Consider the following 113,824-nt stretch of genomic DNA (forward strand, 5'->3'; position numbering starts at 1 on the left):
CCATGGTTTGTCTCACTTGTCTCAATTTTGGCTTCTATGTTTATGCATGAACGTGAATTAAACATTAAATTATGTATGAAATGAATTCATAAAATTACTTATTTATTAATATCCCTTGATTTATAACATGCAATGACAGTTTTCCTTACTTGCGCTATCCCTGCCTCGTTTTAGTGTCAGCATTGTAACACCTCATAGAATATTTTGGAAAATACTAATATTCCATCCCCTTTGCTACTCTCGAGCAGTTTAATTGCATAGGGATTACCAGTTCCTTAAAGGTTATACAATTCTCCCATAAAACTCTCTGGGCCTGGTGTCTTTTCTTAGGGGTAAATCTACTAATCCTTATTTCTCTAGAAAAGCATCCATTTCATCTAGATCATCAGCTATATTGGCATAAAGACAATATTCTCACAGTTTTTCATATTCTCTTGGAACTATGTCCCTTTTCTTATATGTTTCCACTTCTATTCTTGATCAGGCTGGCTGAAACTTTGTTTACTACTCAGGGGGCAGGTTTATTTATTTCATTCATTAATTCAGTATTTTATTTCTATTCCATTACTTTCTGTTTTTATCTTTACTAATTCCTTCTTTCTTTAAATTTATTTTTTGTTGTTTCTTTTCTAGTACATTAGGTTGTAAACTTATTTCACTAATTGACGGTCTTTCTTGTTCATCATATATGTAATTAAAGCTACAATGTTTCACCTAATTACTATAACGTCTATATCTCTCAGGTTTTAGTATTTGTTGTTATTTGTTTCCAAGTCATTTATAATTTCAGTTGTGACGTCTTTAATGCAACAGTTACTTAGAAGGGTGATTCTTGGTGCTTTTTGTTGTTGTTGTTAATTGTGTATATATGTGATATTTCCAAATATACAGGAAAAAAAGAAAAGAAAATCAAGCCCAATCTATGCCCAATCTATTGCTCCTCCTGTTTATTCGACCTTAATATAATGCCATACTCACTGTAGACTTTTATATAGAAATAAGATATTCAGTGCAATTGAGAATAGCCTGTGTATCCCTCCTATGGTTGTCAGAATTCTGAAAACCCAAGGGGCACCCAAGATTCCTGGCTCCTTGCCCCATATAACGCTCCCCTTTAGTGTGGTGAGCGTGGGGCAGCCGGGGGAAGCGGTGAGCAGGTCACCTCCCTGGAGCTGCCAGACTCACTGGATGGATAAAGACCTCAAGGCGAAGGTCCCTTCAACCCAGAGGCCCAGAGGGCAAAGCTCGTCTGCATCCACACAGCCATGTGGAAGGCCGCAGCCATGCAGGCCAAGGCCACACTGGGGTCCCCAGCAGCCCTTATCACTCCCTGGCAGAACCTGGCCCCCACCATCGAGCTCCTGAGCTGGGAGCCTCGGGTGCGTGAGTGACGAGTCAGGAAGCTGCGTGAAGGGTGAGGGAGGCAAGGGGGCCCCCACTGCAGGGTGCGGCAGGCAGCCAGGAAGCAGGCAGGCTCCAAATGAGTAACTACAGAGCCTCTCCCGCCCTGCTTGCGGTGCTGTTCTCAAGTCACGGAGGATGGCAAGCGACTCCGCCTCTCTCTTCCCCTCCACCTCTGCACCCCTGTGATTCTCAAATCCAGAAGCAAGGTGGGCGTTGGGAAGAGACTGGGGACCGGTTCCAGGGATCCAGGAGGAGAGGCCTCAGAACAGCATATTCCTGGGAGGAATCCGTGAGAGAGGGCATAGGGGAACAGAGAGGGGGTGGCTGTACCCCCTCCCCAAGCCGGAAGGACTGAGGGGGATGACAACAGAGATCCCAGTCACTGCCTCCCACCCCTTCCGTCGCCTGCAGATTCTGATGTCCCTCCCCCACCAGAAGCCTCCCCATCTCACCTCACAGGCGAAATGATGGCTCCTCCTCCTCAGATCCCACTGGACTCCTCAGCATGGGCCATGGCTGGTCCCCCCTGTGCCTCAGGACACAGGACTGGACATTCGGCAACAATTAGTTGAAACACGGTGCAATTTGGCCTTGGTTGAATTTGTTAAGGTTTTGTTTGTTTTTGCTGTTTTCTTTTTTCTCTGGCTTCTGAATTTGTTTTGTGCCTTTTGATAGGTGAGGAAGGGTGGGTCCCCCAGGAGAGCAATGCTGACGGAACAAAGGAGTAATTTTCATTGCAAAGGATCTGCAGGGAAACTATTCTCTCTCGGTCACCACTTCCTTCCTGGGAGCCCGGGTACAGCGAGGGCATCCAGAGGTCCCGCCCGACACTCTGCCCGCCTGCAGGCAGCCCTGGCAGCCCTGAGCTGAGGGTGGTGTTTCTTGTAGACCACCCTCCAGAAGCAGGGGAGAGGCAGCCCATCCCCCAGTGGGAGCCTAAGATTCTCCTTCCCCACAAGGTCGTGTGTCTGAGTGGGGTCTGGCTCCCTGCTGTTCCCCAGTCCTCACCCCTCACCTCTCTAGTACCCGTGATCCCTGTCCTCAGAGAGAGCAGAACCTCAACGGCCTGGGGCATGTGGGGACACACACACGCACACAAGCATTAATGGTGGGATTTCAGTGTCTGCAGGGGGCAGGCTGTGTGTGTGTGTGTGTGTGTGTGTGTGTGTGTGTGTGTGTGTGTGTGTGTGTGAAAGCCCGTGCATTTGCCATTCACCTGGGACTCCGAGGACACTGTGATGAAGACACTCCAGTGTCCCGCCGGAGAACTGGGGCTTGAGAAGAGGTCCTACTGTTAAGGTCACAAGGGGAAGCAAAGGCCGGCCCTGGCTCCTCAGCCTAACCCGGCCCCCAGAAGCGGGGATGGCTGAGTATGTGGCTGGTGATTTTTCAAACACTTCTTCCAGGGAGGGGTTGGGTCCCAACCTCAGAGCGGCAGAGGCTCTGCACAGTTCCCACATCTGGGGAGGGGCCCGTGCCCAGGCTCGCTGATCATGTCTGGAAGGAGGTGGAAATTGGGGGGCGTACAATAGCTCCCCAGGTCCTCCTCCAGCGAGAGGTCAGGCCCCCGTCTTACCCACCTTTGCGCCCCAGCGCACAGCCGAGTCTGGCACCCAGCAAGTTGTTAATGCAGGTGCGGGAGGAGGGAAAGGAGGGAGGAAGAGCGGACAAGGAGACGGGGCAGGGGGGAGAGCAGAAAGCGAACCGAGCGGGGCTGGGCCCTCCCCCCTCCCCGGCTTTTCCCTGACTCCCCCACTCCACCCAGCCCAGGTCAGCGGCCGGAGGTTCCCGCGCTGTGGGGGGCGCCCTGACGCACTCGCCGGCTCCCGGACTCGGACCCCCTCCAAGCAGCCGCACCTCCCCCTGGGCGCCCTGGGGCGCGCGGCCCACTCCGCCTCTCCCCGAACTCCGCCCTCCCGCATCCCCCTAACGGATTTACCACCCCCCTGTCCCCGCGCCACGGCTGCTGCCACCTACAGTCTCCCCTGCGCCGCCTCGAGCCCTCGGGAGGGAGGCGCAGCAGCCCCTGCGCTCGGTCGGCACCAAGACGCGCTCCAGGCGCGAACAAACCGAGCCCTGAGGACGCGCGGGGGACGCAGGCTGGCCCGACGCCACCCAGCCGCCGACCCTTGGGGCCTTGGAAGCGACGCACCAGAGGCAGGAGGCCCGGGTCCCGACCTTTCTCTGGACCCCAGCTTCTCGGGCTGTGAAACAGGGCAGGCGGAAGGAAGGGGGGGGGGTCTCTGGTTTGAGGTCGGCTGCGCTGAGTCTGGGCCCGCGCCCGGGAGCGGACCTTCCCTCCCGCTGGGAGGCGCTGGAACGCAGCCCCAGCCTCGCTCCAAGGTGCCCCCGCGGGAAGGCGCGAGGGCGCGGACGCGGAGTCTTCGCCGAAGCCCAAGGCCGGCGCCGAGTGCGCCCCGCCCGGCCGCCTGCGCTCAGGGGAGGCGCCGGGGCACCCAGAGCCGGCCACACTCGCGCCCTCGCTCGCCCTAGCCCGGCCTGTGCGGCGCGGGGATGAGCTGGGCCTGTGGAAAACGGAGCAAGCAATGCGCCCCCCCCCCGCTCCGGGTCGCTTGCGGCCGGGACCCCGCGCGGGCCGCGCAGCCTAGGTGATAAGAAGCGCCTCGTCCCGTCTCGGCCCCGCCCGCCCGCACCAGCCCTCGGAGGCGCGCGAGCGGGACCTGGGCGGCCGGCTGCGAGGCCCCGGGAGGCGGCTCTGGAGGTGGACGTGCCGAGCGCCCTGGGGCGGGGCTGGGGGGGCGAGCCGGCGGGGAGACGGCGGCCGGGCGCTTGGAAAGGTCGTGAGCCAGACGGAAGACGCAGGCGTGTGAGGTCCCGAGACTCCGGGGCTGCAGACTGAGGGGGCGAAGGCCCGTCAGTGCCCGGAGACTGGGGACTGACGTGTGGGACAGCGGAGGGAACCCGGGGACTCCCCAGTCTCCGGGTGCCCCAGCCCCGCCCACACCTGCGCTGCGGCCCCGCCCCTGCCAGTCCATTGGCTGGGCCCGCCGCCCGTCAGACGAGCCCCCGGGTCCCGCCCTCAGCCCCGAATAGTGTCTCTTAGCGCCGGGGCCGCCGCGACAGCGCCACTCAGCCGGGCTCCCCGCCGACGACCGCGCGGTGCGCCGCCCGCCCGTGGCCGGCGTGGGGCCGCGGGGCACGGGCCCTGGGCGGACATGCGCCCGCCGAGCCCGCCGCCGGCCCGCTGGCTCTGCCTGCTGGCGGGCGCCCTCGCCTGCGCCCTGCGCCCCGCGGTGAGTGTCCCGGCAGCTGGGTGTGGAGCGGGGGCGGCGGGAGACCGGCTGTCTGCGCGGGAGCGGGGCCCGGAGCTCCGGGTCTCGCCTCCCCGGTCCTCCGACCGCATCTAACCCGCGGGGCGGGGTCTCGGGCGCGCCAAGTCCGTCTCGGCACCGCCGCTGCGCGCGGCGAACTGGGCCAGGCGGGGGGCGGGGGTGCGAGCGGGCGCCACGCTCCCTTCCGCGAGGTGGCTGCAGGTGCGCCGAGCGGGGAGGTCAGCACGTGCGGGGCTGGGGGCTGCTGAAGTGGACGGTCTGGTAGACGGTGGGCGGGAGGGAGGCCGTGAGGATAGTCGTTGTGTGCTGTGCCAGTTTAGAGGTGTCTGTGGGGTGTTGTGTTACGTGGAGGAGTGACGTCTCCTCCCAAATCCAGCGCCGGTGGGGACCCCAGGACCTGGGAAGGGGGTTTAGGGAGCCCGAGGTGGAAGATGGTGGGTGTGAAGGGTTGAGGGTGTTTATCAGGAAGGGCCAGCCACGTGCCTAGGGAAAGCTGGGCTGGGAGCAAACAGCCAGCAGGCAGTGGCCTCCCTCTCCCTCCCACTTCTGCTTCAATCCCCACATGGGTATGTATATGCCCCTGGCCTGTGCCAGCATGCCCTATGTGTGGGTGTGCCTTTGTGTGTCTGTGGATGGCTCACCTAGACTGCCAAGCAGAGCCTAGTTGAGGCAGGAGACACATGGATCATCTCCCTCTAAGATCAGGAAAGAACTCAAGAAACTGAATCTACCCTAGCCCATTTTACAGATGGGCAAAGTGAGGCCTAGAGACACCGGAGCCATACCTGTCACTTACCAATCAGATCTGGACTGAGGTTGATTTTTCTCTCTACCCCTACCCCAGGACTTGAGGAATCTGGGATTACTGCTTGTGCAGGGCCTAGAACCCAAGTGGGTTCCAGCTCCAGGTTGGCTGATGGGTGGGTGGAGTATATTGATCCAGTCTCTTCTGTCCCATGATTTCCTCTCTTACTGTCCCTCCACCAGGACAGGAATCTGTGGACAGGAATCCATCTAACTGATGTCTTGCACACTCTGGGGATGGGGAGCTCATTACCTATCCTGGGAGCAGACCTTAGGACCATTGACAAGAGCTTCCCCCTCTTCCCACTGCTAGCCAGGAGACCCATCTCCTGACACTCAAAGCCCTACCTAGTTCAGGACCTGAGGCCACAGCTCTGGCACCAGTTATAACCCCTTAGTATCATGGAGCCTCCAGGCCTCACCAACAACCTTTTGTCTCTCGCAACCCTGGGCTCCAACCACTCAAATTCTCCTTGGATGGACCAGGGATCTCGGGGCCACCACTGGCACCCATTCCCTCATCCCTGGAGGCTTCTCAGCCCAGGTAAAGAGTGGTTTTAGTAAGGCCTCCTATCATGCTAGGTCACATCTGCCCCCACCTCCTGAGACTGTCCAAGTCTGGCTCCTGCAATGCCTTCCCTCCCCTGTCTTTCCACATCTTACTCACTTTGTACCCAATACCACCTCCTCCTGCAGGCAGCCTTCCCTGATTGCTCCAGCCCACTCAGCCCACCCACCTCTGACCCCACCCTTTAGCTCAGCTCACCTCCCAGCCTGGGCTCTTCTGATCATCCCATGCGATCAAGGCTTGAGGCCTCTCCCCTCCCATGTCCCCCACAGCCCACTGCAGGGCTGGGCCCACAGAAGGAGGAGAAGGGACGCAGCCAGGACTGAGCGATGGCAGGCTGGAGTGAGAGGCCCCAGTCCCTCTACTTCTCCCCACCAGCCACTTGCTCCCGCACTGAGTGGACATCAGGCAATCCTGCTCCAGCCGGACTCGAGGGTGGGGGGACTGACGTTATCAGAGCCATAAAGTGGCAGCTGCAAAGTTCAGTTTGAAGGCCCGAGGCCTTATCACTCCTGTTTATGGTGCCCTGACCTCAGCCTGGGAAGGGGAAATCTCTGAACAGGGAAGCAAAACCAGGGGAAGAAAACCTCCAGTGTCTCAGAAGAGGAAGTCGGCCCCAAGGCCAACCTGTCAGGCCTTCCACTGCTCCTACCCCCTGGACAGCAGGCACAGGGGCTCCTCACTGGCAGCAGAACTGCCCTGGAAATGCCCAGCCCAATGGGGGGAGGGGGGCACAGAGGAGGGGCAGACCCGGACCTTGCCCTGGCAGGATTCTCAGGCTGGTGGGGAAGAGCAGAGGCAGTGACCCAGGAAGAAGAGCCCTGGTGGGTGTGGGGCGCAGCCTCCCAGAACTGCATCTCTGAGAGGGGCAGTCAGGGAAGGCTCCCTGGAGGAGGCAGGACAGTGCCCTGCAGAGTTCCATGAAATGAGCCAACCTTCCACCTGAAATCACAAAATAGCCTCAGTTGGCTGGACCAATGGGCCTGACCCCAGAAGAAGGAGTAAGCCCCCACATCCCCCCATGACTGGCATGGCTCAGGGGATGGGGGAGGCTTGGCCCCTCCAACTCCTCTGTGAGGCCAGTAGCTGGCCACCTGCTCCTGAAGGCCTCACCTCGCCATAGGCATCCTGCCCCAGCCATCTGCTTCTAAGTTCTCCAGAGGCTGTCCACAGCTGCCCAGGCCCCCCTGGCCCCCAGCAGGCCACCCTGTGGGCTTTAGGAAGCATGGTGGCCGTAGCAGCAGGGTCAGGCCTCCTTCTTGAGCAAAGTGACAAACTCAATTAGGCCTGCCCGGGGCTCCCCAGGACTCATGCGAGCTCTCGTCGGAGGTTTCCACCAGCTCATCCTGGTGCCCCAAGTCTCAGGCTTTCCTGACACTTCTGTAGCTTCCATGAGGAGCCTGAGCTGGGACCAGGAAACCTAGTCGTCACCCCACTCCATGACAATGGCCAGCTGACCTTGGGAACATGTTTAATCTGTGGAAGAGCCCCAGTTTCCTCATCACAAAGGGAGGGTGAGAACACTTGGCCCAACGTGCAGGAGAAATGGAAAGAGGACCTGGGCTGGAAGCCAGCTCCACCGAGTGGGGCACAGCCTTTCCCCTGAACCTCACCGCTCTGGGACAGGCTTGGTCTTCCACCCAGGACTCCTGTGAGACCTGAGGAGATGGAAGCGCTGAGTGAACTGTGAGACAGGTCATTCCAGGGCAGGCCGGAGTCCTGGGGACAGGGGGTGTACTCATGAGATGGCCAGACAATTCGGGGGTTGGGCGGGTGAGGCTATAGGCCCAGGTAGGCGCTGGCTCCTCCCAGGGAGGGCTGGGTGACAGGTGATGGGCTTCCTCACACAGTGGGCAGCCTCAGTAGTAACTCAACCTGGGCCACACCTGCCGCCTGTCCGGGCCCTTCACTGTGGCCCCTCTGGCTGTGGATCCAGGAATGGGGTCAGGGGACTAGACGAAGCCCCATCCCTCTCTCCCTGTCCCTTCTGCTCAACCTCCCAGACTCCAGCCTCCCCTGCGTGACCTCCCGCCACAAAGCAGTTGTCACCGCACGTGGGAAAATGAGCAGTATGTGACATCCTTGCATACCTGAGACATAGTTCAGAAAAAGAAAATGAAACAGTTTAATCTCTCCACCACGCTATGGGTTTTTTAATTTTGAAAATTTTTAAACATTCTCCAAAAAGTAGAGAATAGTATAAGGAACATGGAAATACCCATTTCTTGGAGGGACAGAGAAATGGCAGTACAGGAATTTGCAGCACCCATCCCCTCTCAGTTCCTAGTTTTGGCCATTACTAGCCTTCAACAATTAATATTTGCATCATTTGGGGTTTTTTGGCTGAAGAATTTTAAGATAAATTATAAAGAGCATGGCTTTTTACTCCAAATTATTTTAAGATGAATCTCTAAAACCAAAGGACATTTTTCTGCATAACTAAGATACCATCATCACAACTCACAAAATTAACAGGGTTCCTTAAGATCTAATACTCAGATCTCCACAGGAAGCACTGACTCAGGCATCATAAGATGAGTAGCGATATTATCTGGGGTTTGGGTCTCACTGCAAAGAGCTTGCCTGCCTGTCGTGTTGGGATGCAGGGCGAGCTGCAGGGTACGCGAGCCTCGAGCTGGGCTTCCCTGGACAGGGTCCATCTTATATGCACCCCCTCTTCCTGTGGCTCATGATGTGAGGCTGCCTATCTCTCAGGAGGTGCCTCTTACTATCTTAAAAGCAAGTTCTTCCCACACAGCGGGTCATCAGAGGAGGGAAGGCCACCAATCACCCCCGGTGTTGGTGTCTCGAGGACTCACAGCCGTGTGGCTTCCTGTGCTGGTGGCCAGCCCTCTGCAGGTGGCCCCAACGCCAACATCACCCACAGACATCATGTTTGTAAACTGGGTCCTCTTTCCCTAGAGCTGCCCAAGATGACTTTCAAGGGGCAGGGGATTTTAAACGGAGCCCCCCCCCCCCACACTGCCCCTGCTTGGCTCTCCCCATGCCCCTGATGCTCTGCAAAGAAATCCTGAAAGACTTCGTAGCCTAAGTACACCCTGCAAGAAAAGCCCTTACATGGGCCCAGGCTTAACCCCAAGCGGAGCATCTTTGCCTGTACTCGCCAACAGCAAGAGCCCTTGGCCTGGTGCCTCTCCAAGCTGTGGAAAGTTCTTCCCCAAGCCCGCATCTCTGTCTCCACCTCCTCGCTGCCCCTCCCCCCCCATACCCCTCATTCTCATTCGGCCTCCTGCCCGCCTTCCCAGGGGCAGGCGTGGTTGGCAAACTATGGATTTGCAGAGAGGGGAGGATTCGGACTATTGGCAAAAGGATGTAAAAATACAGGGCGGGGAAGAGAAGTGCCCACAGTAGAGGGTGAGGGGAGCTGCCAGACTGGGACCCTCCCCCCTGGTGGGCACAGCTGCCGCTTGCGGGGGGTGGGACGTTGTGACAGCCTGAGCTTACGCAGGCCATGAGCAGGCCATGAAGCTGTGGCTAGGCTGGGGCCCGGTGATGACCGGAAGGCCAGGCTGGCACGAGGGCCTGGGCTTTGGCAATGACTGCTAACTTCTTAGCCGCCCCGGACTGCACTTTGCATGTGACCTCGGCACAACCCTGGAAGTAGGTGGTGCTGCCCTTGTCCCCATGTACAGGTGAGGCGCGGGAGCTTGCCTGAGGCCACCCACCCAGGAAGTGGCCGCCAGTCTCATTCCAGACCCTGCGGGTTTAACTAGGTTCTGCCGTGGGGCGAGAGGAGCTGCCTTCTCCAAAGCAGCTATGGATGCCGCAGGCTGCCCTGGGGCTTTCAGGCTCGTTTTTAATTAGTAAAATGCACAAATATAAAGTGACAGCTCGGGGGAATTGTCACACGTGTGTATACCTGTGTAGCCACCACACAGATCAAGTGATTACATTTCCTATGACCCGCCCTCAAAGTCTCCCTTGTGCCCCTTCGCAGTAAGATGGGTCTGATTTCAAGCTCTTTTCATGGCCTCTGCAGAGCCGGGATGCTCTACCTTACCTTCCTGTGTCCCCCCCACCACACCCCACGCCCTTTACTCCTCTTGCTGGTCTCCCCCCGGCCCCCTCCACTGCAATATCCATCTCCTTACCAACTCAAACACAAAAGCCACAATGAGGGGGGTAGCCTGGGAAGCTAGGTTATGCTCCTGTGTGCCTTTCTCTCTGGGTCCTCAGTTTCCCCCTGTGATTCTGCTCTCTCGTTATTTCTATTGGGAGGTGGCTTAAATAAATCATGGGGCATGAGATGGTAATGGGGGAATGCTAGTGGGACCACTCTTGAGCCCCCTACCCTCTACTCCCCAATCGCCAGCCTCCTCTAACCACCCCAGCAGAAAAAAGCCCTCTTCTGACAAACCTCAGAAGCACAAGTCATCCACGGTGGCTCCCAGTGCTCGGTAATGTGCAGGCAGGAAGTTCTTCCTCATGTCCCACCTAACCCAGCCTGCTGCATTTTAGACGCCTCTGAGACCAGCTGCTCCTCAGAAGTGCTCCCTGGCACGCTGCTTCTGTGTCCCTCGGCTCCTGGCGTATGGCCCAGATGAGCCTGGGGGTTCTGATTCAAGGCCAGTAGCTGTGGTCTCAAGCTCCCCTTAAGGGGGTTGGGGATCGTCCACAACACGTGAGCTGGGCCCACCCCGTCTTTCCGAGCCCCTAGCATCTAACACCTTCAACTCCCAGCATCTTCACTCTCTCCAGCCTTTGTCCCAACTCTCAGTAACCCCACATGGAGGGAAGAAGGCAGGACTTTCTCCCAGCACCTCACAATGGGGATAGAGAGGAGGGAGCTCAGCCAAGCAGGTGGAATTAACCAACTATGGTTAATCCTTGACCCCAACCAGAGACTCGAGATTTTCTTGCCAACTTTCTGTCAGTCACCTCCCACATCTAGCCAACACCCTGGTAGGGGACACAGAGGACCAAGACTGAAGAGATGCTATGGGCTCCCTTGCTCTTGTCTAGGTCCCTTCTGGACTCAGGAACTGCTGTCATAGAGAAGGTGTTGAAACTCTCTAGCCTTAACCCAACTGCAAGGTCAGGCTGACTTTAAGCTCACTTGGAGCTCAGCCCAGCACAGGAATCGGTGAGAGCTTGGGAGAAACCCTGCTTTCTCTTTTCTTGCACCAGGAGACAAGTTGGGAGATATGGGCATTGGTGAGATTAGGAAGGGCCTTGAATGCCAGTTTTGAAGGGTGGGTTTTGATGCCTAGGCCACGGGGACCCTCAGAGATTTGAAGCAGGATGGTGAGGGTGGGGATACACGTTGTACAAAGACCCCCCAGGTTGTAGGTGTTGGGGCTGAAAACTGCTGTACCAGTCCGGGCAGGAATTGATGAAGCCTGGCCCCTGTCTATACATATCTCCCAACCTGTCTCCTGCTGCCTCCAGGGCCCCTGCTGCCGCCAGGCTTCCCGCAGCCTTGAATGTATCAAGCGTTTTCATGCCTCTGTGCTTCTGTACGCACAGCTCCTGCTTTCTGGAATGTTCTTACTCTACCTCTAATTGTCCACCTCCTACACATCCTCCAAGGCCCTCCCACCTCTGCTACCCATTCTCTACGAAGTCCACACCCCGGCTACATCCTACCCTGGAACCCTTCCATGGATCAGCGGGCTTGCCTGTATCCGGCTGGGAATTTTCCAACTTCGTGTGTCTGGAGTCCAGAGGGACAGTGAGGATGTTTAGAGTAGGGAAGTAAGTGGCAGAGGAAGTCCAAAGTCTGCCTGAATTCCTCAGCGATAAGGGCTGGAGGGAGCTGCCCTGGCCCGAGCCCCTAAGGGCAATGGTTGACCAGATGGCCCAAGGCGAGGTGGGGAAGGGTTGATGCAGCCCAGATGAGTGGTTGGAGAGTTTCATCCCTCCTGGGAATGTGCATTTGCTGGGTGACCTCAGCGCTCTTCGGGTCTCTGTTTCCCCTCTCTTTCTTCAGATGGGGCCCAGCACTCAGCTACATTGTGATGCAGCAGAGCTCATTTTCCAGACCACCCTCACTTTGTTCAGAGACACCCTGGGATCCCGGGTTACTCTGGGGGCTCCTACCCCCCTCTGCAAACTGCCGCTCTGGCAGGGCTCTGACTGTGCTTCTGGGGGGAGCAGAGATGGCTAGAGAAGTTGACCCAACACCCTTCCACCTTATGATGGCAGCAGAAGGCACCAGAAATCCTCTGGTGCCCTCAGTGATTGGAAAAGAAATGTTTTTGGTCAAGCAGAATGACCACAACCCTGGCTTAAGAGGGCCCAACAAGTGAGGGCGTCCATTGTCCTATCCTCAGAGCATAAGTCTGGACTTCTGGTTATAGGGACAGAAAACTCACCTGGCTCAAGTTGTAACACAGGTATTGATTCGTGTTGCTGGAAGCAAGGCTGGTTTCAGGCGTGGCTGCTCAGGGGCTCGGACCATGTCAAGAGGACCCAGATTTCCTCCCTCTCTCTGTTCTGCCCTGAGCTGTGTGGCCTTCGCCATTGTGTTCTGCTTGGCAATAAGATGGTGGCAGTAGCTCCGGGCCCTGCATCCCTTGAGGGTTCCAGTCCAGTGGGAAAGAACAAATCCACTTGCCTAATTGCTTAATCCAGAGTCCCGGGAATGAGCCCCCTGGCTCTGAGTAGCCTGACTTGGGCCATTGCCAGAAACTGTGTCCAGGAACACTCCGACTGGCTCAAGGCTGGTCACATGTTGATCCCCTAGAAGAGGGTTCACCAGAACCCATGAACTAGGAGTGGGGAGGGAGGTGGTTTCCCAGACAGAGATGAAAACATGGCACCAAGGGGAGGTAAAGGGTGGTAGAGGCAGCAACAATAGATGCCCACTACCAGCTGTATTATGGGAGATAAGAGGTGAGATGGGCAGAAGAGCTGGGCAAGGCTTGGAAGGGGCTAGAAGACAGACTGCACCCTGTTGCTGGTGGACAATGGGACTGAGAAGGGCCTTTGGGGAGAAGCATGCTCTAAGCAAGCAAGGTGGTGGGACACAACCCAGGATGGCAAGTCCCCAGGTTCCTCTTCAAGAGGCCACCTGTGGGATCCATCTGGTCACCCTTCTTCCCGTGCCTGAGCCAGCCGCAGGTCCCTTAAGACAGAGCGTCTGGAGTGTTTCAGTCTGGATAACCCTATGGGCAAGAGAGGAAACATGTGACCCCAAAGACGGACCACAGCGCATTTCCTTGGAAGTCGTATATCCTTTCTTTTAAGCAGTTATACAAATAATGACATCCTCTCCATAACAGATCCGTGTTACTTTCAAAGTGCCAAGTTTTAAATGACTGACCAGCTCATGTCTTTACCCAAGTTGGCCGGTAAAGTTAATAGTCCAAGATGGAAGCCATGGTCACTGTGTGGCTCCCAGGCCTGTGGCGAGTGAGGTCTGGATGCGGGGACGTCGGAAGGGCATCCTGGGTGACTAGCAGGCTTTCCCTCGGACCTTTCCCTCGGGCCTGGGCGTGGTCAGCTGTGGTGCTACACTGGGAAAATTGGGGACCTCTGTGACAATGGGGCTCCACCAGAGCCTTCAACAAGGGATGAGAGGCCCATTGAGGTGGAAGGGACTCCACCATGCGCCCTTGGGCACCGAGTTGTCCAAATTCAGCTTGGGTCCCCCTCCCTCTGCAGCCATGGAGAGCTAGCTCACTGGCACCTGGGTGCTTATCCCTCACGGGGGTCGACTCACTTAGAACAGTGGTCAAAGTCACACCCTTGGCGCCTACAGACTAGATGGGGACCCCCTTAAAGGAAGGAAATAAGGGGAAGCTCCAATCTATGTCTCCCTACAGTCCCACTACAAGAACCCTTTGAGTCATCAGGGGAACCATTTAGCCTGCAGGGACACGGAGGCCCAGGGAAGTGAAGACCTTGTCTTAGGGTGGGAAGGACAAGCTGGAAGAGACACTGAGAATCCCTGATTCTGGAGCAGTCTTGCTGGACTCTCCCCCATGGCCCTGTTTGGGACTGTGACATTTCCCTTTCTAAGCAGGTATGAGGAAACTGATGTGGGGTTCCCGGGACAGCAGCCACTTCCCTAAAACCAAAGAGACAGGCAGAAGCTTCCACCAGCCCAGCAGTTCCTCCACAGAGGCCTTTCCCCACCCTTCCCCACCCAAAGGTTCCCAAGGCCTGAATTTTCTGGCTGTTCCTGGGCATCCATCACCCCTACTCACATGTTGGCTCCAGTGCCAATGTTCCCCTGGCACACAGATCTGGCCCCACCCCTGATCCCTAGCTATGGCACAGGGAAGGGGAAGGGAGGGGAGGGAAGGGGAGAGGAGGGGAGAAGCTTGAGTTTCCTCATCTCATCTCCCCACCTCCCAGAGGCAGAGGAGGCCTGGTAGGATCCTGAGCCGTCCTAGAGAGGCCTCCCTTACTTCCTTAAACCCTCATGAGGTCTGATTTAGCTTGAATTATGCAGGGGAAGGAGAGAAGCTAAAGTCTGGGCAAGGAGGGCCAGTGTACCCTTCCTTGTTGGTGACCCAAGGGGCTGAGCACAGGCTCCTAGAATGGGGACAGAGGCTGGAAGATGCATCTGGACTCCTGGATTCCTCCCAGGTCTGGCTCCAGGAACTGGAGGCCAGGGTCCAACTCCTGTAATAAGACAGCACCAGCTGGGCCCCACCCATCCTTAGGGACTGAGGCAGGGACAGAGGACTCCCAGCGCTCCCCCAAGCTAGATAATGGCAGAGTCTAGTGGGCCAGCTCTGGGCTCCAAGGAGAGGCCCTCTCACTTCTGTCCAGGTCCTGCTGCCCATAAAGAGACACAGCTGTTATAGCCACAGCACTGTTGGGGGGCCACCAAGAAGCCATGACAGGGTCCTCAAGGCAGACCAAGCTTTGGGGACAGTGAACACATTTGGGTCGGATCCAGGTCAGGGTCAGGCCTCTGTCTGGGGTAAGGATCGGGGTCGGGTCCACAGTTGGGATTGGGGTTCAGTCTAGAACTTGGGTCAGTCAGTGACGGGCCTTGTATGACCCATGTTCCTGGATTTTGTGGGTGAGATGTGGGCATGGACGAGGCTGATGAGTTCCCCCCCGTCTCTGTCCCACAGAGAGGCTGGGCCTCTGGGCTGCAGTGGGAGGTGTGTGACTACGTGCAGATGATCGAGGTGGAGCACAGGCAGTGCCTGGAGGACGCCCAGCTGGACAATGAGACAGCAGGTGAGCCCCCCCCCGTGGGAAGAGAAGCGCTGCAGACCCCCAAGGGGCCCCACTTCTCTGCACAGCATGAGCCCAGATACGCATCACACTCATTGAACATTGTGGGGGGGTAGTGCCAGTAGCTGCTGGGTGATGAGACTAGGATGCTGGGAGAACTTGGGGAGCCAGACGGAAGAAAGAAGGAACCAAAAGACCTCCATGCTCCCATCACCCACCCCAGATCTGAGGAGCTCCCAGTTGTCTAAGGAGAGTATACAAACTGGAGTTCAGAAATTGAGTGCAGCCAACTCTGCCTTTGGGGGTCCCCGCCCCTCTTCTCCAGGAACAGTGGGGGTGATGCCCATGGCTGACCGACCATCCAGGATGGGAGGCCCAGGGCATTGCATGGTGGGGCCGGTGACAATGAGGACTCTGGGTCCAGCCCGAAGAAGGGTTGGGGTAGCTCACAGGTGGGAGCACTTCCAGGCCAGGTTCCTCGGCCCCTGACTTAGCTGGAGCTGAGATGGAGAGAACTGGCCCCAGAACACCACACTCCGGGATGAAACCATTGTACTCTTAGCATCTCAGAGGGAGAGCAAAGGACATTCGGTGACAGTACGTGACCACCACGGGGACCACATGGAAGCTCACAGCCACCATGGTCGTCTAGAGCAAGACGGGGCACCAGGCTAGTCTGCACGGGTCTGGAATACTCACCACGGGGTGGGGCTGGGGGTGGAAACTGAGTCCTTCCTCCCAACCCTAGGCTTTGCCAGTTAGCACGACACCCAGAGGTGACACTAAACACACAGGCCCCTAGACAGACACACTGACCTCCCTATCCCAAGCCACCCTCAGCAGATGAACCATCAGCTTGTTACCCGGCTGATTAGACTAATCGAGGTCGGACTCAGAGGCCGAGCACATGGGGCCCAGCTGCTCCTCCGCTGGGGTCTGAGGGGCTCTGGCCTGGCAGTAGGAAGAGTGGTGTCAGGGGCACCCGCAGCTCGATGCTGCAAAGACCCAGCAGGGCCGGCAGCCCAGGTGACAGCACCCTCTACGCCACTCCCCCACCCTGAGCGCCCACACTTGGCTCAGCAGCCCTGGGGCGAGGATGGAAGAATACAAAGGACTTCCTCCCAAAAGTGCCCGTGGAGCCAGACTCGGTGGGCAGGATCCGGAGAAGCAGAGAGGCTGGGAAGGTGGGGGGCCCAGAGACAGACTGCCCTGGGGAGTGGGGTGGGTATGGGGTTCCAGGCTTGCTGCGAGGGACAGGGAGGGCTGGAGGCTGTGAGGTGGCTGTGCCTGCTCTGGGCCTCCCCCCCAGGTCACCTCCCTGAGGCCCAGCTTAGAGTTGCGTAACCGCCTTGTTCAAGTGCAGGGAGCATCTTTAACATCTTCCTGGCTCCCCAGTTCCCTGCCTCCTCTGAGGCTGACACTTGTGTAACCCCTCCTGGGCCCTTCCTCTTGGCCCTGGTGCCCGGGCTCTCTGCCTCCTGCACCTTTAGTGAGTGCGTGTAGCCTTGCTCATGGTCTTTACCTCCCCCAGCTCTCAAGGAAGGGCGGCCTCCTGTCTCCTGGGCCCCTGAGACTGAGGCCTGGGTCAAGGGGTAGCTGGACCTGCCCACCGCCTATGCTCCTGCCAGGACAGACCTCAGCAGGCCCCAACTGTGAGATCCGGATGGTGGACAGCTCTGAGAGGCCCAGACCCCGGACTCTAGGCCCCTTTGCATCCCTCCCAGGACCCAGGGGCAGGCCACCCTCGTGATCCTAATGAGGTCATTGCTGGCACAGCGTGCCTGTCAGGTGCCAACAAACACCCTGTCACCAGGCAGTCAGCTAGGGATCCAGAGGAGGGTAGGTATGGGTCAGTGGGCAGCGAGTCTGCCCGGTGACCTTGTGTAGGGCTCTGTGCACGTTCAGGCCCATGCAGGTGTGTGCTCCTGGCCCGTGTCCCTCCGGTTCTGCGTCTGCGCCTCAGAGTCTGAGCTCCATGTCTGACTCTGAGTATCTTTGTGTCGGAGTGTGTGTCTGGGTAGCCTGGACATGCCTAGATGTGTCTGCCTGGTGTGCTGTGTGTGTCAGTGTGTATATCAGTGTGAATATCTATGATGTCTATGCGTGTGTGTGTCTCCCTGTGCCTGTGTTTACTTGTCTGGTCTTCCCGGGTCCAAGTAAACATACATGTATGTATGTTTGCATGTTTGTCTGTGGTTCCGTGTGTCTCTCTGTACAGCTGAAGTCCCCACTCTGCCTCTCCTTCCCCCACCCAGGCTCCTGGCTGGACTTTCTTTCCTGTTAGGTGGCAGCCCCAGAGGGCATACACAGCCAGCCTGGGCCTGGTGTCTCTGTGGGCCTGGTGATACATGTGGTGGGACTTGAAGGGTCTCCTTGGGGTGGGCAAACAGAGAATAGTCCCAGGGCCCGCCCAGGACAACAGTCTCCAGATGCCCAGCATTTTCTTGGCTGTCACCCTCTTCTCCCCTTCCAGACCCTGCTGCCTCCTGCAGGAAGCTTCCCGGACCACAACCCCTGCTGGCCTCTCTTCCCTGCTTCCCTGCCCTGCCCACTGGCCTGTGCCCAGCACAGTTTACAGCCCAGCCTGGTGGCGCTGAAATTCCTCGAGGCCCAGCGTGACCTCCCCAAGGACAGGGCCTGGTCTCCCTCTCCTCTGTGCTTCCTCTCCTGGAGCTGAGGTCAGGCCTGGGGACCCAGCTCCAAATCTATTTCCCAACCTGTGCTGCAGCGGGAGACCCAGAGAGCCCAAGTGTGGCGGGGACCCAGACCCAGCAGCCAGCCTGCAAAGCAGGGTGCACCCGGAGCTGTCAGAGAGAGAGAAACAGAGCCCTGCAGAGCAAAATCCCCAGAGAATCAACATTGAGCCAGTCAGAGGTTTGCTGGAGAGGGAGCACGTGAAGCGTGAAGCGGCTACACCACTCGCCCCTGGGCTAGCTCCCTAATTGCTCTGTGCTCCTTAACTCAGCTCTAAAATGGGAGGGTAAATAAGTCATTCAATGAAAGGGGGTGGGACAGCGCCTCCCACTTACAAAGGCTTGGGAGGTGTTGGCCGATATTATTAATAATGGTGACCAGCTAGCAGGATTTGACTGGCCCTACGCGGCCTCCAGAGAGGCTGGCACAGGAATAAAGGGGAGACTGGGAGCCAGCGAGGACAGAAGCCTCAGGACAGGGTAGGGCAGAAGTTCTGGGATCCCCAAGGAAGGTGGGCTGTGCTCTCCCGCCAACCCCAGGGATCCAGGTGTTCTCAGCCTTCAGCAGCAGATAACACTTGGCGGCTGCAGGCCTGGAAGGTGCCCCTCCCGCTGCCGGCCCGCTCCAGTACTCAGAGTCCTGAGGCTCTTCCTCGAGTGGGGACACCCTTCCACCTTTTCTTCCCAGGCCCCCTTCTTGGGAACTCGGGAACCTTCGGACTTGGGCTGGGCTGGGCTTGGCCCAGCTGGCGTTGACTTTGGCTCAGGGGTTGGGTTTCCTGAACAAATCTATGGGACTGGCAGGGTTGCAAGGAGACAATTAAACCTCCCTCAGAGTAGGGAATCCAGAGGAGCCCTAGTCCCTGGGAAGAACCCAGACCCTGAACAGGCAAAACCATGGCATTTGCATCTGCCTATTAAAGCAGACTCCTCGGCACCCACTGTGCACTCCTCACCCCCAGGTCCTCAGGCCTATAGGGACATGCTGAAGAACACAGTCTGAGATGCAGGATTTTCTCTGAACTCACCCCCCAACCACACCTACCCCCATCACGATTCACAGTTTGGCTGAGTTGGGGGCTTCGTGTTGCTTTGTGAGTTTTATGAAGACTCCTCAAGAACTAGCTGAACCCCCATATACCCATCACCCCATCGTAAACAACATCTCCTTTTTATAAAATATATTTTCTAATGCCTTCTTTACTATTATAAAACGAAATTCAGGACACATTCATTTTTTTAAATGATGTTCTACCTGTAACATAAAAGAAAACGAAAAAGGAAAGTAATTTATAATAAAATACTATCTGACAAAGCCAGGCCCGATCCCACTAAAAGATAAGACACAGCCTGAAGGTGGGACCCATAAACATAAACTCAGGGAATGGGAGAGCTATGGACGCGGGTTGGTATAGACAGGGCTTGCATCACCGGCTCAGATGTCATGGGCAGCGTTGCTGTAGGTAACGTGATTTTCCAAAACATTAAGCAACTTTTAGTAAAGTTCAGAACACGCCAAAGCCCAGTCTTCTCCCCCTTTACTCGGTAGTTGTGCTTCAGGAAAACTGTATGTTAAACACGCCATAAGTGCCTTGTGTTTGTATATAAAATGGAGCGGGAGTCCAGGCTCTGGTCATTACAGAAGGATTTCACCTACACAAATGCCCAGGGGCTCCTCTGAAAGTCGTGAGAAGCTTTGCAATTCATCGCCGTGCAGGGCTGTGCAGGACCGTGCAGGACCTGGCACCCGCCTGTCCGACGCAGAGGAGGCCCCCAATCTGCAACAGAGGAATCCCCCACTGCTACCCAAAACACGCCCGGGGCGCTCTGTCCCTCACTGAGGACCGTGGAGCCGTGGGCATGCCTCCTAATCCCCAGTCCCCGCAGGACCGGCCCTGTACAGCCTGGGCGGGGCTGTGCCTCCCCTCTCGGACCACAGGCTCCTGGAGGGGGAGGCTGCAGGCACCTGGTGGCCATGCTGACCCATGTGTCCCCTGCCTTTTGTTACCCCACAGGCTGCAGCAAGATGTGGGACAACCTCACCTGCTGGCCAGCCACCCCTCGGGGCCAGGTGGTCGTCTTGGCCTGCCCGCCCATCTATAGTTTCTTCTCCCCACTTGAAGGTAAGAGCCCTGGGCTAAAGCTAGGGAGCTGTGTGGCACAAGTGGAGCCGGGAAGAGTGGGGTCTCATCTCTCCGGGAAATGAGAAGGAAAGTGTCAAAGGAGCTGGAGCAATCAGGGCACCTTCCTGAAAGAGGGTGCTGTGGCACTAGGTCTTTGAAAGACTCGTGTGATTTGATTAACTCTTCATGTAAAGATAACCATGTGGGAAGGGCTCATTAAATATTTGCTCAGCAATTAATAACTGATTGACTGACAGGTACTTGATTAAATCATGGCTCCCATGTTCCCGTTGTTCGGTCGGCTTTTGATTCAGTCTTTCGCTGCCTGGAGCCGATGACCTCTCCGGCTCCGTGAAACCACCTCATGGCCTTGCTTACACACCTTCTTGAGTTCTGCTGAAATGAATGTTGGCATACAAGGCAGAAAAGAAAAGGGGGAGCCTCTCGAGGAAGTGGGCTTTCTTGCTACTGAGTAATTAAAGAGGCTTACAGCGTAACGTGGTCACTCGGCCGTCCTTCCATTCAGTGAACATTTATTCAACACGTACTAACATTAACATGACAGGCACTGGGCTAGACAAACGGGGTGGCAGAGGGTGGGCATAAAACAGCCACGCTGTCTGCCCACAAGGAGCTAGCATTCTAGTTGGAGAGACATTTAGCAAAAAAATAGACATGTGTCCTAATGGTAAGCAGTGCTGGGTGGGGGAAGAGGGGCGGGGAGCAACATAAGGCGGGGTTCAGGGACAGGAAAGACCTGGAGTCGGGAAAGAGACACCACGCAAAGCTTCGGCTGTGCCAGCATGGAGGGAATCTCCATGAGTGGGATGAGGGGGACTGGGGAGCTGCGGGGGGGGTGGGGAGGGCCTAGGGAGGAGCGGGACCTAGATGAAGATTCGGAGGGCGAGCAGGAAGACTCCTGGGCGTCTCTGGCCCCACGTGGCCTTTTCCTCTCCAGACCTCAGTTTCCCTGTTTGTAAAGTAGGCATGGGAGTTGGACCAAATGGTTTCTTTGAGGCAGGCCAGTTTTGCCAGTCCCGCAGTGACTCGGCAGCGAAGGAGAGACCCCGATGCCCCACCCTGAGGAACCTGGGAGCAGTCGCAGGCATGTCATATTCCAGGGTGGCCCCCACCTAGCCCAGCACTCCTCCAGGGGAGCCCAGCCCGTGGGCAGGGAGGAGATGAGTTACTCCGGCAGGCCTCACAGTGCTCCCATCGGCAGGCCTGGCAGCCAGCCTTCACCCTGATCCCTGGAAGCGCCTGCTAACTGCGTTCCTTCCTGACACTCGCTAATTGCATTCCTCCTGACGCCTCTTCCTTCTGGCCCTGCTGGAACGATCAAGGCAGTGCCTTCACTTGAGATCCTGGACTGTGGCCCACCGTCTGACTAATCCCGAGGCCTCCCTGGGGCCCACTCGGTGCCTGGTGCCTTCGTGCAGATGAGAAGGCGGCCCTTCCTCAGACGGAGGCCGCCTCTCCCAGAGCCCACCTAGTGGCAAGTAAAACAGCCCGTCGTCCGGCCACCAGACGGCCCTGTGCGGTGAACAACTGGCTCGGCTGCACTCGGCTGTGCGAATGTCTCTGAAAATGACCGAGAGAAGTAGGAGACAGGCTTAGGGGCTGCAAATGTAAAGGAAATAGGGTGTGTTTTCCTGGGCGCCTGGATGAAGAAGGTGTGAGCAACTGACCTTAAATTCCAAAGAGGGAAGTATGTGAGGAAGGGATGTGCAAGGGCAGGAGATGCCAACGCCAGCTCCCTGGGTACCAGGGCTGGGGAAGACCTGTTCTCCCTGGAAGGGTTGGAAGGGGCCTCGTTTGACCGTGAAAGCTAAAGAAACTTGTGGAGGAGAAAAATTGCAGAGGGTTAGAAAGAAGTCATTTACCTAGGCTGGGTCAAAATACCTGGGGCTGTGGGTGGGGATGGGCCGGGCGAGGGATGGCTCATCACAGCACCAAAATGTTCCTGGGGACCTGGTCCTTTAATCTGTGGTCTCAGAGCCTGTAATCTGGTGTTTTCACCTTCCACTATTTGGAAAGCCTTTTTATTAGGATAGCTATTTTGGTTGAGAAAACTCAACAGTCTATGTTAACAGGGCCTATAGGACATCTCCCCTCGCCCCGCCCCCTACATCCTGAAGCTGCCTGGAGCCCCAGGATCGATGTGGTTAAGCCCAAGATCCTGCAGTTCTGTGCTGCTTGGGTCCCCTTCACATGCCTTTGCCTAGCAGGTTCCCCTGCCAGGAGCTCCCTGCTCTTCCATTTATGAGGATTATAGATCTGCACCATTACCAGGTGTCCCCCAACCCCACCTACCTCCTGCCTCACCCATGGTCCCTTTCCAGCAGTGCATCTGAGCCCCACCAGGTGTGGGAGGAAACCCAAGCCTATGGGCCCTGGCAGGCTGGCCCAGGAGGACTGGACAGGCCAGAGGGCTGCTATCTGGACCCACAGGACAAAGAAGCCACCTGCCACACCAGCCCCTGTGGCCCTGTGACAAGGATGAACATTTAGCTCACGGCGAGGGTCAGGGATCATTCACATAGCCAAGGATCCAGGCTACCTATGACAAGGATCAGAATTTCTATTGCACCTGGGGTCAGATTCAGACATCACAAGGGCAGGGCTGAGCCCAGGAATGTCTGCGCTGACTGTCAGCTGTGTCAGGGGGTCCTCTGGCAGTCCTGGAGGGGCTTCTCCGTGCCCCAGGCCCCCCTGTGATGCCCTGGGGTCTAGGTTGGGGAAGCTGGAGTCTGACGCGGCAGAGGTTCGCGGGAGGAGGGCTGAGGGCAGAGTGAGCCAGGCGCCATGCCTACTCCACAGACCTGCCCTGCTCCTGGCCTCACCCTCTCTCCTCTCCACCCTGCCCTCCACCCAGGCCGCAACGTGAGCCGCAGCTGCACAGACGAGGGCTGGACAGACCTGGCGCCTGGCCCCTACCCCATTGCCTGTGGCTTGAATGACAAGGAATCCGATTTGGATGAGGTGGGCCTCAGTGCCCCTGCCCCCACCAGAGCACCTTGGCCTGCCAGGCTCCTCCCACTTTCTCACCTGTCCTACATCTGTCCCACCCCCCGGCACCCTTCTCAGACAGAGCCCCAAATGTGAAATCACCCCACAGTGTCTTTGCCTTCTTCATGCCCCATGTGCCTCCCTCCCATGCAGCAAGGAGTCTTTGTGTCAGGGTCTGAAGGGCAAGCAGTCTTGGTTCCCTAGGCTGCCAAGCCCAGAGCTGGCACAGAGCGGGTGCCGGACACATGGGCAGGCAGAGTGCGAGAGATCTTCTCTCTCCCCCTCACTGACTCTTCCCATGAAGGAGCAGAGGTGGGGGTTAAAGTCAGCCCCCACCCTCGGAGGCAGCCCCGTCCCATGTGGAGACTGGGGCTTCAGGGGGTCTGGGTTCTGAAGGGGGCAGCTCAGCTGCCCTTGGGAGCCCTGGGCTTCAGCCTCTTCATCTGCCAAGGGTGGGGTGGGCAGGCAGGATGAGCAGGGCACCCCACCCCACCAGTACCCTTAGGTGAGCTCACCCCATCCCCACCCAAGACCCTCACCCACCTCCCTCCGGCAACAGCAGAAAATGTTTTACAACTCAGTAAAGACTGGCTACACCGTCGGCTACAGCCTGTCCCTCACCACCCTCCTGGTTGCCACAGCCATCTTGAGCCTGTTCAGGTAAGGTCCAGCCCTGGTGACAAGCCTCAGAGCAGACCTAGCCAGGTCACCCCCGTGCTCCAAGCCAGCCTGGCCCAGGCACACTCTGCCCCCTCCTGTGTCACCACCCCTCAGCCCCCCTGCCTGGCCAGCCTCCCCTAGAGACAGCAAGGGGCTCAGTGTCCCACCTGTCCTAGCCTAGTCCCCCACTGATGGCCTTGCACCTGGGGATAGGGTACCAGAGGGCAAGGCCTGTGCTCTGGACTGACACCTGAAGGCACTTGGAGGCCAGCTGCACACTATTGGTGATGGGACACCTGGGACAGGGCCCCCCTTTGGGGCAGGGCGAGCACTCGGGCCACTTGCTCCCTCCGCCCTACCCTTCCTCCGGGCACTGGACAGTGTGGGTGGGTGGGGGTCCGAGGCCCCTTCGGCCACCCAGCTCCGCCCGCCTCACGCAGGAAGCTCCACTGCACGAGGAACTACATCCACATACACCTGTTCGTATCCTTCATCCTGAGGGCGGCCTCCGTCTTCATCAAGGACCTGATCCTCTATAACAGCGACGAGTCCGAGAGCTGCTCCGAGGCCTCGGTGAGGACCCTGCCCAGGCCCAGCTCTTGTTCTCTCCTTTGTCTTCTCTCCCTGAAAAGGACTCTCCTCTTCCCTCTTCTCTCCCCCCTTCCCCCTTTTCTCTCTCCAAGGATGGCCAACCCTGCCTGACAGCTCCTTGAATCCCACTTCTCTCCCCACAACAGGAGGTGGTGCCCAGCCATCTGGGGGTTCACAGACCTGCCCCCGCCAATGAGAAATGTCTCTGCTAGGTGGGAAATGGGACTTCATGGGGGCCCACAGCCCCATCCCACCTCTGTTGCTAACTCCCCATGTGACTTTAGGAAACTCTGTGCCTCGGTTTCCCCATCTGTACAAGGACTCCCAAGCTTCCTTCCAATTTTACCCCCCGCCATCTGCAAACCCAGGGCCCTGCTCACCATGCCACCCTTCCTACACCCCCTTGCCATGTGGAGCCAGTCCAGACACACAGCCCTCCTCTTCTGTTCTCCCTGCCATCAGGAAGTCCGGGGGCTTCCTCGAGAAGGGGAACTAAGAGCATCTAAGAATTCATCGCTGACACTGAGGGGTCCATCTGCAGGTGATTCTGAGCTCAGAATCCCCTCCCTGAGTGCCCTCAAGCTAGGACAGAGAGCTGGAGACCAGCCCTGGCACCACCCATACCTGAACTCCATGAGTGATGGCAGATGCAGTGCATGGTTTCGGGGGTCAGAAGTACCTTCTCCCCAAAGAGTTAACCTATGATGGTGGAATCTCAGGCATCTCAGCAAGGGGAAGGGAAAACCCAGGGGAGCCACCCTGGCCATTCCCAGAGCTCCTCAGGGGATTCAGACACTTGGCGGCAGCAGCCGCAGAGCCTGGGGAGCCGCCTGCAGCCTCCAGCCCACTCGTTAAGGGTAATTGTGGAGATTGGCTTCTCGATTCATTAGCAGCTCCGTGAAGCTTTTCCAAGGCTGGGAGAAGCCCACATTAATTGTCCTGTTAAAGAGCTGAGTTATTCTTGTTGTAAAGCAAGTGAGAGAGAGTGGGGAAAACAGGCAAGCCTGTAGCAGGAAGGACAGACGAGTGACCTGAAGGTCTTTCCAACCACAGGGATAGGAAGGTAGGCTGCTCTCTGAGGATGTCTCAAAGCCAAGGGCACAGGGAGAAAGGGTGGGAACCCGTGTTCTGGGTACTGGGAGGAATGGATGCTAGAGGGCTTCCTGGAGGAGGTGGCTTTAAGCTCTGACTCACAGGTATCTGAGCTTGATCTGAAACGGGAGACTGTTTCTATGAGAGCACAGAAGGCCCAGAAGACCTTCTAATCAACCCAGAGCCCCTGATGTCCCTACTCAGGGGTCACCTGTAACTGCCCCATGGTCCTCACCTTACCTGGAGAACCCATTCTTCTACCAGCTCCTCTGGCCCCCAGGAGGAACGGCCATCCCTCCTCTCCATTCTTTCCTCATTTCTCCTTCCCCCTCCACTTCTCTCTTCTCTGTCCCCAACTCTCCTCAAAGCTCATATCTGGGTCCCCTGCACAGCCCGGAGCCCACATCCCCACACATTCAAGGGCCTCTTGCAAATTCGAGCAAGAATTCACCCTCCCGCCTCTCCAGCCCCCTTCAGTCCTGATCGGAGTTAGATGAATGAGCGGGTGGGGGGGCGTTTAGGTGGCTGGGTAGGTGGCTGGCTGGCTGGCTGAGGGGGCGGAAGGGTGGATGGATAAAGTAAGAAAAATTGGCTAGAGCATGGATAGAAGGGTGGGTGGGTAGACAGGTGGATGGATGGGTGAGCAGACTGGTGGACAGGTAGGTAGGTGAATGGTGGCTAGATGGTTAGGTGTGTGGGCTGGTAGTGGGTGTCTGGTAGGTAGATGAAAGAAGAGGTAGGTGAGTGTGTGGACGGACCGATAGATGGAAAGATGACTGGGTGAGGGACGGCTGCACGGCTGGTAGATGGACAGGGAGACGGGTGGTTGGCAGCGGATGTCCGGTGGGTGAGCGCGTGAATAGCAGATAAGGGGGGGCCGGCGGGGAGATGGGTGGTTGGGCGCGTAGGTGGGTGGGTAGATAAGACGGTAAGTTGCTGGGTGGGTAGTTAAAACCACAAGCTTATTCCAAAGCATCAGATGATCTCAAATCAGGGGTCACTGGACAACCACCAAGTACATTTTCAAGGGGATAAAGCAAAAATAACAGAGATTAAGTTGGCTGTCCAGCAACTGTTTGTCACCCCAGACAGCAATGTGGGCAGGCGGGGACCCCTGCTAGCCCCAGTGAGCCCCCTCTCTGCTCCTTCCCTGCAGGTGGGCTGTAAGGCAGCCGTGGTCTTATTCCAGTACTGTGTCATGGCCAACTTCTTCTGGCTGCTGGTGGAGGGCCTCTACCTGCACACCCTGCTTGCGGTCTCCTTCTTCTCCGAGCGGAAGTACTTCTGGGGGTACATACTCATCGGCTGGGGTATGGTTCTGGGGAGGGCTGCCAGGCTGGGGACAGAGGGGGCAAGGCCGGGGGGGGGCTCACTAGGGGGCAGGTGCCTACCCAGCCTGCAGTCTCAGGTCTTCCTGGGGCTGTCAGTCCCGCCTGCAAGGCTCTAGCCAAGAATTGATAGAAGTCACCCGGATGTGTGACCCAAGGCAGGTGCCCTCAGGCCGCAGCTGCACCAGGGCTGAGTTGTGGGTCAGACAGGTTCTGTGGACATCTTTCCACTTCCCCTTCAGCCCTTGAAAGATACAGGGCCACTGCTGGTCTATAAGGTGCCTGCACCTAAATTAGAACAAGACTCTCCCTTTAGGGGGCACAATTTCAATCCTCAGTGGAGCGCATGAACAACCTATGCAGCCATATGGGGCAGCCCTGGTAACCCGCCCTGTTCTCCCCCCCCCACCCCCCCCCCGGGCCTTCCTCCTCAATCTCTCCCTCACACACTCTCTCCCTGCCTCCCACACCCTCTCCTCTCCTTTCCTCTCTCCTTCGGCCCTAACAGGGGTGCCCAGCACATTCACCACGGTGTGGACCATCACCAGGATCCATTTTGAAGATTATGGGTGAGCTGTCACCCTGTCCCCTCCTCCTGGCTGCCATCCCTTGGGGCAGATCCCCTGGGTGAGATGAGGGGGGCTTAGAAGCAACAGACTCTGGACCCACGCCTCTGAAGGGACTGGGCAGAGCTAGGGATAATGGGAGAACTGCTGACCGTGTCTCTGGCTAAGGACAACCTCTCTCATTGTCCCCCACCATCCCCTGCCCAGATGCTGGGACACCATCAAGTCCTCGTTGTGGTGGATCCTAAAGGCCCCCATCCTCACCTCCATCTTGGTAAGGCCTCCTCCCACCACTTAGAGATGGGGAAACTGAGGCCCAGGCTGGGTAGTCAGCTTGCCTCAGGTCACGCAGGAAATTGATGTGTAGGTCAGAACTGGAACCTAGGCTTCCCAGTGCCTAATGCAGGCCCATCCCCATCCCTTCACTCTCTCTCTAGAGTAGAGAAGGTGGATTGGGAGGCCCAGGCCTTGGGGGTGGGGAGTAGAGTTCCCAGGCGACTTGCCCAAAGGAGTGAGAGCTAGAGCACAGGTTAGACAGAGGGGCAGCAGGGCCCTAGGGGACGAGACAGGCCATCAGCCCAGGGGGCTGGCCACTCTGGCCTTCCCTCTCTGACCACCTGACCTTGGTGCTCCCCACCACCAGGTGAACTTCATCCTGTTTATCCGCATCATCCGAATCCTGGTTCAGAAACTGCAGCCCCCAAATGTCGGGAAGAGTGAAAAAAGCCCATACTCGTGAGTGTGACCCCAGGGCCCTGGCTTTCCCAGTATCCCCACCCCCGGTCCTCAAAGCATCCCACTTCCCCTTGAAGTCCCCCTCCAGTCACCAAAAAGCCATGTTGCTCTTGTCCACTTCTACCCCATGGCCCAGCTCAGTCCATGAGTGTCCCCTGCCCCAGCCCCACCCCCTCCAGGCTTGTTCACATTGTGTGCCAAGTCCCTGGCATGTGCCTGGCACAGAAAAGGGGCCAACACATGCAAGTGATGAATGCCCCGGGGGAGCCCCGAGTCTACCAACAAGACAACCACAGTGAGAACACAGGATTCCCCAATAACAACATCTGCAGTTCACCTGCCTGGCATGAGCTGGGGGTTCCCATTCATCTTCTCATGTCATCCCCACAGTCCCCTGTAAACTGTTCCTATTTTACAAGTGAGGAAACTGACGCACACTCCCTCGGCTCAAGGGCTTGGGGGTCTATCACGTGGCAGGGGGAGGGCACAGTGTCCATGGGGCAGCAGTCATGCTCCTGGCTTAGAAAGGTGTCCCCTGTGCTTGGGAAGACTGGAGAAACAGGCAGGTTCTCACGAGAACAATGGGCTTGAAGACTGAACAAAGGAAACAAGAAAAGGGTGGGAAGGTGAATAGGAGCCTGCTGCCCGCAGATGGGAACCAGAGATTATCAGCTCCGCACAGACCACACAAGCCTGGGCATCCCACAAGGGCCTTCTAGTCCTGGGACTCTAGAATGTTCTTCTTGGCCTGGCTTCTCTTTGGGGAGGCTGTGCTGCGGTTTTAAGGTTCCTGGCTAGAATGTCACGAGCTGCTGGAACGAGGATTCTATTCTGGACTCCTGTGATCTCGCTGATGAGACTAAGACAGGCTTCCCTCCTGCTGCGTGTGTGGGCGGAGCTTCTCTTCCAGTTTCTGAAGGGAAGGCCCTGCAGGAGTCTGCGGTCTGCTAGTCTGCTGAGGGGTAGCGTCCGAGGCCTACCCACCCTCATCCTCTACACTGTCTCTGGGCCTTCTTTTTCCCCACATTCAACTACTCAAAAGGGCTTGAATCTGAGGCAGAGAGAGCTGGTCATTGCCAGGCCCACGTGGGTGACGTGGAAACTGAACAGCTGTCCGCAGGCAGAGGAGGGGGGGAGGGAGTAGGAGCTCCCCAAGGAGGGGCTGTCAGCTCCCGCTCTCCACCTCCCCATAAGCCTTCGATTTAAAGAAAGCTTCCATCTGTCAGCCTCAGCGCATGGGGTAGCTTTGCAGCCAAGGAGGGGTGGGCAGTACTCAGGATCTCAGCGTGGCTGGGAACCAGGTCGAGGAAGAAATGGGAGAGGCAAGGCCAGTTTCCCTGCCCCCAGTTTGCTGTGGGACCTCAGGCCCCAGACTAGGCTTCCCTGGGCTGGCTGCCAAGGCAGGAGAGTTAGACACGGAGACCCCTTCTCCCTCAGACTTCTCCCAGTAGAGAACTGGTCTCATGGATTCATTGCACTTTACAGTGCCCAAAGCACTTCTGAGTCCACAGTGGGTCCTATTTCTGTAATTTGACCATGTAGAGCATACATGTACCCCATTGTACAGATTGGGGCAACTGAGACCAGGAGGGAAGGAATCAGGATCTCATGTTGCCTGAGAACATTTCCCCATTATCTGCCACAGGGCCTGAAATACCACAATTATGCATCATCCTCAGGGTTCAGCATTGGCCCTTCTTTATACTCTCTCTTCCTGAAGGATGAGAATAGAGGAGTTTCTTTCTCCCTCGTGCTTCCCTCCAGGCTGGGAGGGCCAGGGTGGGGCATGAAGGCATAGGCACCGCAGATGTGGACCAGGACCAGATGTGGACATAATATTTACGGGAGCCAAAAGTTCATCCTCACACATCCCGGTCATTTTCCTCATCTTCTGTGCCCCAGCTACCCCTGTGGCAGGCCCTATCGTGTCCACAGGTATAGACACAGATACCCACTGCCTGCCCCTCCCTGTCCCCAGGAGGCTGACCAAGTCCACCCTTCTGCTGATCCCCCTGTTTGGAATACACTACACCATGTTTGCCTTCTTCCCCGACAACTTCAAGGCTGAAGTGAAACTGGCCTTCGAGCTCGTCGTGGGGTCTTTCCAGGTACGAATGGTTGACTTAAGGCTGCATTCTTCTCCGGGCTTCAAGGGAATTCAACCTGGGGCCTTCGCCCCTTGCCACTGGATTCTGGTCTTCTTACTGTAATAAGTATTGATTAAGCACCTGCTGTATACTTAGCCCTTTGCTTAACCAGGGGAACACAGGGCAGGGGCCAGAGGTTGGGCAGGGCTAGGGGCTCCCTGGTCTGTCTGCCTAACCTCCCCCGTTCCCTCCCCCCAGGGTTTTGTGGTGGCTGTCCTCTACTGCTTCCTCAATGGAGAGGTAAGCCCCTCCCAGACCTGGGGGGGGGGCAGATCCAGAAACTCTGATGGGATTGGAGCAGAGGGAGGATGGGTTAAACATACTCCAAGTGTGGTCCTCAGGCCAGGAAATCAATGGTGGTGTCTAAGACCCACTTAAGAATGCTGATTCCTGGGCCCACTCCAGACCTGCTGACTTACAAAGCACAGAAACCCACTTGGATGAGCTCAGGGAAGCTGGAGGGCAGGGATGGGAAGGAAGGGGCACAGCCACCCCCAGGCAGCATCCCCCGCCCTCCCCGAACTGCATTCTCGGACCCTCTCTGCCTCCCACCTCCCCCTACTCCAAGGCCTTGATTTGACCCTGGCCCCCCTGCATCCCAGCTCTGCACACATACCCCCAAGGGAGCATCCGGGTCTCTCAGTGTAGACTCCCCAAGAGCACAGGACTGGCTGGCTCCGCACCCTAACCGCAGAACCGCCCGGCCCGCAGCGGAGGGGGCTCTGCAGGGGTGACCACCCTCCCTTGGCCCAGGTGCAGGCGGAGCTGCGGCGGAAGTGGCGGCGCTGGAACCTACAGGGCGTCTTGGGCCTGGGCCCCAAATACCAGCACCCGTCCGGAGGCAGCAACGGGGTGACCTGCAACACGCAGGTCTCCATGCTGACCCGCGTCAGCCCCGGCGCGCGCCGCTCCTCCAGCTTCCAGGCCGAAGACTCCCTGGTCTGACCGCCGGGGGCCCAGGAGTGCCCCACCCGCCCTTTCCCGTGGCGCTGGGGACAGAGGCCAGCCCCAGCCCTGGGCTCCGAGGCTACCCTGGCCCCCAGGCCACTGTCCCGAAGGCCCTGGAGAGCGCGCTCTCGCACCTGCCTGGGGAGAGGGGCGAGCCCTCAGACTGCACCTGGGGGGTGGGGGCGGGGCTCAGCCATCGGACTCCTCCCCCAAAGCCCCCTGCCAATCACTGGCAAGAGGTTTGCATATTCTCAAGTGACTCCGCCCCCTCTCCAGACCTATGGAGGAAGGAAGGCACCCCCCGAAATTCCTTGGGAACTTGGTTGACAAAGGTCTTGGCCCTGAAAGGTCACCTGGTACCACCACCTCGACAGTGCCTGAAGTTCCAACCTGGCGGGCAAGTTCCTCTGGGTTAAGCATTGCCAGTTATGCATCTCTCTGAAGATGGGGTCCCCTCCCCTAGTGTCCTCCTCTGGTGGGATGTGGAGTTCTAGTTTGGGGAGCACAGCTGTCTTCAGAGGCCCTGCTGAAGTGGAACAGTCCCAGGAGGTTTGGAACAATTCGAGGAGCCTGCCACCAGCCCTACCCATCCCTATGAGCTGAGGGAGCTGCCTTCGGCTGCCCACCTGTATGCCAACTGTGAGAACCAGGCTCGGAGAATCCACCCAGCAAGGTGGGAGCTACTGTCCCTCTCCCACAGATCCGGAAGCTGAGTCTCACAGAGCTGGTATCTGGCCTCGCCGCACAGCAGGATTTGAACTCAGATCTAGCTGACGGGAAAGTGGAAGCACAGACTTTTTACTGCTGCCTTTTATATCTTGTAATACCCTGGATCCTGGTGGTTATTTGTATTGCCACTCATTGTTATTACCACCATCCCTGCAAGCCCTACCCCATTCCCACCCGACCCTCCCCAGAGTGTGGCTGAGGAGTCCTCTGGCCCATGGGTCATCTAGACAAGAGCCTGGTGGTCATGGCATTGTGTGTCTGCTCTGCACCCCTCTGGTCACATGGCTTCCTGCCCACGCCCCAGCCAGAAGATCTACCCTTGTGCAACAATAAATGTTGTGCTGGATTGGCTTGGTTTCCCTGGTGGTCTATGTCCCTGCGTGGCCTAAAATGGGGACTAGCTTCCAACCTGCTGCCATCTCCCCCCATTCGGAGGAGGGGTGCACTGAAGCCAGAAGCTGGCACCCTCTGCCTTTGGGCAGGAATACATTCCATGTGAGAAGCACACCGTTCTAAGGGTCTTCACCTGACATCTCACTGAGGGGTTTCCTCTCTCTTCTGAGTGTGAGGAAGTTATACTAGGTCCTCACTGTGTCCCCGCACCCCCTAAATCCAGCCAAAAAAGTTCTATTCTTGGATCAATACAAAACAGCCAACAGAGCTGCCCTCTGTCCCAGAAATGGTTAAATGTGAGCATTTCACAGGCCGCAGTCATTCCCACAGGTGAGGAGCCCAGAGGATATGTTGAGATGACATGTTGCCATTGCCAGGGTCCAGCCCAGAAGAGGAAGACAGAGGACAGAACAAATGTCACCAAAACAGGTGAATGAGCAGAAACAATGCCACTAATAGAAAAGTTTAGACTGGAGGCATTAGGGTGAAGTGGATGATGCCAGTCAGCAAGAGATGGCCCCAGCCCGGCCAGTGTTTCTCAGCGGTTGAGCGTCGACCCATAAACCAGGAGATCAAAGTTCGATTCCCGGTCAGGGCTCATGCCCAGGTTGCAGCCTCGATCCCCAGTAGGGGGCGTGCAGGAGGCAGCCAGTCAACGACTCTGTCACCATTGACCTTTCTGTCTCTCTCTCCCTTTCCCTTCCTCTCTCTGAAATCAATAAAGATATATATTTAAAAAGAAAAACGATATCTCTAACTGATCTCCTTGGCTTCCTTCCACTTTCTAAACCTCACAAGGAGGTTGTCTTGCTGCAGGAGCAGGAGAGGAATATCAAGCTGGTAAAAAGAGGCCACAATGGGCTAGCAAAGGCTCAGATCTGCCTGCAAGGCTCCTTCAAAGCCCTGGGCTACTCAATACCATCCCAGGACCCATTAAGGGCAGCCCCAGCCCAGCACCCGGCAGCCCAGAGGCCCGAGTCAGAGGCCCGAGTCAGGGGTGGGTGAGGCCAGGATAAGAGTGCCTGTGAGCCTAGAGCAGGGGCATCCCCAGGCAAATACCCTCTGATCCGTGGTCCAGCCTGCCCAGGAGTGGCAAACCCTCTCCGTCTAGATCCAGGCTCCATGCCGGCCCTATGCATGCCAGCTGTGGGACAGAGAAGGAGGCAGTTCCCCTAGCTTTGACCTCAGGCACTCCCTGGCCTGTGGGAGGAGAGAGAATTCTCAGCATCCTCTCTCCCCTCCCCCTGCCTAGGCCAAAGCGGTGACCACCAATGAGGTGTGGGTCTGGGAGAACTGGGCTAGAGCGATCCAGACACCTGGGACTTGTTCCATTCTTCTCTGAGAGCTCACATCCCTGTACTCCAAGGCCCTGCGGATGCGAGACAGGGAACAGGTGGTATGTCCATGCTCCTCTCACCCAGCTGGGGTATGTCGCTCACTCTCTCTGGTTTCCTTCCTTCCCTACTTGGGGACTCCCTGAACTGGCTCCAGGGACCTTGTCCACCAACATACTGCTCAGTAGGGCCCAGAGGACCTAGCCCTAGTCTTTTAGTCCTGATTCTATGTCAGGCTTTCTCAGAGATCATGAGCAGGTATCTGCCCCTCTCTGGGCCTCAGTTTCTCCACCTGCACAATAGGGGCAGGTGCTGGATGGCTTAGCTTAGTTCCTGGCTAAGGCTTGAGTGACTAATGAGCAGGAGGCTGCCCAGAGCCCTCTGCCACCAGCTCTGTCCTCTGGGCTCACAGGAAAGAGAGCAGCTGGAGGGGGAGCTCCAAGCATCTAAGGGCCGAGGGGTACACAGAAGATGAAGGCTGTGCAGAGTATGAGCTCAGAGAACTGAGGGATGAGCTCAGGCTGCTAGAAGAGGGGGAGGGAAACAGGAATGGGAGGAGCCAACAGATCCTAGGAGCAAAGTGTTTACATAGGGCACCCCGCCTTCCAGATCAGGAACCCCAAGGGCTGCCTGAGGAGTGTAAAGACCAGGAGGGGCCCCCAGACTAAGCTGAACCCAGCCTATCCAGGGCTTGAAATCCTCCACTAGTGAGTCATGGCTTTAGGGTAAGGAGAGAGCCCTGAGGAGAGGAGCAGAGTGATCAGCCAGGAGGGTGGAAAGTGAATGAAACACAGAGACCCAAGACGGGGCAAAAAAGAGGGGGAAATAGGTGGGGTCCTTCCCTGAGAGGTGGCAGCAGGTGAGAGGCGCAGGGGTGGGCATTTAGGAATCGTCTGGCAGAGGCTATAGGCAGACACCCAAGCTGCCTATGAAGTAGGGGTGGAGTGGGGCTGACCACAAAAAGAATCTCTCCTGTACCCCCCTCTTCCCTTCAGCTCAAGGACCCCCTCCAGCCTTGCAGGGCATTTGTCAGGGGCGACCAGCTCATCTCTATCGCCACCTGGTGGGTACCTCAAGGACTTCACCAAGGTTGGCCTTAGGGCCCCAAACGCCAGGGAGGCCCAATGACACCAAGGGCAGGTCTCTTTCTCCTCAGCTCCACTTCAGAGTGAGATAGAAGAGGGGAGAGATGGTGAGGCCACAGGCTGGTGACCCCAGTGATCAAGGAGACCCAGAGACTGGCCCTCAGACCCAGGTCCCAGACCACTTGGCACACAGTGATCCCTGCCCCAGACCCAGCTTGGACCCCAGGTACATCCGGGCCTCTGGTTCACCACAGGCTAGACCCTTGCCCTTGACCAAACTCTGACCCCAGGCCTTGTGGAAAAAGGCCAGTTAACTCAAGTGGTCACCTCCTGGGAAGACAAGGGCAAGAAGCCTCCCACCATCCTGGCGCAGAGGTCCATCTTCACCTCCATGGCAGAGAGCAACGTGGATGGTTCCTGCCATTCCGGGGCACAGGCTGACCAAGGAGGGAGGCCAGTCTGCCAGCAGAATGGATTGGGAGCAGCTTCCCAGGTGAGGAGGCGACACTGGGGTAATCTCTGAGGGCTGGTAGGGGTTTCTGGGTCCCAAGGGAGCATGTTGGGATACCTGAATCCAGGTGCCAGGGCCCTTTGCAGCAGGAACCCAGTGGAGTCTTCTTCAACGAGGCCAAGAGGATGAGGGTGTGTTTGGGGCAGGCCTGGGAAAAGTTGCCAGCCCATGATCCAGGTGAGGAAGGAAGGGGTAGGGGTGGGAGGTTGGGAAGATGATGATCTGGTGGTTTGGGACACACCGAATGTAATGTCTGTAGGACATCTGGGGAGAAGTCCCAAGGCTGTTGGAATCAGGATCTAAACCAACAGGGCCCAGGCAGGGGTGGGGAGACCAGGGCAGCCCCCTTGGGGGAGGGGTGCATAGGGAGTCTGTCCCCAGGCACCTCCATCTGGTGTGATGGGCCAGGGTAGGGTGAGGGTGGTTAGGTGCCCCCCCCATTCCCACCACTCACCCAGGGCCTGTTTTAATGAGCAGTGACCCTGCTTCCCCCTACGTGGGAACAGGAACTGCTCTTATCTCTCCAGGGGGAGGGGGCCGGAGCCACAGCTGGCAGTCATTAAACACCCTGATCAGAACAGGGGTGGCTGAGATATTAATAGCCAGGAGTCAATGGCCCTGGAGACACAGCCTCCCAGGAATGGGGACAGTAACCTCAGCAGGCCATGGGGATGGGGAGGACGAGTCATCCTGGCAATGCCCCAGCCCCCGTGCAGCACGGATGGGGTAACCCAAGTCCAGAGAGAAGGGGAGGGACTTGCTTGGGATCACCAGCAAGTGATTGGCAGAGTCCGGCCTTGAGTTCAGTTCCCCAAACCCCAGAGCCCTGCTTTAGTATGTGGACAGTCACAGGTGAGGGTCATTGGGTGTGGCCTGTGTGGACGCACACATAGAGCAGACCTAGTTGGCAACACTGATTCTTTAGTCTCTTTATTTAAAAACCTTGATATTTTGTTAATTGTGTATTTGTGCATTTTTTTTGATTTTTTAAATATAATTTACCCTGATACTGAGTTCTGTGCCACCTCCTTAAATTGTACGCCCAAGGCAAGTGCCTCACTCGCTCAGCTCCCAGAGGTCCCAGCATCCCTGAGCCCCAGCATCCCTGAGTCCCAGCACCCCTGAGCCCCAGCACCCCTGAGCCCCAGCATCCCTGAGCCCCAGCATCCCTGAGTGAGCCCCAGCATGCCCACCTGGCTCCCTCCTCCCTCCTCCCTCCTGTGCCTGAGATGGCCCTCATCTGCCCTGTCCTTCTCCAGGGTCCTAAGGGAGGAGTGGCTCCAGAGGCATATAGCTTCAAGGGCTAGGCGAAGAGGACTGTCTATATCTGTTTAATACTTTCAAGGTATCAACATCATTACACCACTCAGTAAAAAGTTACTAAGCACTAAACTGTGCTGAGTTCCCGGCACTGAGGACCCAGTGGTGACCGAAGCAGAGGCCCTGTAATGAGGAGTCAGACAATAAATGAGAGAAATGATAGCAAGCGAGCAGGATGAGGGGTTAGATTAAGGAGGTGGTCACAGGAGGCCTCCCCAAAGGGGGAGCAGTGGAACAGGAGCAGGTCATTCCCCCTTCCTGATAATCAGAGGATTTTATTTTATTTTTTAAAGGGAGAGGAAGGAAGAGGGAGAGAGAAACATCGATGTGAGAGCGGAACAAGGATCGGCTGCCTCCTGCATGGCCCCCCCCAGAGATCAAGCTCACATCACGGGCCTGTGCCCTAATCAGGAATCGAACCGGCGACCTTTTGGTGGATGGGCTGATGCTCAACCAACTGAGCCAGTCACTAGAACAATCAGAGGATTTAAAACCACGTACATCAGAGCTGGGGCACAGAGACCTTGAGGGCCAGGTCACAATGTGCAGTCCCCTGCCCCCGCAGCAGCAGCCAGACAGCCTGTGAGGACAGCCCTGCACTAGGGGCTGGGGGCCTCCGTGTGTCTGCATCTCCCCTGGGAGGGGATTCCAGAGCTCAGGGCCCTGGGAGGGGCTGCCTGCCTGGGCGTGGGGAGGCCTGTTTCTCAGGCCCTCTGCCTGGGCCCACAGACTCCATCTGGGTGTGGGGACCAAGAGGTCCCCCCACCTCCCCGGCTCAGTGTCCTTGGTGCCAAGTGACAGAGAACAGGCAGCTCTTGAAAAAACTAATATTTACTCTTCAAATGGGAGCTGGCACAGGCTGTTTCCTGCGCCTGGCTTTGAGCTTGCCCCGTGGCATAGACACACAGGAGACGCTCCGGGAGATAGGCAGATGCCCTGTGGACACTGGCATCCAGGATGAGACAATGTCTTTGAGATGGGGACAGCATGTTCCAAGGTGCCACCCCATGCATCATAGCTTGGCTTGTACACCTTCCGGGCGGAGTGCAGGCCACTGCCCTCACCTCGCTGGACAGGCCCGTGAGAAAGTTCATCCCCAAGCTGGCCCTGTGTCCCTTGACCCTGGCCCCTGCTCTAATCCCCAGGGCCTCAGAAAATGTTGCCTGGAACAACTGCTAAGGGCAATGGTGGTCCTGGCCCCTTCATCCTTCCCAATCCCCCCCCCCCTTTGGTTCCACTTCCCCAGGCTCACTGGGCTCTGGGGCCAGAACAGGCTATTTCTGGGGCAGGAGGAAGGCCTTGCCTTGGGAGCATCTCTGTTCCCCTGCAGCTGCGTTCCTTGTCCCTGTGAGAGTCCGTCAGCTCAGTGCCTTACGTGGGAAAGAGTCCCCGCCAGGAAACCACTTGTCAGACAGGCTGAATCTTGGAAAGAGTGAGTCCCCGGTGGCCAGAGCCAGCTCCCACCGCCTGCTTTTCCCTCTGGAGTTCCCTCCTCACTGCCCTTCCCACCCCGGGGGTTCCAGAGGCCCTCCCTGGCCATTACAGCCCCTGGCCTTGGCTTTAGATCCCATCCCACTCGCCTGCTGTAGGAGCCCTGCAGGCGCAAAGGCTCTGGCAACACGGGAGGCTTAGAGACCTCCAAAGGCAGGCCTTCTCGGCCTCATCAAGGCGGCAGGCCTGGGCACACCCGGGCAAGATCTCCAGTGTAGGCCCCTGGTTCCCCAAGGGCCCTCAGAAACTTACCTCTGACCCTCTTTTATTATTTTTTAAATTCTTCATTATCTCTAGACCTAACTCCCATGTGCTCCTGGCTCCTTGTAGGCAACTGTTCAAATGCATTAAACATGTATCTTTTTATTTTTATTTATTTTTTTAAATCCTCACCTGAGGACATGCTTAGAGAAGGGGAGGGAGGGAGAGAGAGAGAGAGAAACGCCGATCAGTTGCCTTCTGTATGTGCCCTGACTGGGAATTGAACTGGCAACCTTTTGGTGCACAGGACAATTCTCAACCAACTGAGTGACTCTGGCTGGGCTGAATATATATCTTTTAAGATACATTCTTACAAAATATTTTATCACTTTGTGTGCAATATTTCTAATCATATAAATGTCATTTTTCACTCAGTTCTATGTTTTGAAACTCCATCCACACCATTACATGTAAACTTGGTAGTTCTGCCTGCTGCGTGGCACACACTACCTGTGCAGGATTGGCACACAGATGCTTTCTGCCAACACAAATGACGCTGCGGGAAACACTTATCTTCATACAAGTCCCCTTAAGGATTTGTGTAAGAATTTCCTAGGGATGTGAAACCAGGAGTGAAGTTTCCACAAGGCATGTACGCACTACATTTGGGTAGGTAACTGTATTCATCAGCTTGAGCCACCATAACAAAAGGACCACAGACAGGGTGGATTGAAGAACAGAAATTTATTTTCTCACAGTGCTAGAGGCTAGAAGTCAGAGATCGAGGTGTCAGCAGGGTTAGTTTCTTCTGAGGCCTCTCTCCTTGGCTTGCAACGGCCGCCTTCTCCCTGTGTTTTCCCATGGTCTTCTCTCTGTATGTGTCATATTGGACTTGGGCCCATCTGTATGGCCTCATTTTACTACCCTTTAAAAATCCTATCTCCAAATACAGTCACAATCTAAGGTCCTGGGGGTTAGGACTTCAACATATGAATTGGAGGGGGGCACAATTTAGCCCCTAACAGTAGCATTTCTCTTCACATTGGCTGTGCCCGAAGTCCTCCATCTCCATGGTCCCTCCAACACTTGGTGCCATCTAGCTCTAAGTTTTTTCAAACTAACAGGCATGGGTAATATCTTACTGCTGTTATCATATGTCTTTCTCTATATTTCTAATGATTTTAAACATCTTCATATGCTTATTAGCTTTGGGGGTTTTCCCTTCTTCAAACTATCTGTTCGTTTTTCTACTGAGGCTGCTGTCTTTCTTGCCAATTTGCAGGGCTTGCTTGTGTGTTAACCCCTTATTGGTTTAAGTCATTGTAAGTTTCTACTCCTTGTATTTAACTTTGCCCATGAAATTCTTATTTGTCTGTCATCAAATTCATCAGTCACTTTGTTTTTTGTTGTTGTTGTTGTTTTTTATCTTTATCTTTATTATTACAGGTATCCCATTTTTCCCCCCAATTGACCCCCTCCACTTCGCTCCCACCCCCTCTCCAGGCCTTCACCCCATTATTAACTGTGTCCATGGGTTAAGCATATATGCATATAACTTCTTTGGTTAATCTCTTCCCACCCTCCACCCCCCTTCCCTTTTTCCTCTGAAATGTGATCGTCTGTTGCATGTGTCAGTGTCTCTGGATCTAATTAGTTCGTCAGATTCTTTTGTTCATTAGCTTCTTCTTAAAGAAGACCCTTCAACTTTTCCTGTAGTGCTGGTCTGGTGGTGATGAACTCCGTTAGCTTTTTCTTATCTGTGAAGCTCTTTATCTGACCTCCAATTCTAAATGATAGCTTTGAGGGTAGAGCAATCTTGGTTGTAGTTCCATGTTTTTCATCACTTTGAATATTTCTTGCCACTCCCTTCTGGCCTGCAAAGTTTCTGTTGAGAAATCAGCTGACAGTCATATGATTGCCCCTTTGTAGGTAACTAACTGCTTTTCTCTTGCTGCTTTTAAGATTCTCTCTTTGTCTTTAACCTTTGGCATTTTAATTATGCTGTGTCTTGCTATGGGCCTCTTTGGGTTCCTCTTGTTTGGGACCCTCTGTGCTTCCTGGACTTGTAAGTCTATTTCTTTCCCCAGGTAGGGGAAGTTTTCTGTAATTATTTTTTCAAATAGGTTTTCAATTTCTTGGTCTCTTTCTTCCCCTTCTGGCACTCCAATAATACAAATGTTGAGCCTCTTGAAGTTGTCCCAGAGGCTCCTTATACTATCTTCATACTTCTGGATTCTTTTCGCTTTTCTGGTTGGGTGCTTTTTGTTTCCTCATGTTCCAAATTGCTGATTTGATTCTCAGTGTCCTCTACTGTTGATTCCATGTAAATTATTCTTCATTTCAGTTTGTGTAGCCTTCATTTCAAATTGGTACTTTATTATGTTATCGATTTTCTCAGTTATTTCCCTAATAGTCTGCTTAAACATCCTAATAAACAAAATTCTGAACTCTGTATCTGTTAGCTTGCTTGGATCCATTTTATTTAGCTCCTCTTCTAGAGATTTCTTCTGTTCTTTCCTTTGTGACATGTTTCTTTGCCTCCACGTTTTGGCTGTTTTCAGGTGTTTGTTTCTATGTATTAGGTAGAGCTGCTATGTCTCCAGGAATTTGTAGAGTGGCTTTGTGTAGTAGGTGTCCTGTAGGGTCCAATGGCTCAGCCTCCCCGGTCACCTGAGCTGGGCCTTCTAGGTGGTCCCCTGTGTGGGCTGTGTGCACTGTCCTGCTGTAGTTGAGCCTTGGTTGCTGTTGGTGTCACCGGGAGGAATTGACCCCCAGGCCAATCAGCTGCGAGGACCTGCTGCAACTTTAGCCAGAGAGCTGCTGTGCTGGAGACACCCCTATGGGTCAGGATTTACTTCAGTGGAGCTTTTGTGTTCACCAAGTGCACCCCTTGAGTGTGTCACTCGTGGATGTGGTAGGGTTGTAATGCAGCGTGGTCGAGTCTGACCACCAGGTGCACTGTCTCTGGGGCCTCCGGGGAGGTGCAAAGTCAGCGTGTGCCAGTGCCTTGCCCAGGGCCACCCAGCATGAGCTACACGCAAACCGTAGTTGGCTGCTGCTTGAGCTGGGCTTGGAGGAGCCCAGGAGAGGCCCAGCTATGAGCCAATGCAGGTGCCGCTAGAGCCAGGCCTGGGGCCGCTTATCAAGCCGTATGGGGCAGCTGCTGCTTGTTTGAGAGATTTTAGGAAAGTCCTAAGCATGAGGCTGGAGAGGCCACTTGCACAGAAAAGCCCCTGGAAACGGCCCGGATGAGCTACAGGTGGGGAGGGGCGGGGCCTCCGGGAATCACGGGGCGGGGCCAAAGGTGTGAGTCAGGTGCTGGCGACTCAAATGTGGCGCCTGCCTGCCGGCTGTGTGCGGAGAGGACTCGCCACAGGAGCCATGGCCTCCGCCAGCCCTTCTGCCTGGGAGGAAGCCGCCCTCCGCCTGTCGCCCGGATCTCAGGCAGGTTAGTTCCTCCCCGAGTGTCCCAGGTCCTTTCAGGCTGCTGCCCGGCGCTGGGCTCAGAGGTAGCGTCCGGGTGAGTCCGTGCCGGGCCCTTTGAGCAGAAAGCCTGGGGCTCCCGCAGCCTCTGCGACCCTCAGCGACAGTCCCCGCTGGTTTCACAGCCTGGGGTTGTGGGGACGTCTCTTTCTGGCCCTGGAGCCCTAGGCTGGGGGCCTGCTATGGGGCTGGGACCCCTCGCTCCTCCGGGAAACCTCTGCCGCCGAGATTCCCTCCCGGGTTTAACCTGCGGCACAGAGTGTGGGCCCGTGGTCGTGTCTCTGTGATTCAGCCCCGATCCGCCCGCGTCTCCGCCCCTCCTCCTGGTCCCGGTGCTTCTTCAGGTCCCTGGTTGTGGGGCTTCTGTTCAGCCCAATGTCAGGAGGCTCTGAGTGCTGGTGGTTCTGTATTTTAGTTGTAATTTTGATGTGGTTGCGGGAGGCGGCAGGTGCAGCTGTTACCTGCGCCACCGTCTTGTTTCTCCCCAACAACGCTAAGTTTATTAGATCTACTGCAATGAGGGAGACCATGACCTTGATAGTCTTAGTGGTGTCTCAAAAAAGGAAATTAGGGCAGGGTATCCTTGTGGTTTCAGGGCCTAGGCTGAATCACCAGTCACTTTGTTTTAAGGGTTATGCCTGTGGCATTTTGTTTAGGAAGCACTTTTTCATCCCAGGTCACAAAGATGCTTTCCTTCATGTTCTTTGATGAACTTCATAGGCTGTGCCTTGCACATCTGACCCACAATGTCTCAGGGCTGATCGGCAGAGCCAGGCAGTGCCCCTGCCAGGCACACAGGCAGCTCCCTTTCTCTCTAAGCTTCACTCTTCTCTGGCTCAGCCAAGGATGCTCGGGAGTTGTCAGGTACCTGGCCCCGTCAGGCGTAGAGCCCGAGAGACAGGAAGGTGATTCATGAGCTTGAGCTGGCACCCAGCTCTCCTGGCACAGAAAGGGCACCCTTTGTGGGCCAAGATCCCCTTTTATTTCTGAGGGTGCTGCCAAGTGGTAGACAGCACCTTGTTCCCAGCCCAGGGGAGGAAGCTCTGGGCTACACTGTACTGGCTCCCTAGGATGGGCCTCAACTTCCCCAACCCGAGCAATGAGGAGGCTGAACCAGATGGTATTTAAAGGCTCTGCCAACTCTCAAATCCCAGAACTCAGTAACTCAGATGTCTATTTTGGAAGTCTGTCCTCCTCTGAAAGATTTCATGCAGGACAGATGGTGGAGGGAAGCTTGGAAAGTGCATTTCCCCATGTGTTTAGAGCAGGATCAGGAGAGGTTGGTGTATTGTTTCCTTTCTGGGAATTTTATCAGCTGCCACAGGAACGACCTCTGCGAAAGGCGGGGTCCGAGTATGTGTCTGGCAGCTGTGCCCCCTGGTGGCCATCTCGTAACAGGATCGGTCTTGGGAGATGGCTCCATCCCCTCAGAGTGGAAAGGAGCCCAGAGTCCAGGGCAGGGAAGTGCCTGCCCTGGGGCACACAGCCAGGCAGGGACAGAGCCTGAATGGCAGGCAGGCCTCCCAGCCCCCAGGGCAGCACTGTCACTGCTATTCTGGTCTTTCCAAGGTCTTCCCAGAGTCCGGGATTAGTGCTGAAGACTCTGAGTCCCTGCACCTGTCTAGACTTCACTGGACAAGAGGACCTGAACTTTCCTTCCGGCAACACATCCTCCCCATTATTCCAGGCCCAGGAAAGTGGACCCACAACTCAGAATTTTTATCATAAACACAGACACACAGTTAATAAGCACCTGGGATTTATTCTCCCCCTACTTCTGAAGCCACCGCACTTAATTTACATATACACAGTATATAAGGGCTGCACGACATTCTTCATGTATGTCAACACAGGTTTAGGCTTCACTACTGTGCAGAAGTTTGTTAACATGTATCCACTGTTTGGTCAAAATAGATCTTTGTTGTGACATGAAAACAGTAAGATGCTGTACACCATGGACAGCAAGCATTCAGGAGCACATGACGCGGTTGCCCTGGCTCCATCAGCCTTCATCTTCCATGCTCTTAGTAGAAAAGTCCATTGAACAAAACAGAATCCCGGGGGTCATGTGAATGACGCATTAAACACTACTTCTGAAGCAACCCCAGAATCACATAGGCATAAGGGGTAGAGAAGGTCATAGGTACCAAGCACAGGCTAGAGGGACAGAATGGATTTGATAAATTTACCCTAAATAAAAGGTGCTTGTGGGCAACAGCCCCACCATCGGTACACAGAGCCAGATGTTTCCATATCCGGCCATTCCCAGATTCTCCTGACAGCCCGTTTCCACAGGTTCCCTGCCAATGACGTTGCCCCAGCAACAGAAGTTTGACATCACTGCTCCCAGATGGGAAAATCAAGAGCTCTCCTCTTTTGGGGAGAGTCCTTGAGGTTTGGTCCCTGGCTCCCTAGGACAGGCCTGAACCACAATTAGCAGAACTGGCCTCCCTGAATCCTGGAGGCCCCAATGCCAATGGTGCCAAGGGCTCTGTGCCTGGAAGGCAGGGGGCAGGTCCAAGGGGCAGAAAAGAGGCCGCTACCTTTCTGGGGTGAAAAACAAGGTCATTCACATTGCAGTACCATAAAATGCCCCTTTTTTGTAAAGGCCAGAAGACGTGGCCGTGCTGCGCCACCTGAAGTGAGCAGAAGGACGTCTGTGTAGCAGGTAAAGTCGAAGCCTCCTTCCTGCACACAAATGGTGGGTTCACCAGTATTCCCCCCCACTGGGCTTTTGTCCTCAGGACAGCATGCCAGGGAGCGGGCTGATGCTATGACCATTTCCCAGATTCGGACGCTGGGGCTGAGGGGCAATGACTCGCCCATTGTGAGGCTGTGTGAGCCAAGCCAGGCCTCCGCCCAGCTGATGGGCATGCTCCTTCCCTGGCCTCACCTCTCAAGGGCACGTCTGCCCTTTCCTCCTCCCTATGAACACTTGGCGCACGGGTGGCGCTTCCCTGCACCTGGGCAGGCTTTGGTGCAGGAACAACGGAATGCGAACCACCAGAGCAGGGCCCATAAACACTCCCATCCCTGTGGGCCCTCGGGCCTCGCCCATGCTGAACTGAGCCAGCAGCGGGTTCTCTGAGGGTCCTGCATGTTACAATGCACAACCGACTCCTTTGAGGCACAGCCAACAGCAGCCCTGGGTGGGGGTGCAGCCCGAAGCCCCCACATGCTGAGGCACTTTTAAGGTTTTTGTTTTCAATGTTATTTCAACTAGTCCCAGATCTCACCCTGCGGGGTGGGCTGGGCGGGTGGCCTTTAACCACTGGGAAACAAAAGGGGCTGGCACAGCACCAAGTCCGTGGTGGCGTGAGAATAACTACGGCCACATGCAGCCAGCTTTCCGGCACCGAGGAAGACACAGAGGGGCCTCAAAACTCTAGGCCTGGACCAAGCCAACCCTGAGCCTGGGACTTCCCTTGGACGAAACCTCCAGCCCTTTTCCTATCAGTAGTTTCTTCCTCCAGTGAGCTGAGGCCTCTATTAGCTGGCTGTAAGCTAAACAGTGCTTATGTGGTCATTAGTTTGCTTGGCTAGTGCCTCTTCAACCTTTGACTTACAAAATAAATCCCAAACCCCAGGCAGGTGTAACCTGATTAAGAGCACATTCACCGGAGTGTGGATAACAGGGCCACTAGTGCAGGGGGCAGTCCCCAGGAGGGAGACCCCTTCAAGGACTGCCTGTAATGCTTGCTGAATGTGGGTCACAGGCTCAGACACCCGAGCATCTGGGGTATAGCGCTACATGGCAGCACCCATAGCACTAAAAAAGAAAACAAGTCATTTGTAAGCTGCTCTACCAACTTTTAAAGCTTTTTTTGTGCTTCTAGCATAGGATTTGTCTCGCCTCCTTGGCTTCCCACTCTATTTTCCCATCTCTTCAAAATGATCTCCCAGAAAGCCTGAACATCCACCTGCTGGACATGCAGAAAATTATGCCTATCCAAAACCAATGGAAAGACTACTCTGAAGTTTCCAACTGAGGATGTTGCCAATAGAACTTTCATATTCAGATATTTTATTTGATTAAAAATAGAAAATTCTGTTATAAGAAAATAAAATTACTCTGGCAACATTTCCCCAACAGTTTCTAGTCACATAAGCTTGTCTTTCTTAAAGTGATACCAAGGTAGCTCAGTAACAGTACACCACCAGTAATAACTGAGTACAACCAAATTCGCTGAAACGATATTCTTGCTTTCCCCATGTGCGCAATATTTCTTGCAATGGTTTTCAACTTTATCAAAATGGGATTTTTTAATTTATCAAGACTACGTAACTCAACTCGAAGTATCCCATGCCATTGTGGCTGAGATGTTCAGATTCCAGACTTCTACCAAGAACAATCCAAGGGCAAGCCTCAGAAATGGCCTCTTGACTGGTACTGCAAAACCTAAGGGATCTGACTCAGACCCACATTTTGGAAAACTATGATCAGTATTTTGACAATGAGAGATACAAAAGGAACTTTTCAGAGCACAGGGTTAATTACATATTTATAAAGCTTTTAAAAAGTTAACACCTACTTAACTCTTATTCATAAAAAATGAGGCCCTTGACCCAATTAAGATGAATGGAAAAGGTATAGAGGAGTGAGTAATCTGCGAGGTCTTCTGGGAACAGGGTCAAGTATTCTTCTTCAGTAGAATGACAGGCCCCGGCCGCCTCGTGCACAGCCAACAGCGTCCATCAAGTGCACCTGCGTGAACCCGCGTGGCCCTCACTTACTCCAGTTCACGACCCGCCACAAGGAATCCTGAAATCCTCATTTCTGCTCATGCTTATAAGCTTATGATCCAGTAGCACTAGTTGCTCAATTAATTTTTAAAATATTCAGATATATCCTGTGAATAAATACGAAACATTTCTGTACCCACACAGTTGCATCACCACACAAGATTACGTATAAATTAAATAAACTGAGCTTTCCGAACCATTTTCTTGGCTTCAGTCTGTCCTTACCCTAAATGGAGTTCAATTTATACCCAAAATATATTGAGCTATTCTAAAAGTATCATATTGATAACTATCCTAAGTTATCAAAAAATATAAACAAAATTTATCTTGTTTATATTCAAGATCCATATTTTTAAGTGTTTAATTCACCCTGTTCTGACCCTCTAAAGAACGAATCGAGTCACATCTAGACTGAAAAGCTGATACAGATTTGAAAGCAATTCCTCAAAGACAACTGCCAATTACTAAAACTGGTATTACCGAATCTAGTGGTTTATTGCATCATTCAGTTTAAAAGGCCAAAATAATTCCGTTCTGATCTTCCAATAACGCCCGTTCTGAATCGAGCCCCCAGCGCCTGCTGTCCTTGGTAAACGTGCCGAACTGGAGAGCCGGCAGCAATGCTCAGCATGACACCGGGCCTGGGTATTGAAGGATCTCATGCCCCCAGCTGCACCTGTTAGAAGCCCCCAAGTCTTGCTATCAGTCCACCTGGGTCGAAATGAACTTCAAGGATGGAAACGTGAGTTGGAGTCGAGAAGCCAAAAGAGAAACACGGATGACCCTCTTGTGAAAATCGAAGGGTCTGCTCCTCATACTCCACAGTCAGAGGGCTTCTCCTGAAGCTGCCTCGTCAGTATCTGGTGTGAGGACAGAAAGGCCACTCCGATGTGGAAAAGGATCTGCCAGAGGTTCCGCAGCCCAAGCAGGTACACGTTGCCCAGGCAAATAGAGAGCAGCATCAGCACCACCTTCGCCGTCCTGGCTGGACTGTAGAACAGGTACAAGTAACACTGAAACGACACCAGGAGGGGAGCCCGATCAGAGACAGCCAGGTGCAAGGCTCACTTCACGCACCTGCCGATGGCGTCGGTTCATGCACTTTAGCTTACTACTCGGAATTCATTACAGTGGGGCTGGGACTCGCTGGGTGAGTCGCTGTTAGTCACCGGATGAAGTGGAGATTTGGAAGAGAGAAGGAAAGTGAAAGAGGTATCAAAGGAGGAATTAGAACACTGCACTCTTGAAAGTTTAGGAAATATAGACAGAAATGCCCAGGCTGCGGGCTGCAGAGGAAGAAGAGGTGGGGGTGAGGGGCAGACGGCCAGGCCAGGACACCCTGACTGGCCTCCCAATGATGGTGTCCCTCAGGCGTTCACCACGGGGAAGAAAGCCAGTGGGAGGAGCTATGCTTTCCCTATTTTAGCTTTTCCTGTTGCAATTACATAGGGTCTGCTGTTCTGGAGACAGCTCCCTTATCTTGTCTTCAAAAGCGTCTTAGAGACAGGGAAAGGTCTCACAGCAGGGAGAGGGTCTTATACTTTGTATAGGGCTATCACATGGAAAAGAGGCTGGTATTGTTCTGTAAAAGGTAGAAACAGCCTTTTGGTTTGATGTTTTTTTAAAAAAGCACATTCTCAAAACACAGAGCAATCTGACAAAGGCTCAGCTACAGTGGGAGGGAGAGATCCCCATGGGAAGAGCTAACAAATGAGAAGGCAGCTGAGGCATGAACGTAGAGCTGTAAGATCCCGTGAAGCCCTGACACGCAGCTCCTGGAAACAGTCCACGGGCAACTCCCAAGGTTTTGGAGACTCATTTCTAAAAAATGAGTGCATTTTCCATTTGGGGTTGAAAATTTCTTCTTGCACAATCACGTAATTCTTAAAAATACACTATTTTAGAATGTATGTAGAGGAGAAAGTGCCCTAAGAAAAGACATGTTAATTTTTTTTTAAAGCTTAAAGATGAGGAGAAAGTACTAAAATCCTAGCCCAATGGAGGGCAAGTAAAGAGAATTAAAGTCAGGTTTTTACTAAAATTAACTTCTGCAGATTCAAAAGCTCCTTTTTACTCCACCCCTTACATATGCAGCTTATCTGAAAATAACTAAATAATAAAGCTCTCTAGTTAATGTTATAATTTTTGTCTTATTTTCTAAGGACATATTTGAGTCAGATAGTATTACAATTAACATTTTCTACCTAGTCCTTGTTTTAAAAACACATATGTAGATGTAACATAGATGTGAATTCCATAGGAAGACATTTCTGAACTTGGGTCGTCCAACAACAAGCAGGAGGGAGATCCTGCCTCACACCAGTCAGGCCCAACCCCATCCCCCTGCAAGCTCATCCCACCCTTCCTGGGAGGCAAGTCCAAATTCCTGCCTTTAGTCTGCCTCCACAGAAGGCCCTGTGGCCCAGGGCAAGTGGCTTTCCCCTGAGCCCAAAGTTCTTATTCTGTTAAATGAGAGGATTGGGCAGGATGGGCCTAGGGTCCTTCCGCTAAGAGGTGGTATTGTTCATGATTTTAACCAAGGCCCTGGTGGAACAAAAACAGAACCTAGAAACTTGTTGATGGTTCCAACAATAGAACAAAATAAGGCCATCATTTTAACACACTCACCACAGTATTAACATTTCACTCACCTGGAAAATGCAGGCTACGAAAGGAATAAGAAAAGCCAGAATATTTCCGATTTCCTCGTGGGCGATCTAAAACAAACAGGAGGAACACGAGAAAGGAATATTTAGGTGAAAGGAAACACTATCCATCCTGGTATGGTTGACAGCACACAACCCCTGGCTGCGTGAGACACAAGTGCCTGTTTATTATCAGAACAGGGGTTGACATGCAATTGTTTTCAATGACCTGGACATACCTTGCACCCACCTGTCCCCACGCATCTGTGCTAAGCCCTCAACCTGAAATGCCCCCAACAACCCCACCACCTTTCAAAATCCTGCTCATCTGTCAATACTAAGCTTTCCCTAATTCCTCCCATCACATCACTAAGGAGGTCACCATACTCTGCTTCGTGCTCACGAGGCAGGGACTATGTCTGACCATCAGATCCTTCCACCATGTGTCCTTCCTCTTAAACTGTAATGAAAAGGTTACCTGTAAAGAATGCTCTGCAAGGTGAATCCCACGGACGAGATTCAGAGCAGCGCACATGATGTTGAGAACAAGCGAGAGGATGCCCAGGGCCGTCACTGGTTCCATCCGGAAATTAGGAGCTTCACAATGAAAATAATAATAATTGTCTAGTGAAAATAATTTCCACATGGAAAGAAATAAACAAAGACATTAACTAGTCCTCCCCTAATGATAGGTTATGCTAAACACACATATTAATTTAAACAGCAGCTGTAGTTAGAGGGGGAGAAGGCAAGAAACGAAGGACAGAATGGATCTGGGAACCCGAGATCTGGGAAACATTGTCTGAGCAAGTGCAGGTTTCTCAAGTGTTTAATCTCCATTCTATCTAAAGCAGTGGTTCTCAGCCGGGGGCGATATGGCCCCTCAATGGACATGTGGCCATGTCTGGAGACATTCTGAGTTGTCACATGGGGGATAGGACATTACTGGCATCCACTGGAGAGAGGCGATGAATGCTCCTATATATTCCACAATGTACATACAAGGCAGCCCCCACAACAAAAGAACTATCCAGTACAAAATGTCAGCAGGGTGGAGAAATCCTGACTTAAAGCAACTTACAGCTTTATTTGTAAATTAGCTGTCAGTTTCTGAAAGCATTTCTATTAAACATGTCAATCCTCAGCCTGTGAATGCTCCATCCACTCTTTTTCTGACAAAGACAATATTCAGTGTCATGTGCACTTGCACAGAAATTCCCAGCAAATGTCATTTTTAAAATTCTAACATAATTGGGAAGAGGAGGGAAACACCGATTATTTAGGCTACAAGCTGCTTCTGGAACTCTAATAGGAAGAAATGGCCATTCTCTCTCTAAAGATAACTGCTGGAGTTGACCCTGGTTCACAAAGTTAAACAGTGTCCATCCATTCTCTTCCTATGCTCCTTCCAAACCATCCTTTCCTGTCCTTACATTTCCCACATACACAAACATGCACACACACGCCACACACACAACTATCCAGCCGCAACCCCACTGGTGCCTACTGTTAGTGTGTTAGTTTCCACCGAGCAAGTCAAAGTTTCTGTTAGAACAGAACAGGCTACCTGTAAGGATTTTAGCCTCGGGACAATAGGGTGAGTCAAAGCACAGTATAGTGTCCTAGAAAGACAGGTAAGTTGACACTTTCTGTATTTGCTCCTCTTGTCTAAGTGGTTAAAAAACAAAACATATATTATATTACAAAGTCACCCCGTCTTCAGATACGGCAAAGGAGAGCCATGAGGTTCAGCTACCCAGTCTTCCTTCCACAAAAGTTAAGTTCATTCCCGACACAAATTACAACTTACTGAGAGCCAATTCAGGAATTTATTGGTTGAAACATTAAAACACAAAGTTAAGCCAAAATCATGAACACTTTAAATATACAATTTTTAAAATTCAAGCAATGAGTTTAGTGTAAGGCAGTTAAAATAATTAGATTGTTATAGTATAAACAGCTCTTTCTTTCAGAGCAAAATTCAGCTCTACATAATTTCAAGTCTTATAATGTAAATATCCACTTTAATTAAAAATTGGTTTAATTATGGGTAATTGTAAACAAGGAATGCCAACAATCATGCTTCGCGATACACTAGGCACCGAGTGGCTAAGGCCAGGCTGTCACAGAATGCCGGGCATGGGGATCGCATTCTCTAATGCCTGGCTCTTCAGGTAAGGACTCAGGTATCCTCAGGGACAGAGGGATGTCCCCAGGTCTCACGGAGAACCAGAGAGCAAGGGCACCAGAAGCCCCGGCTCTGGCCCCTGCCTTCCCCTCCCTCCATCAAGGAGGGCAGGAGATTTGTGATGTTTCACTCAGTGATGAGATAAGCATTCACTGTCAAGGGAGATAGATAGATAGATAGATAGATAGATAGATAGATAGATAGATAGATAGATAGATAGATGTACAAATCTGTATAAGTGACTTCCAGCAAAAGAGAATGAATCTCTTTACAACATTGAAACCAGCAGACTTCACCCTGGGTAAGAAAACAACCTGCCAAGCCACTCTCTCCTGAATGTCATGAGTCAACTCCCCTCAGATCAACTCACTGTCATAATAGTCAAGTTTTTTATGACAGCCATCTGGAAGCAAGATAAGTCCGTATTTTCCCCCAGATATTTTATACACCCCCCCAAAATACGTTCCTAGTGAAAGAATGCCACATCCCTTTGAAGTATATAATATCCCCTTCATCAACATCAGAGAGCAGCAGGCCACTTACCAGGCTCCAGGTGCATCTGCGTGCGGCCGTTCATCACCCCATTTGCAGCGTCTGTGTCCCCCAGAGTGAGAACCGCCGGGGGCTGTGACTCCAGCTCCTCCTGAATTTTTTCTAAGCTGCTCCCCAACTGAGTGAAACTCATATAGTTAAAATGCCACTTCACTTTCTGAATGACGCTGTCTGCAAAAAGAGAGCACCCCAAGTTGAGCATTTTCATCACAAGGATGTTATAAGACAATATATACAAAATGAACTTTAATTTCCAAGCAAGCTAATGTCAGCCAGCTTCTCAAGTGTGTCAAGCTGCACATAAAGGTCAAATGCCCACTACCTATCATCAGCAGTCTCATCGATCTCTCTAGAGCAGAGGGATAAAAATGTGATAGGCTCTCTACAGAGAAGGCAACACTGCCTTCCAGTGCCTCAGTGATGAGGGAGCTGGGGGTCCTTACTCGGTTCTTAGCTCAGCCACCTGTGACAGTATAATCCTGGGCAACTCAGAATATTTCTAAGCTTAAAAAATGGGGGTGGTTATTCTCAACCTGATTATCTCAAGAAAGGCATGTGAGAAAAAAATTACATGTGAATGTGTTGTGCAAACTAGGATTATATATTGGAAAGGTATTGATTTTAATTTTTTTATTTGTTAGTATTAACTTACTGCCAAGTTTTAATGAATATCTGAAGCAAAGTTTCATACATACCGGCAAAGTAAAATCACTTATGAATCTAACATCAATACACTTTCCTCCTACCCCACTCACTCAATAATGGGCAGACACGAGCTGGGAAGTTGGGGCACACGCACCACTTCAGAAAGAAGGCACGAGTACAGATGAGGGGAGAGAAGAACACAGGCCACTGGTTCCAAGTCAAATGACGACCAAGGGACACTGCGGCTGTGACCTGTTTGGGGACAGCATGCCCTCTTCGCAGGAAGAAGCTGGGCTGAGAGCAGCTGTTTGACTAGGGCTCCCAGGGAGTCAGGGACAGAACTCTCAGTCCATGCCACAGGTCGACCAGGCTGGAGCCTGCCTACCAGGGAGTTCCCCAGCACCTTCTGGTGACACCAAAAGAGGGTGCTGGCTGGATCCCCGATGGGCCGGCCAGTAGGCCCCACGAGGGACGGTGAGGGCTATGGCTACAGCTAGAGAGCTTAAGCGGCAACACGTCCAGGTGCTGGCCTGCACCTGACCCACAGAGCCGACTGCTGCCAGCCCCTCACTCAGGGGCGTCACAGGCACAGCAGCTGTCCACACAGACCACAGGTGTCCTCCAACTGCAGTTCTACTCCTGTCCTCCCAAGAGCTGAGTGACTTAGCTCACACCTGAGAAAAAGTCCTTCCACTCTCATCAGCACGCTGCGGCCCACAGCCCCGAGCCCTGCCCCCGCACCCGAGGCCTGTCGGCACCCAGGAGGCAGCATTCTCGTCCAGAGCAGCGCTTCTCAGACCCGAGTGAAGGACCAGTTTGCTCTTATTTCTAAACTCCTGCAGACTAATACTTTGATAAGATACAATAAAACATCCTGGAGGAAAGTCAAATCACTGTAAGAACTTCTAAATGCTTATTCTCGCTTTCTGAACAAGTCCGCTTCTCAGCCTTGTAAGCTCTAAAGCAGGGTGGGCACGATTTTCTTAAAGGGCCAGAGAGTGAACGTTTTAGGCTTGTAGGCCACACATGGTCTCTGTCACAACTACTCAACTCTGCTGGTGACGGGCCAAAGCAGCCACCGGCTACCCGAAGAGGACTGAACGTGGCTATGCTCCACTTTATTTACAAAACCAGGTTCTGGCCCATGGGCCACAGTTTACTGACCCTGCTCTCGAGGGCTGTGGTGACTAACCTATATAGCTCTCACCATGCCTCCACCCTGCCCCTAGGCTCTGGAGAGATGACAAGCCAGAGTGATAAACCTGAAAGTTTCCAGACCTCTTCCATCACTGTGAAATCTCATGGTACACGGCTCTTCTCCAGTGATCTTTTATTGCACCTCCAATGACTTTCCTTGATGGTCAAGGCCTAATCTAAACTATGAATCTACACATACTGTGAGAGAGAGCAGTAAATACAAAGGAGGGTTACAAACCAAATTCCAGAAAGGCATACGGCCTAGAGGCTAGGCCAATGCAGGTGGTGTCGTAGGAAGCTGTGAATTCCCACCACAGGGTCTCCAGGAAGCAGAAAGCCATGGCTGCTGGACACTGGTGGGAGCAGATAGCCATGCAGGCCACATCCCCCAACGAAGAAAAGCTGAAACAAAAGGGCGACATCTACATTACCAGGAAGAGACCCATGGATTCCCACCCAACACCCAGACGCAACCTCGTCTCAACTCTGGACTTGCTTCGCCTTGAACAGTCCTGGAGCTGTTTGCTGCATATATGTGTGTCCTCAGCTAGACCCACCTGGGACTGGGACTTTCTCACACTTCCTCTCAAATGCACAGCGGTGTTTGCCACTGACACCGTGTGATCACTCTACTTATTCACAGTGAGGATGTATGTTCCATCAGAGGGAAGGAACCTCAGACTTCTCTGTATCTTAGAGGAAAACGGTTTTCTTTTTTAATCTACATCAAAAGATTTTCTCATGTTAGCTCATACGTGCATCCCAAAATAAAACCTACTCCTTTTCAGGCTATCACGCTATCATTTTGCGTTCTGGGGACTCTAGTTCCCCTTGCTGTGGTGTCTACTGACTCCCACTCATCGAGGACTTATCTCCTCCAGTGTTTCGGTCATTTTACTGAGAGCTCATCACTGCGGAGCCTGTTTTCGCCTGGAAGACTCCCGTGAGGTCTGACTTGTGGCGCACTCTCCCAGAGGGGTCTGTGTCTGCCTTGGCCTGCCGCTCTGCAGGGCCATCAGTCTGGAACAACACTGATATCTGAACCTGGGCTTGGGAATTCCTAGCCTGTGGGGAGTATAAAGTATAAACTCAGGCTCTAATCCAACATGAGGGACAGAAGCAGGGTGTCAGTTTCTTAGGGGAGATTTTATTTTTGCTTCTCATTCAAAGGCAACTAGAGATGAGTTACCCCTGTATTGGTGGGTAGACTATTTCTCCCCATCGTTGCACTAGGGCTGAACCCCACCTTTATGCATGGGTCCTACTGTGACCCCTCACTCTGCATAAGCTCAAAGGCCTCTGCTTCGTGGTGCTGAAACTCACACCCTGAGTTTACTATGACTGGTTACCCAGGAGCCTCAGCATCAGTCCACACACTTCCCACCTCGTCATTCTGTCCCCCCTTCGTTTCTGGCACCTTGGGATTTCCTCAGCTACACATTTGTTTAAATTTTTATATATATTTACTCACATTTCTGGGTGTTTCTGACATAAAGGTTTTTAGGTTATATTGATCCACCAACTTTATTGTACTTGGACGTCTACATAAAAATGTTTCCAAGTTTTAAAAAGTTCCTCCTTGTACAAGAAGCTTCCCAGCAGAGCCTAAGTCTCTCTAGGGTGAAGGTGCTCCTATCTGGAAGAAGACCACTATTTGTGGGCTGAATTGTGTCCCCTCAGAAGATAATGCTGAAGTCCTAACTCCTATTACCAGTGAGTATGACCTTATTTGGAAATCGTCTTTGCAGATGCAATCAAGATAAAAAGAGGTCACAATGGATTGGGGAGTAACGGATTAGGGTGGGCCTTCATCCATGACTGGTGTGAAATCTGGTCAGAGACAGAAGGAAGAAGCCCATGTAACCAAGGAGGCAAAGACTGGAGTGAGGCGTCTGGAAGACACAGAGTGACAGGACTGCTGGCAGCCACCAGGAGATGCTAGAGAGGCACGGGAAGGATTCCTCCTTAGAGCCTGCCCTGAGAGAGCATGCCCTGCTGACACCCTGACTTCAGACTTAAGGCCTCCAGAACTGTTAGGGAATAAATTTCTGTGTTTTTTAAAAGGCAGTTTGTGGTAATTTGTTATGGCAACCCTAGGAAAGTAATTCAATTCCTTAACTACAAAATAAGCTACGGTACTGCTCACCTGTAAGGAAAAAGATCTGTTTCCTCTGTGAAAATGGTGACTATTAAATTCAAAATACAAATGAGTAGAACATTTTATACTCCACTTTTCAAAAAATGGAAGTGCCCAGAATTTCACTTGAGTCCTGGACTTTTTCCCTTAACAAAGAAAAGGCTTCCTATTTGAGGCCCAGCACCAAGTTCCCATAGGATGTCACATTATCACAGCGCAACGAGGAAGATGGTTTCAGGCACCCGGAGAAAGTAGTCAGACGTGGGCAGATGCAGCTCAGTGCTTGCTCCTGAGCACCCACGCTAAAAAAGCAAAACCTGAAGTCAAGTCTTTTTTCTTATTTTCTTGGTTTCTCACTCTCCTTTTCCTTCCCTGCCATTTTAATCTAGCATCTCTTCCCTCTTCACCCTTTTCCCACGCCTGCATCTAGTGCAGAAAAAAAACTACTGAACTAAAGGCATGTACATTTTTTGAAGGCGGGCCTCCCAATGCCCACGGGCACTCAGCTCACAGGGACAACAGCTGGAGCAGCAATGCTGGAGGCCCCTCGACTCCATTGTGAACACACACAACCTCCGACCACTGTCTGAATGCTGGATCTACTTTTTAATACACACTGTGATCAGCACAATGCTACCTGCACATATGGTTACAAGTCACCCCGGTGTCGCTGCTGTTCTGGGAAAATGAACATGCTTGCTTACTGTATATTGAAGTCCCGTCCTTGTGCAGAACCTCGACCTGGATACTGGGCCAGTCGCAAGGCTAAAGTCTTGAGCCGTCTCCTGATTTCCAGAAACTCCTGGGTGTGGTAAAAGTCAGTGGAGGCCGAGAGGGGCAGTCCATCCCTCACCCTTACCACACAGGCAAAGAGGATCATGGACATGGTCCGCAAGAGAAGTCATGAGGACACCTGAGGGAAGTAAAGGTCACCTTGTTACTGAGGACCAGATGGCAGTGCCAGAGACACCCTGCCCTCGAAATGTGCGCTGCTTCTCCTGCACCCCCAATAATTGCAAATGTTGCTTCTATTATTATTTCCCTGCCTCTACGGCTATGTCACTCCCAATTTTTCTCCCTGTCTCTTCTTTACTTGTAATCCTCCTATTCTTTCTCACTAATGAATCTCTCCTTTTCCAGAATTAAACCAACCAGGATTAGGGAGAAAGGAACAGAGAAGCGAAAAAGCAGGACCAAAGGGCTCAGGAACAACAGCAATGCCAGTGGGTAGCAGGACACAGACAGCAAGATGACCCCGAAGGGACAGGACATGCCTGACGCTGAAGCAGCAGGGATGGGGTCCAGGGACCTGTGCATTTCAGGTCACCAGGGATGGAGGTGCTGAGCAGTTTAGCTGCCATATCCTCACCTGCAGTAGAGGGATTCTAAGTATCTAACCTAAAGCAGGTAGCAAGGAGAGCAAAGGGCAGAAGTGGAACTGAGAGAGTATAGCATGTCCTTCTGAATTTCTGCAAATTTTTGATACAGAGCCAGTCTTCAAAATGATGGCTGAGCTCCTACAGATGGCTAACGGAAATCATTTAACAAATTATATTACAGTAAGAGCCTCAATATTTGGCCTTGATATGTGAGCACCATTAAGAAACAAAAGGAAACAGATTCTGAGCCCTCATGGTGCCTTTAGCAAATTAGAACAAGGTATTTCTCTGGGTAGCAGCAGCCTGGCTGGGGTTTAGCCCCATCTGTTAACTCTGCAGGTGCCTGTACAGGACATAAGCATGCACATCTGCATGTGGCAGCCCCGCAACCAGGGATTAGTGAGGTGGCCATTACAGCTTTAAAGGGTCTTTCCATTCACCCACCCTTCCCGTTTCATAGATCCCGTTTATCAGCTCCCCTACTTGAGAAGATGTGAATAGGTTGGTACACTGCTGGGCTCTCTTCCAAAGAACTCTAGGGATGTAACCTTATCTGGCATCTCAGTTCCTGTGAGCTGTGGGAAAAGGGAGCCCCCAGAATGCACATCACTTTTGTCACCTGTGTATTCTTCGCCTGTATCTGCCACTCTTCTAATCTCCCCATATCCAAACCCACATCAAGGCCTGTCTCCAATCCACCCTTTCCATGAGACATTCCCAGGCCTACCCACATATGTGCCCTGCCTGGGAATCCAACCTGTGCACTGGATGACACTCTAACTAACTGCACCACCCGGCCAGGGCTAGCAACAATTTTTAAAGACTTACAGGGCACAAAGAACTGACAGAGATAGGGGAGGATTACAAGGGCTTAGGGTCTAAGCAAGACCTTCAACTTGCCTGCTACCGTGAGAACAGTGTTAATCAGTTAGAGCCATTCTGCAATGCATGCAGAGGAGTGTTTAAGAACACTAATAATATAGATGTTTCTAAGAACAGTACTTGCTTAAAAAATACAATGAACAATGAAATACCAGGAGAGTCAGATACAGGACAGAAATACCTGAGGCAAAATAAGAGAGATACTCTTTTGGAAGCTGAGTGAAGTGTATGTTCTTCTAAGGGAAATCAGCATGCATTTATTCCAACTGTCAACCCCAAAATACTGTCTCTAGTGCTATCTTTATTGAGCATCTACTATGTGCCAGGTATCATGTTGAACCAATAAAAAGGAAACAGTGACCTTTCCAAGTGATAGTAATCATAAGAACCACTCTGCAGAGGACCCTGAAGCCCATCCTGGCTCCACTGCATCCACTCTATCCTGGCAATCAAATAGCATTCAAGGTAAATAGAATATGTTCTTCAGTTACTAGTTACTAGTATTGCAAACCACTGAAATCCACAGCCATTTTTAATATTTAAAAATATTTACAGTGCCTAAGTGGAGGTGACCCAGTGATGCTAACTGCTACTTGTGTTTGTGTGTATGTGGGAGGTGTCAATGCACAGCTGCCTGAGGGGTGGAGGAATTGTACTGCTGCTGTGCAAGGGTCTAAGAACAAAGACAACACCCTCAACACCTTTCCTCTGTGGAAATGCATTTTGTATTTCGAAAGATGAAAAAAATTTAAAACATAGAGAGAGAGGCTCATGTTTGCGTTCTCCATTGTGCTTTGCACAATGTAGGGATTTGATGTTTGTGAATTCAGGTTCTGAGCTATTATGGGACAGTCTGTACTTAAACAAGCGCTCTTACCACTGCTCAAAAAAGAATGAACTGGGCCCTGGCCGGTGTGGCCCAGTTGGTTGAGTATTGTCCTGTGCACTAAAAGGTCGCTGGTTTGATCCCCAGTCAGGGCGCAAACCCAGGTTGAGGGTTCGATCCCCCATCGGGGTGCATGCAGGAGGCAACCAGTTGATGTTTCTCTCACATCGATGTTTCTTTCTCTCTCTTCGTCTCCCTTCCTCTCTCTCTAAAGTCAATAAAAACATATTAAAAAAAAAAAAAAAGAATGAACTGGAAACTTCTGCTTCGGGAAAGGTGGAGTTGAAGTACTTTTTCTATATCCACTAAATACAACTAAAACCTATGGACCTTATACATAAAATAAACATAAGGTCCTGAGCAGTGGGGAGAAGGCAGACTGGCTAAGAGACCCTGGGGGCCTGAGGAATGACACGGCTGGGAGTTTCCTTGCTTTTCTTTTTGCTCCTATATCGAACTGCTGGAGGAGACAGCAACCCAGAAATGCCAATGGCGTAGACAAAAAAAAAAAAAAAAAAGGCAAGCCCAGCAACAACAAAAGAAGCCTGCCCTCTCTAGAGAAAGGTGCAGCCTAGCAAAAGAGAAAACTTTTAGGCCCCGAAGTTCTACTGAAGCCAAACACCACAGAAAAACACTGTAGCCGTCACATGCCCAGCAGCAAAGGCCAACCGAAGAGCTTTAGACTCCTGCTCTTGCCTGGTGGTAACGAGGTGCCCCCTCAACTCCCCACCCTGCCAGGGCAGGGGCAGGGAAGACTGAATAGGGAACTACAGGCAGCATGAGCAACCTCACATGTAAGCCTGACAACACAGAACTTGAAAAGCAAAACTACCTCAATTCACCCGATATGAAACAGGTCATTTCAACAAGCCCGTAACTACATTTCCTATTAAGAAAATTTCATATGTAATTTTGAAACTTCTGAAAAGGAACGCTCCAGGCCCAGATGGTTTCACTTGAGAATTCTACCAAATGTTTAAAAAGGAATGAACAGCAGTTCTGTACATTCTCTTCCAAAAAACACAAGAGGAGGGAACATATCTGATCATGTACTTTAGATATCTGGAATTTATATTTTTAAAAAACTCTCAAAACTCAACACTAAAAAGACAAACAACCCGTTAGAAATGCGCAAAGTACATGAACAGACATTTCACAAGAGGATATACAGATGGCAATAAGCAAATGAAAAGATGTTCAGCATCACTAGCTATGAAGGGAAATGAAACTTGAGATCACAATGAGATAATACTACATATTTATCAAAACAGCTAAAATGTTTTAAAGCGACAATATCAAATGCTGGCAAGTATGAGGAAACTGGATCCCTCATACATTACTAGTAGGACTGTAAAATCTGGAAAAGTTCAGCAATTTCTTGTAAAACTAAACATGTAATAAACAAAGGATCTATCAATCACACTCCTGGGCATTTATCCTTGAGAAATAAAAATGTATGTCCACACAAAGACCTGTGTACAGTTGTTCATAATAGCTTTATCTGTAACAGCCCAAACTGGAAACCACCAAAATGTCCTACAAATAGTGAATGGTTAAACAAAACATAGTACAGTCATACCAGTAGTACATTCATACTACTCAGCAGTAAAAAGGAATGTACTGAAACACAGAAAAACTTGGATGGATCTCAAGATCCACTGGGTTCAGGGAAAAAAGCCAACCTCAAAAGGTCACATATATATATGAATCCTTTTATGTAATGTTCTCAAAATGACAAAATTATAGAGCTGGAGAATTGATTAGTGGTTGCCAAGGGTTAGGGATGGTGGGGAGCAGGGGAATAGGTGTGACTATAAAGGGACAGCAAGAGGAAAATCATTGGGGTGATAGAATAATTCTGTATCCTGACTGTGATGGTGGTTACAGGAATCTACATGTGATAGAACTATACACACTTTATATCAATGTTAATTTCCTGGATCTGATAGTATAGTTACATAAGATGTAATCAAAGGGGAAAACTTGGTGAAGGGTACAAGGGACCCCTTTGTACCACCTTTGCACCTTCCTGTGACTATAATTATTTTAAAATAAAAGTTGAAATAAAAAATATTAACTTAATGTCTTTATACCACTTATTTAAATTATGCTCATACTTTTTATGTTCAAATGTCATTTTTAAATATCTCTACTAGAATAACCTTTTCTGCTAATTAATTGTAGTTCTGATGATTTATGCATGAATGTTGAAGGGTGGGTTTTATAGTGAGCAGCTCCATGACTACATAACATTTTCAAACTGGAAGGTACTATCATCTCAGGTTTTATTAAAATAAAAGCTGCTTGCAGATTTAGTTTTAAACAGGAAAGCAGTGGAATGAATCTGGGAAATCATGCCACAATTATAGAAAAAATATTACACAAGGACAAAAGCAGACTCAGAGTGTTCACAAAGAGATACCAGTCTGTATTCCAGGTCTTACCAGTTCCTTCTACAGGCCACTGGAGCTTGTAACCTGCACTGGAAGCCCCCAATAAAAACTACTAAACAAATGAATGAATGACCTAAGGGGCTGCCTTATTTTTGCTCACTGAAACAAGAAATGTGTGTTCACAGATCCTGCCCTATTCTGACCTATACAGGATGGGGCAAAAGTAGGTTTACAGTTGTTCATGTGGAAATACAATGAGCATTTTTCCACAATAAATCTCTACTTGGAGAGGAAAAGAGAAGGAGGTTCCTATCGATGGAATTTCTTATAAGTAGAAACTGAACTAGCAATCAAATAGACAGCCCTGAGGTACTCTAGATTGGACAAAAATATTTTCATCTGCCTCCCCTGTTTCCTAAACCCTCTTCTCAGCTCATTTATAAACTGCTCATGTTACAGATAATCCCTATGCTATCAGCAAAGACTTTGTGCCTAGCTGGAGGCTACCCTTGTTCCCAACGTATTTATTTTTTTCTCTCCCCTTTACCCTTAACCCTCTCCCAAATCCCTGCCCCATACACTCCTCCTCCTCCCTCCAAAAGAGTGGAAGAAAGGGGGAGAGAAACACAGCATTAAATGACCAGGCCTTGCAAAATAGCAATTTAAACAAGCAAAACAAGTTTCATTTGGCACACAAATGTTCAAACACAAGTTTTCACCATAAGGCATATTGCCTACTCCTCATCTACATAATACAGAAAACAAAATTGAGTTATGTCACCCTTATTGAATTCACCTTCCGTCACAGGACCTAAGATTTGTAGATCGTGCAGGCTCCTCTGTTCCACTTTGCTTGGGGATGTCATTTGTTAAGAGCTAAGGAGAGTAGGGGACGGAACTTGATAATAACTAATATTATATGTCAGGCTAGGAACTTTCACACTGATGATGTTATTTATTGCTCATAACTATGAGGCAGGCATAATCTACACTGGATGGGTGGGAAGACTGTAGCTCAAGGCTCAAGCGGTAGAGCCAGGATTCAAACCCAAACTTCATTACTGGAAATATTTGAAAGCCTATCATCTTTCCACTACACTGCTGCTTCTCAAATCCAATCTTTGGTATTATAGCTACTCTATTTCCCTAAAACAATTCCTTCTCCTAGGGCACTGGTACTCAAAACTAATCAGAGACCTGTTAACAGAAGTCTAGAGTGTCACTTGTTACAACTGCTCCTTCCTCATTGTATTACTTTGAATTAAGTCAGTTTTCCTCTCTGACCACCAGTCACCTTCTGGATGCAGCTGATCTCTGAGGCTCTTTGAAGAATAAAAAACTTTGGGACCCCCAAATGCCCTCTGTGTGTAAACACGAACACTCAGAGCTGTAACATCACCATCTAAAACAAACGCTACTAGGTGGATTTTAATTCTATTTAGCAGGATTACACCGCTTTCAATTATTTACATTTTCAATTTGCTAAAATTTTCTTTATCAGAATCAATCCCTTTGTCAAATTTAATGAAGACTTACCCTACCCATCGGTCTGAGCTTTATTTTTTTTTTTCTGACCATGTCACAGATTTCACCACTTTTCATCATAGGTCATATTCCTTGGTGGCTTTGATTTCTTCTATCCTAATTCTTCCCTGGAGCGCTTTATCCCTCTGGCTCTGGAGGTCTAGATGTAAGCCTACAATAGACACAAAAGTACACCGCCTTCTCCTACGCCTGCTGATCAGGAAAGCTGGTCCAGGGCACCCCCTACCTGGTAAACCACACCTTATCGGGCCTGCAGCTGAGGGAAGTGTGCTATTAAAATCAAGCAATACTCCTATCGCGCCTTCGCGGGTACTGCAGGGAATCGTCGCCCGCTCTTTTGGACACACCCCGTCTCCTCCCACCGGAAGCGGCGCTCCACGGGCATCTACCCGCGGAGGGTCCGCAGGTGCGCGCTCGGGCTCATCCCGGAGGCCGGGGAGCAGCGGGCACTGGAAAGGGAGTCAGGTGGGCGGCCCGCGAAGCCCGGGGAGGGGGCCAGGCCGGGCCTGAAGGAGGGGCGGGCCCGGAATCGCCTCCACCTCCAGGTCCGCCCTGCGCCACACCGGACCCCGCCTGCTCGCGGCTAACGGGCCGCTACGCCCGCCTCCGCCGGGCAGCCCTCACCTCTCCCGGACGGCGGCCTCCGGGAGTCAGCAGCCCCCGTCCGCGCTGCCGAGCCACCCGCCGCCTCCTCCGCTACCTTAGCCCACGGGGCGGACCCAGCCCGGATCACGGGCGGCCCAGGCGCAGGTAGGCGACCATGCGCATGCGCAAGCCTTCAACTTCCATTCGCTACTGCTAAGGAACACTCGCACCCGAACCGACCAATCCCGGCGCGCCTCCACCGCCCCTCCCTCCTGAGTCCGGAAGGAGGTAGTTCTTAAAGGGCTACGACCAAATACCGAGGAGGCGTGGCTGGGCGCGCCCCTTCCAACTTTCTACCTATTTCGCGGCTCTCACCCGTGTGGGTTTGAGGTCCGAGGCTGTAGTTCCCAACGTCCGGAGGTGCGAGGAGGCCTCGTGGTCGAAACTCGATTCTTGTTGGAGTAGCAGACGGGACTGACGCGCGGATGCAAAGAGGTTCAGCGTGAAGGCGCGACACGCCCGGGGCGTGGGTGCCGAGGTCCACGAGGCTGGGCGGCAGACTCGAGATAGGCAAACCAAAGAGCACAGCCTCCTGCCAACCTGGATGAGGTGCCAAAGTCTAGGGGCGCGCCCCAGTCTGGGTTGGAGGCGCTCACGGATGGCTGGCTGGCTCAAGGGAGACTGGGAAGCAGAGTTCGTCCATTAATTGTTCCAACAAATTTTGAGCACCTGCTATGTGCCAGGCACTGTGCCAGGCACTGCAGACAAAGAGAGGAACTCCTGACACTAAAAACTGTGAAGAGAGGAGGGCAGAGTGAGAGCACCCATCAAACAATCCCACAATGTGTGCTTGAATACGACCTGGGATATGAGCTCTTCAGAGAGGAGCAAGGTGTTTGAGAACATTTGCAGGAGCTTCTGGCCTGGACTTTGCGGTCCAGGGAGGCCTGTCTGAGAACAGGACACTGGCTTAGTAGCTACCTAGACAAAGGGGGGGGAGAAAAGGGTTTCAGACAGAGGGAAAAGTATGTATAAAGAACTCTGGAAGGCAGGAGGACTCCTTGAGGGGTGAAAAGAATGCTGTTGGGGGGTCCGGGGGAGTTAGTATTTAATAGGCACAGAACTTCAGTTGGGCAAGATGAAAAAATTCTGGGAATGGATGGTGGTGAGAGTTGCAGAACAATGCGCTTTTACTAAATGCCACCAAATTGTACATTTTAAAATGGTTAAATGGTAAATTTTATGTCTATGTTGCCGCAAAAAAAGTTAAGAAAAATGAAATCCAGACTTCAGAGAGAAAAGGAGTAAAGTGAGAGCCCCTAGGGAGACTAGAAGGGGGAAGACCATATGGGATCCTGTAAGCCATGGTAGAAAGTTTACGACAGTGGAATACTGATCAGGTTGCATTTTGTAAAAATCACTTTGGCTGCTGAAGTTAAGACCAAAACGGAGAAGATTCATGGAAGCCGTGGTCAGACCAGGTGGGAAGCCAGTGGAGTCATCTGGGCAAGAGAGGGTGAAGCTGGAGCTTGGACGGGAGCCATGGTGATGAGGAGAACTGGGCAGTCTGCAGAGAAATGTAGGAGCCAGTTCAACAGGACTCGGTGATGAATTTGATGTGAAAGGGTGACAAAATCGCTTCAAGGGTGAAGCCACTGTTCATGGATGGATGGTGGAGGGAGTCATAGATATGGAGAACACTGGAAGATCTGATTTTGGAGAGAAGATTGGCCCTTAGTTCCATCTTAGACAAGTTTGAGTTACCTTTGAGATTTCTGGTTGGGTTGTCAATGTTAGCAGTTGAATATTCAGGGTGCAGTTCAGTGCAAAGATCTGTGCAGGACAGAGCCTCTGAAAGTCATCACCACATGGGTGATGCACAGGAAAATTACTAAAAAAAAGAAAATCCCACAAAAACCAGGAGAGAGTTAAGTTGGAGACCACCTCCAGGGGTCCCTGTCTCCTGATATTCATGCCCTTGTATAGTCTCCTCCCACACTGCGTCAGGGTTGGCCTACCTGACAAGTGATCATAAGGCTAGGTAGGAAAAGGCACACACAAGGTAAAACAGGAGATTTGGTTAGTAAGAGACCGCAAACCCTGTAGTGTATGTGCCAGAAGAGAGGCTGGGGTTCCTCTCAAAGAGCATTCACACGGATGAATGTAGACCTGTTCCTCCCACCGCAGGTCACATAGTACAAGGCTCTGGCCTAAATGAGGAAGGCCCACAAAACCCCAGAGCTTTCAAATATGGAGCCTCGGGCAGGTTACTTACGTTTTCTCATCTGTAAAATGGAGACAATAAGGGTGACTTTTAGGGTTGTAAACCCAATAAAGCATTATTATTGCCCAGAAGAAAAACAGGCATGTATGTGTTTGTCCCTCAGCAAAGAATAAAGCTCAGACCAGTGTTTTTCTTGGCCCTGCGGGGTTTGGCTTTGGAGGAGTCAATGCCCAGGGTTCACCTCCAGATGCAAAACGGGAGGCACAAGAGAACTGTCGGAAGAGGGGGGGACTTGGAGCCAGATATCTGGGTTCCAGCCACGATTCTGGGGTGACCCGGGCACGGTGCTCCTGCATATCCAGACTGTACAAAGAGTGTTAAAAAGCAAGGAGCTGATGCCTGGCCCTGCACCCAAGTCAGCTTTTCAGGATCCGCTAGCAACTCCCGAACTCCCGGACCGGGCGCAGGGACCCTGACCGTCACTCCTGCGCGCCCAATCACAAACGACGTTCCGCCTGTTCCCGCCTCCTAAGCGGGAGGACCCAATCAACGCCGAGAGCGTGAGCCCCGCCCCGTCGTGGGTCGCCGCTGCGGCAGTAGTTGGTCTGCAGCTGCTGGAGCTGCGCCGGGGACCCGGGACCGGGTTCCAACCGGGCTGACTGCGATGTCGGTGGCCTTCGTCCCAGACTGGCTGAGAGGCAAGGCGCAAGTCAACCAGGAGACCATCCAGCGGGTGAGCGCGGCCGCGGACAACGGGAAGGGGTTTCTTAGTCGAGAACCGGAAGGGCCGCGGGTGCAAGAAGCTTCCCGGAGCGGGCGGCATCCCAGCCGAGACCTTGTGCCTACGGTGTTGACTCGCTGGGTGAGGTGGAAGCCAAGTCAGCCAGGGTGCCGGGGCAGGACAGCCTGGCACTGGGCTGTGAGACCTTGGGCGGGTTACTTAACGTCTCGCTGTCCTGTGGCACTGACCCTTTCTTTGCTCCTTCAGCTCCTGGAGGAGAATGACCAGCTGATCCGCTGTATCGTCGAGTATCAGAACAAAGGCCGGGCGAACGAGTGCGTCCAGTAAGTCCCCTGCTCCCTCCCCTGGCTTTTGAGTGGAGCGGAAGCCAGTGTGGTGATACAACAGCTGTCCCGAACTAGTCGTCTCGGGCGATCGATGGCAGATGAGGATCAGAGAGGTTGCTTCCCTGCCCAGCACCACAGGACTCTGCATTGTGAAGCCTGGAGTCGGATGTAGCACCCTCTTCAAAACTTGAATTACGCTCATTGCAAAGCCTTCTTCACGTGAAGCCTTGTCAGCTGATGACAACAGGAATGGGGAGGGAAGCACATGGAAAAGTAGTCTTAGGAGATGAGACTGGTGGCCGCTTTCTCTCCTTTTTTTTTTTTTGAGAGCATGTTTATTAAAGCTGGGAACAGTGAGATAAGGAAGGGCTTAGGATAGAAGAGGCAACAGGAGGGAGCCTAGGTGGGGCTGCTTTGGCTCAGGGGGAAGTCAGAGAAAAGGGGCCTTGGAGACAGGTCCAGGGAGTTAGCCTGGGATGAGCTGCCACTGCCCATTGCTCCCTTGTTTGCAAGTCTAGTGGGGACCCTTAGAGTTTAGGAGATGCAGCCTGAGAGGGAAGAAAGGGGTGGGCATGCTCCTGGGAGAGGGTGGTGGCTGCTTTCTTATCATGGACCCCTGGCTGATCCTTTTGCTTTATGTTGGGTGGGGTCAGACCATTTGGTTGCTAAGTTCCTTCCCATTTCTAACTTTGTAATGTTAACACACAAAGACCAGTGAAAGATTTCCAAGGTAAGCCAAAGGTAAATTATTCTTTCATTGTCACTGAAGTCATATTTAAGAAATCCATGCTTTTCCCACCCCCTAAAAATCACCCACAATCCTTCACTGAACAGCTCAGTGGAATAGTGGAGATAATCCATCTTTGGGTAAGTTTTTACATTTGACACCAGCATTTGGTAGTTTGCTTTTTTACAGTTTATAGTAAACACTCATTTTTCTATATGGAAAGTAGTTGCAAAACATTCTGTTTGGTGCTGTGATTCTCAACCCATGGGTAGGAAAGTTATCAAAGTCTCCTAGAGGGCTTTTTCACATTGCACAGGCCATGCTTCCTGCTCTCTAGTCTGACTTTTCTTCCTGGGTAGGGAGTTCTACTCCCTGATTGAGAATCACTACCATAGGAAGCACACATGGAAGTATTTCATCCCTGCTTTAAGTTTGTTCAGATATTTTATAAGTACTACTGAGTACCAGGCACTGTGTTAGCTACTGAGAAATCAGGACCAAAACAACAGCTCTGCTGGCGTGGAGCTTACCTTCTACACACTGGAATCTAGAGGGAGGAAATAATATAATTAGGCACATGCTAATAACTCTTTGAATAAGAATAAAGTAGGGTAAGTGGGGGGAAGGGTGCTGTTTTATACAGGGTATCTCTGATGTCACATTTAAGTAGATACCTGAGGTAAGGGAGCCAGCTATGCAGGTATGTGAGACAGAGCATGAGAGAGAAAAGCCCCCAGGCCAGAGAGTACTCTGTAGCTTTAAGTGTAGGCAAGGAGGCTGCTGCATCCAGAACTCACTAAGCAAAGGGAAAGTAGCAGGAGGTGAGATCAGAGGTAACTAGAGGCCCTGATCATGTAGCGCCTTGTAGGCCACGGGAAGGGCTCAGCTTTACTCAGAATGAGAAGGGAGCCGTTGGAAGGTACTAAACAGAGCTATGACATGATCCTAACTTAAATTGTACAGTGATCACTCAGGCTGCTCCGTGGAGAATAGAGTAGGGGTACGGGGGTACAGCAGGGGAACCAGTTAGGAGATGGGTTCAATTCCATAGACTAAGCAAGAAGTGATGGTGGCTTGGCCTAGAGAGGTGGCTTTGGAAATAAGTGAGAACAGGTAGGATTATGGACGCATTTTCCTTGAACGTGTTGAACAAGAAGGTTGATAGCACTGAATCACTATCCAGTCAGTGGATGAGTCTTCCATTAGAGTAGGTAAATTCTTTTCCACTTGTCTGTTCATGTTCAGTAAAATCAAGACTCTAATTTGTGCCTGTTTTTCACCCATAGGTACCAGCATGTGTTACACAGAAATCTCATTTATTTGGCTACCATTGCAGATGCCAACCCAACCAGTCCTTCAAAAGTAATGGAGTAATCTGCCAGCTGGCTGTTGTGAGGAGTAATTCAATGGAGTCCATTTCTGGTGAAACGGAGACAGGATCTTTACCAACTCAACTTCTGAAGACATGAAGGAAATCTCTGTGGCTCATCTAAAAGTGTGAAAATGTGAAGAAGGCTACAAAATTAACTGTATTTCAGTGTAAATATTTATTTTCATAATTAAGCAGATTCCCTCAATTAAGTTGCCTCCAGGCATCCTCTTTCCTGAAATAGGTGTGTTTGGATAACAAAGATCATGGGCATCTTCAAGGCTACCTTGTTAGTTTCAACCTGAAGAGGAAACAGCAGGTGCTTGGCGATCAGGAGGAATTGGTGAGACTCCCGACTGAGACCTAACAGCTGAACATGTAACTGTGTTCTCCTTTCTACCAGTTTGTAGTTCTGGAACCCTTGACCGCTCTTTTCAGGTTGCTTTGAAATAAACCTTACCTTTCCACAAAACACTGATACTGAGGTATAGAAATTTTCATGTACTAAGTGTTCCATTGGGTTTTCTAGGAAAACTGTAAAAACTTAAAAATATATGTAACAATACCATTATCATTGCTAACAAAGTTAATAATAATTACTAATTATTATCTTATATCCTCTAATAATAGATGGTGTTATAAGGGAGGAAAAATATCTTTCTCCTTCTGTTCTTTTAAGGCCCTATAACAAATGACAGATTAGCAAAAGAAAAGCATACAAATTTATTTAATAAGTGTTTTATGTGACACGGGAGCCTTCATAAGGAAATGAAGACCCAAAGAAGCAGTTAAACCTGAGAATTTTCTAAAATTTTTTTTTATTGATTTTTAGAGAGAGAGGAAGGGAGGGAAAAAGAAATAGAAACATCAATGGGTTGCCTCCTGCACACCCCCTACTGGGGATCAAGCCCGAAACCTAGGCATGTGCCCTGCTGGGAATTGAACCAGTAATCTCTTGCATGGGATGACCATCAGCCAACTGAGCCACACCAGTCGGGCACATGATATTGTTTTGATTCCATTTTAATAAAAGCAATTTTTAATTAATCTGTTCCCAATAAAAATCCCACAGAATTCCCTAGAATTCAGATGTTCTCTTCAACCACTAGGACATTCTCTTCCTAATCTTTAATAAGAATCTAGAATCCAAGGAGTGTTTTTATTTCTGTCGTGATTTGTTCATTCATTCATTCAAAAATATTTATTGATCAACTAGTATGTGCTGAAGATGTTGCAGTGGGGAAGCCATACACTGTCCCTGCTCTCATGGAAACTTCAGTATAAAGAAGGCAATACAGTATAAATAATATAGTTATGGGGGAGGCAGACAATAAAGTATAAATAGTCAAGGAAAGCTGCACATGGTAATAAGTACTCTGCAGAGAATCACAACAGGGAATGTTCTGAAGAGTGTCTGGGCAGCTACTTTCTATTACAGTCAGGGATGACCTGAGTAAGTAATATTGCAGCTGAGATATGAATAACAAGGAACTTGATATGTGATCATCTGGGGAACTAGTAGTGTATCATTCCAACCAGTTTTGGGGTTTGTTTGTTTTTTGTCCTCTTGAATCCATTTATAGAGCAGCATGCACCTATGTGGTCATCAATTCAATTATAACGTGTCCTCATCTGACCAGGCCTGTGCTGGGCTCTACAGTGAGGAAAATAGAGGAGGAGGGGCACTAGGCTCTGCTCTCAAGCTGCTCTTAATAAGCCTGGCAAGATAAAAGAGACTCATACCCAGGCACAGACCAGGGCACCATGCAGGACCAGATGTTGAGGCTGCAGTAACTCCATGTGGAAATTATCAAGTGCTGCTTCTACATCATAGAACAAGTATGCTTTTTAATTCCTGAACACTCCTTTGTCTTTAAACAAAAAATTACCAGTTGAAGCAGAAGCTAACAGCATCCGACTCTCATTTCTTGAACTTTACTCCAACTTCACTGAACTTTTTCGTTTGTGTCCTGACTCCCAACAGTCCATATTTATTATCTCTATTCCTGAGGACATTTTCCTAAAACTGGAAGTCTGCTTTTCCCAGGTATAGCAGGCCAGCTCTCAACTAATGACTTGCAGGAGATGGAATATTAATATCCCAGCCTCCTCACTCCCCATAAGAACAATCCTGAGATGCTTCTTCAATATTGGTGGCCAGAGTTCCCCAGAAGAATTAGACTCCAATCACCCGCTGTGGTAGGTGGCTTAATAGTACACACTTTACTGGCTACCTTCCTTGTTTCACTTCATCACTCCCCAAGTGGAGTTTCTTGGGATCATTTCCTAAGTAAGCAACTTACACTCAAACCATTGTCTCAGAGTCTTCTGAGGGAAGCAACCAAGATACTAGTCTAATGCCTTACTCCTGGTGTGTAGACCCTGAAGCTCAGCAAATACAGCTTCTATCAGCACCAGGGAAGACAAAAATTTTTTTTTACCCAAATCCAATCTACTTGTAAAAACTAGTGTCAGAGCCAAGGACTCAAAGCAGAATTTAGATTACAAATAAACAGGATCAACATTAAATGAGTTAGAATCCTATCTGACAAGAAGTGTCTGTTGTAGTGGGTTTTTCATATGAATTTGATGGGATCCAAACTCCCTGCTAAAGAGAATGAAGCAACAGACATTTATGAAAACAGCCATGCTTTAAAACAAGTTAGTGGCAGCCCAGCCGAGCGTGGCTCAGCGGTTGAGCATCGACCTAGGATCCGGGCGATCAGAGTTCAATTCCTGGTCAGGGCACATGCCTGGGTTGCGGGCTCGATCCCCAGTCAGGGTCATGCAGGAGGCAGCTGATCAATGACTCTCTCATCATTGATATTTCTATCTCTCTGTCCCTCTCCTTTCCTCTCTCTGAAATCAATAAAGATATATTTTAAAAAATAAAACAAGTTACTGGCAAAAAAAAAAAAAAGACATTTATCTAAAAGGCTAAAAGATAGGTGTAGTATTCACAATTAAGGTGACTTCTTAGTTTGAAGCCATTGCCCCAGTGGCCATCTCTGTGCTGCCACACCCCCATGCCTTTCTCCTGGGTACTGGCTTCACCCCGAGCTGATCAATCATATTTACCCAAGAGATGGGCATATGAACCCCATCAAGCCAATCTGAATCTTTCCCCAGGGTTTTACTCACTGGTACTGGGAGGAAAAATGCTTTCCCTTCAGATTGCCAGGCTATAGAGATGTATGCTTAAAGATGCCATGGCCAAGTTCCCTGTCCCACCTGGAGAAAGCCAATCTGATCTTGACTAATATCATGAAGATGTTATTTTAGCAAAATGCACATTTTTTTTTTTACCCCATGAAATGGTCTACTTGTTTTCCACTAAAAAAGAAATCTAGGAATTCAAAATAATGTGTTTCCAAAATTTCAATATAGATAGACTTTGTTACCAAGATCTGGTCATATTTATTCCTGCATCGTGGGTCCCAAGATTCCCTCCAAGTTTGATGGTTGGCTAGGAGGATTCACAGAACTCAATATGTAAACCACAGCTATGGTTTATTAGCAAAATAATTCAAAGCAAAATCAGCAAAGAGAAAAGACACATGGGGCGAAGTCCACAGGAAACCAGGTTCAAACTTCCCTCTCCCAGTAGTCACACAGGACAAGCTTAGGGAAGGGATTCAACAAGTGATGAATTGTCATGACATGTGAGAAATGTCTACCAGGGAAGTTCATCAGAGTCAGTGCCCAAAGTTCTTGTCAGGGGGCTGGTCACATATGCATCCTCTGCCTAGCACATACCTAAATTCCAGATTCCTAAAAGGAAAGCAGCTGTTCAACATAAACCATATTGTTTACACAAACAGTTTAGGCCTAGTGAGGCACTCTTCTCATATAATGAAAATTTTCTCTAAGTACAGGAAACTGGTTACCATTCAAGTTCTCAGATTCCACTCAACCTACACTGTAAGCAGGCCTTTCTAAAGACAGCAGCCTCAGGCTTATTATATCAATTCTTTTCCGCACAATTTCCCATTTAAGATCTAGAATATCCTTTTATTTAAAAAATAGTATAAGCAAATAAGGTAGGATTGTGTATGTACTTTCTCACTGGATTCCTTTTCTCTCCTTTCGTTCATCTCTTTTTTCCCTTGCCTAAGTTATAAAAATGTCAAAGTTACTTCGGGGACAGGTTGGAGAAAGGATCCCTGCTCGAGGCTGAATTGTGCATCACAGAGGATGATACACTGCGAAAAAGAAAACAGGTGGAAAGCTTACTTACACCTCCACGGCGTAACTCACACAACTGGCTCCCAGCTGTCAACAGCGAAGCCTCGCGATATCGGGAGATGCACGGAAGCTCGGGGCCCTTGAGGAGGGACCAGAGGAAGTAGAGAGCGCAGGCGCGTCCGGGGCTCCCAGATTGGCGGCTGACTCCCATAGTAAGGAGGAAAGAGGCGGAACCAAAAAGGGACCGGCTCAGTTATAGGAGCGCCAGACGGGAGGCTTCTCCAGAGCTCCCAGACACGCCCACGTGCGCTTCCTTACGGTTAAAGACCACCTTCGCGACAGCGCTCTCGCGGTATTTGTCCCGACTCTCGCGGGGTTTAGCGTGGCACAGGGAGGCCGGGCCCGGCGAAGGGGGAGGTGGTCCGTTATCGGCGTTGGGCTCGGGCAGCTGTGGCCGCGCTTTCTCCTCTGTGCACGGGGAGCCGCTCAGGCTGGAGGCCCCCCAGGTGAAGAGCTCGCCCGCCTGCGTGTGGGTGCCGTGTGGGAGCCAGGAGGCCCGGGGCGGGAGGGGGCTCCGCCTGACCCTCCCGCTCTGTCGCGACAGGCCGGCGCGAGGCGACCGCGGCTCGGGCTCCGCCCCCGTCCCGGCCCCCGCCCTGGCTCCCGACCTGACCGCTTTCCTCCCTCTCTCTCTCTCTCGTAGCTCTTGCCGCCGCCTCGGTAGCGATGGGGGCGCAGGACCGGCCGCAGTGCCACTTCGACATCGAGATCAACCGGGAGCCGGGTGAGCCGGAGACTGGGGAGCCCTGCTGGGGCCCGGGCTTATCTCGGGGAGGGGTCTCCCCTCGTCAACTCTCCCCGAGCCTTTTTGGGGGCTGGTAGGCACAGTCAGCACTCCGTTTGTGCCGAGGCAGAATCCGTACAGAGGAGGGTGGCTCGGGTCATCACTCCCACTCCACTCGGAGTCCGGGCCTCGCCCCCAAACTCCCTGTCCCCTTGCACCCCCCACGCTGAGTGTTCACACCACGCCCGGCGCCAAGAAAACGGGTGCAATCTTTGCAGGATTTTTTACCCCACTGTTTCTAGGTGGCAGACACTTCCAATGCCAAATTCAGTTATCTTGCTCTGAGCTGTGAGGTTTGGACTTATATGTTCTGTATTTCCTAATACTTGCATATCGTTAATAGGTTAACTGGCCTCTGTTATTCCTTAAGCATCTTTAGCCAGAATTTCTGGTTCATGGGGAAATAACCTGGGAAAGTCCACTGGGATAAACCGAAGCATTCTGTACCAGCAGACTTGCAGCGGGCAGTGCACTTAGCCGGCAGTAATGTTTTGTCTGCATACTTTGTCGAAAATAAAATATTTCCTTCTAAAGGGTGGTGGTTTCCTTCTGAAGAGCAGAGCGCGCAGTGTATCACACTGCTTTCTTGGCCTTCTTTTGTATCTGTAACAGAACTTTTAATGGAAGGCATAGCTACGGTCTTTGTGCGCCCCCTTGTTCAGATTCTTATTGAGAGCCTCCTACTGTTCTCCGCTGTGGGGATGTAGCCACGAATAAAACAAAGGCCTCTCTTCCTCGTTGTTTCTATTCTGTTAGGGGAAGACAGACAGTAAACGGGGGAGAAAAGTACAGTGGCTTGTCATAAGGATAATATTTTAATGAGTTGGTCAGAAAAGGCCATTTTGAGATGACGTTTAAGCAGACGTCTGAAGGAGATGAGGTGAGCCATGTGGATATCCTTGAGAAGAGCATTCCTCGCAGACGGAACAGTTAATACAAAGGTCCTGAGGAGGGAGTACTGAGTACTTGCCTTTTTAAGGAGCCTTAAGAAGCCTGGGGTAGCTGGTGTAGGGAAGGGCAGAGAGTAGCAGAAAGTGGCTATAGGCTGTAGTGAGGACTTTGACTCAGTAAGATGAGAAATTATTGAAGAAATTTGAATAAAGGAATGATGTGATCTTAGAAATTTTGTTCTAATCTCATATTTTGAGCCTTGATGGATCTTACTATTTACATTTAATATAATTATTATTGCACTTAGATTTGTCTGTTCAGTACTTGTTTTTGCTTCCTCTTTTTATTTTCTTCTTTGGTTGCCTTTTGGGTTATTTGAACATTTTTTAGTATTTTTAATTTTTATATTGAATTTTTGATGCTATGTAGTATTTTAGTAGTTACTCTAGAGATTACTATATATGTGTATAATACACACACATACAGCTTTTTATGTATACTTAGAATTAATATTTTACCACTTTAAGTGAAATATTAAAACCATCCCACTATATAAAATTTCTTTGCTTCTCACCTTATGTTGTATCATTATAGGTATTATATCTACAAACACTGAAAGTTTTTGCTTTCAAACATCACAGTACATCAAAGAGCTTAAAAGGAAAAAAACTCATACTTACCCACATATTTACCATTTCTGTTGCTGTTTTTTCATTCTTGTAGTTCCAAGTTTCCTCTGGTATCATTTCCCTTCTGCCTGAAGAATATTGTAAGCATTTTTTAAAAAGCAGATCTTCTGGCAGCAAATTCTATGTTTTCCTTTAGCTGAAAATTTTATTTTGCCTTTATTCTTTAAAGGTATTTTCACTAGATACAGAATTCTGGGTTGATACTTTTAGCACTTGAAAAATGTTCTATTGCCTTCTGGCCTGTATGCTTTCTGGTAGGAAGGAAACCCATAGTCATTCCAGTTGTTCTCCTGTATGTGATGTGTTCTTGTCTGGCTTCAAGGTTTTTACCTCGTCTTTGGATTTCAGCAGTTTGATTGTGCTGTGCCTGGGGGTGAATTTCTTTTTGTTTATTCTCTTTTGGTGTTTGCCAATCTTCTTGAATCTGGGTCTGCCTTTTGCCAAATTTAGGACGTTTTCAGCTGTTACTTCTTCAAATATGTTTTCTCTCCAATACTCTTTTTTTTTTTTTAACCCTCACCTGAAGTTTTTAAAAAATTGATTTTTAGAAAGAGAGAAAAAAAAACATTAATATGAGAGAGAAACATGGATTGGTTGCCCTCCTGTATATGCCCTGACTGGGGATTGAACTCACAACGTGGAGATGTACCCCGACCAGAAACCAAACCCACACACTTTTGGTGTATGGGATGATGCGCCATCCAACTGAGCCGCCTCGCTGGGGCTCCAGTACTCTATCCTCTGACACAGATATCAAATCTTTTGATATTACCCTACAGGTCCCTTAGGCTCTGTTCATTTTTTTTTTAAATCTTTTTTTCTCTGTTTTTCATATTGTATAATTTCTTTTAATTGGTGTTCACGTTCACTGTTTTTTTCCTCTGTCATCTGCATTCTGCTGGCGAGCCCACCCAGTGAGTTTTAAATTTTCATTTTTGTATTTTTCCATTAAAAATTTATTTTTGATTTTGCTTGAAGCTTTCTGTTTTCCATTCATTTTTATGAGTGTTTGTCCTTACTTAGTGGAGTATGGTTGTAAGACCTGCTTTGAAGTCTTTGTCTAATAATTCCAACATCTGTATCATCGTCTTTGATTGTCTTTTTCCTTATGAGATTTGAGATTTTCCTGGTTCTGAGATCAAAAAGTTTGAGAAAACTACTCATTTTGTAATTGTCAGAGACTTAAAGTTGGTTTCGAAAGTGATACCAGGGTGTTTCTTTAAAGGAATGTTTGACTTTGGAATATTTCTTTATGTGGGCCTTAGAGCAATACAATAAAACCCTGGCAATTTATCAAAATAGATAAAAACAGGGATATAGTTGAAATGGGTATTTTTACTTTACTGCTTAAGATTTATGTGGACCCAAAAAATAGAATTGAAAATGTATCTTTAGTAAGCATCGTAAAGTATTTGGAAGTGATACCAAGAAATTTGTTTTAAATAAAGAGGCAGACAAATGTTTCAGACTACTTGTGACCTTGGGCAAGCCACTTGACCTCTTTGTAAATGTGGTTCTAAAGATAGCAGCTTTCTGCAATTAAAAGTTTTCTTATATTAAAAATTACCCTTTAAACTGTAGACTCACACTCAAGATAGCTCATAGTTTGAGAGGGTTAGAGATGTGATTTGTACTGAGGGAGCAGGAAAAATGTATTCTCCCATGTCAGGCTCACCCTGGATCATAAACTCATGCATGAATAGAGTGACTGGATGCAGTGGTCTGCACTATTTAATGATTTCTCCCCTATTTATATAGTCATAAATATATAGGACTGCGGTGTAATAGTCCTATGTAATAAGGTTGGGAAGAGTAATTAATTAATACACTTACCTCTCTTACAGATTGTGTTTTTGTAACATGAATTTATTCTAATGGGATGTATTAATTAAGGAGCAAAATTTTCATTAGACAGACTACTGTTTGTGTTATAACACAATCATGTAACAAGGTGGGGAACTAGTGGTGTGGGACGGGAGGACAGTTGAGCAGCACTGCTGTTCTGAGTTATTATTGTCCTAACAGAAATTTGAAAGACCACAAGAAGGATTATGTTCATGCCAGTGCTGGGAAAGGAGGCCAAAGTGAGATGTGAGCAATTAGAGGGTTTTCTCAGTGATGTTTAGGTTTTATAACAGACCTTATAGCTAACAATATGCCTTTAGTATTAATGCTCCTGAAGAAAAAAATCATTCTTACTGCAAACTGAAATTCCCTTGTCACCAACTCCCATTTCCTATGGAAACAGTTGTTCTTATATGTGATGTTGAAGTGCAGTGTTTCTCTAAATTCTATCATGTTACTATAGAGAAGACCCAAGAAGTTGGGCCTGGAGAATCCCATTAATAACAACAGGCCCAATTGGATGGTTGCAATCCATCCTTTCTTATAATTCTTCTTACTAAATATTATTTTACCCCCCACCCCCTGTTCAAAGGCCAGCTTTGGGATTTATTAAGTCTAATATTGTTGTTTTTTAATTCATTGATTTCTGATTGTACTTTTATTAAAACCTTCTTTATATTTTTCTTAGGTTTATTGCTTTTTTTATCTTCCTTAGTTGAGTGATTAACTTATCTTTGGTCTTACGCATTAATGGAAATATTTAAGACTATGTGCATTGATTGGGACAAAGAAGTGATGGTGTTCAAACCTTTTTGCCTTGTGAGGCTTGGCAGCTCTAAGATCTGGCTCCGTTCCCCAACATCCTGGTTCTTACAGTTCTTTACTTCCCTGATCTGCACCCATATCCTTGTCAACTAACTACATGAGCCAATAAGTAAATTCTCTTTTGAGTTTTTGCTTGTACTGTCTTCAGGGTACCTTTAGTTGGGTGTTGAATGACATCTTATGAAAAAAGTTTTAGATGCCTAAATAATTATAGAGCTGTTTTGGTGTTCTCTTGCCTGTCTTATATCCTATTTATATTCTCTTACTGCTTCCTTTTATGTGATTGCTCCACCACAGTAATTGAAAGAAGTTTAACATGTACATTCTACAGGTGATTACGTGTTTATGTATTCCTAAACTGTATTTCCTCTTTTATTTGCTTTAGCAAAGTCAGTATGAGATGTACCTTCTCTTACCAACTCAACCTCTCTGTTGGTTTTATTTATACTGTGATTTCTTTTTCTTTGTAGGTAGCATACTTCTGCCTGGATGCTAGAAGAATTCTTTTCCTTTATATCTCTGAAAAGAAAGAGATTTTAAATATCTTGGTGGTGGTGCACTTACAGTAACTTTTACTGGTACATAAATACTTTTGATCTGTATAATTAGGTATTCCTTCATTTATATCTCATTAATCTCTATCTTTGAATAATTTTGCTTCAAGTGTTTTTATTGATATTATTATTCAAATATTTATTCTGTCCCAGGCACTGTACAGATCAGTGGGGATAGGGAGCTGAGTAAAACAGACATGGTTGCTTTCGCCCTGCCCTCACACACCCAGGCCCAGGTGGATGTAAGTGTACTTTGTTCATACCACTGATGGCTCAGCACATTGTGTAGCGATGTGTGCCTGTCATTTCCAGCCAAGGTCTCAGCTCCCCGAAGGGGCACCTTGTCTTACACACTGTTGGACAACCTGATTCCTGGGAAGGATAGCAGTAAATAATGTTTGAGTAAATTGCCCGATTTTGTTGAAATGCTTAATCAGTTTACTTCCGCTTAGATTTTACTTTCTCCCTACCCAGTATGATCTGCTCCTACCTTTGTTCTTAGCCTTATCTCTTACTTGTAACTGTGTATGTGTTATTCTTTACTTTCTATAATGAATCATATACAATATTTTTTCTAACCAGTGTTCATCTTTACAACTACCTTATCTTTTATGTCCGTAGTGTATGTCTCCTTTCTCACCACTGCAATTCCAGCAAAGTTGTTTCTGAGAAATAGGAACAGTAATATTATTGAAGGGTGATGTTTGATTTTATCTAGATTCCGGGTAGTTGCTGATTTTCTTCCTGCCACCTAGTGGCCAAATCAGGATTACAACATGACATAGGCTTGTCTTTTTCTGTCTGTACCCAATCTTTAAAATGTGTTGATAGTTCACCATTGATCTCAGTATTTTTAAGGATCTGCGTGTTGGTATGTTGGGATTAAGATCAGAAGCAATTGTTGTTCTGTGTTATTTTTGTCCTTAGCCATGTATTTTTTATCTTAAAAACACCATTAATAATGCTTGCATACTAACCAGTTTTAGATTTTAGTGTTACCCTTATAGGGCAATGTATTTATTGGCATAGCAGTAATTCTTTGAAAGAAATCTTAGTATATATAAAAATAATATTATTGACAGTAATGACTGATTCTAAAAGATGATTAAATCCCACTAAATTATAAGAAGTACTGAGGAACAAATATTCCTGAGATCTTATTCATTCAGAGGAGTGTTAGTTTCCAAAGAGGCATCAGTGGAGTCTGTTAACTCAGGAGGCAAGATGTAACGATGTTACCACTCCGAGGGCAGATGGAGCATGTGCTTGTATGTTCTTGTGTTTTAAAAAATGTCTGAGTTTTATTTTATAACATGGTAATAGCAATAAGTATAACCCACATTTTAAAAGTGCAATGATTTTTAAGAGTTTAAAGTAGTCCTGAGACCAAAAGGTTTGTGAAAGCCTTCTCTCTGGCATGGTTACATCGAATTTGCAGACTTGGTGCTTCTCATTTCATGTTTATTGTAGGTGTGTTGTTGTTTTCAAGGAACCGTAACCTATTCTCTTTTCTGCTCTCTCAAGGAATAGAAGATGAGTTTTAGTTGTGAGTGGCAATTCAGGAAGTTAAGGTAGAAGGCTGAATGTAGAGGACAGAAGAACTGTCTTCTAACAGTACTGGCCAGAATGGCTGTCTCGTGATATGGTGTGTTCTCATCGCCAGAGAGTTCCAAGCATAAATTAGACAACTGTTATCGAGAATATTTTTAAAGAAGATTAATAGTTTAGGGGAGGGGTCTGTACTAAAATGGATCTAATAATATAAGACCCCTCCAAAAGACACTTAAAATCCTACACTTTTAGGGCTGAAACCTTTGGCTGCATGTGAATTCTAATCCTAACAAATAGAGTAGAGTTCCTATTAGTTGGCTTGGTCCAGTTAAATTCTTTCCTCTTAAATCTTTTTTAAAAATTAAAATGAATTACTGAAATGGACTTTACAGTTTGTCAATTCTATTTATCTATTTTATTCCTCCCATATAAAATTAATTAACTTTATTTCCTTTTATGTGTTTTATTTCAGTTGGTCGCATTATGTTTCAGCTCTTCTCAGACATATGTCCAAAAACATGCAAAAACTTCCTTTGCCTATGCTCAGGTAAATGAATCATTAAATTATTTCCAATGAGAAGTCATGGCTTATAGTTTTTCCTTGCTTAACAGAGTAGATCTATTTCTTAAAAAGTAATGGGCTATGAGATGAGTTTAGCAAACAAAACTCATAAAGTCAGGGAAAAGCATTTTTTCAAGGGAAGAGAGAAAAAAGAAATGGTCTCAAAAATGAAAACTAAAATACTACTGTGTGTAATGAAATCTCTATACATTGCAGTTTATAAAATAATAGCATTTTCAAAACTGATTTGGTAGAATTTCAGAAGTTTCAGTACTCTTTACAAATTTAGCACTCCATATCTCACAAGAAATTTAGGATTACAAAATAGGCAAAACATGATTAAGTTATTCTTTGTTTTATAAAATTGGATTCATATTTTAAAATTTTTTTATTGACTGATTGATTTTAGAGAGAGAGAAAGAAACATCAGTTTGTTGCTCCACCCATTTATGCATTCATTGGTTGATTCCAGTATGTGCCCTGACCTGAGATCAAACTTGCAACCTTGGTGTATGGGGACAACGCTCTAACCTACTGAGCTACCTGGCCAGGGCTAATATTTTTTAAAGGTAGAAAATGGGAAGGAAAACATCTATAATATTACCTCAAAAATAGAAATAACAAATTAAATTTTTAAAATTCACTCTTGGGTATACACACATGCATATACAATCTTTGCACCAGCTCCCTAATTACATTCTTTTACTGGAATGATAATAATTCTTTATCTTTCTTTTCTCCTGCAGCATGTAAAGTCTGCACCACACAATTTAACATTTATATGCTGCTTTGTATTATTTATCTTGGTTTGTGTGTGTGTGTGTGTGTTAAGTTGTCACACTTTGTACCGCTTGTATCTTTTACAGTGTCCAACACACAGGAGTGATTTGACAAAGTGTTAATGGGATGGTACTTTCCACAGAAGGATGTTTTTGTATCTAAGCTTCATTTCTTTCTCTTTTTTTTCCAGGGGAGAAAGGCCTTGGGAAAACAACTGGGAAGAAATTATGTTATAAAGGTTCTACGTTCCATCGTGTGGTTAAAAACTTTATGATTCAGGGTGGGGACTTCAGTGAAGGTAGAGCTAAAAGTTATGCTCCTAATAACTCCATCTATCAGTTTCTAAAGTAATCATTATTATGTTTTATTGTAAATATTGTCGCCTAACAGTATAATGTAAATATTAGGTGGTCAGTGAATACTTGTTGGATGAATAAATGTTGTAGACCAAGAATGTATGAAAAAGCAGAATACTAAGACATTTTATTTTGTTTATATGCAATTTGAATAATATCATTACTTGGTGAATTACCTTATGATGAATGCCAAAGTACTGTTTGGTTGTATTTATTCTAGAATTTTATTGGTGTGATTGCTGTTTGAAATAAATGGGTTATGGAGATAAGTATTTTAATAGCATTCATTGTAATCAGATTGCACTTATATTTTAAAGATGAGATTTGTTAGAATTTTGATTATTTTCAGTAATTGCAAGGTGTTATCTCCTTCAGCAAATTGAAACCATTTAAAATAATTTATATGTACTAGTATATTTTTAATTTTCATTATAGTTTAATGTAGCTTGTTATTTTCAGGTAATGGAAAAGGTGGAGAATCAATTTATGGTGGATATTTTAAAGGTAAGCCTTAATATTTTATGGTCTCTTATTTCAGTTCTGATATTAAAGCAAGTTTGCTGATGTATTTTTAATGAGAAGATGTTTACTTATAGTTCACTTTTTGCATGAAACTAATGTTGCATGAAAATACTTTATTTGCATGAACTTGGGGATAAATTATATTGTAATATATAACTTTTAATTGACAAGATTAATTAAGGCTAACGTTATGGTTAAACATGACTTTCAGCATGGAGGTTAGGCAACTATATACATGAAAACTCCTATCTTCCTGCCTAAAACTGTCAACATATTCTTTTGTTTATAGAGAATGTGGTCTTTTGCAAAATGAAAAGGTAAGAGAACAAAGCTCAGTAACACAAACTCCAATTCTGTTCCCTTGCACCCTTCCTAATAAATTTATGGACAGTCTGGGTCAGGTTGTGTCTGGATTTCAATATTGCTTGAAGACTTGAAAAATTCTGTGTACTATTTCATACATCTGTATCTTCTTTCTTTTCCTGATGGGTTATTCCACATCAGGGAAAAGAATCTAGTTGTGTCTTTTTTTCCCCTAAACCAAGCAATTTCTCTGAATAAAAGTTGGTATTTCTTCCTTTGCCCAAGGTTTGTATATTTTCTTTTGTCTACTAGAACTATACGATTGTGTATTATTCCTACAGCAGTAGCATTTGCATAAATCTAACTATTGCACTTGCCCCAAAAGCCTTAGAAAAGTCAGTTGCAGAGATTTATAATAGGATCCATATTACCAGGTGTTAATACCATGATAGCTCCAGTGTTATAATAGTCTTTTATATTTCTTTTGGGGAAAATGGATTACTACTCTTTTTCAGAAGCCTGTTCCCAAGGTAATCATTTTTTAAAGTTTTCTATGTTTCTGTTCGTTCTAAAGAAAGATCTGTTTGTATGAATGTTGAAAGGAAATTTAAATCCTCAAGATATTTCTGCTGGAATTAAAATAATCTCTTAAGTGATTTTTATGACAGAGTTTTTCCTTTGAACTAGTAAGAAGCAGCTCTTTGGCTGGTCCTGTTAGCCTGTAGCTTTGAAACTAATGCTGGTAGGCCACTTTTGTGTGTTTGTTCCCTGTGGCAAATACTTGTGTATTTTAAAATTGTATTTTGCCATTTAAGTTGTTTTTACAGGAATTTCTTCCATAGATAATTTTGTGATCCTATTGATTGGAAGGAATCCACATACTTAATTTGATTTAGGCATGTCTCTACAACTTGATTTGTTTGATTTTTTGGTTTCTGCTCTCATAGTCCAGCTTCAATTCAGTTGAGTACTAAATTTAACATGCAGAAATTAAGCACATAAGAGGATTATTAAACTCCCATGTATAGTACATTAGGCAGGATAATTTGGAGGAAATGAGCTTTACTAAATAGATTTTTTTTCTAAAATTTATTAGTTTTCCCTGAAAGTTATAGTTTAAATGTTATTTAGCCAAAGTATGTTACTACTAAAAGTGACTGTTCTAAGGCTGTTTGTATAAAGTATTAAAAATATGTTCTCTTCCTCCCGGCTTTAAGTAGTATTTTTTGGTCTTTTTATGCTTTTGTTATTTGATTAGTCAAAACTTTTTTTCTAAATATTCAGTCAAGTATCTGTACTGGCCAGAAGAGGAATTTCATCCTTTGCTTTCTGTTTATTTCTGTGAACATTACACTTTAAAAGTGGCTTATACTGGAGACTGACGAATTTGTGTTTTCTTCAAACAGATGAAAACTTTATTCTCAAACATGACAGAGCGTTCCTTTTGTCAATGGCAAATCGAGGGAAACATACCAATGGTTCCCAGTTTTTCATGTGAGTAGGCATAATTCAGAGATGGCTTTTCTTAAACAGAGAAGCGCTATTCATGAGAAAGATGGTGTAGTTAAACCAAGTTTAATGCTAGATTTCTGTGAACTGGGGTTTTACTTTTAATTTCTGATGTTATAGTAACTGGTAAACTAGCAACCGCTTCTGCATTCAGCATATATTCTGGATTTGAAGAATGATAATTAAAAGACTTAACTTGAAGATGTACGTTATTTTCAAAATAGGTTGTCATCTTATGAAAAGAAATTGGCTTTGACACTTAATTAATTTGGGAGCTCAGTTTACCAAAGCTAGATTGGAACATCAACTATTGATGAACATTTAAAAATTGTTCATAGACTAGGACTAGATGTACCCTTGGCGTGGAAAGCAGTTGGTTTGAATAAACCATTGTATAGTTGCTTTTTCTCTTACTGCTCTTTGAGCCAATTTGAGAGAGAGACCATTATTTTCTGATATTGTATGGAAATAAGTTATTTGCTGTAGAGCCAATATGTAAAAAAACTCAAACCGTAGGAGATCTCTATGCATAATTTAATTAACCCAATGTTGTTGTCATTTCCACCAGAATTTATGAGATTATCACTCAGGAAACATCAGCATCCTAAATTTGCTTTTTTAAAAACAAACACCTTTATATATACATACATGCACAGCCAAAACCTTACTACTTATTTCTCCATCTGAAAGACCTTTGGCATACTTTTAATTATATTATTAACTACAGCTACTCCAAAACTATTTTTATTATAATCCCATGATATAAAATACGAAAGATAACTGTCTAGCATGAAGCTTAATGCTTTAAATTGGAAGTAAATCTCTACATACATAGTTGTGCTATGTATATTGGAGAAATATTTTATTCATGTTTTATCAGAAAAAGTTTTTTTGGTGGGGGTAGTCATCTTTCTGAATGGATGAGTATGAATGGCGCTTCCCTGTCTTTAAAGGAGTTTATTTACAATAAATCTCACATTTTAAATTTGTCTGAAAAAATGGATTTCCAACCTGATCTGATAAAGTTCAGATAAGGGGCATTCTGTTCCTAAGAATGTCCTAAAAATGGAAAGCTGAGAGAAGATGATAATACTTGGAGTTGTACAGGAAAAAGGAAGACCTTAAGCAGTTGTTCCTATATGTTGTTTTGATTCCAAAGAGTATTAGTTATTATACTTCTTTATAGAGTATTTGTCTGTTCTTAACCTTCTTCAGGGCCAAAAAAAGTAGTGGGAAATATTTTGAAAAACTTACTTGATAATTAAATATAGAAGCTGTTTACTCTTTGACTGAGTTTTCATTTCCATTTTTAAGCTTATCTGAACTGAACACGATAAACTAACGATTCATTGGTCAAGAAGCTACCATCTGAGGGCTCTAAAGTTTCTTTTAGATTTTCTTTTTTTATGTCAGTACATGTAAAATTTGATTTATCACGTAGCAGCAACTTCTCATTGTTACTTACTGATTAGCTTAAACCAGTACACCTACATACATTAATTAAAATCCAGTATATGAGATTCTCACTTCAAAAATTTAGTGTCTCATTTCTGTGTTATTTAGCACTTACTTAAGTCTTTCCTATGAATGTTTAATATCAAAACAAAATTAAGGCCATTGCTTAATTTTACATCAGACTACTATTTTTGACAAATAATGCCAAATGAAAATTTTAACTTTGGTAAGTTGAGATTTAAAATTTTAAACTTATTTTCATAATTAACTATATATGGCGTTAAAATTACTGTGAACCTGTGATTGAGAGAAATTTTTCTACTTTCAGTTTGAAATTTAATTCTGGAAATGAGTTTCCAGTTAAAAGCAATCTTGGCAGTAATAGAGTGTTTTTGCACAGTCAAAAAAAAAAAAAATCCTAGCCTCTCTTTAAAAACTTAAAGAGGTTTTTATAAACATGCTTTTATAATGCTGGCTAAAAGTACCAGTTCCCCATGGGTTGCAGTGTAAAAATCAAACCAATGTTTACATTACTAAACAAAACATCTCCTTGCTCTTATAGAAAGGATAGTAAGACGGAGAAGTTTTTTCCTTCAAAAAATAATCTCTGAAAATCCATGTTTTGAAAGCCTAAATCCTTTTGGAGTCAGCAGTAGTAAAAAAGTATGTACTGTCTTCCAAGTTGCATATGTGATCACCGATAATAGCTCTAAAAGTTGAGGTTTTGGGGGGGTTGATGGTCACAGAGCTCTCTGACGGCTCCCCTGCCTTTTACCTTCTTACCACAATTCTTTCTGTGGCACCTGGAGCAGTAATTGTGCAATTTGGAAAAAAATATATAGTGTAAGAATGGATGGTAAAAATGCCAAGAGCTGCCTTTAGAGTTTCTGTTTCCTAAGCTTAATAAGGACTTTTGCTATATCCTTGCAAAATTGTATTTGTAGTTTATGTTCTAAATCTGTTACTTTGCAATTCCCAAGGAATAAATTCAATGCTTATTAGTGTGTATATTTTCAAAATGTTCCTCAAGAATTCTTGTGCTTTGTGCAGTAGCTATTGTCTTCAGTACTTACACATTTAAAACTTCCCCTTCCTAAGCATACAACATTTTTATTACATGTAATTTTGCATATATTGCTTTCTTTGGGTGGGACAATTACGTATAATATGATGGAAATGAAGTTTTCTTCTCTGAAGCTATTTGTAATTTTTGCAATAAGTACTTATATCTCCTATTGTATTAGTTATAATGATTTTGTTTTAGGGGCCTAAGTAGAAGAAAACACTTTCTTTTTGGAGTAGTACTGTTCAGAAAACATGAGAGAAGTGATATGTGGCACCACCATCCCCATGAATCACTGGGGAAGTAATGGTTCATGTTCAGGTGTCTTTGAAGGAATTCAAAGAACAGGGACCAAAGTAGTTAGTAACCAAGTTAACTTAGTGCTTAGTCACTGTGTCCTTTTTACTATTGTGTTTTAAGCCAGAGACTAGAAAGAGCCACGGTGAAAGCTATGGGATTGCACAGCCTCGCAGTAGACAGGGACTGAGAACCCTGGCTCCCCCTTTTCACTCTGCACACACTGTCACTAAGGAAGAAAGCCCGCATACAGGCCAGCTATGGAAACTTTATTCATAACCTCGAAAACGTCGACAGCTAGAAAGAGTCCTGCGCACCACAGGCTATGAAATCTTACTGGCCATTCTGCTCTGAATTTCTTTTAGTTAGGTATTAGAGGCATCGAGCATTACTGGAAGATAAAACGGCACGTTATAAAGTACCTACCCCACTTTCAAAGGTTTCAGTGTGAAAATGTGGACATGAGAAGAAAGTTTTGTGGGTTGATCCTAAGTTTCTGAATATGTAGAATGGCTTGTATGCGAACATTGCGTTGCCGAAAGGAAGTTGTGGCCATTCCTAGCTTTCATTAGCCTGGAAGGTGCGGAGAAGCTTTGGGCTCGTCAGGCCTAGATTGGGAGCAGCAGCAGCCTCTCCGCCCACTCTATTAAAACCCAGGCTGTGGCCAATGCCCTCGTGCCCTTCACTCAGCCTGTGCAGGCCTTTATCACAGCCATGGGCTAGAAAGACCTGCAGAGCTTCGGAGAAGCCTGTCAGTGGTCATGATAAAGAAAACAAGATAACAGAAAAGTCAAACTTGACTTTCAACAGAGTGTTATATTTTAACAGTCATAAATAGGACTATGGGAGGAAAATAGAAGTAGTTCTAGGATATGTTCTGTCATTTAAGAATCTGACTTGCCAGTGGCCACTCATCTGAAAGGGAGAGAAGTGCTAGTAATTCCAGAGTCGTGGAGCAGAAGGAGTTGTGTGGTTTGGGTTTGGGGGTTTATAAAACTTTGTTGACATTGTGGTAGCAGAAGTAGATTTGGGTAGAAATGCTGTTTTCCTCCACATATTCATGAATGTGGGTGAGGGGAAATGCTAGTAAGTGTTAATAACCTGAGAAGTTCTAGCTTTTTCCTTCTGTTGTTTGGTAATACCTTTGTATGTTAATTTCAAGATTTTTCATGAACAACGATGTTTATGAAACTTAACCATAAGACAAGTTCTCTGAATATCATCAAGTGTCATCCCTAAAATTCAGTCTTAGTATTACTATTAATGTGGCATGTGTACTGGTGGATATTATGTTAGCATTATCACTGAATTCTTGAAAGTTCTATTGTGGCGACTTTTGGGACATATACGTAGGGCACTGTAACGTGCTTGGTTAGCTCCTGTTGCCCTTACACAGCGCTGTCGCTCTGTGCAGTTTGTTGTGCCTCCTCCATGATGGCGTGATGGTTTCAGGAGTTGGAAGGAAAAACTGCATGTTATTAAAGACTGCAGTAGGCAGAAATATGCTATCTTTGTCTCCTTCTCCCATTCTGTTTTACACCTAGAGTCACTTGTTTTTTACATTCATTGAAAACTTCACATTATTTGAAACATATTCTTTTTTGCCAGTAATTCAAGAAATTAAAGCTTAAAGCTTGTTTTTAAATATTTTACTTTGATATGTTGAAAACCCCTATAAAGAATTTTGTCTACTGTGTCTAATAAGGATTTTGGTCTGAGTAGTAATAGCTATGTTTTAAGTTCAATAGAGTTAAAATTGGTCAGACAGTCTATTCTTTAAAAAAATTATATAATGGGGAAAATCAGATTAGGCGGGACAATAAAGTACCGTATGTGGCCCAGATTTGCCAGCATACTCTTAGACGTTCATCTCCTCCTGCCTTTTTCTCTTTTGAGGAGATCCTTAAAATTCTAGTTATGCTGCTTTATTATATTACTGTTATTTTCAGTGACTGACCAGCTACAGTGTGTATATAATGTCAGTGAACAGTAGCTATAGTCCAAACGTTTGCTCATTAACTTCTGATAGTGGCTTGTTGCGGTGTATGACTGAAAAATGGTTTCGAGTGTGGAGCAGGCAAGACTGTAGCTATTTGAGGTGAATTTGTAAAAGAGTTCCCTGAAATGTTGTTTGTTTTGAATTCTCTTAACTCAGTTTTTTCCATTGAAATTATTGCTTTCCATTGTATTAAGGGCTCCTGGGCATTCAAGGTTTATGTTTATGTATGTGCTCAGGGTGCATTTTTCTTTTTTTAAGAAATGTTAGTTGACTTAGCTGGTTTCTAGGACTTGTGAAACAAAACGTACTGTTTTGTTAATAGGTATTAACACGCTTGTGTTGCGATACTAAGGACCTGAACAGATTCCAACTTCAACTCCAGTGCTTTTCTTGAGTACAATTCACCTCTACATACATACCTATGTGAAAGAAAATTTAGAGCCCTCCATTTAAAAAAGCTTTCTTGCTTTGCATAAAACTTGAAAATATTTAATTTCAAAGTTATATTAATATTAAAACATAGATTCAGTCTTGTCTTAAAAGTGTATTACAATTTATTTCTTGCCATTTTTGTGTAAAATTTACAGAAAGAGTGTTACACCGTGCGCTCCAAAGGTAATGTCTCATTACTCTAAGGCTCTCTCTTTTTCTTTCTTTGCCTTTATCTTTTAATCCTATTGTTATGTGCATTGAACAATTTTAAGGGGGGAAAAAATACCTCCGTTTGATCTGTATGGCAGCAATACATGTAAAACGTGTGTTTTATTGTTCATGGTTAATCCTGGGAAGTATGTTTTAATTTCAGTGGCTTATTTCTACCAGTTTCCACACATCTTCAGGGTGGGGGTGTTATATTGTATATAATGGTTTTAGATTTCATTTTAGTACAGAACTATTAATATCTGTATAAGGCCAAAGGCTTCCTTGATAATGGTGTTAAAATAGATTGTTGAAGTAACAGTGCCACTTACAATTTCTAGGATGCACATATACAGGGGTGGGCAAAAGTAGGCTTGAATACATGAAACAATTTATTCTTGCATTATTTATTGATTGATTATTGTATTATTTATTTTTATTATTATTATTATTATTAACAACCTACTTTTGCTCACCCCTGTATTTTTTAAGTAGATTCAAGGGTTGGGGAAACCTGGAAAATTTGTGTCTAAGTGACAGGAGAAAATGAAAGTATTGAAAGCTTTTGTCACTTGAAATGTTGTGTGCGGTGTTTCTCCTTAGGAATGTTTTCATAAGCATGGACAGGTGATAGGCTGTGGCCTTCTAAGGGCTTACCTCACCAAGCAAATGTCATCACTGCATGGGACTTCACAAGGGTATTGTTTTGAAAGATCAAAACAATTAAGACTTGGTGGGATGAAATCGCTTGTCCATTGTAATAGAATTGAATAGCCTGGACTGAGCACATCATTTCCCCTGCCCTTTTGTAACCCTATTTGGCAGCATCCACTGTTTATCCCTGTCTGAGTGTCAACCCAGTGCCAGTAAGCCTGCTTTACATAGGGATTTCTACTAGAACAGAGACTGCGAACCCCAGTGGGCTTCCTTTCCTTAAGATCCTTTCAGTATTCTTAATATGTAGTCTAACCCAACTAGGGTATACATTTGTATCGCTGCATCCTGAATTGCAGATGTAAGGGACTGCATTACACCAGGTTAGGCACTGCGGGTCAGCTGAAGTTTGTCCTTGAAAGAATTGTTCCTGTTTTCATTTGTTCCCTTCACTATTGCTGTAAAGGACCAAGGTCATTTGTCTTCAGTTTTCATTTGAATTAAAAACACAACTCGAATCTGTCACAAAGGTAGCTATTCCATCCTCAAATTGAGTCTCAAGGAGTACGTTGCTACATCACAGCAGTTAGCTGGACTGTTTACATCTTACCATTTGCAGAGGTTTGCCATAAGGTGTTTTCATAGCACTCCTATTAGCCGAGGTGGCAAATTGAATGGGGTTCTCTGTGTTTTAGAAAAATCTGTGGGCTTTTCCCAGTGCCAGAAGATTGAGAGCTGTGAGAGGAAGGATCAGGGAGGAAGAGGAGGAGTGAACCTAACCAACAAACCGTCCATTGTTCTCACTGCTACGCATTTGAGACGGAGCCTTTACATAGCAGAACATTTTTACCTTTAAATTTTTTACCTCTTTACATCTTTCCTACAATGGATCACTGTCTAGAGTATGGACTCCTTTCTTCCTGTCTTTAGTGTGCTTTGGTAAGGTTTGATAATGGGGGAAGCACATTTCTATCTCATAGTTATTGTCCAAGGCAGTTTCTGGATGCTAGTTTAATGATTTGAGCATTAGTGCCTCACCAGTTTGCTAGACTGACTTTTTTCTCTCTTTCTTTCTTTTCTTTCTTTCTTTCTCCTGCCTGTTTTTATTCATTTTTACTATTACATTAGCTTGAGTTACCACTTCTCAATCTTCTAAGGAAAATTTGAGACCAGTGGTTTTAAAACTCAAGATCCTCTTTAAAATCTGGAACTACTTAGGTTGACATTTTAATTTTTTAAATTATGAAGTGGTCTTACAGAACTGAATTTTCTTAATGTAAGTATAAGTGTTATAATTCTTTGTAGAATAATGATTTAATTTAGCATTGTTGTGAAGGTTAAGTTGTATTTTGTGCACTTACATATCTTAGAATTGCCTTAAAATGAATATAAAAATTGATAAGGGAGCTTCTAGAACAATTGACTGCTTTAACATGGCCTGACAGCCGGTGACCTTTCTCTCAAATATCTGTTTCTCATTCTTGAAAACTAAGATGTTTGTGGTGTATACATCTCTGAGTCTAGTTACATCTGCTTTTGATTTTTTTTTCGTACTGCAATTCACAAGTGTGAAGATCTATGAAAATGCTATGGGAAAACCTGTTTGGGTTCAAAATATCTTGACCAAACGTACCCCATAGGTTTCTCAAGAGTGGCTCTCTGCCAGTTTGTGGCTGGAAGAAGCCAGTTGAGTGTTCTCTGGGCCGTGGGAATTTGGAATGTCTATAGTGTTACCCATCATTGGTTACCTTGCTGTCGGAAGTATTGGCAGATTGAAGGTTTGCTCCCTACTGCATTTTCAGAGTTGCTCTGAGTGGTGGCAGAGCTTCACCTTAGGTGAAGGAAGAGAGGCAGGAAGTTCTGGAAACAGAATTCCTGAGGCCTAATTCCCATCTGCCTGCCTAAAAGATACATACTGACCCAGTATGAGAAATAATAAAAACTCGTGCTTGCTTCAGCGGCACATACACAGTAGAACTCGTTTAAGTGTGGAGCGTGTGTTGGTCACACTTTTCATAGGGCAAATGATAGGTACTTTTTATTCTTGTTTAATCATCTTAATAAAATATGAGTTTGTTTTGGTTTTAGAGTAACTTTAATTTTAGTGTCTGTGCTGTATATTTTAAACTTATTTCATATATATGTATACATATATAGTCTTCATATTGGAGAAACAGGATTTTGTAATTCATTATAATTTTGAAGTTTTATATCAGTAAAATGGCTACTGTTGCTGTTTTTAAGGTTTACATGTGTATCATGTTTAACTTTTTCCTGGTCTTTTTATCTTTACCTCTTTGTTTTCTACATGTTCTGTTAAACCCTTCTGCTCTGTTAACCTGAACACTTGGTTTTTGGCATCGTCTTTGTGTTGATGTTTGCTACACAGTACCACAAAGCCTGCTCCGCACCTGGATGGGTAAGAGCTATGTTCTTACTACCTTGGTGGGGGAAGTGTTTGGGTGGCTGGTTCCATACATATTGGACCACGGGTAAACCCTCAAGGGGGCACTCTTGATCTCTAGGTTAATGTCTCACAGCCAGGCTCTTCCTTATGGATCCCAGGGTGCAGTATCCTTGAGACTCCATGGCTTTCATGTCCCTGAAGGGGTCTTTACTGGGGCCCATAGATGGACTTCTCAGCCATGAAGTGACCCTATAGGATGGTTTCTGAGTAGCAAGTACATTCTGACTGTTACAGGACTATTTACCGCAAAATAGTTACAAACCACTGTTTTAAAGACAGAAAACCAAGGCCCAGTTTGAGTAACGGTGTTTCTTTCCTTTTATGAAGCTGATTTCAAGTTCTAATTCCCTTCATGCATCGAACACTGTGCTTTTATTTTCAGGTCTATGGACATGTCAGTTACGACAATTGTCTTGGTTACTCTTGTGGCTTAGTTATCAGCAAACCAACAGTTTTTTTAATTTGTGTCGTGACAGGGTGCATGTTGTGTTTGGACTAGTTATTTCCGGTTTTGAAGTAATCGAACAAATTGAAAATCTGAAAACTGATGCTGCAAGCAGACCTTATGCAGATGTGCGAGTTATTGACTGTGGGGTGCTTGCCACAAAATCAACAAAAGATGGTAAGACTTTAGGGGGGTAAAGGGAGCATACCTCCAGGATTTCAGTAGTGGAAAAAACGCATCTGAGTGGCATAGCATAGCCCTGAGACCTCTCTACCATACCTTGTATGCAGTCCATCAGCAATCTTACCAAATCTTACCTCTTCTTCTTGCTTCCCTGCTCCCTGGTCCGCACCACCAGCATCTCTTACCTGGCTTATTGCAATAGCCTATTAAGTGTTCACTTTGCCTCTATCTGTGCTCCTCTGTATTCATTCCTCCACAGCAGCATCCTCCTAATTGGTCTCCTTGCTTATACTCTGGGCCCTCTGCAGTCTGTCCTTAAGAGCCACCAGAGTGATCTTCTCCTAGGGCTCTCTTCTAAGTCAGCCAAAGCTGAAGTCTCTACAATGGCGTCTAAGGCATCTGCCTCTCCTGTGTTTCTGACCTCTTCCCCCTCATTCATCGTCTTCCAGCATGTTGACCTTGACGACTCAGACATGCCTAGTACTCAGGGACTTTGTGCTGGCTGTTTCCTCTGTCTGGAACACTACATTCAGATGTCTGTTTAGCGCCCTCCCTCACTCCCTTTACGTCTCTGCTCAAATGCTATCTTAAATTATCCCTGACTCCCTATTCCCTTTATACTGCCTTTTTTCTTAAGCACTTACTGTCATATTACGAAGTTACTCTTTTCCTTATTTGGCTCCACTAGAATATAGACTTCATGAAGGCAAGAGTTTTGTCTCCTTAGAGTCTCACCAGCAAACCATATTATAGGATCAGCTTGAAAAAAAGTTTATATAAATTTTGTTTTTAGTTTGCTATGCGTAAAGCATGTTTTACGATATTTGGTAATCACATTTTTTACTCTGAAAGATAGGCACTGAAGTCCAGTACTAATATTTTTGTTAATATTTCTTGAAAGTTTTTGAGAAAAAAAGGAAGAAACCAACTCATTCAGAAGACTCGGATTCCTCTTCCAGCTCCTCTTCCTCTTCAGAGTCGTCCTCAGAAAGCGAGGCGGACCGTGAGAGGAGCAGGAGGAGGAAGCGCAAAAGGCGGCCAAGAGCCAAGCGTTCGAGAAAGAGGCGGAAGGCGGCGGGCAGTTCGGAGGAGCCACGGGATAAACATGCGGGGAGCCCAAAAGGGTACGTGAGACCCTAGAGGAGTCTTGCCTAAAAAACGAAACACTCTGGAATGGGGAAAGTGTGTATAATTCTGTAAACTTAGCTTTGCTACCTATTGAAAAAGGAGAGCGTTTGTTTTTTTTACTATAAATTGAAATCTGGCAAATCTAGGGTAGCATAGGCATTTTATATTAAAGATTTATTTGTTTGCAGGTCAAAATAATCCCTGAAACTCTTAAAAGAAAAGAGTTAGGATTCATTTGACAATTTTGAGAATTTTACCACTGCGGGTTTTTGCTTGGGTTGATGTTTTTTATGTTATCTGTGAGAAAACTGTATAAACCTTTTGAGTGAGACTTACTTGTAAGGTATCAGAAGTATTGCTATTTCATATCTAATTTTGTGTGCTTTTATTATTATGGAATGCAAACATTACATATCGTAATTGGTGACTTGGTATGTTCTCTCTAAGTCACTCTGAGAGAAGTGATACCAATGAGAAAAGGTCAGTCGACTCAAATGCTAAAAGGGAAAAGCCTGTGGTCCGCCCAGAAGAGATACCCCCAGTGCCTGAGAACCGATTTTTATTGAGAAGAGACATGCCTCTTGTCGCGGTGGAGCCTGAACCGTAAGTAGGATGGTTAACCTGTGTTTTCATTTTTGATTGAGGATGTCACCAGCTCATTGCAGTTCCACACTCACCCATAGTCAGAGCACTTTGAAAGGTAACTGGGGGAGATTGGACTAAAGAGTGACCTGTGCCCAACCTTTCAGAATTCCCATTGTACCAGTAGGAAAGGGGCGGGGCAAGTTGTCAGGGGAAAGTTCTTGTTGGAGGCCTGGAAAGATTTAATTACTGATCTTTTTTTTGGCTTTTCATTAGAGGTGAAATTTTGGTTGTCAAGCAGAGTTAGTTGAACTCTTTGAATCCAGTAGAGTAATAAAAAGAGGTGGAAACAAACCAAATGTCCACCAATAGATGAATGGATAAACAAATTGCATATATACATGCAGTGGAGTGTTATTTGGCCATAAATTAGGGTTACCAGAGGCTGATGGAATGGGGCAATGGAGAATTAGGGCTTAATGGGTAGAGTTTGGGTTTGGGGTGATAAAAAAGTTTTGAAAAGATAGTAGTGATGGTTGCACAACATTGTGAATAATTCATGCCATTGAATTGTACACTTAAAATGGTTAAAGTTGCTAATTCTATGTTATATATGTTCTATCCAATAAAAAACGTATTTAAAAATGCTCATTAACATAATTCCTGATACATAGTAAGTATACTCAATAAAAGCTAGCCATTGTATTAATAATAACAGATACAAAACAAACTGTGGTGTGGAAAACTTACGCATGGAGAGCTGTAGCCGCCACAAAATCCATACTCTTAAAATTGCCCATAAGATGAGGCAGCAGATTCAGAACCTTGAAGGAGGGGCAGTTTATAGTAGAGAGGTGGACACAAATGAACTATAAAAAATGTAAAATAAGATTAAGCATCAGAATCAGGAATAACTCAGGATTTTCTTAGAACATTACTGCTTTGACAAGAGACATCTAAAAGGAGGGGATTTTGTTTAAAAAATATACTGTGCTTTAAAAGTATCATGTATTTCTACCCAATTGGGTTACCCCCCCCCCCCCAGTTTTGGCACTTAAATGGTTTATTTAGAAAATTAGGTTATGTGGAGTACCTCATTCTACAAAAGTGTTCGATCTAAATGAAGTGTTTTTGTATTATAGGAGCATAAATTCTACATGTAAACATTGGGGAAACTGCCTACATTTGCTTATTTTTAATTTTCAATCATCCTTTCCAGGAAGATTCCTGATGCCACACCCATTGTAAGTGATCAGAAACCATCTGTGTCAAAGTCTGGACGGAAGATTAAAGGAAGGGGCACAATCGTATGTTTGTTAAGACTTTTCTTTTTTCCAATTATCTAAGCGGTAAAGTGTTTTTACCTGTAGGCAAAAATCCTAGCTTTAATTTTAGTATGATCCAAAATCTGTTCAAGGAGCTAGTTGTGTTCTCCGTAACTATGGGAAGGTACTGCTGTTAGAGGTCACTGCCATGTTTTGATGGGTTTAAGTATGAAATGAACATGTGAAACAGTCTGAGAAATCTTAGTATGCTGAATACTCTAGGCTAATGAATGTAAGCATTAGGACTTCGAAGTGGAAATTTTCACATGTGATTACAGGTAAATCTCAGCCTTTCCCATTTCTTTTAGTTGCTTATGTTTGACATAACTTCATGTCATCCCTTTGGCACTTCAGTCATTATTGCCTTTGAGTGGGGTCTGAGATTGGGTCTTACACGTAGCTCTGTCCTGTAGCAGACTGTAATTGCCGGGTATTTTAAAAAGAGTTACTCATGTCTTTGTTTTTAAAGCGCTATCACACACCTCCAAGGTCAAGGTCCTGTTCTGAATCAGATGATGATGACAGCAGTGAGACTCCTCCTCACTGGAAAGAGGAAATGCAGAGACTGAGAGCATACAGACCACCTAGTGGAGAAAAATGGAGTAAAGGAGATAAGTAAGAGCCTTGTACATGCACAGTCCTGTGTCTGCTGTGTTTGGACTTTTCATTAAAGATTTAAATTTCAGATTAGACAGTGACCAGGGAATACATTTGGTGAAAGTAGTGCTGTTAACCAGGAGGGCTGATGGCTTTGGGGTGCTTTAAAATCAAAACTCTCTTTTCCCCTCACAAGACTATAAACCTACTGAATCTCTTAAAAGATTTTTGGTTTAATTTTAGAAATAATCAAGTCTTAAAATGATATAGCAGGTACTTTCATAGACCCCAGGGACTGCTCCTGCTTCAGAGTGTACCCATCACTCTCAGTGACACACCCCACAGGGGAATGATTATTTTAGAAACGGGGCTGGCCTCAGAATAGCTAGTGAAAATATACTTAAAAAATGAAAATATACCAACGGGACCCTCCATAATTGTTCATGGTAAAATTCTCTTTTTCGGCACAGGCGTCCTATAGTATGTTTGAAATTAGAAGAGGAAGGAAAAAGTGTGCATTTGCTGTGTGGAAGTGGTTTAGGCACATTGGTACTGAGGACTCTCAGTTTTGAGCCCTGACATTACCAGCGAGATAATAAAGCCTGCATCTGTTTTCATGTACTTTTTCCTCAGTTTCTGTAGTAAGTAGTTTAAACCTTAGGGGAAGGTCTTGATTACCTTCGTGAGGCTGAGGTAAAACAATAGTCTTGCTAGTTGAGGTAGCTATCCTGTATCTGCAGAGAATCAACAGAATTATTGGGGAGCTTGGTTTGAAATTGTTCCTGCAGAAAGAGGGCTATGAGCCGATCACAGCCAGGAACTCAGTAGTCAGCAGTGCTTTTGTGATTAGGTGGTTTGGTTTTCAAAGCCATTTTCCATTTTCCTATCAAATTTGAAGTGTTTTGCTTAGCTTTTGGGGGGGGAAAAATCCTTTTGTAAGTGGCTCTGTTAGCAGTTGTCCATGTGTCTGCAGTTGAAAGGTCAGGACCAGGCCAGTCACTGATTTATCCTTCCTGCATGTGCTTAAAGTGTTGGTGGAGCCAGTACTTTGTCGTTTCTAGGCTTCTGTCAATGCATTTGTATGGACAGCAAATGTGTTTTAGTTTTAAAACATAGAAGTTTCGGCTGGATAGCTCAGTTGGTTAGAACATTGTCCTGATAAACCAAGGTTGTGGATTTGGTCTCAGGTCAGGGCACATGCAAGAAACAACCAATGAATGCATGAATAAGTGGAACTACAAGTCAGTGTTTCTCTCAAATCAATAAATTTAAAAACATATTTTAAACAGAAAACATGCTTGCAAATAATACATGCATATTATGTTCTTTTCTGTAGGTTGAGTGACCCCTGTTCAAGCCGATGGGATGAAAGAAGCTTGTCCCAAAGATCATGGTCTTACAATGGATATTATTCAGACCTTAGTACAGCAAGACACTCTGATGGTCACCATAAAAAACGCAGAAAAGAGAAAAAGGTTAAGCATAAAAAGAAAGCTAAAAAGCAGAAACATTGCAGAAGACACAAACAGACTAAGAAGAGAAGGATCATTGTACCATCTGACATAGAATCCTCAAAATCCTCCTCCCGGCGAATGAAACTCTCCTGTGAGAGAGAGAGGAGGTCTCGTTCTTCCTCGTTGTCCTCTCACTCGTCGAAGAGGGACTGGTCTAAGTCCGATAAGGATGACCAGAGCTCTTCCACCCATTCCAGCAGAGACTCAGACAGATCAAAATCTCACTCACAGTCTTACTCTAGGGGAAGCTCAAGGTCAAGGACTCCATCGAAGTCCTCATCACATTCTCGAAGTAGATCAAAGTCCAGATCTAGTTCCAAGTCAGGGCACCAACGGACAGCATCAAAATCCCCAAGAAGAACAGCCTCTCAGCTAAGTGAAAATAAACCAGTTAAAACAGAGCCTTTAAGAGCAACAGTGCCACAAAATGAAACCATCGTGGTACAACCACCAGTGGTGGCGGAACATATTCCTGTAATACCACTGAGTGACAGTCCCCCTCCTTCCAGGTGGAAGCCTGGACAGAAGCCCTGGAAGCCTTCTTATGAGCGGATTCAGGAAATGAAAGCAAAAACAACTCATTTGCTGCCCATCCAAAGCACTTATTGTTTAGCAAATATTAAAGAGACTGGTAGTTCATCATCCTACCATAAAAGAGAAAAAAATTCAGAAAGCGATCGGAGCGCTTATTCAAAATACAGTGATAGAAGTTCAGAAAGTTCCCCAAGGTCAAGGAGCAGGTCCTCTAGGAGCAGATCTTATTCCAGATCGTACACAAGGTCACGAAGTGTAGCTAGTTCACATTCGAGGTCTCGGTCTCGGTCTCGCTCATCTAGATCTCATTCACGAAATAAATACAGTGATCGTTCACAGTGTAGTAGGTCCTCTTCATACTCTTCCGTTAGCAGTGATGCTGGAAGACGAGCCAAGAGAAAACTTACATCCAATGGGAAAAAAAATAGCACTTCAAATAAAAGGCACAGCAGCAGCTCTGAAAAGGCACTTCGCAGTAAATACGTCAAAGGCAGGGATAAGTCTTCGCGTCAGAGAAAGTATAGCGAAAGCAGGTCATCCTTAGATGATTCCTCAGACAGTGAACACTCTGGTGTTCAGGTGACACAGTCAGCCCAGGAAAAAGAGAAGCAAGTCCAGGTGGAAGTGAACAACAGACAAGAGAAAAACAGAGGTGGAGAGAAATCCAAGCCTGAACAGGAATGTCCTCGTTCAAAAAAAAGAACTTTGAAAGAGAATCTTTCTGATCACTTCAGAAACGGCAGTAAGCCCAAAAGGAAGAACTATGCTGGGAGTAAATGGGACTCTGAGTCCAATTCTGAACGAGACGTAACGCAAAACAGTAAAAATAATTCCCCGCCGTCTTCCGATAAGGAGGAAGGTGAGGCCACCTCGGATTCTGAGTCGGAGTTTAGTGAAATTCACGTCAAAGCCAAACCCACAACAAAGTCTGCAAATTCTTCACTGCCCGATGGTGATGGTGCTTGGAAGTCGAGCAAACGGCGCTCATCAACCTCCGATTCTGAGGGGTCCTGTTGCATCTCAGAGAACCCCAGAGGAAAGCCGCGGAAGCACAAACACGGCTCAAAGGAAAGTCTTAAAAGGGAGCACACCAAAAAAGTGAAAGAGAAAATGAAAGGGAAAAAAGACAAAAAGCACAAGGCCCCGAAACGAAAACAAGCATTTCACTGGCAGCCTCCGCTGGAATTTGGGGAAGAGGAGGAGGAGGAGACTAATGAAAAGCAAGTGACTCAGGAGCCACAAGAGAAGAAACAAACCTCTGAAAACAGTGAAACCACAAAAGAAAATACCCCCCAAACTGAGAAGCCCTGTGAGGACGGCAGCCTCTCAGATAAACAGAATACAGCAACGCTTTCACCAGACGCTGAGCAGCCTGCTAAAGATAGTAAACCCCACAGTTCCCTCACACCTTTAAATACCGAGGACAATGTCACCAGTTCTCCCGCAAATGGTCAGCATGTTGAAGAAAGTGCCCCAGGCGGAGTGGAGGACATGTTTCAAGCAGACGACAACATGGAGATTTGCACTCCTGATAGGACTTCCCCAGCGAAGGTGGAGGGAGCGTCCCCTCTGGGAAATTCAAGGCTTGACACCCCGGACACAGGCATTGTTGTAAAGCAGGAAATGCAGGCAGAGCATCCTGAGGCCCAGGGGGGGAAACAGGAAAGCAGCGTGCCTGAGAGCCCCGTGGCGGGGGAGGTGGGGAAGCCCGACAGCAACTTGGGCTCCGGCTCTGCCAGTGCCCTGGAAAGCGCAGTGAGCTCAGGGGTGGCTGAAAGGGGCCAGGTCAGCCTCCTGGATAATAAATGGAAGCCCCTGCCAGGGGTGGGGAACCTGGCAGCACCGCCGGCTACATGCAGTGCTGTGGAAGTTAAGGCACTGACAGCTGTGCCTGAAATGAAACCGCAAGGCTTGAGAATAGAAATTAAAAGCAAAAATAAAGTTCGGCCTGGGTCTCTCTTTGATGAAGTAAGAAAGACAGCACGTTTAAACCGGAGGCCAAGAAATCAGGAGAGCTCAAGTGAAGAGCAGACGCCTAGTCGGGATGGCGACAGCCAGTCCAGGAGTCCAAGTCGATCTCGAAGCAAATCTGAAACCAAATCAAGACACAGAACAAGGTCTGTTTCCTACAGTCACTCAAGAAGTCGATCGCGAAGTTCCTCGTCATCTTATCGGTGAGCAATATTCTCTTTCCATTTTTTCTCCCAAAGAGAGTCTGTTAATGTTTAGCCTGGAAGAACATGAGAATTAGGGACAAGATTACTATATCTAAATATCTGGAAGGTCAGTAAGGAGAAGTCTTGTGCTGTGTGACTCAGAGCAGATTGAGGACACAGTGGGTTTCAGGGAAGAAATTGGGGCTTCATGTGAAAAGCTCTCGCTTCTATTGAAGCTCCCGGGCAGTAGAAATCGGTTGCCATGTGAGGTGGCAAGTTCTCCATCTTTAAAGGTGTGAGGCTGCTCTCTCACCTGTCAGTGATTCCTTCGAAGGGAGTCCTGAATTTACAGCACAGAAAGGATCTAGAGAGCATCGATCTAACCCTCCACTTCACACAGTTGCCTGCTCAAGACAAGCACCTAGTTGACCTTTTTTTCCCCGATTACAGTTGACATTCAGTATTATTTTGCATTAGTTTCGGGTAGGTGTATAGCATGGTGGTTAGACAATCATATACTTTATAGTGTTCTCCCTGATACTTCTAGTACCCACCTGGTACCACACATAGTTATTACAATATTGACTATATTCCCTGTACTGTACTTTATATCCCCATGACTGTTTTCTAGTTACCAAATTGTACTTCTTGATTCCTTCCCCTTTTTGACCCAGTTAGTTTATCTTTATTCAAGGGGGTGGCAGAGGTGGGATGTAAAAATGATCATCTTTCAATTTATTTATTTTTGGTTCAAGTTGTATGTAACTTCTGTCATCAGCATAGCATGAGCTTTTTTAAAACCTAAAAGAAAGTGGTGATGGTGATATAAGTAATTTGTATTCTTTGCGATATAAATATTTCTTGGTTTTACTCCACTATCTCTTTAATTACTCATATCCCTTTTTATATTGTGCTTGATTTTCAGCACTTGAACTTAAAATACAATAATTGTCTTTGACCATTTTTTCCTTTCTAGTCATTTGTCAGTCTTTTTCTCCCCTTACCCAGATTTTGTTAAAAATAGGAAACAACACTTGCCACCTGTAGTAACTGTCCCCCATTTCCTCCTCAGTTGCTTGCAGCCTGTCTTCTATGCTTTCCTCCCCCACTTCGCTAGGTTTTCGGGTACTTCTGCCTGGCCAGGTTTTGGTCCTCACACAGGAAGCCCTCTACTAACGCTCCTTGTCCCTCAGACCATTCTATGCTTGTGTTGTGGGCTCCTCTTCCTCCCCCTGCCCCGACTTCCGACGGGCCCAGAGAGTTGGTGAATCCTGGCGTTTCATGTTCTTGGGTGCAGTTACCCGTTGAGCTACTGCAGCCTCCTCTCTGCTCAACATCTGCCTTCCCATTTACACTCTGATAGCTCTGAGCTGTTGGAGATGCTGGCTACTGCCTTTGGGGTGGGTGGTATTTCATTTTGTAAATGAAGACGGTGAGGCATAGAGAAGCCAAGGAATTTGCTCTAAGCGTTTCAGCTAAGGGTAGTAGACTGAGATAGCTGAACGCTACCTCCCTGTTTTGGTTACCTGCCTGGGTCTGACTCCCCTAGTAGGCTGTAAACTCCTTAAAGTAAGGTACTGCCTTGCAGAACATCTTGGTCCTGTCTAAAACATCCATGGAGACATCTGGTCCATGTCTTCTGATCTGCCTAACCCCATGTGCTATTACCAGCTAGGTGACCAAGCAAGAGAGGGGTTATTATTAGCAGTATAGCCACACCACAATTATTGGACCACTAAAACATGATAGTACTTTTCACATATTAAATCAGAAATATAAATAGCCCTGGCCAGTGTGGCTCAGTTGGCAGACACCGAAAGGTAGTGGGTTCAATTCCTGGTCAGGGCACATACTCAGGTGGCAGGTTCGATCCCTGGTTAGGGCACATACGGAAGGCAGTTGATCGATGTTTCTCCCTCACATCCATGTTTCTCTCTCTTCCCCTCTTCCTTTCTCTCTCTCTCAGAAGCAATAAACATATCCTTGGGTGCAGATTAAATATATAAATATAAACATGAACTCTCTGAACCCAGGGATGTTTTTAAGTTTGGACATTTTTTATAGGACCAGATATCAAGGATCATTTGGCATCGGCCAAACACGCTTATGGACATTTTTGATGGACTAAGCGTTTGCTAATCCAGAGGCTGTTTCCTACTCATCTTTCATTCACTTCACAGAGTGTGCTTTATAATTGTTTGCTGGATATGTGATTAGAATCTTATTAGAACATAACGTGTTCAAAACTGCATAAAACCTGTGAGGTATCATACAGGTAGCCTACACGTGGGGCTGTTTTCCTGTTCCTGAGTCACAGGAGTGAAGCAGGAGGAAGGCCAGGGGCCAGATGAACGAGGGGCAGGATTGCATTGCTTACGTTTTTGTTTTACTAAATATTAAGTAGACATAAAAATAAGTGACTACGGTATAAAAGGTAATTTAAAATGCCATCTAGCTTAAAAAAATAGAGCTTTGACATTCCTGATGGTAGCCCTACCCATGCTACCCTACTTTCTTCTCTCCTAGAATTAAACATTATTCTGAACTCTTGCTACAATTTTGTTGTTTTTCTTTATAGTTTTACCACAAATGTTTCTATCCTTATACAGTGTTTTTGCATGTTTTCAAACGAAATCCTTTTTCATATATATATACACACACATATATATATTTTCCTACGTTTGCCTTTTCACTGAACATTTTGTTCCTAAGAGATAGCTCAGTTGATACATGAGGCTGTGTAGTTCATTTTCCTGCCTTAGAGTATTTCAGTATATAGTCTCTGTGTTAACTTTTTTTAACTCATTCTGAGATAGGATTATTTCCTCTTTTGCTGTTACTAATAGGGCTCCTATAAACCACCTGTACCAGCCTTTCCTGGCTTTTCTTTATTTCTTTCTGTTCAGTTTAAACCCTTATTAACTGTCAATGTCATACCCACTGTGAGGAGTTCATGAGAGACCTTTCCAACGACCTTTCCTCTTACTGTGTTTTCCCCTTCCTGCCCTACAAGTAAGTAATTTTAACAGCATGGGGGTTTGATATAATTATAGTTTTCCACTCTTCATTATAGATCAAGAAGCTACTCTAGAAGTCGGAGCAGAGGGTGGTACAGCAGAGGCCGCACAAGAAGCCGGAGCAGTTCCTCCCGCAGTTACAAAAGTCATAGGTGAGCTTGTGCATCCTACCCGCCTATGTGGTCTCCATCCTGCCTGCTCTTGAAGGCCTGTCATTGCTGAATACCAGTCAGGCCTGTTTTCTCTAGTTCTTTCAAAGAGCAATCAGATTCTTACTGCCTGTTCTCAGGATGGGATCTTCCCAGAATGGGGAGAAACAGTAGAAATATTTATGAGAGGCCCTGACCACTCCCTCCACCTCCTACCCACCCCCAGTACATCTTCCTTAACCTAAGTTCACATCTGCAGTCACCTCTTGACTTGGGTTAGAGATTGAGATAGGAGGATTTTTAAAGGGGGACCAAGGGAAAAAATAGGCCTCTCAGGTATTTTCCTGCAGCTTCATTTTACTTATAAGTGTCCTACCTGGGCAGACCTTTCCTCTCATCCCTACCCCATACCTAGTCAGAACCTCCCCAGTGACTTTCTTTTTTTATTTTAATTGAATTTATAGGAGTAACATTGGTTAATAAGATTATACACGTTTCAAGTAGACAGTTCTACAACATATTATCTGTATGCTGTATTGTGTGTTTACCACCCCAAATCTCCCAGAGACTTTCTTTAGGTGTACTTCATAGAAGAATAGCATAGAATTTAATCTTTCTTATGAAATCCAACATGCTTTTTAAAAATCCAGTATGCTTTTGATATAAAGACAAAATCAGTAGAGCTGCTGGATTTCATTGTTTTTTTTTCTTGATGGGCAAATAAGTGTCTAGTGTTTTGATGTAGTCTGTCCTGATCCCTGAGATGACAATCCCTTCTGTGATTACTACTAGGACGTCCAGCAGGAGCAGGTCCAGGAGCAGCTCGTACGATCCCCACAGTCGGTCCAGGTATGCACAGGGATTGGGTAGCCACCTGCAGGGCAGAATTGAGAGGCCTTGTTCTATAAAACCCTTAATTCCCTTTTAAAAGTGTTGTATTTTATTGAGAAACTGTAACACATGTATTTTCTCAAGAAATCATACCCTTTCTAAATGAGGTCTTTTTGACAGTTTTTTTCTGTTTGCCCATTGTACTCTAGCGTCTAAAGGGACAATTAATGTCAAATTGTAATGGCAGGTGTTTATTGAATAGAATTGCCTGATATCCACCAGATTCAATCTAACTAACTCAGTGTCAATTTTGTGATATTTTCCAATGCAGAAAAGAAATTAACATTTTTGTCTTTAATACGGTAAGTCTGATTTGGGGCAGTTGTTAAATGTTTTCGGTACTTGTTATGCAAATGTGTCTCACATTGTCCAGTGGTGCCCATGTTCTAAGAGGACACTCTTACGCTCCTAAAAAGAAATGGGACTATATGAGTGTTTGAATAGGAAACCTTAGTGCTTGTTGTTGTGTTAAAGCAGGTCCTACACTTACGATAGCTACTACAGCAGGAGCCGCAGTCGCAGCAGAAGCCAGAGGAGCGACAGTTACCACCGAGGCAGAAGCTACAACAGGCGGTCCAGGTGGGTCTCCCCCTAGAACACTGCACGTTCCTATGGGCACTTGGTGTGTGAAGCGATAGGAAAGAAAGCATAATCCTTAGGACAGAAATCCTTTCTCCTCTTCTTGAGTTTTAGCAGACCACAGGCAGCTACTAAATGTGACCTTTGTATTAAGAGTTTGCTGGGGCATGTTTGTTGGTTATTGTTAATGTTTGAATCCAAATAGATTTTTAAATATTCACATGTCCTTACACAAAAATCTCTTGGAAGGAGTAAGAGATGTCCATCAAAACCACGGCCCACTTTTTTAAATAGGGCTCATTGCTAGAAATAGCAAAGCCAGTTTGTCAATTTTTTAAATTAAAAAAAAAAGTATAATAAAATGTCATAATCATTTGCTTCAGCAGCAGGATTAAGGTTTATATCTTTTCATTATTTGGGGAAAATGTGTTTTTTATTTATTGTATTTACTAATACTATGTTATATGCAACGTTTTGCCTAGCCCACCCAACCCACAGCCCGCTTTTTTAAATAGGGCGCTGCAAGTTTTTATGGTTACTTTTGTAATGTCCCTTTCCTGGGGGTTTTCAGTTGTGCCCTCCCCCAGCCACTGCAGGGACAATCAGTGACCCATGTAGACTCTCATGTGTAGACTGGGCACTTCCTTGTTTGAAACCCTTCAAGGGCTCCATCTGCACTGCCCTGTGGGGCAGGTCCAGGCTCTAGCATGGCGCCTCAGCTCCCTCCACCTACAGCTTCATTCCAGGCTTTTCTGTCTCCCCCCTTTAATGTGCTGGAACCTTTGTTTCCGCCTAGAGACACCCACACCATGTCTTCCCTCCTGCCTCTTGAAATTGCCAATCCCCACCTACTTTGCAGTCTCCACTGCAACCCCCTGCCCTGGGAAGCCCTCCTGGCTGCTGACCCTGAGCTCTGCCCCCCAGCCCCCAACCCTGTGTGCCTGTTTGTCTTGCCCATTGTTCTGTCCTATCCTTGAGCCCCAGGGAACAGTACTTGGTCTACTTGTGTGTGTGTGTGTGTGTGTGTGTGTGTGTGTGTGTGTGTGTTCGTGTTCTGAGTACCTAGCAAAGTGACTAGCTCTCAGTGAATATTTTTCAAAGTAACTGGATGGTGATCATAACCATGTCCTTTTGACTCACTATCCCAATGCTCCTGTCATGCCCCACCCCACCCTCACCCCTCATTGGGCGCCATTTGATTTCCATGTCTTTAATGACACTCTCTTCATGTGCCTTTTCCCCTCACTTTCTCAGTCTAATTAAATACTGATGTTCATTTGGGTAACATGGAAAATCATTCTGCTCATTTGCATGAGTGGATTTCAAGTAATTTCCCAAGATGTGATGTTTCTTTATTTTATCTTAACCTTGATGTTATTACTTGATCATTTAAGATCTCTGCAAAGTTGTTTTACCACAGTCAGTAGTACCCCACTGGTCCGCCCACTATGCTAAGTGCCACATCAGTATTGCCTTCAAGCCACTCTAGTCAAAAAAGAAGCTACAAGGGGAATTCAGAGGATTGACAGCTAAAAGGTGTTCGTGTTTGTTTTGTTTTGTTATACAGGAGTTGTAGATCTTATGGCTCTGACAGTGAAAGTGACCGAAGTTACTCTCATCACCGGAGTCCCAGTGAAAGCAGCAGATATAGTTGAAAATGCCCCCTTTTTTGATACGAATTATATCTTATTTGTAAATATCTGGTAACTTAAAAGTTTAAGAAACCTAATGCCAGTTTGTTGTTCCATTTCAATATTAGAGATGAATTTCAAAAATAGACACTTCTTAATTGTTACTTGTTCATTTACTTGTGCGCAGAATTTAAAATACAGATATGTCTCCTAAAAATATTTTTATGCCGCATTTTACAGTAGCCAACTATGGAAGTGAATTTCATTTTCTTGAATCAAGAAACCATGAAATTTTGGTATAATTTGCAATATTATTTTAGATAGACTTTTTCTCTCCATCTTGTGTTCCTTAGAATACAGGTTCTTTTTGCCCGTTTTTCAGGTTTAGTATTTTGCTGCCAAGTACAGACCTGTGGAGGAGAACTGTTAAAGGTGGCCAAACGTTTCTATACTGATTACAGTCTAATACATATGTGCTCTGAAAAACAAACTGCCCAGATCCATCCTGATGGTAGCCAGGAGTACGAGGCGGTGGCGCTGGGGCTCTTGATTCTTTCCTTCTTTGCTGTCTCCAACGATCAGGAAAGTGGTCATCACACAGCCTGCTGTCTGTTGCATGCTGGCAGGCGAGATTAGGGAGAAGAAGTCGGCCTTAAGTAAGTACCTGCACCGTCTCTAAGGACCTAATGTTCCCTGTGCTTTCTAGTAAATACTACCAGAAGTTTAGACTGTAAAAATGATTCTACTCCACTTCACCCTTTGGTGCTTGGTACCTTTTGGTGCCTCTTTAAACAATCTCATGAGAGAGAGACGTTAAAAAAAAATTTTATTCACTGGCACCAAACATGGTTCCTTCTGAGCTGCATTCACTTTGAATATTTAGAGGGGCTCTCTCAAGCCACAGCTGTGGGCTGGGGTACCCTGGACCAGGCAGCATTGGCATAGGGGGTGTGGTCACTCAGGTCTACTGCACATGACTGACGTATGTGCCTCAAAGAGTGGATTGAAGTATGGACTTCAAAAGTAACACCAAAATCTGACTGCCGCCATCCCGGACATTGTGCAGGGCTTTGAAGTCTGAAGTAAGAGGCAGACACAGCAGTAGTTGAACGGTTCTAGGCACCAGCATGGTTTTCAGTTTCTGCTGTGGCCACACTGACTCGGTGAAGCCTTGTGTGACTTGAGTAAACCCATGACAACACAGGGAAGGAGGTGCATGGGACTGCATAATTTATACATGTTCACAGTTTTGGGTGGTTCCTCCAAAAATGATTTGACCTGTAAAAACCGGCGTGATTTTTTTTTTTTTTTAAATCTAGTTGGAATTTTTTCCGCAAGTGTACTTAATCACCTTAGTGCCAGTTTAGTCCAGTAATGCAGGAGAAGTTCATATGGGATGTTGGATGTAGAGCTGTGTGCCATCCTACCCAGGCCTTGCCTGGTGCACTAGTGAAGTGGGGAAGAGCCCTTAGTTGGAGGGATCTGACAGCCCTTGATGGGTGGAGGGATGACTATGGACACATTCAAACCATTATCCTAAAAGGTTCATAAACAGGGTTAAGGGGTCAGTTGTTTGCCAAGTTGATAGATGAGAGTACATTAGACAACAGGACCTAAGTGAAACAAACATGCTTCTAGTGACGACAAAACATCGTGTGATTCACATGAAGGGTTCTCAGAAGTTGCCTGCAAAGGAGAATATTGCTTTAATAATACTCAGTGGGAAAAATACTGCATTCAGAACCCAAACAAAAACTGCCAAATCTAATTATGTTAAGAAAAGTTACCCTTGGGCAGTGTGTTGGTTTTCTGTTGCTTTGTAAATAATTACCCCAAACTTTGCAGCTTAAAACGGTACCGGTTTTTTAGCTCAGTTCTGTAGCTCGCGATCTGGCTCACTATGGCTGGGTCCTCTGCTCAGGGTCTCACAGGCTGAAGCCAGGGGTCAGCAGGGCAGCATTCCTTTATGGAGGCTCTAGGGAAGGGGCTGCTTCCAGTTCATTCAGGTGCTTGGCAGTGTCCGTTCCTGTCTGGGCCTTTCTCTCAGCTCCTTAAGGCTGGTCCAATTCCTTTCTGTGGCTCCCCTACCTCTTCAGACCAGCAGTGGCCCACTAAGTCCTCATGCTTCAGATCTCTCCGCTTTTCCCCTCAGTGTTAAGGTTCATGTGATTACATCCAGCCCTCTGAGCTAGGCTTCCTATTTTAAGTTCATAGACTATATCATCGCAGGAGGGATCCCCTACTCACAGGTCCCTGAGTTGGGGCATGGAATGGGGGAGGGGCATTGTAGAATTCTGCCTACCACAGGCAGTAACCTTGCCCTTTGATGTGGGTGGAATTTTATCCTGAGAAGTGGGCCCTGGAAGCCTCATGTTTTCTCCATGAAAGAGAACAGCCCTCAGCTGCAGCCTTCAACTTGTGTGTTTACTGAATGACCTACAGAGACAGCTTTTCTTCCTAAGGGGATTGTTCTGTATTTTAAGTTATTTTTTAATAAAATTGAATTATGTTATGTATTGTGCTTCTAAATAGAAAATGCATTATTGGACTGTTTTTGTAATGTCCTGTTTACTGCAAATTAAATATGATATAGCTGGTATTGTTTAAAAACTAGAAAATACTTTTGTACATATTGGCGATGTGTAATTTGTATACACTTCACTTAAATTCCCCAAAACTTGAAAGGGAGACCTTGTAGAAATTAAAATATATACTTAGTCTAAGTCTGAGCGTCTTTCATCTTTCTTGACTCATCCACATTTCAGCTAGTCTTTCTGAGGTGGAAAAGGAAACCCTGAGTCTCTGCTGACCCACCTCTGAGGCTCACTTTCATCTTGTAGCTAAGCATTAGTGATGGGCATGAGGGGCAGCTAGAGAGAACTTCAGGCAGAGACATCCACCTCCCCAGAGAAGCACTGAGGGTGCTCAGTGTTCCCCCAATGACTCCACAGCTCCTCTAGGCTTTGCTGCTGTCACCCAGCTGTGACCTGCACTCAAATGTCTTTGCGGAGGAGAGAATGTGTCCCATTCCATCTGTGCGCTGCTGCCCAGGGACAGTGCGTTTACCTGCTAGCCCACCTAGCCAGCCTGCACACCTCCCTCCTAACGTGGTTCACCAGTAGGCACATGGCACTCACTCCTGGAGGAAGCACTGGGGATATTTTTAGCAACCACAGGAGGATTTGCAGGGCAAGTACAATTAACTTTTTTCTCCTCGGGACTCCAAGGAATTTGTATTTGCTTAGTGACTACAACATAACCTCTCAGGGTAAGACTTGCAGAGATTCCATTTTCAAAATTCAGTAATCAGTAGACCTTCCCCACCCCCCCCAAATCAGGCCAATTCCTGACAACAGTCCAATCTGGATGCGTTGCTTTAAAATTTAAAGAAAATTTGCAAGTCTGCTGTGGAAAATCCCCAAGCGAGCTTCCTTCAGGGTCTCATTTGCTAGTGAGCCCTGGGATCTTCATTCACATTCTGATAGTGACCATCCCATCAGCTGGGCAGCACTGGGGGAAATGTGTCAAGGGCTTCGGTCTTGGCTGTTCTGAATCAGCTGGGCGTTGAATAGGAGGTAAGAGAATCCAAGGAAGTGCCCCTCTCGGTGACCGTGAACGGTGGCCAGAGGTCACTGGAAGGGAAAGGAGGCTCTGCCGATGCGGAGTGAGAAGCCTGCACATTAGTCTCTGCGACCAGGTGAGGGGCCTGGAGGAGGGCATCAACTCTGCTGCGGCCCATGGTGACAGGCCAGAGCCTGAAGTCCCCGGAGGAGCTGGGAAGGGTGGCTAAGGGACTCCGGCTTGGCAGGGAGTTCTCTGAGGCTGTAGAGGCAGCAGCCTCGCAGGAGCCAGGCGCCCTGCGTGCCTGCTCGCCCCGGGACAGCCTGGGCAGCTCCACCAGTGCCCGGTGAGGACAAGGCAAGCAGCGCTGCACGAGGGCGGGAGGCTGGGATGGCCTGTTGAAAGCTTCCAGTGGAAAGAGGCAGCGCTCCCTTGCCCCGCCTCCCCCTGTGAATCAGAAAGCTTCCAGTGGGGTCGGTGGGTGGCGGAGAATCCCAGCAGACCCAGGGCCCTGCAGGGTGGGGGAGCATAGATCTCTGGGGGTGGGGTTGGAGGGGTGTTGCTTAGGTTCTGCTTCTACTGAGCTTGGCACTAATAGGCTACAGCTGCTGGGGGATGGGCACCTAATTCAAACCAGCAGGTCGCCGTTCCCTCCCGCAGCATGAACGTCATGGCCTTGGCATTCGAGGCCTCCCTCGCTGCATCCAGGATCCTCTCCCACCCTGCTGGGTCAAGGGACCCCAGGCGTCTCATTAATGATTGAGCCTGGCCCTCCACGTGAAACCGTGGCCTCCTACCCTCGTCCTGGAGGCAAGCCCAGGGCCAGCGTCCCTGAACTCCTTGGCTGCATGCTCGGTTCTAAGCATTTAATCCGCACCAGTTCCAGGAGGGAGGGGGCCTTAGTATCCCAGTTCTTCGGGGGGAGGAGCTGAATTATAAAAGCCAAACAATTGATCTAGTTACCCAACCTTAGGAAGTGGCAGAACTTGAACCCAGGCAGCCTCGCTCTGGGCCAAAACCATTAAGGACTGAGCCACAGAATAGTTGCTCAAGGGGTCCTTTATATCTTTAAAATCAAGTCAGGCCAGAGGCATTGAGGTCAGTGGGGTCCTTGGGGAATCTGGTGTTCGGTTTTAGTTGCAGGAAGCCCTGGATGATGTGGGGCTGAGGTGCCAGCCCAAATGCTCTCCCTCTTTCCCCCATCTCAGCTACACAGCTCCGAGGTCCCCAGGGAGACTGAGCACGTATCTCCCCCCCCCCCCCCCCCCCCCCCCCCGCCTGATCTTTCCAGGTTCAGTAGGGGCGAGCCTGGTTTCTCTAAGCCTGGGTGATACTTGTTTGGGTCTGTTGCTCCTCCCTAATGTGGGAGAGAAACTTGGGGTTAGATACTAAGGGAAGTTGTGAGAAAACCCGTGAGCTGGTCTCTACAGGCAGGGGCATGGCTGCTGATCTCGCCAGCACCTAGCCCGTGTCTGAGGGCTCCTCAAGCTCCCGGCTTCCCGCTGGGGCATGCCATCCTGGGCCAGGACCTCCTCCCCAGTAGCCCAGTCCCACCCCACCCTCTCCAGAAAGCCTACCCTGAACAAGCCTGAGGTGAAGCTCCCATGGCACGGCCCATGCCAAGGCCTGGAGAGCAATGCCTGTCTCCATTTGGCCGGTGCTCCTTCCAACAAGAATTTGGACTCTGTGACATCAAATTGCCTCTAGTTCCCTACAGATGCTAAACTGCCTTCTGCATCCGGGCCCTTGCAGGTGCTCTCTCTGCCTGAAGTGCCCCTGTCCCTCTGCTCTAGCTGATGTTCACTCAATGTGCAGGCCTTGGCTCTGAGCAGACCCAGGCTAAGCTCCTCAGACAGCTTCTCCTGCCAGTTCTAGTGTGACCCAAGCGCCAAAAGCCTCTCACAGAGCTCAGGCTCTGCCTGGGGCTCCCCCAGATGGGCTGGAGGCCAGAGAACAGGGGAACTGCTGGGGTCTTCCTGGAGACCTATCCTCTCCCCACCATTCCCTCCCTCCTCACCCCACCTCTAGCCCCTCCTTTGGCTTGACTGCTGCGACCAAGGCCAATCCCAAAGGGGCCAGCAGCCCTACCTTGGTCACGCCTGCTTGCCAAGCCGTGACTGGGAAGTGGGCCCAGGAGTGTCCCTGCAGTCCTCTCTGCCAGGCTCCTCCCAGCCGTGGGGGAGGCCACCTTTGCAGCCTCCCCTTTCCCTGGCTCCCGACGCTGGTGCCTGGCTGTGTGATTTGTTCTGCTCTGGGCCTCGCTCCCCTTATCCAACCAAAGGCTACACAATCCCTCCCTTGCCGCCTCCCAGGCTGGTGCCGGAATCCAGAGTCAGATGAGGAAGTAGGAAGTGGGTTTGGGAGGAAGAGGCAGAAGGCAGCCCTGAGGTGACAGCTAGTGTGGCATGTAAGCTGTGTGGCCTGACCTTAGCCCAAGACCTCTGGGAGCTCAGCCAGCTGTTAAGCACCTACCAGGGCCACAGAAGAGCAAAATGCCTGCAGTGGCTGCCTCCGGGGGCATGTCCCCTCTGTGCCCCTTCCTCTCTTCCCATTTCTTCCACCAGGGTCTCTTCTGACCCTCCAGCCTGCTCTGTGCATTCCTCCCTTTCCTCTTGGCACTTTTTGGTCACCCCCATCTTTGCTCCTCAGGTGTTTTCTCCCTGGCTCTGGGATGCCCTAATCATAAGGGCCTCCCTGTTCTGACCTTAGG

At 48.0% G+C, this 113,824-nt stretch overlaps 4 protein-coding genes and 1 long non-coding RNA gene across 15 annotated transcripts; 3 read left to right on the forward strand and 2 right to left on the reverse strand.

Moving 5' to 3' along the window:
- Positions 1 to 924: 924 nt before the first annotated feature.
- On the reverse strand, positions 925 to 3,030 carry LOC308567672. The gene is made up of 3 exons (XR_014000354.1): positions 2,621 to 3,030; positions 1,857 to 2,112; positions 925 to 1,680 (listed from the first exon to the last, which is right to left on the reverse strand). It is a non-coding gene; the product is annotated as an uncharacterized lncRNA (long non-coding RNA).
- Positions 3,031 to 4,553: 1,523 nt separating this feature from the next.
- On the forward strand, positions 4,554 to 32,976 carry VIPR1 (vasoactive intestinal peptide receptor 1). 2 transcript variants are annotated; one of them, XM_081159475.1, is made up of 13 exons: positions 4,554 to 4,658; positions 15,123 to 15,231; positions 19,937 to 20,044; positions 22,920 to 23,026; positions 23,613 to 23,713; positions 24,154 to 24,286; positions 26,553 to 26,706; positions 27,233 to 27,293; positions 27,498 to 27,564; positions 27,934 to 28,025; positions 30,004 to 30,133; positions 30,371 to 30,412; positions 30,926 to 32,976. In XM_081159475.1, exons 1-13 carry the CDS (start codon positions 4,581 to 4,583, stop codon positions 31,115 to 31,117), a joined length of 1,374 nt encoding a protein of 457 aa, XP_081015601.1. In that variant the 5' UTR covers positions 4,554 to 4,580; the 3' UTR covers positions 31,118 to 32,976. The 2 variants fall into 2 exon arrangements, with proteins under 2 accessions (XP_081015601.1, XP_081015600.1); XM_081159474.1 differs by having other exon boundaries at positions 23,616 to 23,713.
- A 12,694-nt stretch (positions 32,977 to 45,670) lies between these two features.
- SEC22C (SEC22 homolog C, vesicle trafficking protein) lies at positions 45,671 to 63,653 on the reverse strand. 3 transcript variants are annotated; one of them, XM_081159910.1, is made up of 8 exons: positions 63,484 to 63,650; positions 62,851 to 63,010; positions 56,479 to 56,687; positions 53,876 to 54,039; positions 51,787 to 51,966; positions 49,534 to 49,652; positions 49,062 to 49,127; positions 45,671 to 47,423 (listed from the first exon to the last, which is right to left on the reverse strand). In XM_081159910.1, the coding sequence occupies exons 3-8, from the start codon at positions 56,658 to 56,660 to the stop codon at positions 47,223 to 47,225; spliced, it is 912 nt and encodes a 303-aa protein (XP_081016036.1). In that variant the 5' UTR covers positions 56,661 to 56,687; positions 62,851 to 63,010; positions 63,484 to 63,650; the 3' UTR covers positions 45,671 to 47,222. The 3 variants fall into 3 exon arrangements, with proteins under 3 accessions (XP_081016036.1, XP_081016037.1, XP_081016038.1); XM_081159911.1 differs by lacking the exon at positions 62,851 to 63,010 and having other exon boundaries at positions 63,484 to 63,653; XM_081159912.1 differs by lacking the exons at positions 62,851 to 63,010; positions 63,484 to 63,650 and adding an exon at positions 62,111 to 62,454.
- A 312-nt stretch (positions 63,654 to 63,965) lies between these two features.
- Positions 63,966 to 69,980, forward strand: SS18L2 (SS18 like 2). The gene is made up of 3 exons (XM_081159913.1): positions 63,966 to 66,401; positions 66,657 to 66,733; positions 68,750 to 69,980. Exons 1-3 carry the CDS (start codon positions 66,333 to 66,335, stop codon positions 68,835 to 68,837), a joined length of 234 nt encoding a protein of 77 aa, XP_081016039.1. The 5' UTR covers positions 63,966 to 66,332; the 3' UTR covers positions 68,838 to 69,980.
- Positions 69,981 to 73,357: 3,377 nt separating this feature from the next.
- On the forward strand, positions 73,358 to 110,276 carry NKTR (natural killer cell triggering receptor). Of its 8 annotated transcripts, XM_081159277.1 has the most exons (18): positions 73,358 to 73,523; positions 73,721 to 73,801; positions 80,689 to 80,763; positions 81,749 to 81,856; positions 82,374 to 82,418; positions 82,726 to 82,753; positions 84,146 to 84,233; positions 92,745 to 92,774; positions 93,299 to 93,444; positions 94,352 to 94,574; positions 95,026 to 95,181; positions 96,380 to 96,467; positions 96,955 to 97,100; positions 98,419 to 101,304; positions 104,360 to 104,455; positions 105,245 to 105,301; positions 105,818 to 105,922; positions 107,490 to 110,276. In XM_081159277.1, the coding sequence occupies exons 7-18, from the start codon at positions 84,190 to 84,192 to the stop codon at positions 107,575 to 107,577; spliced, it is 4,065 nt and encodes a 1,354-aa protein (XP_081015403.1). In that variant the 5' UTR covers positions 73,358 to 73,523; positions 73,721 to 73,801; positions 80,689 to 80,763; positions 81,749 to 81,856; positions 82,374 to 82,418; positions 82,726 to 82,753; positions 84,146 to 84,189; the 3' UTR covers positions 107,578 to 110,276. The 8 variants fall into 8 exon arrangements, with proteins under 8 accessions (XP_081015403.1, XP_081015401.1, XP_081015402.1 ...); XM_081159275.1 differs by lacking the exon at positions 84,146 to 84,233 and having other exon boundaries at positions 73,375 to 73,523; XM_081159272.1 differs by lacking the exon at positions 82,726 to 82,753 and having other exon boundaries at positions 73,387 to 73,523.
- Positions 110,277 to 113,824: the final 3,548 nt, after the last annotated feature.

The sequence above is a fragment of the Miniopterus schreibersii genome, assembly GCF_964146895.1.
Source record: "Miniopterus schreibersii genome assembly, chromosome: 15".
NCBI classification, from domain to species: Eukaryota; Metazoa; Chordata; class Mammalia; order Chiroptera; family Miniopteridae; genus Miniopterus; species Miniopterus schreibersii.

What these genes read in the sequence shown, in the direction of transcription:
- VIPR1 (XM_081159475.1), top strand. Translation starts at nt 4,581, where the DNA reads ATGCGCCCGCCGAGCCCGCCGCCGGCCCGCTGGCTCTGCCTGCTGGCG. An exon ending in AGGAATCCGATTTGGATGAG is followed by an intron (nt 23,027 to 23,612) that starts GTGGGCCTCAGT and finishes CTCCGGCAACAG; the next exon opens with CAGAAAATGTTTTACAACTC. An exon ending in CCATCCTCACCTCCATCTTG is followed by an intron (nt 27,565 to 27,933) that starts GTAAGGCCTCCT and finishes CCCCACCACCAG; the next exon opens with GTGAACTTCATCCTGTTTAT.
- NKTR (XM_081159272.1), top strand. Translation starts at nt 73,744, where the DNA reads ATGGGGGCGCAGGACCGGCCGCAGTGCCACTTCGACATCGAGATCAAC. An exon ending in TTATGGTGGATATTTTAAAG is followed by an intron (nt 82,419 to 84,145) that starts GTAAGCCTTAAT and finishes TTCTTCAAACAG; the next exon opens with ATGAAAACTTTATTCTCAAA. An exon ending in GTCGCGGTGGAGCCTGAACC is followed by an intron (nt 95,182 to 96,379) that starts GTAAGTAGGATG and finishes CATCCTTTCCAG; the next exon opens with GAAGATTCCTGATGCCACAC.
- SEC22C (XM_081159911.1), bottom strand. Translation starts at nt 56,660, where the DNA reads ATGTCCATGATCCTCTTTGCCTGTGTGGTAAGGGTGAGGGATGGACTG. An exon ending in GGACGGGACTTCAATATACA is followed by an intron (nt 54,040 to 56,478) that starts GTAAGCAAGCAT and finishes CTTTTGTTTCAG; the next exon opens with CTTTTCTTCGTTGGGGGATG. An exon ending in TCGTAGCCTGCATTTTCCAG is followed by an intron (nt 47,424 to 49,061) that starts GTGAGTGAAATG and finishes GTGTCGTTTCAG; the next exon opens with TGTTACTTGTACCTGTTCTA.
- SS18L2 (XM_081159913.1), top strand. Translation starts at nt 66,333, where the DNA reads ATGTCGGTGGCCTTCGTCCCAGACTGGCTGAGAGGCAAGGCGCAAGTC. An exon ending in ACCAGGAGACCATCCAGCGG is followed by an intron (nt 66,402 to 66,656) that starts GTGAGCGCGGCC and finishes TTGCTCCTTCAG; the next exon opens with CTCCTGGAGGAGAATGACCA. An exon ending in CGGGCGAACGAGTGCGTCCA is followed by an intron (nt 66,734 to 68,749) that starts GTAAGTCCCCTG and finishes TTTCACCCATAG; the next exon opens with GTACCAGCATGTGTTACACA.